At 37.4% G+C, this 124,378-nt stretch overlaps 6 protein-coding genes and 1 long non-coding RNA gene across 13 annotated transcripts in view; 1 reads left to right on the top strand and 6 right to left on the bottom strand.

Moving 5' to 3' along the window:
- Nucleotides 1–10,387: 10,387 nt before the first annotated feature.
- Nucleotides 10,388–16,347, bottom strand: LOC132710291 (OX-2 membrane glycoprotein-like). Of its 2 annotated transcripts, XM_060686172.2 has the most exons (5): nt 16,118–16,347; nt 15,086–15,406; nt 12,066–12,374; nt 11,205–11,344; nt 10,388–10,557 (listed from the first exon to the last, which is right to left on the bottom strand). In XM_060686172.2, the coding sequence occupies exons 1-5, from the start codon at nt 16,167–16,169 to the stop codon at nt 10,453–10,455; spliced, it is 927 nt and encodes a 308-aa protein (XP_060542155.2). In that variant the 5' UTR covers nt 16,170–16,347; the 3' UTR covers nt 10,388–10,452. The 2 variants fall into 2 exon arrangements, with proteins under 2 accessions (XP_060542155.2, XP_087751060.1); XM_087894934.1 differs by lacking the exon at nt 16,118–16,347 and having other exon boundaries at nt 15,086–15,900.
- Nucleotides 12,135–25,188, top strand: LOC148113330 (uncharacterized). 3 transcript variants are annotated; one of them, XR_015734434.1, is made up of 4 exons: nt 12,135–12,265; nt 17,237–17,352; nt 18,839–18,887; nt 22,582–25,188. It is a non-coding gene; the product is annotated as an uncharacterized LOC148113330 (long non-coding RNA). The 3 variants fall into 3 exon arrangements; XR_015734433.1 differs by lacking the exon at nt 12,135–12,265 and adding an exon at nt 15,311–15,424; XR_015734435.1 differs by lacking the exon at nt 12,135–12,265 and adding an exon at nt 16,871–17,012.
- Nucleotides 24,823–34,713, bottom strand: C5H3orf52 (chromosome 5 C3orf52 homolog). 2 transcript variants are annotated; one of them, XM_034413406.3, is made up of 6 exons: nt 33,888–34,713; nt 31,976–32,099; nt 28,766–28,923; nt 28,155–28,225; nt 26,291–26,490; nt 24,823–25,522 (listed from the first exon to the last, which is right to left on the bottom strand). In XM_034413406.3, the coding sequence occupies exons 1-6, from the start codon at nt 34,011–34,013 to the stop codon at nt 25,515–25,517; spliced, it is 687 nt and encodes a 228-aa protein (XP_034269297.1). In that variant the 5' UTR covers nt 34,014–34,713; the 3' UTR covers nt 24,823–25,514. The 2 variants fall into 2 exon arrangements, with proteins under 2 accessions (XP_034269297.1, XP_034269307.1); XM_034413416.3 differs by having other exon boundaries at nt 26,291–26,487; nt 33,888–34,696.
- Nucleotides 34,714–36,786: 2,073 nt separating this feature from the next.
- LOC117664059 (suppressor of tumorigenicity 14 protein homolog) lies at nt 36,787–65,543 on the bottom strand. Its single transcript, XM_087871538.1, has 19 exons — nt 65,513–65,543; nt 63,368–63,504; nt 63,025–63,184; nt 62,411–62,535; nt 61,147–61,214; nt 59,857–60,053; nt 59,714–59,752; nt 56,620–56,836; nt 56,031–56,173; nt 54,079–54,176; nt 49,549–49,661; nt 48,487–48,620; nt 47,577–47,681; nt 43,669–43,714; nt 42,536–42,720; nt 42,212–42,395; nt 41,490–41,764; nt 40,557–40,693; nt 36,787–39,051 (listed from the first exon to the last, which is right to left on the bottom strand). Exons 1-19 carry the CDS (start codon nt 65,541–65,543, stop codon nt 38,893–38,895), a joined length of 2,553 nt encoding a protein of 850 aa, XP_087727664.1. The 3' UTR covers nt 36,787–38,892.
- A 2,099-nt stretch (nt 65,544–67,642) lies between these two features.
- TMPRSS7 (transmembrane serine protease 7) lies at nt 67,643–102,005 on the bottom strand. Of its 3 annotated transcripts, XM_087894930.1 has the most exons (16): nt 101,758–101,871; nt 95,034–95,101; nt 93,292–93,485; nt 90,918–90,956; nt 88,176–88,404; nt 84,872–85,002; nt 83,321–83,433; nt 80,849–80,955; nt 79,927–80,063; nt 78,247–78,354; nt 78,023–78,133; nt 76,785–76,901; nt 75,197–75,374; nt 72,329–72,597; nt 68,776–68,912; nt 67,643–67,886 (listed from the first exon to the last, which is right to left on the bottom strand). In XM_087894930.1, the coding sequence occupies exons 2-16, from the start codon at nt 95,099–95,101 to the stop codon at nt 67,713–67,715; spliced, it is 2,112 nt and encodes a 703-aa protein (XP_087751056.1). In that variant the 5' UTR covers nt 101,758–101,871; the 3' UTR covers nt 67,643–67,712. The 3 variants fall into 3 exon arrangements, with proteins under 3 accessions (XP_087751056.1, XP_087751058.1, XP_087751057.1); XM_087894932.1 differs by lacking the exon at nt 78,023–78,133 and having other exon boundaries at nt 101,758–102,005; XM_087894931.1 differs by lacking the exon at nt 90,918–90,956.
- Nucleotides 101,758–113,656, bottom strand: LOC148113329 (transmembrane protease serine 7-like). The gene is made up of 4 exons (XM_087894933.1): nt 104,256–113,656; nt 102,471–102,672; nt 102,054–102,132; nt 101,758–101,888 (listed from the first exon to the last, which is right to left on the bottom strand). Exons 1-4 carry the CDS (start codon nt 104,304–104,306, stop codon nt 101,885–101,887), a joined length of 336 nt encoding a protein of 111 aa, XP_087751059.1. The 5' UTR covers nt 104,307–113,656; the 3' UTR covers nt 101,758–101,884.
- Nucleotides 113,657–121,047: 7,391 nt separating this feature from the next.
- Nucleotides 121,048–124,378, bottom strand: part of TAGLN3 (transgelin 3) — an 11,384-nt gene continuing 8,053 nt past the window's right edge. The window contains exon 5 of the mRNA XM_034413355.3: nt 121,048–121,596. Within this exon, the coding sequence (XP_034269246.1) occupies nt 121,455–121,596 (142 nt within the window). The 3' untranslated portion in view covers nt 121,048–121,454. The remainder of the gene's footprint in view (nt 121,597–124,378) is intronic.

Genomic DNA, 124,378 nt, shown 5'->3' with positions numbered 1-124,378 from the left:
ATCTTAATTAAATCTTGAGAAGTTTAGTGGGACTTACTCTAGATATTTAGGATTTATTTATTACAAGTTCATCTGTGTTGTTTTCAGCCATTATTGCAGCAATCTGTCAAAGTCTGACAAATAAGCTTTTGAAAACAAATAAAGGCATTGAAAATATGTGATTTTAAACTAATCTCTTTTAATAGTATGATTTCGCTGGATTCTAGACCTGAAAAATAGGACAGACCTAACATGGTTCAACGCTATTAGTTGTCCGCTCCTGCTTTAATGGGTTGTCTCAACTTTGGAAAAATGTATTTTCCCAAAGAGCACAAACTTTCCTATATTTTAGTGCCAAAAACTTCAAAAAATTGCTTTTAAAAATTTTACAACCATTTCAGAGTATTAGTTTATTTTAGCCAGCAAACACATTCAGGATGTTATGTCATTTTAAAGTTTTATCAATTATGTTTCCATGCATTTTTAAGGATAAGAAGTGAGCCTGTTTCTCTTGCGTTCTCTTTGTTTTTCCACATATACACACTGATATCTCTAACACACATCTGTCTATATATTATCTCTCTTGAACTGTTAACATGCTGATATTTAGTGGGAGGAGGGGAAAAGAGAATCAGATAAGAATATCCTTTCCCATTTCTATCAAACTTCAAGTATGTGATGAATAATAATGCAGGCAGAGTGATTTCAACACCAGATGGCAGCATACAATCTTATCATTAAGAAAGAGTTACTGCACTTGTTAATATAGTGCAAGTCCAATAACATGCAGATATTCTGATAACTTGAGATAATATTAGCAATAATACATCATTAAGATTTGACAGCAACTTCAAACACTTGTGATCCGACATTAAGAACAGCTAGTCAGCTGAACAGAGATTTTCATAAACACCTTTCTCTGACCGGAAAAAAACCCTTCAGAACTGAGGAAGCTTCTTGGATGAGAAGTAAAACATCTTCCAGGAAAAACAAAATCCAGTTGCCTTTTAAAATAGCACCTTTGGGTAAAACAAAGATATATAGTTATGTCCTTAAAAGATAATTTACTTTGCAGATTGCTTATTTGTATGTGTTTGGGATTGCATTGTATGGCCGCAAATTAAATGCATTAATCTGTTATGTCCTCAAAGCAAGGCAGTTTGATCTAGTGATTACTGCACCTCCCAGTGGAAACTTATTTATAAAACTTATTTATAAAAATAATAAAGGCAGGAAATAAATAAACTGCCAGAGCAAATTACTTTACATATAAGCAGGGGTGGGTTGCTGGGAGTTCGCAGGGGTTTAGGAGAACCTCTAGCTAAGATTCTGTGCAGTTCAGAGAACCCACAAATCCCACTCCTGGCTGTCCCTGCTCACCCCACCCCGCCCCTCCCAGGAGTCTCCACGTGGCCCGTTTTGGATGCAGGTAAGTGCAGGGCACACATGGAGGCTCAGGGAAAGCGAAAAATGGGCCTACCAGAAGTTCAGGAATGCCAGAAACGGGCCCATTTCCAGCCTCCAGAAGGCCTCCGGAACCTGGGGAGGTTGTTTTCGCCTCCCCCCCCCCGGAGACTCAAGGAAAGCCTCCAGAATCTGGGGAGGACAAAAACACTCCCCCACCGTGGTAGAAGAGGCAGACTATGCCATGCCCACCATGGCCACACCCACCCAGCAACTGGAGAGACAACCCCTTGCTAAAATTTTTGAAGCCCACCCCTGCATATAAGGTTGTCTCCCTTCAAGGTAAGATATTAGGGTGTGTTTCTTGTTTAGTTAGCTTACCTTATTGGGGCATCAAAAATTGTAATTTATCAATGATTTCTGAAATTACAGGTAGTCCTTGACTTACAACAGTTCATTTCGTGACCTGTCAAATTTACAACAGCACTGTAAAAGTGACTTATGACTATTTTTCACACTTATGACCATTGCAGCATCACAATGACCACGTGATCAAAATTCAGACATTTGGCAACTGATTCATATTTATGATTGTTGAAGTGGCCTGGGGTTAACCTTCTGGAAAGCAAAGTCAATGGGGAAGCCAGATTCACTTAACAATCATGTTACTAACTTAATAACTGCAGTGATTACCGGTACTTAACAACTGTGGGAAGAAAGTTCGTAAAATAGGGCAAAACTGACACACTTAGCAATAGAAATTTTGGGCTCAATTGTAGTCACAAGTTGAGGGCTACCAGTATTAATATTTCTCTATATTGGGTTGGAATTCCCTAGTAATTCCCTAGGTGGAATTCCCAATACTAAAAAGGTGTGCTAGGGCTCTTATTTAAGAGGTCACGACTGTTTAGTTTTAAGAACGATGGGCTGATGGGTATTATTCCAAATGTAGCTAGAGTGCTAAAGTAGAATTTGTCCTGCAGTTCCAAGGAATTGTTGGTGAACTTGCTGTAGGGCGCAGATAGTCTTGAACACTCTGATAAATACCTAGCAGAAAGAAATATGGTAGCGCAGCCCTGTTTGCATTTTTGTATCTTAAAACTGTTGTTGCAAATATTGACCACAATGTTTTTAGCAGAGTTGGAGCAGGAGATGAGATTATTTAATTTATATCTCTGTGTGGTATCGGAAAGGGCTTCCTTAGTGAATCCTGCAGTTATATCTAGCCTCCCTGTTGTTTTTAAATGAAAGCCTAGGGCCGTGATGGCGAACCTATGGCACGTGTGCCATGGGTGGCACATGGAACCATATTGGTGGGCACGTGAGCGGTGTCCTAGTTCAGCTGCAGCGCACCTGTGCGCGCCAGCCAACTGACTTTTGGGCCTTCCGGGCCCACCGGAAGTTGGGAAACAGGCTGTTTCCAGTCTTTGGAAGACCCCTGGGGGGTTGGGGAAGGCCGTTTTTACCCTCCCCAGGCTCCAAGAAAGCCTCTGGAGCCTGGGGAGGTGAAAAACAGGCCTACCGGGCCCATTGGGCCATCATGTGCCAAAAGCTGGGGGGAGAAAGTGCATGCATGGGGGGATGGGGCACATTACATTATGGATGTGGGCACATGTGCGCGCGACCCCCCTCACGTTCCCCCTGCCTTTGGCACACAATGGCAAAAAGGTTAGGCATCACTGGCCTAAGGGGGGGAAAAACCACTTGAAAGGATTGTGTGGAATTGGTGTGAGTTGCTCCAAATATGGTATTAGCAACCATCTGCATTTCTCTTTCATGTCAGCTCAGGTTCGATATTTTTTCGTTGGGGGGGGGACCTTCAGAATTCAAGTGAGCAAGTATACAGTAAGAAGAAAAGTTTGATGGGAGAATTTATTTATTTATCCATTTATTTCTTTTTTAAATCCATTACTCAGGTCCCTCAACTGCCAAAGCGACTTAGGCAATGTACATGGTGAGAAATAGCTAAAGCAGAATCAAATATAAAAAAATATAATACCCTTACTAGGGAAATTGAAAGTTCCATGTAAGGCACCCCAAGGGAAATTACAAGATACTGTGGACAGGGCCGGGTTTTCCCAGCTTTTCTAAAGAACAGAAAGATTGGATCTGCATGGATTTTAGAAGGATGGTCTTCCAGAGGACAGGGAATTCATTTCAGCTCAGGAGACTGAAGAGGCAACAGAGGGAGAAGAAAAGGCACGGAGCTGGAGACCCTGCTAATTGATAGCTGCTGTAAGTTGCTTCTGGTTGCCCACTGCATGTGATTGGAGCATGGCCTATAGAAGTTAGAAATGTGAAGATTGGTGGTAAATTTACATCATTGTTATAACTGTAAATTACAACCATGAACTGTAAACAAAGCAAACGCTAAACAAGGAATGAAAGTTTCTGTTAATGTACACCAGGGGTGTCAAACTCAAGGCCCGGGGTGGGATCCGGCCCATGGGGTGCTTAGATCTGACCCACGGGGCCACCCTTGAAACAGTAAAGAACTGGCTCACAGTGCCTCTGCCAGTGAAAACAGAAGTCAGGAGGGCTGTGTGCAGCCCTCCCAACCTCTTTCGCTGGTAGAGGGTTGCAGGAAGCCATCACAGCTGAAAATGGGACTCAGAGGGCCACAGGTGGCCCTTCCAAGCTCCATTTTCGCTGGCAGAGGGATGCAGGAGGCCATTGAAGCTAAAAACGGAGCTCACCAGGGCTGCGGGTAACACTCCCAAACTCCATTTTTTCTAGCAGAGGGCTGGAGGTCGTTGCAGCTGAAAACAGAGCTCAGGAACCCTGAGCCTGTTTTCACTGGCAGAACACTTGGGCCACCACAAGCACCCCCGACATGAGTGATGTCAAGCTGGCCACGCCCATCCCGGCCCCCCAAGATAAACACAATCCTGATGCTGCCTGCAATGAAATCGAGTTCGACACCCATGATGTAGACTCACAACAAAGTAGAATTAGTTCATCTAGTCCTATCTGGTTTATCTGGTGGAGCTGACATCAATCTTGCAACTCTGAAATTTCCTGCCGCCACTTTTAACCACTTAAGTTTCTTTCTCTGACCTCTCCTGCCTCTCTTGTCTGATGGTTTCCTAGGCAGCATCTCATCCCGTCGTTCCTTGAGGTTATCCACACATTCCATTACACATTACGTGAGCACAGCATATTTGATCTGTTGATCTGTGCTTACAATTTAGTATTTGGTGTGAACCAGCTTTAGAATCATGCAGAAACTTAGAATTTTCATTATTATTATTATTATTATTATTATTATTATTATTATTATTATTATTATTATTATTATTATTATTATTATTATTATGTCATTTTAGACTACTAATAACCACTGTCCCTAACCTGTTATTTTGGGTCTGTGTGCTCATTACCACTATATCTGAATTAACTTACCTTGCTTTTGGTCATGTTTCTTATCTCTCCCTCCAGCTTTCCTAGCATTAGAGCCTTTTCCAGAATGTTCTATGCATAATGTAGAATACTTTGAAACATAGGATACTTTGAACCAGGTCATTTATGCTTCAAGTGAAAACTTTCAGGCTTTTGTCATACAAACAGACTTTCTTTGTTTTATGAAAATCAAATTGTTTTTTCAAAAGATACAATGGGCATAAGACATCATCACTGTTTTAACATTAAAAAAGGGATTGGCACAAGTAAAAGGAGCTGCAGTAGCATTTTAAATATTGATGTTTTCTATTTATTGTCAGATATGTCGTATACACATCTAAACCTTATAAGTATTTTTAAAAATATTTGTTTATTATTTTATTTATTAATTATTTAATTATTTATAGTAAATATAACATTTACTATACTGCCAATATATAAGGTCTTTCCATAGTTTTCATTAAAGCAAAGTTAAAAACAATGATAAAATCCGCCCAATAACAGAAGTGATAACAGTAAAAAATAACTACTGATTCATTGGTTTGACTTTACTGTCTCACAAACTACGTATGATAGACAATGGATAACAGTTTCTGTGGCTGCCACATTGACAACACTCTGGATAGTTTACAAGCATTAAAAACGCCACCCTGTGTGAAGAGATAACTCAAATAAATCTCTCTGATCTAATGGTACATTTACACAATATGCAAGCCTAGTACCTGTGGAAGGAGTGAAGCATTTAAGACTGTCTTGAATGACACAGGGTGAGGGCCATATGGAGCTTGAGAGCAAATGGGGCTCAGTGATGTAACATGAATTAATAGACAGGGATCGAAAACATGTCAATCCTGTCATAACTTGTCAGGTACATAGACATAGTCTGGCTGTTAATGGTTCCATAGGGGGTACGGACTCTGGGGGAAAGGGGACTGTTAGAATGCCCTCTATTGAGGGCTTTTCCATCAATACGCTGAGTGGGAGGGGCAGGTATGGCGGGAGCAGGGGGCCGCATCATGTGGTGGGGGCACGCGCTCGCTATCTCCGAGCGATTGCGTGCCCCGGTCCCCTTAGCTCTTCCCGTTCCTCAGGCTGCTTAGAGTCTCAGGGCCCGAGTTTCCGGCTGATGTTGTGTAATGCCAGGTCCGTAGTAAATAAAGCCCCCCTCATTTGTGATCTTATTCAGGAGGGGGGAGCGGACCTGGCAGGTATTACGGAGACCTGGTTGGGCCATGAGGGGGGGTTCCCCTCGTGGAGATGTGCCCATCAGGCTTCCGTGCATTTCATCAGCCGAGAGTTCAGGGCAGGGGCGGGGGGGTGGCGGTCATTATAAGAGAGGGTCTTGATCCGAGGGAGACCACTGTGCCTCAGATAGCCGGATGTGAGTCCCTTTTCGTGAAGTGGGGTCGTGGGGTGCAGATGGGTCTGTTGATCACGTACCTGGCTCCCTGCCACGTGGCGACGACCCTGCCCGAACTCCTCAATGTTATAGCCGAGGTGGCGGCTGATACCCCCAGACTTCTGGTCATGGGGGATTTCAACTTGCCATCCATTGGTGAAACTTCTGAGGTAGCTCGGGAGTTCATGGCTTCCATGACGGCCATGGACCTGACCCAAGTAATTCACGGCCCTACTCACATGGGGGGGACACACTCTGGACTTAGTTTTTGTCTCTGGTCAGTGGTTGAGTGGCCTTGATATAGGGGATATAGATACTGAACCCTTGTCATGGTCTGACCACTCGCTCCTTCGACTTGACTTTCTGACCGCCGCACCCCGTCGCAGGGAGGCGGAGCCGACCAGGTGGTTCCGCCCCAGGCGCCTGATGGATCCTGATAGGTTCCAGATGGAGCTTGGGCCATTTCCTGAAACTCTAGCTCACGACTCGGCTGATGACCTGGTGGCCGCCTGGGATAGTGCGGCTGCCGGGGCTTTGGACCGGGTCATGCCTTTGCGGCCTCTGACCCGGCACCAAACTCACTTAGCTCCTTGGTTCTCCGAGGAGCTGAGAGAGATGAAGCGCCGGAAAAGACGCCTAGAGAGCGGTTGGAGGGCCAGTCGTTCCGAATCCGACTTGACACTGGTAAGGTCTCATATTAAGACCTACCTAGTGGCGATAAAAGCGGCGAAATCTAGCTATTTTGCCGCTCTTATCGCGTCATCAGATAACCACCCAGCCGCCCTGTTCAGGGTGACCCGCTCCCTTCTCCATCTGGGAGCGCGGGAGGACCCCTTGCAGGGCCGAGCTGAGGATTTTGTACAGTATCTGGATGATAAAATAACTCAGATTCGGGAAAACTTGGCCACTGACTGGGTTAATTCAGACGAGATGACTGAGGCAGGCCTTGAGAATGTTATCTGGGAGGAGTTCGATCCTGTGGCTCCCGAGGACGTGGACAGGATCTTGGGACGGCTGAACGCCACCACATGTTTATTGGACCCGTGTCCCTCCTGGTTGGTGCTGGCTTCCCGGGAGGTTACACGAGGCTGGCTCCAGGGAATTATCAACGCTTCTTTGAGTGAGGGTGTCCTGCCGGCCGCCTTGAAAGAGGCGGTGGTGAGGCCTCTCCTCAAGAAGCCATCCCTGGATCCGGCTGTTTTGGCTAACTATCGTCCAGTCTCCAACCTTCGCTTTATTGCGAAGGTTGTTGAGAGTGTGGTGGCGCGACAGCTTCCACAGTACCTGGATGAAGCTGTCTATTTGGATCCGCTCCAGTCCGGTTTCAGACCTGGGTACAGCACGGAAACGGCATTGGTCGCGTTGGTGGATGATCTCTGGAGGGCTCGGGATAGGGGTTATTCCTCTATCCTGGTCCTGTTAGACCTCTCAGCGGCTTTTGATACCATCGACCATGGTATCATGTTGCGCCGGCTGGAGGGACTGGGAGTGGGGGGCACCGTTTTGCGGTGGTTCTCCTCCTATCTCTCCGACCGGTCGCAATCCGTGTTGACAGGGGGGCAGCGGTCGACCCCGAGGCGCCTTGTTTGTGGGGTGCCACAAGGGTCGGTCCTCTCGCCCCTCCTGTTCAACATTTATGTGAAGCCGCTGGGTGAGATCATCCGTGGTTTTGGGGTGGAGTTCCATCAGTACGCTGATGATACTCAGCTGTACATCTCCACCCCAGACCATCCCAACGATGCCTTGGAAGTGATGTCCCAGTGCCTGGAGGCCGTGCGGGTCTGGATGGGGAGAAACAGGCTCCGACTCAACCCTTCCAAGACCGAGTGGCTGTGGCTGCCGGCGTCCCGGTATAGCCAGCTGACGCCATCGCTGGTTATTGGGGGTGAATCATTGGCCCCCACGGAAGGGGCCCGCAACTTGGGCGTCCTCCTGGATGCACGGCTGTCCTTAGAAGGGCATCTGACGGCCGTGGCCAGGGGGGCTTTTTATCAGGTTCGCCTGATACGCCAGTTGCGCCCCTTTCTGGATCGGGACTCCCTACGCACAGTCACTCAAGCACTCGTCACTTCTCGTCTGGACTATTGTAACGCTCTCTACATGGGGCTCCCCTTGGGGTGCACCCGGAGGCTCCAACTGGTGCAGAATGCGGCCGCGCGGGGGATTATGGGAGCGACTGGGCGCTCCCATGTGACTCCTCTCCTGCGCGAGCTGCATTGGCTTCCGGTGGACTTCCGGGTGCGCTTCAAGGTGTTGGTGACCACCTTTAAAGCGCTCCATGGCTTAGGGCCGGGGTACTTACGGGACCGCCTTCTGCCACCAATTGCCTCCCACCGGCCAGTTCGCTCCCACAGAGAGGGCCTCCTCAGGGTGCCGTCGGCTAGACAATGCCGGCTGGCGACCCCCAGGAGGAGAGCCTTCTCTGTGGTGGCACCTACCCTTTGGAACAATCTACCCCCAGAGATACGAGTGATCTCCGACCTCCGGACCTTTCGTCGGGCCCTAAAAACTCATCTCTTTCAGTTAGCCGGTCTCTCTTGATTTTATGATTTTATGGTTGGTTTTAAATTTTGATATGGATTTTAAATTGATAAATTTTAAACTATGGGCCAAATTTAATTATTTTAAATCTATTTTTAATCGTATTTATGTATAAATGTTTTTATTTTGGCTGTTCACCGCCCTGAGTCCGAAAGGAGAAGGGCGGTATAGAAATTCGAATAATAAATAAATAAATAAATAAATAGTTGAAGATAGGCGAGAATGCAAATATTCAGGCCTGGAAGCCATTCAAGCTTTATAGATAACAAACAGAACCTTGAATTTCACCTAAGTACAGTTCACTTAGCAAAAATATTGAAACACATGAAGGGGCATCCATAACTATTTGCCCACCACATTCTGAATCAGCTCAGCTTTCAAGTGGTCTCTATTGATATAATTAATTTTGAAGCTGTAATTGTGTGCATGTGTGCTTCTGTTGCTTACATTTTATTTTTTATTTCTAAATTTCACATAAGTCATCTTTTACAATTCTGTAATGGAACTGAAATTGTATCTTTAGCAAAGTTATATTACTGTCCCTGTGTTATTTTTACCATAAGGATCTTTTCAATTGTCATAAATGAAATTATTTAGAAATTATCATTTCCCAATACCGATTGCTGAAAGGAATAGAATAAGTAGTAAATAAAACAATACAGTCTCATTTCCAAATAAATATTTTTATTGGATGTTACTATATTATTTAGCTTAATTTTTGGTTATCAGTTTACTTTACATAGAATATGACTCACAAACATTAATTGTAAACACATAGGCAATACCTATTTTTTTTAAAAAAATACAGAATAAGGAGTATTCATAGGGAAACTATCATTGTTTTTATTTATTTATTTAGCATTTTTAGGAATCACCCATCTCTTTCACAGAAGGAGTCTGGGCAGTATTTAAATATAATATTAGAATTAGAATTAAAATTATTTTATTGGCCAAGTGTGGACACACAAGAAATTTGTCTTTGGTGCATATGCTCTCAACGTACATAAAAAGACAAGATACATTTGTCAAGAATTATAAGGTACAACACTTAATGATAGTCATAGGGTACAAATAAGCAATCAGGAAACAATCAATATCGATATAAATCATAAGGATACAAGCAACAAAGTTGCAGTCATGCAGTTGTAAGTGGGAGGAGATGGGTGATAGGAACGGTGAGAAGACTAATGCATCCTTAGTGAATAGTTTGACAGTTTGAGGGAATTATTTGTTTAGCAGAGTGATGGCATTCGGGAAAAAAATGTTCTTGTGTCTAGTTGTCTTGGTGTGCAGTGCTCTATAGCATTGTTTGAGGGTAGAAGTTGAAACAATTTATGTCCAGGATGCGAGGGGTCTGTAAATATTTTCGCAGCCCTCTTTTTGACTCGTGCAGGATATAGGTCCTCAATGGAAGGCAGGTTGGTAGTAATTGTTTTTTCTGCAGTTCTAATTATCCTCTGAAGTCTGTATCTGTCTTGGTGGGTTGCAGAATGGAACCAGGCAGTTATAGAGGTGCAGATTAAAAGCATAAAAACTGTATATAATATTTAAAAGAGACAAGGAATGCTAAAAATTAATTAAAAGACAAGGAGAGGGCCTTTAGGCGCTAACCAGCCTGCTGGCTGCCCGATCCTCTCTGTGCACAGAACAAGGCCTCAGAGCTATGTGTTCATGTCAAAATATTTATATATAAATAAGAAATTGACTTTAAAAAAAAGAAAAGAAATATTTCATGTGTCCAGAAACTTTCTTTCAGCGAGTGATTTCACAGGGGCTTTTTCCTTTGTGCAGCCATTTTTTCTACATAATGTTCTTCTAGAACGAAGTCGAACAACCTGGCAGAGAAATAACACATTTTAAAGGCTGAATTAAGGAGAAGATCTAGACTGTAAAATTATTATCTGTTTAGAACAGACATTTCAGCTGAGAAAAAGCTGCTTATTGGTTTCAGAACTTGAAGTACTCTATTATTATTGCTTGGGACCTTTATTGAATGGAATCACTTCACTTGCAGATTCTATTTTTCTGCTGGTAAAACTAGCATGGAAATAGAGATCACTTTTCTTATTGCTTGGGTGGGTAGAAACGTTAATTCTACCCCCAACAATTCCATCATATTACCCGGTGTACCCATCAGCTATTTGTATAAAAATGATCCTGCCTTTCTCAATGCCACTAAAAAGCGTAATCAAAAGTCTAGATGACATCTGCCTTCCCTTATTTGCTTCTATTTTTGCTTCTCTGTCCATTGGCTATCCTTCCTTCACCAATCTCCTTCATGAAGATCCTGGGTATATATGTACATATATTCAGCTGTATCCCCTGACTTGGTGGCTCATTTTGGTAAGCAAAATCTGTTGTTCAAATATATAGAGGACTGAAGTTGAAATTAGCTCTAATTATCTCCTATAATATAATTAACCTCACTGTGCTGGGGCATTTCATTGTTCCATAGATACTATGGAATATATTTGAGACTTACCCAGCATGGAAGATCTTGCTCTTTTTCTACTAGTGCTCGTCTCCTTCGCCAGTATATGAAAAAGATAAATAACCCCAGGAGAAATAGGGAAACCAGTATACAGATAGCTGCAATAACAATTCTTTGATGTTTGTTTGGGGCTGTAAAGAGAAATTAATAAATAAGAATTGGCTGGTGAAATGATAATAATAAAAGAAGGAATAGAAAAGATCGGGTGCTCAGAGAACTGCATTAAAATCTGGCTTTATAAAAGAATCTTAGGGACATAGTTTGTACTACATCCAATCCATTCAGTGTTGTCAATAGCATAACATAATATAACATTTCTAATACAGATGATGGATCAAATTGGAGCAGTAATGATAATGACTGTGGAAAAAGTCTAGAAATCATATAATGAGCTTCTTTCCTAATACACTTCTACAGAAATACAATTTTAAATGCATTCTTTACAATAAGCATTTTTTATCTACTTGTCTAAATGAGGGAAATGGCTTTCCTTTAGAGATGCCAATTAGAAATTCTGCAAATTATAATCTCTAATATATCTGTAATAGAAACAAGCTGGGAAAGTAAGTTTGTTCTAAGATTGTTGGGTTTTTTTGGTAGAATTAGCAAGTCTAGTTTAAAAAAAACATCTTTAGAGAATTATAGATTTGATCAAGGAAATGACTGGCATCCTTTGGGCTCATTTGTATATGCTCATAAAATAATAAGCACATGAAGAAAGTGTTTGCCAAGAAAAATAGTAGATAACTTCTAAGACAAACTATGGTAAGACAAGAGAGAAGAGAGAGGGTGCAGGAGAAGGGGAAAGGGAAAGGAAAGGAAAAGAAAGGAATTTTCTGACTTTAAACCCACCTTGTTTGTTTACAATTTCAGATACCGTCAACTCTTGTGAAGTGTTTAAAGATGGATGTTGAATAACACAGATTACTGAATTTTCTGAGGCTGTCTTGGACAAGACTTGAGTAATCGTGCTGATAACAGTTATTGTCTTATTTGAGTGTGGAATCATATGTGATTTTGGCTTTATCTGAAGAAGTTTCTTCATCTTCCAGGTAATTACTGGAGCTGGTCTTCCTGTTACTGAACAGTTTATTTCTCTTATTTCTTCCATATTATCTGGATTAGGAACTTTTCTTACATATATTTCAGGTTCTGTTAGAGCTTCAAAACAAATTGTTCAATTAATATTTACAGCTGTGCTTTGGGAGTAAGAAAATTTCTATTATTCTTGCTTCTGATGAATTAGATTGACCAAATTATTTATTTATTAAGCAACAGCAGAGAGGAGAGAGCAATAAAGGAAGGATTTCCTCATTAACAGTGGACCATTATGGTGAGAAAGAAGGCAGAGAACCTAGAAAGACACATGTCTACAGAGATGATTAGCTACCACTATCTGGTCTAGTACAGGTAGAAAATAGATAGAACACATGTCCAGGTAGCATGCTACATATTGCATTGCTGTTGAGTGCATGATTAATATGGTCAGCAATGATTCACCTCTTTTTAGCCAAGCTGGATTAAATGGTAATGCCTACAACTGATAGTTACTCACAGTCATATATAGAAATTTCAGAGTTCACTGCCATAAGCTGATTATGATTATTAGATGGCAAGTGATTTGTTTGTTGCTGAAATAGGAGGACACAGCAGCAGCAGGCAGTATTGCCCAATACTGTAGGAAGATCTGCAGATTTTACAGTTTGGATTAAATATTTGGAAACTGTTGCCAAAGGGTATCAATCCAAGCAAAATTGAATTAAAACAGCATAGAATCAGGTTGCATGAACGCAGTACAGGAGCAGTTTAAATGGATAAACTGTGGAATTGATATGTTATAAGAGTGCTCTTCTGTTGGCCTGTATTAGCCATCCCTCCACCTCCTTCCCACTATTGGTTGTTTAATTAGGTTTCCAGGGATTTCAGCTAGAGATTCTTTTGACGTATACCGTAATTATAGAAAGTATCACAGAAAAGGAAGGAGAGTTGATAGTGTCTTAATGTAATAGCATGCAAAACTCCATGGCATAGCAGTATCTATTAGCTGACATGTTGAAAAACTAGCGTAGTAAGACCTGGTTAGCCTTAGGTGGGAGACCACCAAAACTTTTAGAGCTGAAGGCTATGGTGATATATCAAAAAACATCCTGAAAGAATAGCAAGCACTTCCGTACAGTTACCAGGGAAATGATATGAACATATCCATATAACTTTCAGGAGGTGAGCTGGGATCAAGAGAGTCTCTACTTTTACCCCTAGCATGTAAACAAACACGATCTGATCTTGTATTGTAAAATTGCCTTATTTTCTTTATTAAGACTGCAAAAGATGCTACAAATTATCAAAAGGCAGGTATCATAGATTTTATGTTAAACAATTGTTAAATTGATTGTTATTGATTCAGAGAAGGAATGATTAAAATGTGATCATAATCTCTCTTACTTAAACCTGGCCTAAAATCTGAAATTTTATTGGCTAATTCACACAACACAACTAAATGTGTACTGCAAAACATAATTACAGTTTATATAACCCCTCCTCCAAAACCCCTATGTTAATATTATGGTATCATAAAGTGGCCCACTCACATAATACCTAGGAAAAATATATGGATTAAAAATTACTCAATCCTATTTTAGCCAAACATAGCCTATTATACAAAATAATTCAGAGTTCTAATTCTAATCCTCACCTGGATTCATTCCTGTGATTGATACCTGGTGTCAGTAGCTCTAAAAGATATTATAAGCTATAGTAAACATTTGATTCAAGGAGTGTTCCTGTCTTTGTGAAATACCATCACCAATAACCTGCAAGGGTTACCTTCTAATAAAATAAAATACACTACCCAAAAAGGACAGAAACACCCAAGCTGGCAAAATATGGAAGGGTGAACTTTGGAAATGAAGCAGAAAAACACCTCCTATGTTACTTTTGAGTAAGTAATTAATAGACATTTCTGCTGTTCAGCAATGGTTGCCTGCCCATTCTAACAACAGGGCAAGTAAGTAGTGTAGATAAGTCACACAGGAAAGATGGAATGTGTTGATCATAAGAACCCAGAGGCAAAACAACCAAGAGTGATACTGATCTGCTTTGATCTCTCAATAATGATCTGCTTTGGCACAGAGGATGAACAAGCAACAAGTTCTTAGACAATAACCTTCATACAAGTATTTCTCCCTACTAGCAAACACTTGAGCACAGGTCAGAGAAGCCGAAGATAATAGATATGGGGCAGGAAAGCTGTTAAGAGAAGCCTTCAAAATCAAGCTGTGAATCTGCAGGCTTTTTTTTCATACAAGTGATAAGAATGCAAGATAATGTAGCTGAAAGAGGAAAGAGATAGAAAAAGAACCAAATTAATTACAAGTTAATCATGACTGAATAAAAAAAAAAAGGGAGAGGAGGGGATGAGATGAGATAAGATGGGGCAAAATAGCTTAAAACTGGGAACTACATCCAAAACATTTAGAAATTACTGAATCGCCTTAAGAAGTTCATAGATATTAATGCCTTTAGGAAACCAGATACTGGAATTATACAATGCATGATACTTCAGTAATCCTCATTCAGTTCAGCAATCTTTATGTGTCTGTACACACACACACACACACACACACACACACACACACACACACACACATGTAATAAAATTTCCTTCTTTTCTGATATTACCATAGTTAATGAGATTTTCTTTAAGTCATGGAAGAGACAGAGGCAATCAACTTACACTACTTCAGAGAAACTGTTCTCTTGTTCAGAGAAACTATTGCACATTATAAATGTTATAGAACTGCTATAGGTAATGCTGCTAGCATGAAATGATCTGCAATTGTTGAAAATCCAGACAATAAAACAATATAACTTACCATAGACTTTGAGACATATCTTGCCTGAAAAAGGTCCTAAGGGAAATGTATTGAAGATGCAACTATAACAGCCTTCATCCTTGAACGTCACCCCATTGAAAGTGATGGCAGAAAAAGTCAAATCACTCTGGGAAAGATGGATATTGCTCTTGTTACTTAACACTTTAGCTCCATTAGCCTTGCTGTAAATTGCTATGTTCGTTTCGTTTTTTTGCCAGGTGACCTGAATAATATCATGATTTTTGGCCAACTGACAGAACAGAGTCACATTTTTTCCAGTTGTGGTAATTTGAACAGGCTTGTGAATCACTCTTGTGTCACCTGAAAAGAAAGTCCAAGGTACTAAATTCTGAAGACCTTTTAAAAAATGAATTCTTAAGGACATAATATCACCACATCAGCAGCACTCTGAATATTGTTCTTACCCAGACCTTAAGATGATTTAATTAAGCCCTCCTCCAGGTGCAGTTACAAATAGCAATAAATAAAAATAAAAATATGAAATAACTCTCTAGCCTAGTAGCAGTAGCCATGGAGACAAACCAGCATAGATAGGGTGTCCTGGAGGAATCGCTTTTGCATTTTAACTTGCGATAGCCATATTTGATGTCAAAGTCATGCATTAGTTTATCAATTAATCTAGCAAACCCCAGTAACATACCACAATCTGATACTACCCTGCTGCCAATATTTTTTCTCTACTTTATCTGAATCTGGCATTATCATTCAATCTGTTCTGCTATCATTGGCATCATACAAGAAAAACATTGACATTTACTGTTGAGATTATCATATCTCAGAGAAATACTGCTCAAAGTCTTCTAATCACATGGCTTTGTCACATGGCAATAATAACATGCAATAAAGCTAATCAAGAAGCAAACAACTTGCTCTCCTCTGGCTATTTTGAATTACATCAGATTCACTCTGTTGGACCAGATGCAAGGAACTGTGGAAGTTAAATTGTAGTCCAAAATATCTGGAGAGCATCAGGTTGACTACAGCAATCTGAAAAGTTTGTCCAAAACTCACCTACAGAGTATTGAATCCAGAGAATGCAGATAACAAGGAATACAGAGATCATTTTAACTCTGTGTGATGTTAAGGCACTGATAAGTTACACTTAGAATCTTAATTTATTACAGCGCAATTAAAGAGAACTGAAAGCTGTCTTTTAATATTTTGGGGAAGTCCTTATAAAATCACATCAAGGGGAATTCTATGACACTTGATTTTTTTAATATACTTAATCCTATACTCACTTATTCAGAACCAAGGTCCAGTTTGAATTTTCCACAATCTAAGGTAGCCTGTAGATGTACTACTATAGGGTAGTTCCAACTCGGTCATATGTTCTTGGTCACAGTTTACTCTGAATTTCCCAGTGATTAATATAAATGGAAATAAAACACTTGGAGCCAGCTTCAAAATCCCATGTTACAAAAGAGTTATTGGCCTCACTATTCCACTTCTTTCAAAGAGATGGTTTACTTAGCAATATGCTTTAAATACATGACAACTTTAGCTAACTACTAGATATGAGGCCCATTTTCTTTTAAAACCGCATGCTGTCAGTTGACAAGAAACTCTATAAAAAGAAAAATGTGGTTGCCTTGCTAACCACTACCTGTAATGATAAAGGTTTGTGTTGCTGCTATATGAATACAAACTCATTGGACCGAAACAAGTTAGTTCATTATATTTACATGTATCTCCTGAATAATAGTTGCTTTTCAATTTCTTCAAAATTTTTGGCTTTGTTGGAATATGTATGGATCTGTAGTTTGTGACATGCTATGCAAAAAACTAAGGAATGGACTTCATATTTTGCTGTTATGATTATGAGCATATGAAGTTAGTCATACTACTAAACAAATCCTGGCTGAAGTTTCTGTCTTGTGATTCCTGAAAAAACTTTAGCTGATATGTAAGTAAGGTTACTAGAAAGTCAAGATTTAAGTATCTATTGCAGTCTGTTCTCGTACACTGTTGGGAAATGATGTCATTTGTTTAGTAATGACACCCCCAGAGATGATATGGTTCAGGAACTTTTTTTTCCCACACTGCAAGCATGATCATACTCTGATTCTAAAGAACTTGTGAAAGAATGCTTATGACTTTCTGACAGGAGTTTTCTTTTGGTCTTTCCAGCCAGCTGTACAACTGTAATAACCAATACAAAAAAGACAGAAGAAAGAAAGGGGAAGTTACCGGTAATTTAGTGTTACCAGAACAGAAGACATGGGAAACAAAATAGTTAAAAAAAGGTAAGTTCCAGATTGTTTCAAGGTCAATGTTTCACTTTAAACTTGAGTCCCTACAATTACTATAATTAATGTCAAGGTCAAGTTTTCCCAAGATTTGGCCAATTGCCAAGGTCACACGTTCTCCTATTGTGATTACTTGAAAAGTGATTTTTGTAATTATATAACTATAGAGGCTACTTTGTAAATATGCCTTCTTCCTATGCATATTATATGGTTTGAAGTATGTTGAATTTAGCTATTAAAGAAGGGGTATCTAAAACTATAAAGAAATAAGATTCTACAGATTAGTGTTTATCAAGAAAAAAGTGTTATTTTCCCCCAATCACTAAGAAATATAATTTAAATCGTTCCATTTATTACTTGTTGGAAATTTATTTCATTTTTGCTAATATGGAAAATAACCCTTACTCATAATAATTACATTTCTTATGAATAACTGCTGGATAATTTTTAAAATAGACAGTCATTATTTTTATGTTCCAGCAGAAGTAGGTGCGCACTATGCTTTTCACCTAGTCAATTCTACATTTCAATTCAATTCTACAATTCTACATTCTACATACAAATTCTACATTTGTGTGAATGACTGAATGATTGATGAATGAATGGACAAAGATGAGAAATGAGGTCCTTGATTCAACCCCTGATGTTGTCTGGGATTGAAAGTGAAACAGTTTATTTTGGTTGATCCGTGGATGGAGAATACCAAGGAATACCAGAACCATAAACTACCCTGGGAAGTTGAAAAATGTCCAAAAACAAGACAATGGTAAGATATTTCACCATTACCAAAAAAAAATCTATGAATATGTTTATGCAGCCAGTAGGAGGACAATTCCATTTGAAGGAGACTCTACTACATATGTATAGGATTGCAATATAACTTACCATTTATTGTCTTAAATGTATGTAACAACAGAGTTTGTGCCTTTAGCAACTAGTTAAAGTTAACTAGTTAACTGGTCTCCCACTCTGGACGTTCCATCACTAGCAATGATTATCATCAGTGGGCTCAAAATATGCTTATTATTCAGTGAGACCTTGAGAACCTAATCAAGATACTGTACCTTCTAAAAATTGTAGAAACTATAATCATTGAAGAAAAGATAGGAACCGACTGCACAGTAAAGTCAAAGCAGAAAGAAAGTCAGTGAAGACAAAAGAGCAAATAAATTGTGTAGAATGCTGGTACTAGTTTTGTCTTGATTTTATCTGCAGAACATTGTAGAAAGAGAAATAAGCAATGGTACCATATTTCCACCATCTTGCAATAATAAATAAAACTAACAAAGGTCAAGATAAGAGATAGTAAAAAAAATAATAGTCAAAAAACAAAAGCAAAAAAAAAAAAAACCAAAAGGAAAATTCATAAAGAAAACATTCAGGAAACTGATAGATTCGAATATAATGTTGATTCAAACAATGCATTAATAGTGTGGCTGATCACACACCCTCTTTAGCTGTTTCTTTAATATTTCTATTGCAGCAAAAAACCTTGGTCTCATTTTAGAAGAAGACATGCAGTGAGAAAAGATGTAAGTAGTCTTCTATTTTGTTTAACTTTTTGGTTCTAGGTTTGCTTGGTAAGGGAATGTGGCTGAGATATAAACCAGCACAGGAATCTATAAAGTGAATTATCTGAAGATACTGTTGCTTGGTCAGGATTTGTACTAGGAATTGGGAAACTCAGGTTCAATCTGTCCCAGTCATGGAAATCCAGGGAGTGATTTTGGACCAGTACAATCTATTTTACGGGCTGGTATTGGATGGATAAAATGGAATTCCCCATGTAAACTGGCATGCTAAGAAGTCATACAGACTGACTACAAACAATGGTAGCAACAATGGTGCTTTGGAAGATCTGCAAGAAATACCATTTGCCTGAAAGAAAAACTGGTGGGACCATAAAATAGACAAAGTAATAGAAAATCAAAAACTTAAAAGTACTCTGGGACTTTAGAATTCAAACAGACAAGCATCTGCCACATAATACCCCAACTTAACAATTGTTAATATGAAAGACAAAAAAGTCTAGGGAATGAATATTGCAGTATCTGGAAAGAGCAGATTAGAAGCAAAAGAACTAAAGAAAATCACAAAATATAAAAACCTGCAAATACAAATAGAACTGTGGCAAAAGAAAGCAAAGATAGTACCAATAAGTAATAGGCTCCCTGGATGCAATCCTAAAGCATCTATAGCAACACTTGAACAGCTATTTTGGAACATTGCAGATATCCTGCATTGACATCTCTAATACCATCAAACAACATACTCCTCTGGATAAAAATGTAAAATCTAGTCTAAACTTCTGGCTGACTGTACAACCAACTATACTATCCATAAAACAATATCTGTACTTTACTAGGACCAATGGGATTTTTACTTTAAAAAAATACTATAAGGATCAACTTCATCCTTCCAGATGGCTATAATATGAATAAAAACACTTTTTTGTTATAAAACAATTATACAACTAATGACACACTACTGCATGATAACAAAAATACTGGAGAACAGCATCAGATTCAGATTGGCAAGTTCAAATAAAACTCAACAAGATGAATTTCATCAGAGACAAATGCAGAATCTTTCAATTTGGTAAGAAAACATTAGAAATTTGTAGTTGTGGGCAGCTGGACATGCATGAAATGTATGATTGCCTTAATGTCTTACAAATTAAATATGAATCAAAAATTAGTAAATGCAGTTCAATGCTTCTTTATTCTGCTTTAGTCAGATCCTATGTAGCATATTCTTTTATTACAAAAATATTACAATATTTATGAAAGAAAATGATACATACACTGAAATATATTCAGAGTAGAACAAACAAGATGAGAAGGGGTCTGAGAAGAAAAATGTATGAATAATTGGAAAAGGGAACACTGTAAGAGACATGATAGCTGTCTTTTCCTAACTGAAGGCCATCATGTAAAGGCAAAGCAGAATTAATGTTGTTTCAGAAAATGACTAAGGACTAAGAGTTGGAATATAGAGTGTCTACAATTCCTTCCAATCCTGATATTTTATGGTTTTATAAAAATGAAAGATGTGGAGTGATTTGTTGAGAAATGGAAGAAATAATTTAAAAGGAGGAAGCTCCAGAAACAGTCATGTTTATCGTTGTTGTAGCTAATACAAGTGTTTTATTTCAGTTATAGTTTTTCATACTTTTCATAGTCTAGTTTAATCATATTTCTATTTCCCTGATTATTAGGGCAACAAATCTGCCACTCTGCAACAAATCTACTTCCTTTTGCAGCCTTCTGTAAATTGAAGAATAAATTGATGAAAATAATAGCCTGGGAGGGTTAAACAAGTTCTGCTTTTGGCCAATCCAGTGTTTTAAAAAGGCTCCAGAACAGTTACTCTTTGCAGAACTTCCAAAGTGCTTAACCAAAAAGGCCTTATACCCTTCTGTCCTCTCTTAAAGTCAGGTCTCCTGTGAGTTTATTGCAGCTTTATGGTACTTTCTTCTTTTAACCATAAAAGAGAAATGATTAGCTGTTGCCTTCTTCTGCGAGTTTTTCAATTTTCAGTCTATAGATTTTAGTTTTCCTAAGATATCATAACCAAGTGGTCATCTACTTACCTTTTCAAAATCAGCAAAGTCAGCTCAGTGTGCACCTTTTGTCACCACTGTTGTTCCTTACATATTTTTGAGTGCAAGAAAAGCATAAAGTGCTCAAATATAGGACAGGTTTTTGCTTGGATTTCTCATTTTATTCCAATAAAGATTGAAAACATTTCCTTACTTTCTGATCAGGTATTTATTGTAATACAGTAAATGCATTTTAATATTGAAAGACTGAAAAGTTAGGATTTATTCATCTGACTTCCACTTGCTGGCAAGCTTTAAACTTTCTCATTCAAGCCCCTCTTTTAATTGTTTTATTATTGTTATTACATGTTGGTGCAAGGTATTAATTCTTTTTTAGCCTTTAATATTGAAACTGTTTCAAAAAGTCAAATTTCTTTAAGGTACAATAAAATTGTGTTTTATATGAAAATTTATTAGGAAGCACAGAAGAGTTTTGTGAGAACAAGGAGCTTATTGTGCATCTAACCTCTGGCCTGAATCTATTTAATTGCCATTTCCAATTCAATTGGACATTTTGTTAAAAATGGCTCATGAATTCTCATGACAATGTTACCATGAAGAATGTTGCTCTAGAGCAGGGGTCTCCAACCTTGGCAACTTTAAGACTTGTGGACTTCAACTCCCAGAATTCCTCAGCCAGCTTGCTGAGTTGAAGTCCACAAATCTTAAAGTTGCCAAGGTTGAAGACTCCTGCTCTAGAGCATCCTTCTTCTAGAGAACTGATATCTCCTTGTCTGTTCCTTCCCTACTTTTCACACTGCTAGCATAGTAAAGATGTCCTAAACTGTTTTGCAGCAACTGTTTTTATATGTTTTTACGGCCACTCCAACTATTGTAAAGGAAAATAGAAGAGCTGGGCTTGGATTTTTTTTTTCAATTTCTTGGTTTCCTCTCTGCAATGAATCAGCAAAACAGAATCAGTATTCTCACATTACTCATTTCTGCATCCTTTTAACATGGTTGCATTGCTACAGCTGTGAGAAAAAGGGAGAAGTGATATAAAAAATGACCAGAGAGACATCTAAACAATACCTTCTTATGGACTCTACCAACATCAACCCACATCTACTGAATCCAGCAGCCATTTGGACAACATAGTGTTGTCAACAATGAGCTCCGGGATTGAAGCCCAGGATTCAACAGAATAATTTAATGACATCAGATAACTGATTTCCTTCACCCTGTGACTCAATTAGACTTGGTGTGTGAGTAATGCTTTTGAGCTTCGTATTCTAGGGAATAAAACGATATTCAGCCACAATTTCAATGACAGTTATAAATATTAAAATGCCCAAACCTGGGACTGGTGTTGTTTTTCAAATTTAAAGCATCTGAACTATGAAGATTTGTACACATATAGCTTACAATTCTTTTATATTTGTTTTGATTGGCTTTAGTTTTACATTAATTAACAATAACCAAGTCTGGATCTAACTAACAGTTGAATTTTAATTACTTGACTAACCAATATAAAGTTTATATTGGAGGAACTGTAGTTAGGGAATAAACCTAGTCACAGGTTATTAACCAAATTAAGAATAGTAATTAAATTAAGGTGTAGGAAACGTATGTATTATTAGAGTTCTAATATGGAAAAAATAACAACTTTAATCTCTTTTTATCAGGACACTGTTTACAAAATACCAGACAGCCATTCTGAATTACATTATACTACTATTGACTTTGCAGAACGTGCCAGTAGCAACATAAATGCGTCAAGCACTATGACTGACTATGATGATATCATCATTATTTCCAAAACAGTGACTCCTGCCGGCCAGCAAGACAGCAATGATTATGATGATGTACTAATAAATTAGGAGTTGCTTTATATTGTCTGCTTAGTGTTGTTTTCTTTGGAAAAGCCATTTTGATAGAATTTTTTAAATTTTTAAATGGTGTACAGCAGGCCTGTCAAACTGGTGGCCTGCAGGCCGGATACAGCCTGTGCAGGTCACGCCCACCCCAGCTCCGTAAAGGCAAAAACATTGCAATACGTCATGATACAACCCGCGATGTGAGCGAGTTTGACACCCCTAGTACATGTGTTTATATATAAACGTGTGTGTGTGTATAATCAATAATGTTCTCTCTCAAACTATTAGAGCAGTTTCTAGGATCTTCAATATTTCATGGTGTTCTGTGGTGATATTTATACCGCTTCAAAGTGCTGGTCTAACCAGGCTATCCTTTGGTACATACCAGACCATCTGAATCAGTCCATACAGCAGCCTTCACCTGGAGAATATAACCACACCACTGCAAAGTGAATTATTAATACAAAATGCTCAATATGAACAACAACTATTTGCCAGGCTTTCAGTTGTAGGAAAATCTAGGAGAGATGACACTTTATCCATCAGATCTCTGGTCATCATGGGGATAAAGAGTTGTCTTTCCCCACTTCTTCTGTGACCTCATTCAGTCCTGAGCTATCAGAACCCTTCAATCATCTAGAAAAACAGTTGGTAGGTGCTGGGGTTAGCTATATGGTAAAGGAGGGTTTCTTTAGAATACTAAACCTATAGTTAGTTAAGTCACCCAGAGTTACTGTGTGGTAAGATAGGCAGCTAATAAAATTTTACAATTAAAATAAATAAATATCTTTTAAAAAAAAATAACTAGCTTGCAGAAATGAGGAACTGGCAGTTAACATGTGAAATAAAAAATAATTCTCCCCCGGCACTGAGTAACCATTAATTGTTAGTTGAGCTATTTTTATGCACAGCTTGGTACGCCAGATCCAAATTCAACAGCAGTGAGGATATAGGTCTTTTAGAAGACCATTAAACCCAGATTTAAAATCAGCCCGAATCTTATGATGGATACTGTGTTTGTGGATGTGTAGTGTCTGGTGAAGGTGATCTCTGTTATTCTTCCAGCCGCTGTCAGCACTTTTTTACAGAGGGGAATTGACAGAATCGCCCACTTCCCCTATCACTCCTTCAACCCTGGCAGAATTTGGGAGGCATACACTTTGCCTGCAGAATCAGAGCACTGGTGGGTAAAGATCCATCTATACATATGCTTTGGGTAGTGTTAACCTGTTACAGCAGCTCATAATCAGGTAACCTGATTCAAGCAGATTCAAAGTAGCATATTTATTGCAATGAGCAAAGGGTTAGGTTACAGAATCCTGAAAATGAGATGTGTCTATTTTGATCCTCATCTATCAAGGACCACATTAAAATGGAGCCTCAAAGTTATTGAGGAAAAAACAGTAATTGCCAACTTCCACAAAAATGTCCTGTCTTCCTATTCTGGAAAGTTTTGAAACACTTATTTTCATTATTCTTAGGCTCCAGAAAATCCCTCACAAGCAACCTCCACCATCCCTTGGATCATGTTGGGTTGGAGGACTGTTCACTGAAGCAGGATAACTTCTCTTACTTTAGCAGGGCGCCTCTGCCATCTCACAGATGAATAGTAACCCCCCTGCTTGGTATTCTGAATAGGGAAGGTTTGGCCAATAAAATTGGCCAGAGTTTGGAGGTACTTTTCAGGTTCTCAGTTAGGATTGTTGCATATAATAGGTGTGCCCTTGAATTGAAAATACAGCTTTTGAAAATGCAGATTGCTTCAGCCAAGGGGGTTACTAGGTTTACAGGAGGTGGGAAGGGAGGAACCAGCATTTGTTTCACCTGCTGCAATAGAAGGAAAGCCCCCATTCTGACGAATTTGCACTGAAAGGAAATTGAAAGGAATTTCAATTGAAATTGAACTGAAAGGAAAGAAAAGCAAAACTGGCATTTTTTTTCAATTCTAACAGAAGGCTTCAGACTTTAAAAACTTGCACATACTGCATACAATCATATTTATATTGCTGAATTAGGGAGTTTTCACTTTTAAAAAATTGCAAACCAAGCTCTTCGTCATTAACTTTAATAGGGAAGAAGATAAAAAAGGTCTTTCCAAAGAAGAAATAACTTGCTCCTAATAATCTGGTACAAACAATTGAGACTTATATAGCTTAAAGGTAGTGATAACTATATTTGCTAGGGAATTACCATTTTCTTCATTACTGTAAAATGTATACAAATGAAAGTAAAACTGATAGATTTGTTCATCCCTACTGTATTTTCCTCAATAGAATTAGTTTGACTAGTAACTAAATTACTATTCAATTACTATATTACTCATCAATTTTGTTATGAATTATTAAAGCCAACATTCTCAAAGTGACATACATTGTAACAAAAATAATAAGCAATAATAAAAGCAACATTTCTATACAATTGTGGGTTTTTTTGTTGTTTTTTAAATACACTTTTTTGTAGAAACCTGACTTGATTTCAGAAAAATGAAAAAAAAGGTCCTTATTATTTCACCAAAAAGAAGTCTTTATACTGAATAGGATTTTATTTATCTGAGATCTGGAACATTTGTCCTCTTATCAAAATTGTTGATTCAGTTTCTTGTATTCTTATATTATGCTCTGATTGCTTTTCAAGGAGTTTGTTTTCTGCTGTTGCAATATAAAAAATTCATAAGAAGAACAGAAGAGTCCTTCAAGTCACTCTTGAAATCTGCATTCAGTTCTTCCTCCCGCATTGATGGTTTATATTACTTTAAAGAAAAGATAAGCATTTCAAAAATATGAAAAAGAAAACACTTCTAAAATTATTCATTATTAATATTTTTATATCACGTAAATTACATCTACACCAGATATATTTATATATGAATACCAATTGTTATATAAATGTTAGGCATAGATCCTTAACACTAACATAAAAACTATCTCAGGTTTATAAAATATTATTTAATAATTTAAATAAGTAATTATAACCATTAAAGAGGACAAATTAGGATGTTGTTTTACATATTGGGAATTCATTTAGAAGTATTTCTCAGCAAGTAGATAAGATAAATCAAACCAATAACAAGGATAGTATAAGTGACAAGTAAAAGACGCAAAGTTTCATTGCTTTTAATGAAACCTTTCTTTTAAATTATCCCCTTCTATTATTAAATCAAGCATCAAGACTAGATTAAATTTCCCTTGCAACAAAGGTGTGAACAGGTCTAGGTAAATTTAAGACTTCCCATACTATAGGTCATCTTGGCACTCAGGCTCCAAAACTCCAACTCCCTTCTCTACCTTCATGTTTTTTAAGGGTCTCAAATATCAGCATTTGAAAGCTTAGTCATAGATATGGATGCCAGGATGGGAAGTGATTGTCTCATTGTTTAGAACCTGTTACCAAACTAGGAGAAGCAAATTTATAGTTCCTAGGATGTTGGACCAGAGGTCCTGAATTATCAGAGTAAATGTCCTTTAATATTCTCTCAAAAAAGAACATGAACTTATTATCTACTTTCTTAAGCACTTACATTTTATTGTAACAGAAGATGGGTCCAGTGTTATATCTGTACATTCAGGTATATCCAAGTCAGAGATGTTTTGCTTGTCATATATATTTTGTCTTAAAATATTCATTATAAACTCTTCACTCATTCTATAAGTCATGAAGTCAGCATTCTCAATTGGCACCAAGAATTGCAAGTAGTATGATGCTATATTGTTTTCTCTACTGAAGGAATAATAGGAAATGAGAATGAAATGCCAAATGGTTAGAAAACAATGGAAGAGAATATTTGTAGCTCAGGCTTGAAGTACGGTGTTCTTGGTCCCTTCTGAGCTGGTTGTTTTCTTGCAAATGTTTCATTACCAAGCTAGGCAATTTCAGCGTAATGATGTTATCTCATTTGGTAATGAAACATCTGCAAGAAAACAACCAAACTCAGACATCACCAAGGATCCCACAGTTATAAAACAATTCCACCATAATGTTTCTAAGGTTTTCACTTAACATGTTTTAAGTGTAAATATGTTGCTATATGTCCCACTGGGTAGCATAGACTAAGAATCAATGTCACAGGGAAGCTAAGGCTATTTTAATCGACAGTGGCTATAATAACAAAATATCACAAGTCTGATTGTGTCATGCTTGCTCCCATCCTTTACATGTGTAAATTAGGGGAGATGTCTGAACCACTTACTTTTGCTTATTGCTTAATTTTGACTTAAAATATGTTCTTCTTCTCATCACTTAACTAATTGACTTGGTTTATGTCTGTCAAAGTCATTTTCCTTGCTTTCCACAGCTGGTGCTACAGTTACCAATGTACAGTATATCTCTGGAAAATGAACGCAGTTCATTTATACAAGATATGCAATTTGATTTCAGAAACTTCAAACAACCTGATTCTTATGGTAGCTTCCAATTATTGTATAACACCAAAACTCAACATTTTTGTTCACTGGAGCATGGTCAAAAGGAGGTCTAGTAGGGTAGGCCTGCAAGTTTGAAGTCTTCAGATCCATACCCTCTGACATATTATTTCAGAATTGAAGGGCCTATAGCTCTGCATGAACCAAAAGCATTTCCTCACAGTTATGATTTCAAATAATATCTAATAGGTGCCATATGTCAGACAAAAATATATTGTATTCAGTGATGGGTTTCAAAAATTTTTACTACTGATTCTGTGGGTGTGGCTTGGTGGGCATGGCATGGCTTGGTGGGCATGGCAGGGGAAGGAAACTGTAAAATCTCCATTCCCTCCTGAATCCAGGGAAAGGTTACTGCAAAATCCCCATTTCTTCCCGATCAGCTGGGACACGGGAGGCAGAGAATAGATTGGGGCGGGGGGCAGTCAGAATGTTTACTACCGGTTCTCCGAACTACACAAAATTTCTGCTACTGGTTCTCCAGAACTGGTCAGAACCTGCAGAACCTCACTATACAAGTAGGATGGAAAAGCTGAAAAAAACAATATTGGATTCTTTAAATCTTTCATATTGGAGAAACTTCTTACTTGTTCATATTGTTCAGTTAAAAGGTAAAAAAGACCAAACAAGTTCAATAACCACTAAACACTGCTGGAGTTCTTTACAATTTACAGACTCATGTAGAATACTATGATTGACTTTAGTCATGAACAGGATACAAGTGGGGATAGACAGCATCATTTTAATATACTCTGTTTTCTGAAATTATGATATGGCTGAAATAAAATGCTCATCAGCATAAATAATAATTGCATTTCAACATACCATAAGCTGCATAGAAAGTCTTCTTTCTTTCATTCCATATTTTCTTTACTTTCCCCAGCCCACACATGACTACCAAGAGGAAATTCCTTTCCCTAAAATTGCATAATTAAACATATGGGGTTTTGTCACCCTTCCTACCTGAAGGAAATAACTTCAGATGAGATAAAATATATCCCCAATCCAGGTGAGTGACTGTATACATCATTAAGCTATAGAGAGAGAAAAACATTAATCATGATCAGTTAGACAGAAGACAGAAAGAATCCTCTCATTTGGTTTGCAATTAACTTCTAGCTATGTACACTTTTAATTAATTTGAAAATCTAGTCTTCACTTTTTTATTTACTAGACTAAAACCTGATTTTCTTTTCCTAAGGCAAAAATTCACTTGGCTATTCCATGTGATTCTCTAGCAGAATGCTACAAAAGGATGCTAAGTATTCTTATTAAGAGCTTCAGCTTCTTAATAAGTAAAATGCTATTTCCCCTTATATACCATAAATGTCTTATACTCAAAAGGCAAACATTTCTAACCCAAATATATTACATTTCTAGCCTACAGATAAGTCTTAGCTGTCTAACAATAGAAAAGAATAGCTGTCTGTTTTAATAGTGAAAAAAAATACTCAAGGAAAAAAAGAACTACTTTGTATACAGTATCTCTGATAAGCCTAGGGAGAGTCCATTCCATCCATGTTTTTACTTCACAACCGTCCTAAGGCAGTTCTACATAGCTAAAATGAACTTACCCTCTTATTAAGATTTTTAGAAAACACATCATATGCAGATTCTGAGAGATTCACATTAGGGTTTGGACATTTAACGTTTACTATTCCAGAGAAATTACGTGGTACACCACTTGCAATTAATTCAAGATCCCAATATTCATCTTCATCTATGTAAACCACTAAAATAACAAAAGGGAATAAAATTAGTTATTATTCAGGCACATAGCCGAAATATGACTACAGAAACTCAGAGTCTTATTTCATCCAGACCAGAAGTCAACACTTCTTTTTAATTAGAATTTGGAGAACAAGTAAAATTGCCATGTGGAGAAGACCTTGCCCGTTGTCTAAATAATTAGTAACTGGATGAGAAGCTACTATAGATAATAACTACCTACTATCTCTTTTCATAGGACCAGGGCTTCTAAAGCTCTTCCCAATACATCATCTATCTGTATTCTGCCTATAAAAAGAACACTGTCCATGATAGTAGGTTTGGTATTAAAAAGGTTAAACCAAAGTTGGATTGGACTTTTTAAAAGTCTTCAAGGTAACTTAATTTATCTGACTTCATAATGAATTGGAGGGTGTTTTTTGTGTGCTTAGCTGTTTCCCGTTACCTTTCCTACTTCCTGTCTTGGAATGATCCTATTTATATACAAAGGCTTCTTTCTACTCCTTTTTCCCTGCTACTCCTTCTCATTTGCATATATTTCATAATCTGGGTTCTTGATTTGAATTGGGTTTCTCTCCCCCCCCCCTCCCCACTTAAGATTCCACACATTCTAGGATCTTTTTTCAGGATTTGAAAACCTTATTCTTATTCTGTAAAGGTGACTAGTAGAAGTGGTTGTGAGCAGATACCAATGATGATTGTAGAACTTCTATATTGCAAATATAATCTGTAAAGTTAGTTGATACATTAGAATAGAACAGAACAGAACAGAACAGAACAGAACAGAACAGAATAGAATAGAATAACAGAGTTGGAAGGGATCTTGGAGGTCTTCTAGTCCAGCCCCCTGCTTAAGTAGGAAACCCTACATCACTTCAGACAAATTGTTATCCAACATCTTCTTAAAAACTTCCAGTGTTGGAGGATTCACAACTTCTCTAGGCAAGTTGTTCCACTGATTAATTGTTCTAACTGTCAGGAAATTTCTCCTTAGTAAGTTGCTTCTCTCCTTGATTAGTTTCCACCCATTGCTTCTTGTCCTACCCTCAGGTGCTTTGGAGAATAGCTTGACTCCCTCTTCTTTGTGGCAGCCCCTGAGATATTGGAACACTGCTATCATATCTCCCCTAGTCCTTCTTTTCAATAAACTAGACACACCCAGTTCCTGCAACTGTTCTTCATATGTTTTAGCCTCCAGTTCCCTAATCATCTTTGTTGCTCTTCTCTGCACTCTTTCTAGAGTCTCAACATCTTTTTTACATCGTGGCGACCAAAACTGAATGCAGTATTCCAAGTGTGGCCTTACCAAGGCATTATAAAATGGTATTAACACATCACGTGATCTTGATTCTATCCCTGTTTATGCAGCCTAGAAGTAAGTTTACGCTTTTATAACTGGATAGTATTATTTTATTATGATTTAAAATATATTATTGTATTATAGCTGGGGGGAGGCAGCACAGTGGCTCAGTAGTTAAGACACTGGGCTTGTCAGCTGGAAAGTCGACAGCCCAGGTTCAAAACCTGAGTGCCATGTAACGGAGTGATTCCTGTTCCTGTTCCAGTTCCTGCCCACCTAGCAGTTCAAAAGCATGCAAATGCAAGTAGATAAATAAGTACCACTTCAGTGGGAAAGTAACAGTACTCAAGTGACATCATGCTGGCCACATGACCGTGGAAATGTCTCAGAAAGCACTGGCTCAATGGCCTTGAAACGGAGATGAGACTGCCCCCTATAGTTGGCAATGATTAGCGGAGTAATGGAGGGATTCCTTTACCTTTACTTTATTATGGCTGGACTGTGTTCTGTTGAGGTGTGGGTTCTAAATAAAAAATAATTTTTTAATGGGTAAGAAACTTCTTTTTTCTGGTTTTATTAATAATTATTTCATGTTATGGGATATATTATAAAATGATGGGATAGATGAGAATAGAACTTGATCTCCCAGCAAATAATGAGCAACTTAATAAATACTTAAAGTAATTGGTACCATTGAATCAGTTTAATGTTAATAAAAACAGATAGGCTCGTATTAGAATGCTTTCTCATATATACACATACACATGAACACACATGCAATATATATTCGCTTTAAAATTTGATTTGCCTTTTAAACTTCTTTAGGAATAATAATATTTTCACTTCAATCTTTGCACTAGTTTTATTTTATGTATGGGTGTTTGTTCTTTTCTCTTTGTTTTTGCTTCTATTGTTGTTTTACTTAATTAAGGAAAGTTTGTGTTTTATGTTTGGATAATATGTGTCAGTATTAGAAAAAGAAAGTACCTTACACAGTATATTCCTTTTTTAATTTCAATGTCCTATGAACATCAGTAAGATTCAATCTTTTGCCAGAACAGGGCACCACACCAAATTAGGAAAACCATCCCCAAACTTAATGATAGGTTATGAGCATGCATTCAGCTTATTTAAATGTTATATCAAAGGGCCTAGAAGGACCTATAGGACCAGTCTGTTCTACCTAAGTTTTTCTCAGCAGACAAGCCCCTTTATATAAACAGCAAGACACTTACTCCATATAACTGTTTCCAAATTCCAAGAACCATTAACTCTAGGATGCTTCAATGTTCTCCCCACAGCAATTTTGGACAGTCAATACAAAAAAGTTACCTATGAGTTGAGACAATGCATGTGCAGAAAAGGGGCTGATGAAATTACAGTATAGCTCATCTCCTGCTATACTGTACCTTCTAGAAGAACTTACAGTATAAGTATTACTATGGTCAAATACCTAGGAAATTCTGATCTTTTCTATGTAGATCTGTTGTTATCATATCACTATGATTCAATCTCTTTAAGGGTAGATAATTGTCTTATATTGCCTGTAAAAGTAGGCAAATATTTACTACCCATTGACAAATTCACCAATTATATATTTTTTTGCTTTTAGTTTATTATTAAAGTGTTTCTTTACAATTCTGTCAGTAACTGTAATAAAAATATTCATTCATTCATTCATTCATTTATCCCTGTCCCACAATCTTTTGACTCAATTATACACCTAAAAAAAATCACATCCATAAAGAGTACAAACCTGAATACAAAATTAAACTTAAAGCAATCACAAGGATCAACACTAGAAAAACAGATGTTATAATCATCCAGAGTTTGCATTTCCAAAAAATAATTGAAGAACGTGATTTTAAGCTGCTTGTCTCCTAAAGAAACAAGGAATTAGAAAACAAAAAGCATGTTTATATTCTTAAGTATAAAATATTCAAACAGACATACTCAATAATGTTGATGGAACAAAGGAAGTGTTTTTCACTACACCATTGTTCCACATGTCTGACCACATCTTTGCTGACTGATATGACCTCCAAGGTTTTAACCCAAGGTTTTAGCCAGCACTTCCTAGTTCCTTAATAAAGGAACCCAAGATATTTTGATATGCAAAGTAAGCACAGTACTACTCAAGTACATTTCCCCCCAATAAGGAACATTATGATTTAGGTACTAAGATAATATATCATACTAAGTCAGATAATTACTCCACTCAGCCCAGTATGATCAAGGATAGCTAGAAACATGTTTTTATGACTAATTTTTCAAAGTTTCAACAAACAGAAATGATAACATGCTTCAAACAGGATTTGGAAAAAATTAAAAACAAGGCAAAAAGCTTTATGGAAAACCAGAAGAAAAAGAGAGAAAATATAATTAAAAATAAAAAAGAGGCATCCCAACTTCAGATGTAATAAGCAATAGGAATCATGCTAGACTATTAACTCTGAGCAACACTGGCATTGGCTTAATCTAAACCAACATTTAATAATAATCCTACTCTAAGCAATTTTCTTTTTACTCCTTGGAAATAAGTAAAAATCAACTGCAGTCAGTTTGGGCAAAAAGAGATGTAATACAAATCAAAAAGTCTTGCAACTTTTGAAAAACGTGTCCGACAGACTCATACAATTTCATCTTTTTCAGTGAGATAACTATAAAAGTCATAAGAATGAGAATGTATTTTATTTCATTAATTTATTTGATTTCCTCCCCACCTTTAATACTTTATAAGTACGGTAACTCAAGGTGATGTATATATCTAATACTCCTTCCGCCTCCTATTTTCCCCACATCAACTCTGTGAGATGGGTTGGCTGAAAGAGTGACTGGCCCATAGTCACCCAGCTGGCTTTCACGACTAAGGCAGGACTAGAACTCACATCCTCCTGCTTTGTAGGTTGGCACCTGCTTTAGAACCAGGATCACATATTCCTTAAGCTTGTGGCTTGAAGCAGCTAAGAGCCTGAAGTAGAAGTCCTGACTCTTGTTTTGCAGTTTTCTGGTAACTTTGGACGAGTTGCCCATTCTCAGCCTGCCTACCCTATAGGGTTAGTCTTATAAGATAAAACAAGGGGAAACTGCCTGTGAAGTCTCCTTGAACCTTCAGAAAAAAGGGGAATAGACACTGAAAATATTCATCTCAACTTTCTAAGCCTATGTTAAATAATTACTATTATAACAGATGTGGGAAAGAACAAGAATAGTTGCTTGTCTTCTGGCTTACTGGAAGATGAGAGAATCGCTCTGGCAGGACCACCCAGCCCAACACAGTTAAAATGCCAGAGCTCAGAAAAGTGTCTCTTGTTAACAAAAATGTGCTACTATTTCCACTAGCGAAATAAATACACATACATCCTCTGATTACAAATGAAGGAGACGCCTAAGATAAGCAGCCACGGGTGAGAGTGTAAATAGCTGCATAGATACTGCACATAGATAGAGTTGACTCATTCACGCCCTGTTTTTCCCCCAGTACATTTCATAACTCCCCCCCCCCCCAATTGCATCAGAATTACTGTAAAGTTCCCAGGTTTAATAACTCCGAGTAAATTCCTTCTTGAGCTAAATGGGAGGCTGATCAAGCAATTTCTGTTTTCATACCCTGGGAACAAAACAAACGTTTCCCAAAACAGAAAGAAGTGAAGCACCCAGTGGCTTACCGCGGCGGCGGAGCGAAGGGTTTCTTCCTGCAGAAACTCGCTTTCTTCTCCTCTTTCTTCGTCTTTTCGGCTTAGCTCAATGCCCGGCTGATTTTGCGCGGGAAGGAGGCCGTTCACTGCGTCCATGGCTGACTTAGTTTTTCAAGATCAAAGGCAGTGGGAAACGGGGAAATAACTTGTGTTCCTTTACACATCCAGACTCGATTGCGCTGATCGAGAAAGTGGAAGAAGAAAACAAAAGCAAAAAATAGTGTTGGGCTCCAGTGTTGCCAGGAATAAGGATGATTTTCATAATAAAACGATGCAATGTCTGATAAACGTTTTCCAAGATGCCGGTAAAAACAAAAAACAAGGGAAGAAGGGAGCTCTCGCTGTTTCTATCGAGTCCAAAAAGCAACCTTTCGTTCCAAAGTTGCACAAGACTGAATTTTCCGGTTCGACCGCCTTCTATATAGAGCAGGTACTTTAATCAAAACAACTCAGCCTTGTTTTAGTGGAATGGCAAACGAAAAGGTTATGCCTTTGCTAGGCTAAAACAAAAGCACTGAAAAGGTATAATTTTAGTATTAGAAATAAAAACTTAGAAGCAAGGATCAATGGACTTCAGTTTAAAAGTAGACAAATTCAGGCCCAAAGGTCTTTTTTTTTTTTTCAAAAGTCAACTGGACTTTCCTGATTTTTTCCTTGAAAACGTTTGGCTTCTCATCAAAAAAAGTTTCCTCAATCCTGACAGAATGGTAGGGAATGGAAGAATTTATATTCTTTGCAGTCATCTGCTCATTAGCACTCTGAGGATCCGTAGTTGGCTCTCTATAAATCCTTCTATTCCCCACTGTTCAGCAATTTAATGGGTTCTTTTTCCCTACTGAGGGTATGAAATTCTACACCAACTTTTATTAACTGATTCCCTGCATTTATGTGACACAGTTTCTTATACTCGATGGAAGTTGCTTGGGAAGCCACACATGAGTTTGGCTAAAATCTTATGGACTTGGTTATGGAATCAATTACTTGGAAGAAAGTTCTCTTAAATTCATTGGATTTACAATCAATCAGTCAGACCCAAATTATGGATTTTGATCTAGTTGTTACAAATATCAATGGCAAATCTGGGAAAAAATAAAATTGAATAATACCATCTATTAAATATGTTGTGTAATTTTACAAGATTCCAGAGTTCCATGGGAACAAATTAGAGCCATTTCTGTCAAAGCTAATACCGGTAGTGCTAAGCAATTAAAAAAAAATCTAAATTGAGAAGATGAGTACCTATCGCCACAAAGACTTTTAAAGCTAAAACTTTATCCCAAATAATGTACTGTGTATAGACGTGGGCCTATTTTGATTCAAACTCCTTGGACATTGTTCATTCTAAGTTTTATAACCATTCTTCCTCATTTCAAGTTGTATTTTGAATGCTTTAATCTGCATGAAAACAGGTATGATTCACTGGAAATGAGATTCTGTATTTGCTAATCCTCCTTTTATCTTCAGTTTTTGTTTTCCCCTGGTTCATTGGATCATTAAGCTGTAAAGAAAAATATCTCAGCAGACCTGTGTTAATGCAGCATTTCTATCAACTCTCTGTTGCCTCTGGGTTCATGGGTTTATAGAGAGAAAAATATGAAATTTGTCAAATCTGGGGTCCACTTTCCAATCTGAGTTCCAGTTTGGAAATTCTTATTAAATTAAATTATTATTATATACTCAAGGTAGTTATTCAATCTTACTTGTTCAGCACATTGTACAGCCTTATCAGCAGTACTTAATAGGAGATGCAGTAGGACCAATTCTCTGAGAGGTGTTGTCTTTACAGTCAGAATATTTAAGATCTTTTTGAATTTATTTTTCCATTTTATTTAATAAATTTAAATACCAACTATCTTATTACCCAAAGGGACTCTATATTTTCCTATTGCCTTTTCTATGACAATTTACATGCAACATATTGTTACCACTTCATAACTAATTTATAATTAAGGAGATGTTGTTCTCACAAATTGAAACCTTCCCATTGCTAGCAGAATTTCTCAATTTCTGCGCCAGCAATTTCCACAAGAAGAGATAAAAGATCTTACTCTTGGAGTGACAACATTATGAAATATTGTATTTCTTTTCTTTCTTTCCTTTCATGAAGTAAATTGAAAACTGTCAAGACCAAGCTATTATGTTCAGATTGGGGGTTGGGATGTTAACTGACGTTAAGTGGGTTAGTTGCTGAGTATTTTTTTTTAATTGTTGTAGTATGTCAGTTGTTCTTGTCACCTGTTTCTTTCTTTCTCTCTCTCTTAATTTTATTGATTGAATGGTTTTTTTAAAAACTTGCTTAGCCACCCAATTTGCAAGATATATGACCATATAAATGATTGAAATAGAGATAGACTAGAAGTGAAGCTTTTTCTCACTAGGGAACAGTCGAAAACAAGCTCTCCAGAATAGTTCATCTTGACCAGCGTCTAGATGTCAATCAAAGTCAGGGCAAGTCCAACCACTAAGGAAAGACTGTTCCCTATTAAAGAGAGGGAGGGAGAGAGGGGGACAGACAGACAGACAGAGAAAGAGGAAGAGGAAGAGGAATGTTGATTGGGGTTTTCAAAAGGTGGACCTCTGACATTTTGGCACCTGATCAACCAAACATTTCAGATTATATCCAGAAACATAAGTGTATGGCGTGCAGCACAGTTGTTATCTGTTCCTGGTACGTTATGCCAGTTAACATGCAGGCAACTGCATTTTATCCCAACTGTAGGTTCTGGGATGCCTTTGAAGATAGCACATTTCAGTAGTCTAACCAGGTAAGCATGAGACCATTAGAGTTACTTTTGCAAAATATTTATTTATTTAGGAGATTTATATTGCCACCTAGTCCCACATGGTGACTCAAGGCAATTAACAAGAATATAAAAACATCATATAAAAAACAATAAAACTAATAAAAGAATAATATGTAATAATAAAAAAAAACCCCGTCCCTTACTGAGCTACTGAATATATGTGGTTATATCAGTGGTGGGTTGCTCCCGGTTCTGTCAGGTTCTTTAGAACCGGTAGTAAAAGCAGTGGGAGGCTCCACCTACCAGCCCAGACGTCATAATTGATGATCTGCACATGCGCAGAAGCTTCTGCGCATGCTCGCGTGCGCTCCCATTGTGAACCGGTAGTAAAGGTAAGTAGAACCTATCCCTGGGTTATATGCCTGACATATAGTCACTCAGCCTCACCCCTCCCAAAACAGGAAATATGTGGTGATTTTTCTAAGTAGATTTCTATTGTTCTACACTTATAGGCAGAATCTTGCCATAGTAAAGCACTGTTCTATCTACACAAGCCTATATTCAAAAGAACTTTCAGGAAGGTAGCTCTTCCTCTTATACATACACACTATCTGAACTGAGCTGTCTCTTACTCCTCTGAATGCACTCTCTTCCTCCTGAAAATCCAGACCAGTACAATCCACCAGTGTCACACATTCTTCTGTTTATTGGTCATTGACATATGATACTTATCAGAACCACAGCTATATTATATGAACTGCCTCAGAAAAAAAATGTGGGTTGGTTCATTCATCAGAAATTTCTTTAGCCATGTTTTCATATAATAAAAAACATAAGAAACAATTAATGTATACAGGTAGTCCTCAACCTATAACCATAAATGGGACTGTAATTTTGGTCACTAAATTTATTGGTTCGATTTATATTTATTGGTTCGATTTATATGCCACTCTTCTCCGGAGACTCAGGGCGGCTTACAATGCGTTAAGCAATAGCCTTCATACTTTTGTATATACCTGCTTAGTAGGGCTTCCCCCCTCCCACAGCGGTGTTCTTTTTTTATACAAAGTCAGCTTATTGCCCCACAATCCGGGTCCTCATTTTACCTACCTCGAAAGGATGGAAGGCTGAATCAACCTTGAGCCTGGTGAGATTTGAACTTGCAGTAATTGCAGGCAGCTGATGTTACTTAACAGCACTTTAGTCTGCTGCGCCACCAAGGCTCTAAATGATGCAATAATTAAATGAATACCATGTTTCCCGGAAAATAAGATCCTGTCCTATATATTTTTTTGAACCCTGAAATAAGCACTTGGCCTTATTGCCCCCAACAATTTGGGTCCTCATTTTACCCACCTCGGAAATTGCAGGCAGCCGGCAGTCAGCAGAAGTAGCCTGCAGTGCTGCACTCTAACCACTGCACCACCTATTGCTCCAATTTTGGGGGTTTCTGTCGAATTCATTATTTTATTACAGTTAACATTCACATATTAACAACATGCAATGTGGAATAGAGGAGAAATAGCAAGAAACTCTACCAGGGAATTAAAGAAAACAAGATTCAAACCAACTAAATCTTAAAAGAACTCTGATTGAATGCTGAGATGTCAGCAGTATCCAGCATCTGTTCCAAAGAAATTGACCTTCATTTTCAGCATAATTGCAAAGTTCTACATACGTCTCAAAAATTGACTACTGATATGCATCTTAAGAGAAAATATCAAAAACAAGATGAAAATAGATGAAAATAAGAAGACGAATCAAATCAAGAAGTATTGAACAAAATCTTATTCCCCTTTTCCATAGTTGCTGATAGAATACCATGAACACCCACATAGTGAAAATTACCCATGCTTAATTCAATAATTATTTAGTGCAAAAAGGTAAGTTTTTTTTAAAAAAAGTTATACAAAAATATCCAAAGTGCTTTTTAAAATTGTTTTATACAATCTGTTTTGTATATAGTAATTGGAAGTCATATGGATGCTTTCAGCTTTCTTTTAAATCATTTATTTTTTTATTTTATTTACTGTAATTTGACAAACAGAAACAAAAACAGGAATAATATAAAAATACAATGACCGGGACGATAGTCACATTAGTGTGCTTATGCACGTCCCCTCTACGGACCTCTTAAGTATGAAGTGAGGTCCACAGAAGTCAATTTGTGACTAAAACTGTGAAAATTTGTAACTGAGACAACTGAATCAGGCAGAGCATTCGAGCATTTGTTAGTTTATGTATTGATGGATCCATTCATAAAATGCTGTGACCTTAGTATAAACTCCAGGGCGGTTCCTTCGAGCACATCCTTCACCCCAGCTGACAATGCCTGTAAGGTACCATCTGTTTCCTTTTCCTAAACAGGCTAATGGTCCTCCAGAATCACCCTAAAAGGAAAGTCAGAACTCTTGCTATTAGAAAAAAAATAGTTTCATTACATTCTAAACATAGTGACATTTCATTTTGTATTATTGACTAACAGAATGGGAAATTCTACTGGATTACCTCATCCAACTTTCCGAACAATGAAAGATACCCTACATCATTCTGACAGAAAAGTCTAGCAAAGAACAGCGTCTTCCACAGGCAGTTTGTTATACTAAACTGCTCTCAGCATTACAAATTTGCAGCGTTTCTAAAGTTTGGCTTAAAATTCCTTTTATTTTCTATTTTCATCCATTAGCTCTGGATCAGGGGTGAAATCCAGCCAGTTCTGACAGGTTCTGGAGGACCAGTAGCGGAAATTTTAAGCAGTTTGGAGAACCAGTAGCGGAAATTTTGAGTAGTTCGGAGAACCGGCAAATACCACCTCTGGGTGGCCCCAGAGTGGGGGGAGATTTTGCAATATCCTTCTACCAGGAGTGGGGAGGGAATGGGGATTTTGCAGTATCCTTCCCCTGTCACGCCCACCAAGCCACACCACGCCCACCAAGCCACGCCACGCCTACAGAACCGGTAGTAAAAGAATTTGGATTTCACCACTGCTCTGGATGAAAATAAAAGCGAATACTGGCTTATGAAACAACAGTAAGTAACAAACAAATAAATCCCTTGTTCATTCTTGGTACAATTGCTTTTCAGATCTTTGAAGACCATCTCTTTTCACCTTTTCACCTCTCAGTCAAGATTAATAAACACAGGTCTTATAGCAATTTCTCATCTAATTTGGTTTCTGGATTTTCCAGATTGTTGTTGTTGTTTTCCACATGCATCTGATCTCAAAAGGTGCTCAGAATTGACCCAACATTTCAAATGTAATCTTCTTGATACACAAGAAAACTATTGATCCTGATAACTTACTCTATTCTATTTCACACAGACTGAATTTTTATTTTTTTATTTTTTTTGCTTTAATTTATATGCCACCCTTCTCCGGAGACTCAGGGCGGCTTACAATGCGTTAAGCAATAGCCTTTCATCCTTTTGTATATTTATACAAAGTCAGCTTATTGCCCCCACAATCTGGGTCCTCATTTTACCTACCTTTGAAAGGATGGAAGGCTGAGTCAACCTTGAGCCTGGTGAGATTTGAACTTGCAGTAATTGCAAGCAGCAGATGTTAATAACAGTGCTTTAGTCCACTGTACTACAGGCTCAAATTGCAAAAGTGTCGAACTTTGTAGTGCATAATATTTCATTTATTTTGTAAAATTAGGAACACATTACTTATTTATATTTAACTAACATAATATTGCTGAGCTTATTCATCACATTCTAACTGTTACTAATACAACTCTTTTTAGGCAAATATTACGAACAGACAAGTCAGAGGACTTATGTTGTCTCCCTTTCCTTACAAAACAGATATATGAAAAGTATTCTTTGATCATTTCATTTAAAAGGCAGTCATGTAAATCATGTTTTCTTTTCACAGTTTTGTTTTTGGCTTTACCTGACATGCATCAGTACCACCATTCAGATTCCCAGCACATAACATTTGAGATGTAATTAGGTAATCATAAAGTTTGTTGCAAACACTTTGGTTAATGATTTTCACTTTGGCTTCTTGTAATGTTTTTGTAAGCTGACCTAAATTGATAGAAACATTGTGTAGGTATGGTATTTGCTATGTTATCCTCACATTTGCAAGTGATAGCTAGTATAAATTAAGTAGGGAGTAAATCTGTCTGTTGAAAGAGAGTAGAAGCATCCAAGGCCTGTCCAATGTGTTTCTCCAGTGCTAAGCTCCAAAATTGAGCATTACAATAGGTAAGGAACAGCAACCATTTTCCAACATCAAAAGTTGGAATTGCCACTTGAAAGTTAGATTGCCACTTGTGCCAATTTTTTTTAAAAAGGGGAGATGGGAATTGATAATAGATCACTGATACTGATATATTCTAGATTAAATATATTCTAGAATATATTTAAAAGTGGTTGATGGTCTTTCTTCACCTCCCTGGAATGATATTACAGTTTGTTTAATTGAAGCATATTTTTGAAACATAAATTGCAATGAACCTGTCAAGATCTGCCCTATATCTTTGAAATTTTACTAGCTCATATGTTGCATTCCTTTATAGTAATTCACATAGCAATTGGTACATTAAATAAATGAAATATAAATAAAATTGTATGTGTCTTCAAACTGAAAGATACGTCTTCCAGCTGGAATAAGTAATGTAATGCTTAAAACTTTATGAAATTAAACATCTCTATCAACTAAGGATATGTTTTCAGAATTGCAACAGATTTTTCTTAATCCTATTAAGTTTAATTAGATCCATAACATTATAGCTGAAATTGATTTCCACAGCAGCTGACAGTTATGATTCACAAAAAGGTACAACAGATTAGGGATACTTGCAATTTGAAATGAACATACTATTTTCTTTTACAGCTCCCCAGCCAGTTACATAGCAGACAGTTCCATAAATAAATACTCTAGGACTGCTCAGTAAACATACGGGTTGTATCAGCTCAGTGAAAAATACCGGTGCCTCCATTTCCAAGAGCGCAATGTCATAATCTGAGATGTATGGGTCATAATTTGGATGGACTATTATCCTTTTGATTGATCTCATTACTGCTTGATTATTGCTGTATTTGGTTATGCTTTTTATACCCATATATGCTGTCCAGCCTGATGCTATGGAGTATCTGAAAAACAAAGATTGCAATTCTCCTAGTAAATATTGTCATCAAGGGGATTTAGGAAACATGCCTTTGTTTTGTAGCAAGCCCTGCCCTAAGGAACACCTTTCTCCTGGGATCTAGCAGGACTTCACCCTTTTAGTCTTCCAGGAAGCTGTTAAGGCTGCCATTAGGCTCCGGGATAGTAAGGTTGGAACCTGGGAATTGTTTAGATGAATAGATGGAGACGATGGGTTAGGCCTCTGGGTTTTCTCATTTTTCTCATTTTTATTGTCTGTGGTTTTATTATTGTTGTGAGCTGCCACATGTCAGCTTCCTTTTAATTTTTGTTTAAAATAAAGAGCAAGACGGGGAATAGGCAGATATGAATTTGATGCCTATGAGCTAAACGATACTTAAACAAACATACTGTCTGTTGTCAGTAATATATGCTTTGCATTACATAATGCATACCTTATAGACTCAGAGTCCTGAAAGCAATGTGCAGCTGATACCAACCACCGATTTGAAATTACAGAGGCACCACAAATATGACCAGATGTTCCCAGTTGCAAGCTTGCTTGCCAAGGCCACTTTCCAGGCCTTGATTCTTCACCACCAACAATTCTGAAGTTTGTTATCTGACTCCTTCCACATGCTAAAAGAGAGGTGCTGATTACTTTCTATGAATTGTGCGATACAATCCTGAGCACATACAGGCTTTGATTTGCATTCCCTCAAAAGAATGTAGACTTCCCCCATCATGATTACAGCTCCATTCACACATTAATTACATACCACAATTCATTTCATCAAATCCATCTTCACAGTCTTTTATACCATCACATTCTGGATTTAATTTTTTTGGACATTTCCCATTTAGACACTTATATGAATGAGGTAGACATCTTTTATACGCTGAAAAGATGAAATGACCGGTGAAAAAATGGTCAGTATTGTTTGTTTGTTTGCAGTTTAGATTTCTGCTCTACATTTCTTCCAGGGGATTAAGGTGCTAATTAATACATTTAGCATTCTATCCTCACATGTTTACCTAACAGATCTGTGAGGTAGGATGGGCTGAAAGATGGTGACTGGCCCAAACTTATAGGTTACATATTTAGTGTTTTACAAAATGACAATATAATGCCATCATTTTGATTGGGTAAGCACTGTATTTTATACACCTTAGGTCAGCGATGGCTAACATTTTTGCCAAAAAGCAATGAGGAGCATGGGGGGGGTCGAGCATGCACATGCCCACATCCATAATTCAATGCGCCCTGTGCATGCACGTGCGACCCCCCCTGTGCGACCCCATTGGCAGGCGATGGCCCGGTGGGCCCATTAGGCCCATTTTTTGCCCTCCCCAGGCTCCAGAGGCTTTCTAGGAGGCAAAAACAGCCTTCCCCACTGCTCCAGAGGCTCTCTGGAGGCCAGAAATGGCCTGTTTCCCGACTTCCAGTGGGCCCAAAAGGCCCAAAAGTCAGCTGGCCAGTGCACGCATGCGGGCTGGAGCTGATCTAGGGCAATGCTCGCGTGCCCACAGATATGGCTCCGCGTGCCATAGGTTTGCCATCACGGCCCTAGGTACATGTGAAGATGGTAAAAATCCAATTCTATCAGTGTATTGCATGATGTGATTCTGAGTTTAAATATTCCATGTCTTCACTTAGGCTTCTCTGTGTGTGAATGCACATGATGCTCACAAGCACTTATGTTTTATTTATTTATCCAATTGAGACACTGCCCATTTCACTATCCAAGTGACCTGTTAGCAGAGGACTACCTTCTGTAACAATGGAGGCATGGCTACCCTCCATTACCTAATGTCCATTGGAGTTGAGCAGCTAATAAATTTAAATAAATTAAAAAAAATGTGTTTTGTTCTGCCCTGTAGTCTTCATAAAGTTTAGAGCATGGTTTCCAACCTTTTGGCTTTTCTGGCCACATTATGTGAGGAGGAATTATCTTGGGCTGCATATAAAATATATAACATAGTTAATGTATATAAATAATAAACTTTTATTTAACATTTTAATATTAAAATATTAAGTATTTATAATATACAATATATATAATAATATTTCACATAATAGTAAAATAAATAATAACATTTTTTATTATCTTTACTAGTTGTCCCAGGCCTCATGTGGCCCATGGACCATGGTTAGACATGCCTAGTTCAGACTTTTCATTCTGGATTAAAGCAGCAAAGTACAGGTAGTCCGTGACTTACAACCACAATTGAGCCCAAAATTTATGTTGCTAAGCAAGACAGTTGTTAAGTAAATTTTTCCTATTTTATGACTTTTCTTCCTATAGTTGTTAATTGAATCACTACAATTGTTGAGTTAGTAATATGGTTGTTAAGTGAATCTGACTTTCCCAGTGACTTTGCTTGCCAGAAGGTCTTAAAAGCCAATCACATGACTCCGGGACATTGCAACTATCATAAATGTGAGTCAGTTGCGACTGAATTTTGATCATGTGAGCATAGGAATGCTGCAACAGTCATAAGTGTGAAAAATGGTCATAAGTCACTCTTTTCAGTGTTGTTGTAACTTCGAAAAGTCACTAGATGAACTGTTGTAAATCGAGAACTATCTATATCAAGTATAAGAAAATTACAGAAAATTGAGTCATGTTTTGAATGTTTCTGAAATTATCACCATATATAACCTATATCCTAATGGATAACAAATAATGTTCAGGAAGATTTAAGTGAATCTTTTGAAGATATTCCATTTTTTTCATATAGGATATGTATATGTATAGATTAGGTTTCATATAGGTTATTTTTTCATAAAGGTTATGTATATTTTCATATAATGCTATTCCAGATTTATTGTATCAAAGTTTGTGATTAAAGATACTGTAGGAAGAAGCTGAGTAATAAACATAGCTCATTCAGGCAAATTCTAGGTTTGTGTTGATTACAAGTACTGCCCTTTTTAGTGACCATTCAAAGTTAGAGAGGTGCATCCTATGATTTCTAAAATCCATTTTTGAGTTCTAGCCCAATATTCTTTTACTAGGCATGAAACCAGAGAACTTAAACAAATCTAATTGGTATCTCGCTCTCCACATCATCATTGCAGCCAGGATCTCGTTCGCGCAAGAATGGAAATCCAAAAATATCCCATCGGAGGCTACGTTAATTGCAAAGATCATGGACTGTGCAGAAGCAGACAAGCTTACTGGACTTTTGCGAGATAGACAAGAATCGGGGTTATATAGGAGCTGGGACAGATGGTATGCTTGGCTGCAAAAAAAGAAATCTTAAGAAGAATGAAAATATTAACCTTAATGTGAATGTGGGTAAATATTTATAGGAGCATTGCATGACAGTTGAGAATTCTTTCTCCTGGATAAACTTTTCTTTCTTTTGATGAGTTGGCTTAATGGAGGTTTGTACTTTCTCTAGGCGAAAATTGATACTTTAAAACTCTATATGTATTATATTACTCTCTGCAATTCTATCCATATTGTTATACTTTTTTTTTCTGTATTTTTTTAATAATTTCCAATAAATTTTTTTTAAAAAAAAACAAAGTTAGAGAGGTGCCAAAAAAGAAGCTTCATGACCAGTCCTCGCACTTAAGACCATCACAGCATCCCTACAATCAAATGATCAAGATTCAAATGTTTTGCAACCAGTTCACATTTATGACTGTTGCATCATCCTGTAGTCAAGTGATAGTCATTTCCATGTTTCAGGACAGCTTCCAACAAGCAGAGTCAATGGAACAGCCATCAGTAAAATCACAAGTTGTAGTTTCGTGATATCTTGCTAAACAACGTCACTTAGTGACAGAGTTGCCAATCCCAGTTGTGTCATTTGACAAGGACTATATATATTGTTTATGTTAGACACCAGAAAAAATTGGCATAAAAAAATACCATATTTTTCGAAGTATAAGAGGGGGTGAAAATTTAGGGGCGTCTTGTACACCAAATGTAGCCCCGCCCACCCACTGGCCCCCACCCTTTGGCCTCTGCCTTGCAGCAGTTACCTCCTTGCAAGCAAACAGCAAGAAAAAACAGCTCCTTTCAGCTTCAGCACAGCCTAATTAGCACAAGTTGATTGGATCCCCCTCCCGACTCTCAGCTGATTTGCTCTCAGTTGTTTTGCGCAGGGCTCTGCTGCTTGCTGCAAAGAGGTAAATTGCTGGAGAAGATTTTTTTTACCCTTGTGCTAATCAAGCTATGCTGAAAACGAAAATGAAAGTAAAGCAGGCTGTTTGCTGTTTGCTGCAATGAGGCAAAATTGCTCAGAGGCAGAGGCAGAGGGAGATTTCTTTCTCTTCTTTTCTTCACCAAAAAAGGTAGGTGCATCTTATACTCCAAAAAATATGGTAAATCCAGTGGTGGGATTCAAGTAATTTAACAACCGGTTCTCTGCCCTAATGATTTCTTCCAACAACCAGTTTGCCAAACTGCTCAGAAAATTAACAACCGGTTCTGCCGAAGTGGTGCGAACTGGCTGAATCCCACCACTGGGTAAATCTACAATTAGACAGGGTTCAGATTTAATGCATTTATAATTCATAATAAAACAGAAAGGCAATTATTTTTTTTAAAAAAGCACAATTCTTTCTTGGAAGGGATTTATGCCTTATGTTCAACCTTATGTCCACTTTTGGTTTTTATGTAATGTGTGAACATATTACAGACAGTCCTCAACTTACGACCACAATTGACCACAACATTTCTGTTAAGTGAAACATTTGTTAAGTGAGTTTTGCCCCATTTTACGATTTTTCTTGCCACAGTTGTGCAGTGAATCACTGAAGTTGTTAAGTTAGTAACACGGTTGTTAAGTGAATCTGGCTTCCCCATTGACTTAGCTTGTCAGAAGGTCGCAGAAAGTAAACATGTGATCCCAGGACATTGCAACTGTCATAAATATGAATCAGTTGCCAAGCATCTGAATTTTTATCACATGATCATGAAGATGCTGAAACGGTCATAAGTTTGAAAAACGATCGTAAATCACTTTTGCCAATCCCATTGTAACTTCGAACAGTCACTAAATGAACTGTTGTAAGTCAAGGACTACTGTATTATCATAACTTAAGATAATGGCCTTTCAAATCATCCTTAGAATTCTGCTAGGGTTGGGTAGTCTGATTTGCCCAATCATGAAATTCAATTCCCTGAATGTTGTCGAGAAAAATAATCGGGGAATCAGCCTGTACAGAGCAAAAGGGTGCCAAGACGTTCTGTATAATTTGATAAGTCTTTTAAGCATCAGAGTTGTTTTTGTAATAGAAGTAACAAGGGAAATTATTTTATTGTGACAAAAATACCATATAGGGGCCTAATAAAGGTACCACTTTCATAAAATATTTAGTTAAGAATTTTTATTTTATGGAGCACTGATTTTGCCTGTTTTCTTCAAAAGTTTTATACAAAGCAAAGCTCAATTATATAAAGAATAATGGCTAACATTTGTCAAGAAAGGTAATGGTAAAGTTTCCAAGCTGAGTTTGGCCTCTTATGAATTTCAGGTTGTTTTGTTGATAACAGCATGAAAGTGTTTTCCCATCGCTTTATCGAGGAGTTTGTTTGTTGTTTGAACATTCCAGCTTAGCCAACACCTCTGTACTTCCTGATATTTTTTATCCAAATGCTGGCCAGAAATAACTTTAATTAACTTCTGTTATCAAGAATAGCTAGGTAGATCTCCATAACTGGGCAATATTTGACAAAACCAAAGATTAACATTTTTTTATTTGTATTAATTAGAGATTTACTGTAGGAATCTAATGATTATCTAATCCAGCAAATACCAAGCAATATTTAAAATGTTAAATTTACTTTATAAACAACTTACCACAATCCATTTCATCACTTCCATCTGTGCAGTCATTCCATCCATCACATTTACTATTTAAAGGAACGCATGATCGGTCAGAACATTTAAACTGCCTTGGACAAGCTAAAAGAACATAATGTTTAAGACTATTGCAGTTATGAAAAACATTGTGTAACAGACCAATCTAATCATCGTATGATGCTTGTCGTGCAGATTATATTTTTATCAATCTGTGACATGTTTTTTATTTTTCCCTCTTTTGAAAGGCCTAAATTTTCCAAATAAGAAAGGAGTTTTTAATACGGAAGGAAGCTTCTCACTGTCTTTTCAAACTTCTTCTTTATTTTTTATGCATAGTACAGAATGCATAGAAGCAGTTTTCATAAGAGAAGTAACAATTTGAGTTGCAATACAGGTAGTCCTCAATTTACAACAGTTCATTTAGTGACCATTCAAAGTTACAGTGGCACTGAAAAAAGTGACTTATGACCATTTTTCACACTTATGACCATTGCAGCATCCCCATGGTCACATTGTCAGCTGACTGATATTTATAACGACTGCAGTATTCCATGGTCATGTGATCACCTTTTGCAACTTTCTGACAAAGTCAAGGGCGAAGCCAGATTCACTTAACAACCATGTACTAATTTAACAACTGCAGTGATTCAATTAACAACTGTGGTGAGAAAGGTCGCAACATGGGGCAAAACTCACTTAACAAATGTCTCACTTAGCAACCAAAATTTTGGGTTCAATTATGATTATAAGTCAAGGACTACCTGTATAATCAGTCTTTAAGCTTATTAAATATAAGCTAATACTAATTAATATAAGCTAATAATAATACACAAAATAAACTTAATGAGTCTTTAAACAATTTCACAAAGTTGCACCCTTTTGTTAATAACAGCCAAGTAACACTTACGATCTGTATGGCTGAAAGCTCTAAATTCTATATAAAAACCTCTGTGTGTGACCAGTTCATCAGAATGGAAGCTAATTGAAATGGAATAGCCATATTCCTTGACTCTGTTTTCTTCTGCAATAGCTTTGCAATATCTGAAAAGAATATATTTTAAGTAAAATTGGAGATACATCATTTTTAACAGGTTAAATTATTATATTTACTCTTCATTTATTATGACTTGCCATTTGACATCTCCCGGTTCAGGATACCACACTTCCCTCAATGTGTACTGCTTTGATGGGGACCATTGTGTTGACATGGCAGGGGCTGCCCAAATTCTTCTGGCCACTTTTCGTAGTGGCATGGAAGGGATTTGTGTCTTGGGACTATCCTAAACGATAGCCTATCCATCAGAGTGTTTGTGTGTATATATATTATTGTGAAAATACACACACACACACACACACACACACACACACACATTAGGCCTATATTTTGGCATTTAGATGCCTGTCAGAATGTGTATCTTATCTTACCTTACCTTGTATGATCTTTACTTTACCTTACCTTATCTTTCTTATCCTATCCTGTCTGTCCTATCTTATATCTTTCATCTTTTATATCTTATCTATATTGACATATGTAGAAAGAAAAGCACTGAATGAATATAAGTTGCTCAGCAAAGTTTTTTTCCCCTAGTTAAGCAACACAATCTGTTCCTAGCAGGAGATTGAGCAGCTTCTCAATAGAGTAGGAGGAAGAGCATCCTTGCGGTTCTGAATATACCCTTCCATTACCTGATAATTTTATTTAATTAAGTAAAACAGACAACTGAATGTCTAATTTCTAACAATTTCAAAGAATTAATAAAAGTATAAATGTAACTTAATTCAGAAAAGTAATTTATCTTGTTTTATTTTGGTTTTAGGTTTGTGTATATCCTTTATTATTCTAAGGGTTCCACACAATCAGATAATTTGAAAAGTGGTCAATTTTTTCTCTGTTTTATTTTTAAATGCTTAATGAAAAGCATAAAAACAATTTATTAAATGAAGGCTTTACAATAGGGCTGTAGCTCACCTTACTCCATCAATTGCCAGCCAATCTTTATCACATTTCTTGGATCCAGGAGATTGTTCCTGAATTTGTATTACAATAATTTTTAGCATCAATCTGTATCCAGGGAGTGGAGCCTAAGATTTTTTTTTCAAAAAGAAAAGAATATTAAAAACAAAAATTTGAAAACTACATTTATTATAAGGTTTATCTATCATTATCTATCATTTCTATACGTTGGAGCCCCGAGAGATGGCATGCGGCTAAGAAGAGTTTGAGGGGTTTTTTAAGTGGGTTTTTTAGTGAGTTTTTAACAAAAATTTTAAGGGGTTCGGGGGGGATTAGGGTGGGTTCTGGGGGAAATCCACCGGGTTCAAGACCAGCCTTAGCGAAGGGCTGCGACATTAGGGACGTAGAACCGGAGGTCGGGGAGGGGGTTGGAGTTCGATTTGAAGAGGGCTGTTCCATCAGCACAGTGAGTGGGAGGGGCAGATATGGCGGAAGCTGGGGACCACATCATGTGCGGGGAATGCGCACTCGCTATCTTAGAGCGATTGCGCATTCCGGTCCCCAATGCTTTTCTTGTTCCCCAGGTTGTCCAGATTCTCAGGGCCAGAGCCTCCGGCTGATGTTGTGCAACGCCAGGTCCGTTGTTAATAAAGCCCCCCTCATTCACGATCTTATTCAGGAGGGGGAGGCGGACCTGGCGGGTATTACGGAGACCTGGTTGGGCCAGGAGGGGGGAGTCCCCCTCGTGGATATATGCCCACCAGGCTTCCGTGCATTTCATCAGCCGAGGGCTCAGGGCAGGGGCGGGGGGGTGGCGGTTATTATAAAGGAAGGTCTGGATCCAAGGGAGACCACTGTTCCACAGATAGCCGGATGTGAGTCCCTCTTTGTGAAGTGGGGTCGTGGAGTACAGATGGGCCTGTTGGTCACGTACCTGGCTCCCTGCCACGTGGCAACGGCCCTGCCCGAGCTCCTTAACGTTATAGCCGAGGTGGCGGTGGGCACCCCCAGAATTGCCATCATGGGGGATTTCAACCTGCCATCTATCGGTGAAACGTCTGAGGTGGCTCGAGAGTTCATGGCTTCCATGACGGCCATGGACCTTACTCAGTTAATTCATGACCCCACTCACACAGGAGGACACACTCTGGACCTAGTTTTTGTCTCTGGTCAGTGGTTGAGTGGCCTTGATATAGGGGATATAGCCATCGAACCCTTGTCATGGTCTGACCACTCGCTCCTTCGACTGGACTTTCTAACCGCTGCACCCTGCCGCAGGGAGGCGGGACCGACCAGGTGGTTCCGCCCCAGGCGCCTGATGGACCCTGATAGGTTCCAGATGGAGCTTGGGCCATTTCCTGAGATTCTGGCTCATGACTCGGCTGAAGACCTGGTGGCCGCCTGAGATAGTGCGGCTGCCGGGGCCTTGGACCGAGTCGTGCCTTTGCGGCCTCTGACCCGGCACCGAACTCACCTAGCTCCTTGGTTCTCCGAGGAGCTTAGGGAGATGAAGCGCCGGAAAAGACGCTTGGAGAGTAGTTGGAGGACCAGCCGCTCCGAACCTGACCGAACACTGGTGAGGTCTCATATTAAGACCTACCTAGTGGCGATAAAAGCGGCGAAAACTAGCTATTTTGCCGCTCTTATCGCGTCATCAGATAATCGCCCGGCCGCCCTGTTTAGGGTGACCCGCTCCCTCCTCCATCTGGAAGTGCGGGATGACCCCTTGCAGGGTCGAGCTGAGGATTTTGTGCAGTATCTGTATGACAAAATCGCTCAGATTCGGGAAGGGCTGGCCTCTGACTGGGTATGTCCAGACGGGATGACTGAGGCAGGTCTTGAGAGTGTTATCTGGGGGGGGTTTGATCCTGTGGCTCCCGAGGACATGGACAGGGTCCTGGGACGGCTGAACGCGACCACATGTTTATTGGACCCGTGTCCCTCCTGGTTGGTACTGGCTTCCCGGGAGGTGACACGAGGCTGGCTCCAGAAGATTGTTAACGCTTCTTTGAGTGAGGGGGTCCTGCCGGCCGCTTTGAAAGAAGCGGTGGTGAGGCCCCTCCTCAAGAAGCCTTCTCTGGATCCGGCTGTTTTGGCTAACTATCGTCCAGTCTCCAACCTTCGCTTCATTGCGAAGGTTGTTGAGAGTGTGGTGGCGCAACAGCTTCCCCGGTACCTGGATGAAGCTGTCTATCTAGACCCGCTCCAGTCCGGCTTCCGGCCTGGGCACAGCACGGAAACGGCATTGGTCGCATTGGTGGATGATCTCTGGAGGGCCCGGGATAGGGGTTGCTCCTCTATCCTGGTCCTGTTAGACCTCTCAGCGGCTTTTGATACCATCGACCATGGTATCATGTTGCACCGGTTGGCGGGGTTGGGGGTGGGAGGCACCATTTTGCGGTGGTTCTCCTCCTACCTCTCTGACCGGTCGCAATCTGTGTTGACAGGGGGGCAGCGGTCGACCCCGAGGCACCTTGCTTGTGGGGTGCCACAAGGGTCGGTCCTCTCGCCCCTTCTGTTCAACATTTATGTAAAGCCGCTGGGTGAGATCATCCGTGGCTTCGGGGTGGAGTTCCATCAGTACGCTGATGACACCCAGCTGTACATCTCCACCCCAGGCCACCCCAATGATGCCCTTAAAGTGATGTCCCAGTGCCTGGAGGCCGTGCGGGCCTGGATGGGGAGAAACAGGCTCCAACTCAACCCCTCCAAGACCGAGTGGCTGTGGCTTCCGGCGTCCCGATATAGCCAGCTGACGCCATCGCTGGCTATTGGAGGCGAATCACTCGCCCCCACGGAGAGGGCTCGTAACTTGGGCGTCCTCCTGGACGCACGGCTGTCGTTAGAAGATCATTTGGCGGCCGTGGCCAGGGGGGCTTTTTATCAGGTTCGCCTGATACGCCAGTTGCGCCCCTTTCTAGATCGGGACTCCCTACGCACAGTCACTCAGGCACTCGTCACTTCCCGCCTGGACTACTGCAATGCTCTCTACATGGGGCTCCCCCTGGGGTGCACCCGGAGGCTCCAGCTGGTCCAGAATGTGGCCGCGCGGGGGATTTTGGGGGCGACGAGGCGCTCCCACGTGACACCTCTCCTGCGCGAGCTGCACTGGCTCCCGGTGGTCTTCCGGGTGCGCTTCAAGGTGTTGGTGACCACCTTTAAAGCGCTCCATGGCTTAGGGCCGGGGTACTTACGAGACCGCCTTCTGCCACCAATAGCCTCCCACCGGCCAGTACGCTCCCACAGAGTGGGCCTCCTCAGGGTGCCGTCCGCCAGACAATGTCGGCTGGCGACCCCCAGGGGGAGAGCCTTCTCTGTGGCGGCGCCCGCCCTCTGGAACAACCTCCCCCCAGAGCTACGTATAATAACAGACCTCCGGATTTTTCGTCGGGCCCTGAAAACCCATTTATTCCAACTAGCTGGGCTGGCTTGAGTCAAATTTTAAATGGATTTTAAATTGGAATGTTTTAATTACGGCCAAAATTATTTAATTATTTTAAACAGTTTTTAGATTTTGTATGTTTGTATGTATGTCTTGTTTTTACTTTGGCTGTTCACCGCCCTGAGTCCTACATTGGAGAAGGGCGGTATAGAAATTTAAACAAATAAATAAATAAATAAATAAATAAATATACTGCAGAGAAACAAATGATATGCTAGTTTACTAAGAATCTCACTGACATCAGTGGGACTTACTGTCTGGTTACTGGATACAAGACTGAAACCTGATGTTTCTTTTGGTCAGCATAGATGTGTAATCGCCATTCATCCATTCACTCACACATTCCAGAAACTGTACAGTATTCATCGAAAGAGTTATCATTCATGAGATTCTTTCTCAATATTTTTTGTAAAAAGCATTTACCATTTTAAAGTAGATTCCCTTGCTGGTTAGCAAGAATACAAATACCTCAGAGTAGTAGTCATTTGGGCTATGCATCAGTCCATGTCAGATACTGTGCAATTTGCGTCACAGTGCAATAAATTGAACATAGGTTTATGCAAAGAGATGGTTCATATACTGTATAACACTAAGCCATAATATGGTTGGTTATTGTTTAATTAGCATGATGTGCATACCCATCTATTTTTGTCTTTATTTCTTGGGATGAGCTTTCATGCCTATTGCAATACCTAAATATAGCACCAATTTTTATTTCCTCGTATGAGCTTGCCTTCTAATCAGCTACAGGTAGTCCTTGAGTTATGACCATTTGTTCAGCAACTGTTCAAACAAGGTGGACTTACAACTGATCCACAAGATTGCAACCTTTACATCATCATCCTGCGGTCATGTGATTGTCATATGCAACCTTCCCTGCCTGATTCCCACAAGCAAAGTCAATGGGGAAGCCAGCAGGAAATGTCAGAAGTTACCCCTGTAAGTCACTCCCATACTCCATAGCACCCCCTCACATTCACACACTCTGTATTGTATGATGGGCCACAGCACTCTCTCACATCTGTGGCCCCCAAAACCCTGCCTCCACTTCCCCAGTGCCCACCCATGGCCCTTGCTGGCTTGCTGATTATAACAGTACATACCCTGATAACCCAGTGGCAGTCAATGTTTGGTGGATAGTAACTAGGATAATAAGGTGAAATTACACTCCCATTCCAGGAAACATACCAGCCACCACAAACTAAGGGAGGAAAAAATAATACAACAGTTTATTCATATTTCTCCAAGTTCATAGATGAGATCCATCTTTCAACATTACAGTTCCTTTTATCTGTAATAGTACGCAAGGCAGAGAAAAGATATAAGAAGCTGTAAGACCAATTTTTTTTAAAATTAAAAAGAATACTCATTCTAGAACTCTCACACCTTAGGTTTAGTTTCAACCTCCCCACACCAAATTTCATTAATTTTATTTTAATCACACTATTTTGATACACACTCTATCAAAATTGCTTCACATTTTCTCTTTCTTTTTTAAATAAAACAATTTGCTTTTTGGCTACACACTTTTCTATCATTTTCATCCTTAAAGTGGTTATTTCTTAGATACATTTCTATCATGCACAGCTTCTTTCACTTTATCATTCACTATGTATCTTCCTTCATCTTTTTTTCATGCTGCCCAGACATTCCAGTGACATCATGCCATATAATCCTTTTCATTCTATTCCAGACACATTTCAGGTCATTTTTCACTTCATTCATTTTCCATTCATTTGTTTGTGTATTAATCTATCATGCAATGCTTTTTCAGAAAGATTTGTATTCTTTTCCTGTAATTCCCATATTGCAGATTATCTTCATTTCCTTCCTTTTTCTCCCATGTTCTCTTTTGTCCTGTGATATACTCTTGATGCCGAAAAAAAGAATGGTGTGTTCTACATACCCTATCAAAACCCATGTAGCCCTCACTGTTTTTCCTCAGTTTTGATGATAAACAATTAACTCATATAAACAATAACTCATGATTTTAAATTTATATCCATTCCTTTACCTTGAGTATGCATGAATAGGCATTTTATTAAATTACATAAATGATACACATAAAGCTTTTTTTTAAAGCAGATACTCACCAGATATTTTTTCCATTCATTTTTGTGTCTTCAAATGATCCCATTGACTTTTAATGTTCTTTTTTCATCTTATTCTCACCCAATATTATCAACTAGAATATTTTTACCCTGGATCATATTAATTCAGATATTCAGATGTTATCCAATATTTCCCAAAACTTATCTCTGGTTATTCAATTATCACCATTCAATAGAATGTAACACGCAACTATTATTCATTTATGGATTCCTGCTTTCATGCCTATTGCAATACCTATATATAGTACCAATTTTTATTTTCTGGCAAACACTTTATGTCCTTTAATTTATAATTAAACCTACCCTATGTATAATCATGAACTCTGTTACATTATATTCCTTTGGTTGCACAGATCTACATTTCTTTTTCATTCATTCATTCAATTAATTAATTAATTAATTAATTAATTAATTAATGCATGTTCTATCTATATCATTTAGTCCTCTTACATTCCAAGTTCCAATCTTCTATTTGTCATGGCCAACAACAGATAGGTCCATAGATACTGACTACTGAAACCATCACAGTATTAGTCCCTTGAAATCTTCATAAAACTCTTTTTAATAAGATAGAAAAATTGTAGATTAAATTAAAAACCTTGGTTGTATCTGTGCCATGTGCAGAATTCTGTGCCAATGTTAAGACATTATCAATCAATTTTGGCATATTTGGCTCAATATGTCATACTTTTCACCAAAGTTTAATGCAATCTATTATAGACATCATAGTGTTCTTCATATCTCATCAACTAGGGGTAGTGGCAATGTACTAATATGTTAAAATGTCATATTCAAGATGTCCTAAATCAACCAAGCAAAAAATGATTTTCACATCTAGTAGTTCACAATTTTGAATGGAATTATATTCAATATAATTGAATATAAATTATCAATAATAATTTATAAACATCAGAGAATTAATAGAAGTTCTGATAACTGCATACCAATTTTAGGAACAGCCTGGAAATATGCTTTCAATATATTACTCTTTTGTCGTCGATCCAGTGAAAAAGTGACCAGCATTACATTACTGGATGAAGTTAAACGTATAACTGGAGGTTTCCAGGCTCCTGACATTCCACACCACCTGAAATACAAATTGGGACATAATAATAAAATATAATTCTTTACATACAGTATTTGCTAGAATCAAAAAAAGATTTTGTACAATAATATACCTATAGAATATACAGCTTTTTGTCATAATCAGGAACCTTCTATATATATTGAATGTCTATTCCTACAAATTCCAGTTAGCTGACTAAATTTTTATTAATTCATCAATTTTCTTCCACCAAAAAAATCAGAGTGTATGCATATGTGTGTAATAGCAAATTGAATGCTTATTCTAGAAATTAGGGATTATTATTATTATTTTTTGCTACCTATGAATACCCTCCAAGATTCCTTAATTAGCACTGTCAAAGTCTGACTCTCGGTCCTTCTATCACTGAGCTGCACATTACACAAGCATAGGATTTGTCTTTTCATTGTGCCTATTCAAAAAAAACCCTTCTTTAATGTATTCCCTACCTGGTAATGATCTTGTTTTGCAATGGAAGAAGAAAATCATACGCAGATAGCCTGTGTGTTGCACAACTCCCAGGAACCACATCATACGATGTTACAACTACCAATCTCACAACACATTCAGATGGAACACGTAGCCTCCATTGATAAAAAGATTTCTTGGGATTCAACAGAGTTAACGTCCTATTATTACCAGGCTTTGCGTAAAGGTCAAAGGCTGCTGGTAGACAAAACCAAAACAAATCAGTGGCTGAAAACCAGGAAGAATGAAAGAGAAATTAATCCCAACCTATGCTGCAGATTCCAGGGAACAGGCATTTACATTTAAAAAGGCAACCTTGTCCATCTCATCAGACAGGACTGAGTATGCTGTGAGGCAGTACTATGTTTTCATCCTATAAAGTTGTCCCTTTGGGGATAGGACTGAGACATAAAGGCTCTGAAAAAAGAGCTTTTTTCACATATCTGATTTATGACTGGGAGACCTGAAATTGTAGAAGGAATCCAGCATCTTTCACAACCCTGTACAATGCAAACTCATTCTAAACTTATCAGCCAATGGTGTCTCTAAGTGAAAGGTATCTAGTTAAGTGGAAACTGCTTGAATCAATCTTTTTGTACCGTGTTTCCCTGAAAATAAGACCCTGTCTTATATTTTTTTGAACCCTGAAATAAGTGCTTGGCCTTATTGCCATGCGCTCAAAAGCCTGATTGGGCTTATTATCAGGGGATGTCTTATTTTGGGGAAAACAAGGTACTACAAATTCAAAATAGCAATCTTGTTGGGAAGTAAATTCTTTGGACAATAACTATTGCAGCTGTGCTTCAGAGGTTAAAATTTTTTAATTTAAATTTTAAATTTACTGCTATTAGTAAATCATTTGTTGTTGATAGATGATCCTTTAAATTTTAATATCCTTTGCTCTTTAAAAAATGGGATAAGGTCACTCCTACCATCTTTATGCATGAAGAACCAAGATTGACTTCTCTAAGGCTGCCTCTGATAAATGGAATTTCATTAAATTAAATTAACTCAAAACTGCATCCTATCAGTAAAACTTGTTAAAACAATCAATCTAGTTTTTTTAGTCATTCAGGTATCAAGATCATGATGTATGCAGCTGGTAGTATTAAGTAATACCTGTTCTCACATATCATCTAATTAATTACAGAATCCTAGATGAACAAAACAGCTCAGAAGAGATTTGCTGCTATCATGCCATAATCTTTTAGCAACATGCCTCAAGGCATGGCAGCAATTCTCAAGTGAGAAGGAGATTCTGGTTCTTATCATTGCTGGGGGGTTTGAAGCAGAGAACTCTGCTCTCTTTGTTCTGTTCAGATAGCATATATGAAGATAACGGGATATGGGCTTTGGGAACCAATCCACAGTTGCTGACCTCATTTTTCAGAGGCGCCATCAGATAAAACCTGACTAAAAGTCAAGTTTTCCTTTCAGCAGAAGGAACAGAAATGCCATCAAACACAGCATAGCTGAAGTTTCACAGTTCTGAAATAAATGAGCAAGCAATACTGAACCTCATATTCCCTTTTTCCAATACTTAAAGAGCCAATCAAAACCCCATCTTCGCTAAGCATGCCATAGATTTCTATATGTCTGTCTATAATTAATTTCGAAGCTGCATGATTCCATAAGGATGCTGGGCAGCTTAAGCTTTAAAAAGATTTAAAACAAGAAGAAAAAAGGTAATATATATTTGGACAAACCACAGGCCCTATGTCATAAAAGTGTCCCAAAGACCTACCCCAAGATTTAGGAGAAGAGCCAAGTTTTTAAGAGGCCAGAAATATCTTCAGGGTGGGGAGCTAAATCTCTAGGGGAGGGGAGGTGCTATGAAATAGAAAACACACTTCTTGAATCTCAAAAGATGGCATTGGTTGATTAGCAAAACTAAAAACTGATCAATAATGACAATAGGCAGAAATCATGTAAAATATGTGGCTCCTCAAATAACCTGGTCCTATATCATTAAGGGCTTTTTGGGTGCATGGAGGTATGGAGAGCCTTCCCATCAAGGCACAAGTACAACTGATGGACCATAGGAGGCTGTGCAAAGGTCCTCTTAACTACTGTATAGCTGCCACCTGGTCTGGAACTGTGAATCCAAGGTGACCCACAGGTTGCATGCTTGAATAGAGAAGTGCAACCCCATTCAAGTTTAAAAATGGCATATTCCCATGCCTTTTATTCAGAGCCACTTGATTTTGTCAGAGTGGAGTTTAAACCTGTTCTTCACCATCCAGAGTTGTACAGCTTTCAGATAATGGACAATATGTTGAAAACATCATTCAATCAATGTAAGGTCAATATGTACAGTTGGGCATCTGCTGCATATTGATAACGCAGGATCCCAAACTAATAGATGAACTCCCCCAACAGTTTCATGTAGATGTTAAACAGGATGTTATGGACAGAAGGAATAATCCTGAGGAACAAGAGGAAGATCCTCAGTCAAATAAAAAGAAATCTGAGTCCAGGTTAGGATTAATCCAAATAAGCAGACAAGAATCTCCATAGTTTTCATGAAGGCAAAGGGAAAGAGGGGGAAGCACATTCAGAATTGCAAGATTCAGTTATTGTAATCTTATAATAAAAGCAGGGTTAGCATGCATGACTAATTCCTAGTGTGATCTACCTTAAAGTAGAAGGGAGAGTGTATTTGCCCAGCTGGTAAAATTAACTTGGTCTGGATTTCTTCTATTAGTGTCATCTTTCAGAATCCAGGAAATCTGTCATGGAGCAAACTGCCATTTTGTTCTTGATTTCAATTTAGCTTTTATTTTTGCTCTTCTTTATTTTGTTTCTTGTTTTTCATATTGCATTTTAAACTGAGCCATCCAGATTATTTGGAGATGGATGGTACTATCCATTTAAACTAAACTTAAATCAGACAATGTATCTTATTCAAGCACTTTCAATGAAAATATTGTTAAGCAGTTCCTATCCTTTGCAATAATTTTTGGACTAAGTAGTTCCCTAGCCTTCAAATTCAGTTCAAGACAAGGGTAAAAACTACGTTCCTTCTTTCTTCAAGTCTCAAGGCTACGCAATGGGTCAGGGTAGAATAGCCCTTACCTGATTTCAGTATTGTGTCATAGGCCATAGAACCAGGTTCTGAAACCCAAAAGGATAAATGCTGTCATAAATAATTATATATATGCAGGCCTAAACATTTCTGAATTTATTAAAAATAAAAAATATATAAAATATCACCTTACCAAAAAGCTCCATAGTAATTATATCAAAGTCTTCTTCTAACGGAAATGTTTCAGCAGTGTTATTAGCTATTGCAGGTATTTTTTTAAAACTGATTTGCTTCTGATATGCTGAGGATAGGTTTTTGATAGGAAGAACAACATTTGTGGGGGCCCAAAATGTGCTCCAATAATATGCTCGAGCACCACTTTTTCCATCACTGGAAGAAGATAACAAAATAAACTTTGTTTTGAATATACAATCAGATTTTATTTGAACATGCATCTGTGCCCTTTGGTAGAGGTCAGAGGACTGCAATTGGTTTCTAAATGGCCTCATAGAGGAGTATATCAACAAGTAGACATAATCAGGAGAAATAAATATAGTTTATTTATTTATTTATCTACTGTTGACTTCACCCCATTCCTAAGAGGTCTGAAAGAGGCTTGCATAAGAGCATGCCTACTATCCCTGTCCTAATGTTTCCTTTAATTGTATTCATTTTATGTATTCAATTCATGCTTATACTTATATATATTATCTAATATGTACTTGACAAATAAAAAATATATATTAAAAATAAATTAATTAATATAAGCATACAGATAGTCCTCAAATTATTACCATAATGGAATATGGAATTTTCATCATATATCATGATGATTATAAGTCAAGGCACCCATATGACCAACCTGATTTTATAATCTTTTATTGCGGTGGTCATTAAGCAAACACTACAGTCATACAGTGAATGCAGTGGTCATAAAATAAGTCCATTCACTTGGGGCAAACTTTTCCGCAAACCGGCCCGAAGGCCAGAAACCAGCAAAAAATATTGTAAATTGCAGTTAATTGACTTCAGGGTGTTGCCATTGACATAATTCTAAACTGGGTTGTAAGTACATTAGCAGGTTCTTTATAACTTCAAATAGTCACTAAGCAACGAACCATTAAGATAATCATATTTGGTAAAATAAGCAAGGAGATTTGAGAGGAGATTCAGAGCTGCAAATCCTTACAAAAACTTCATCATTTAATCTGAATTATTTGCACTATTTTAATATTTATCATTTTTATCAATGTAGCATTTTCTTCACTTAATCTTAAAAGTTTGTATATTTAAAGATATCCTACTAATTATAAATTTTGGCAAAGTCTAATCAGAATTAAATCCCTTTCTGATGGTATCTACTCTATTGAACATGATTACTTCCCTGAGAACATGAGTAGAAAATAAGTAGACATGGCTGACAATATTTTATTTATAAAATATTATATTATTTATAAAGTTACATAATTTAAGCATGATTTACCTGAATGCAGCAATAACAGATTTCAAGTAATAATTGCTTATAGCAGAAGACCCGTATATTTCTGCAAACTGACAGTTAAAGAATTAGAAAGCTAAATATAAAGAACAAGGAAAAATTATTAAGTCCTGTATAATTGTATCATTTCTATTGTTTATTTCCAGGCTCCCGCCCCCAAAGTTAGTGGATTAGACACAGAATCACAGATGATTCGACATAAATTTCTATTAAAGTGGTATCTTTTATAAGGTGGCGTAAAGCTGTTTCTTTACCAAGTAGACATGACTAAATAAAACAATCAGTATAAATTTCAGCTACTGATTCTTTCAAAGGGATCCTGTGTTATCCATGTACAAAACAGCTTTGAGACTCACAACCAATTCATCTGGGAAATGCAAACTAACAGAAAGGTGCTTTGTGCTTTCAAAGCTTTTTCTGTTAACAAAAGGCCAGAAAAGTATATTGATCTCACTAATAAAATTAAATTGGGAGAAAGAGCAAGAAAGCCAATATTATTATACTGAAGAAGAAATTAAAATGAGTGTGTGTTTGTGTGTATATGTGTCTGTTTTTATTGTAAAAATAAAATCATAATACAAAACTCCACAAACAAATTTACAATATGAATAAAAGTTTTAATACAAAGAAGGAGCTACAATTGTGGTTTATTTTAATACTATATGCAGAGAGTTTTAAACTCTGTTTAAACTCTCTGAAAACTCTCAGTTTTCACTCGTTAGAGTGAAGTTTCTTTGTAGAATATTGTCTGCATTAACCTGTTACACTACTTACAACAACATATATTAAATCTATCTAAAATTACATAGATTACAGTCCATTCACCAGAATTATTCTATGATAGCAAATAATAGAAAGTGTGGAAAGTGTGTCAGGTTGTAAGAAAAAAAGAAGTTTATATTGTATAATACCAGCCTTGTAATGGTTAGAAATATGTCGCCATTTCAGACACTTCAGACAAAGTGACATCCTTGCCTACTAATAAAAATAGAACTAGTGGCCCACTTTTTGCCCAAAATTTGCTGTCTGGTGGAGTCCTCCCTCTATATTTAATGGTACACTGAAAGTTTCATAAATAATAGCCTTCAATTTCCAACAAACTAGTATTCTTATGCTTTAGATTTATCACGTATATTAATATTTGCTTTTAAATATTTTTTTAAAAATTATAAATACAGTACAAATAAAGCTATTAAATGAACTGCAAAACAAAATAAAATTCTTTTATATTTTCCATAACCAAACTTACATAATTCTGTAGTGCTTCAGCTTGCAATATAAATGCATGAGACTTGGGATTCATGAGGTCATTTGTATAAGTCAGGTTAGGGATTTCCACACTTCCACCAATGTAGAAGTAAGAGAAAGCTGGAGCTGAAAGCATAGGATCCCATATTGGTAAACAATCAAAATGTTCAAAAGAGATAATGAGGAAAATTGTCAACGAATGTACTTGAGATTAAAATATGGATAATATTTTGCAGCAGTGAAGTATTGTGATAAAGGTGTTTTCTTACATTCACTGTGTTAAAGCGGGCTTTCTAAATATATTTAGTTTTGTTTAAATTGGAAAGATTAGAAAAAGTTGTGGGAAATTCATAGCAAATCATCAATATTTAATTACTTAGACTGTTTGTTCTGCTTACCACTCTATTAGGTCCCCAATAATGTAAAAATAGGGGGTTAAGATGGAACTATTAAAGGAAAGTGGTATTGATTCTGCTGGATTTCTCTAATAAGAGAAATGTTAATAATATTTTTCTGATGCTTGCAAAAACAAATATTCTGACATTGTTGTAAGGGTCAGAATGTTATGCATTATTGGAAATCAATTCAGTTTTTCATCGAAAAGCATGCACTTACATAAAATATAGTACATAACCAAAAAAATGATAACCAAGGCAGTTGTAGGCAATATTTTTAAAAGGCATTTTTTCCAGAACTGCATAGTCAAGTTTTTGCCCAGACGTTTTAGGTATATAATATTTTCTGAATCCTGGATCTGAGGAGGAGAAATATTTTGCTGAAAGTACAAAAGAAAGAAAAGCCATTCAAATAAAGCAAGGTATGCTGTCCTTTTTAAAATTTTATTCTACATTTATTGTTATATTACTGGAAGAATGCAAATACATAGCTTAATTTTGTACAATTATGAGCTTAAAAAATGCAAATATGAATGGTAGGAAGAATAATTGCAGTATCTTACCAATCCAGCATGAAAGTGTGAGCCACTGGGAGTTGGTATGCTGTATATCATAGAGGAGAGCCTAGAAGGGTTAATTTTCATTTTTATATTTTGTTGGTTTGTCCTGTGTAGTTCTTTATATCTGAATCCTGAAGGAACTTGGAGTAGTTAAAGATGAGCAAAAAATAATAGCTGTACACCTTGATTTTTCTTTGCTCTGTGACTAAAAATCTGTCTGAATATCCACAAAGAGGTTAGGTGGTGGGAAAGAAAATACACTAGGTGTACAATAGTGTAACTCTTTCCTTTCCAGTTGGCTAGATACAATCAGGAGAAACATAAAAATGCTTCTGTGAGAGAAACCCTCAGCTATTCAGACAACACTACTCTATCCATATGTAAGATGGCTTATGTATCAATAGATCTTTTGTAAATACTGTAAATAATGCTTATTTTTTTTCAAACTGAACCTCTTGATTTTTTTTCTTTTCTTATCATAACACTTTTTAGCTAGTTTAATGCCTAAAATAGTACTAGTTTGGGAAGAAAATCCTTTTAGTGGTATATATTTCCATAAAATTAATTAATTAATTTGTTTGTTTGTTTATTTATTTCCCACCTTACTATTTTTATAAACAATTCAAGGCAGCAAACAGTTCCAACACACCTTCTTCCTCTTATTTTCCCACAACAACCTTGTGTAGTGGGTTGGTCTGAAAGTGACTGACCCAAAGTCACCCAGCTGTTTTTCATGGCTAAGGCAGGATTTGAACTCGTGGTCTTCTGCTTTCTAGTGGTTAGTGCCTTAACCACAAGACCAGACTGGTTCTAATAAAGCAAATCGTTCCGAGGTTGGTAAAATGAGGACCCAAATTGTTGGGGACAATATGCTGGTTCTGTAAACTGCTTAGAAAGGGCTGTAAAGCACTATGAAGCAGTATATAAGTCTAAGTGCTATTGCTATTAAGTAAAATATTTATTATCTGAGCATAAACACATGTATTTATATTCTTATCCAAAGGATAGGAAGAACATCTAGAAAATTCTGGATATCATGTATTTGTTTTTTTTTAAAATAAGGAATTCTGCAGATATGATCCACTGACTTGTTCCTGAGATGCTAAATAGAAACGGAAGATGCTCTAGGCAACATAAGTATTTTTCTTGTGATGACTCACTGTCCAGTGCTTGACATAACTGTTTATATGAACAAATTCACAGCATAAGGGCTCACACTTGGTGCTACTAACTACAACCACTGCTTTTCATTTAGAATAGAATAAGATTATGGGCAACAATAAAGGAAACTGCATTCGCGAATGAAGGCAAATTGCATTCCAGTTCACCTTATAAAAATCACATCTGGATTAGAAAATTATGGGGACCTGGATGGCAGATACACCGTAGACCATGACCATTCAAGAATAGGAAGAAGGCACCTACAAATGCATTGTAAGGCCCGGGTTAATTATTAGCAACACAACTTGCAGTGGCAGCAGGCAGAGATCTAGATGAATATAACAGAGGCATGAATATTACTAAGTGTTGAACAGAGGCCAGTGGCAACAGCATATGAAGAATCTCTGCTCTTTATTACTATTATTACTGAAACATAACTATGTGATTCACTCAACCCCTTTGTACTTAAGATCAACAGATCTGAATGTACTGCATTGATCTATGTTAGTTTCTTCATGTAACAGATGGCAGAGGAAAGAGAAGGGGCAATCAGTTAAATATACATGTCATTCAACTATATGAATCCAGAATTAATGGTTTCATTACATCTGTAACTGTAAGGGTAGCAGTTGTATCTATTTTTGAAAATGATTTTTATTAACTTTATTGATTTTCAAAAAAATTACAGTTAAAAGATAAAGAAACAGAAAACAAGAATTGAAAAAAGAAAAACTCAGAAAAAAGTAAAAGAGGAAGGAAGGAAGGAAGGAAGGAAGGAAGGAAGGAAGGAAGGAAGGAAGGAAGGAAGGAAGGAAGGAGAGTTACTTGTCACTTTCTTTGGTACAAGTAAATAATACATCAAGCTGTATAATATAACTCTAATCATTATATCTCAAAACTGATTTTTCATTTCTTTCAGTTTTTTGCAAGAAGTCCAAAAATGGTTTCTAAGTAAAAATAAAATTTCATCAAGGCTGCCCATTTTACCATTTCTGCCAATTCCTTCAGCTTCATCCATTCTTCTAATGTAAATATTTGTATGTCCTTCCAGCTTTGGCATATAAAAGTCTTGCTGCTCTTGTCACATATAAAAACAATGTTCCATAAGACGTATCTATTGGTTTACCCATTAAATCCAAAAGAAAGATCTCTGGTTTCAATTGTGCATTTACTTTTAAAATTTGCATCAAAATGCATACTTAACATTCCAAAATATGCTTTGAATTTGTGGTAGGTGGTATCCGTTTCAACAATTTGTCACTGAAATCTACCCAATGTAGATTCAAGGCAGACTTTGAAATCACTGAGTTCCCATATAAATCAAATTTGTCATTCGAAAATGGGAACTGGTGATAAATTATTGTAATTATTTCAGTAATAACACCATCAATTAATCAATAGTCCCTGATGTCATTAACAATGTTTCCCATTTTACCCAATATAGATCACTTAATAATTACTCTGTTATCTAATAAATGTAATGGGAAACTTAGTTTTATGCACAAAAGGTGAATAACATAATCTTCTTGATACATGTATATCAGTTCTTAATGCCAAATACTAGGTTACTTTCACTATCCTAAGTAAATTTACTTGTTTATAGATGTATCACTAGAATATTTTATTTGTACCCATAAATCACTTTGCTTCTAATCCCATCAACATAATATGGTGTTATTTTTTTCATCACAAGTGTTCAGGTGGTCTTATCACAAAGGTCCAACAATAAAACCACTTTAATTTTGGAAACCTTGGCATTATCCCTTTAACACAGACTTCTTCTAGAAAACTATAGAAATAATTCTGCAAGTAGCACATCTAATGAAATGTATATGCATGTTCACCTTCAGGTTCAAATTCTGGGCTGTTCACTCCTGCTTTTTCAAGTTAACAGACCTATGACTACCATTTTTTCGGTCTTGAAGCTGTCTGTCAAATGTTACAAAATGGTTTTTTCTGGTAAGTTACTAGAATCAGAACAGAACAGATTTGGAAGGGACCTTGGATGTCTTCTAGTCCAACCCTCTGCTCAGGCAGAAGACCCTATACCATTTCAGACAAATGGTTGTCCAATCTCTTCTTAAAAACTTCCTTTGTTGGAGCATTCACAATTTCTGGAGGCAAATTGTTCCACTGATTAATTGTTCTAACTATCAGGAAATTCTTCCTTAGTTCTAAGTTGCTTCTCTCCTTGATTAGTTTCCACCCATTGCTTCTTGTCCTGCCTTCAGGTGCTTTGGAGAATAGATTGACTCCCTCTTCTTTGTGGCAACCCTTGAGATATTGGAACATTGCTATCATGACACCCTTAGTTCTTCTTTTCATTGAACTGGATATACCCAGTTCCTGCAACTGTTCTTCATATGTTATAGCCTCCACACCCAGGCTATTAAACAGTAATATGATTTTGGTTTTAAATATGTTAGAAACGCTTTAGAAACTAAATCCTACCAAGTGAAATTAAAGGAATTGGGAATGAAACACTGCTATGAAACTATCACAGAAAATAAGGCCAGGACCTGATTTCCTTTGGTACAAAATGCAGAATGTGGCTTTAGTGAGTATAAAAACCTGGAAATCAAATTCCTAGTTCTAGGTTGCTTCTTCAATGTGTTCTATATGACATTACCTATCTAGAAACTGTAATTGGTGCAAAATGAAGTGCCCATATCTTGTCCACTTCATGATATCTAAAAGGTAGATCATGATTGGTGAGGCAGTGTCTGCTATATCATAGTACTGTATCACACTATATATAACTTTTAGGTGGGGACAGTCATTTTGAATGGGAGCTGGAACTGAACTGTATCCAACACAGCAACCCTACAATAGGCCCAGTTCTACTGATTGAATAATTGGTTATCCTGACTAATAATGTGACCATCACATTCTCCAGTAGCGCACAGAGAAGGGACGTTCAAGTAAGTTCCTCAAAGACAGCTCAGTCTAATGCATGCTGGAAAGGCAAGGAGGGAGGGAGGAAGCTAAGATTGTACCAATTCTGCCTCTGAATATTGCAGTATGTTAACAAAATATATGTTTTAAGATGAATGATATAATATGTATTTCACAAAGACACATGGTTTTCTAGTCATGAAGATTAAATTCACAATGCAATTAAAACATAATAATTTATTAAATATGGTTTTAATAACAATGTTTCATAGCTTTTGGAATATAATCACTACTAGCTAAAAACTGAAGGCATGTATTTTTGTATCCATGTAGCAAACTTTGACACTCTTGTATACACTCCTGGGAAATTGGGTCTTCCGCAACCGTAGCCCCAACTAACAATTCCCATCAAAAACCATTTTCCGTCACCTTTATTTCGACATGATAGAGGTCCTCCAGAGTCTCCCTAAAAAGAGATTATTTTTAAAAGTTAACAATGTTTAGAGAGCAATGTTTCTCTAGATAGTATGCACAATGGTATTATTTTAGTGATAAGATTATTGGTACAACTAATGATGGAAAAAGTTTAATTGACAAGAAAAAAAATCAAATGTCATAGATTGGACTATAAATTAATCTATAATTTTTCTATCAATTATTAATTATTTATATTTGAATTTTATTTCTATGGCAATTGAGTTTATCTATAATGTGAAACAATATTGTTTATCACAGATTATGGAACCATTTCCTCCTCCAATATGAAAATTACTCAGTAGGAAATATGATCTAGATATTCCTTGAATAACTTATTATTTTATTAGAGTCATTAAGTTCATCTTGGCTGGGTTCATTCATTCTGGAAGTTGTAGCCCCAAGCATTCTGAGCAAATGTTCATTATGACACAACACACACACACAGAGTAGAGTAGAGGAGAGGAGAGGAGAGTAGAGTAGAGGAGAGGAGAGGAGAGGAGAGGAGAGTAGGAGAGGAGAGGAGAGTAGGAGAGGAGAGGAGAGGAGAGGAGAGGAGAGGAGAGGAGAGGAGAAGAGAAGAGAAGAGAAGAGAAGAGAAGAGAAGAGAAGAGAAGAGAAGAGAAAAACAAGCGGAAAAAAACCCAGACTAAATGTTCTTATTTTTCAAATTAATATTTCATGAGTTCACCTCTCATTATTTTATGGAAATGTCATGTCATTTTCTTGGCAACAGTAATGAAGTGATTTTTCCCCAGCCTTTTCCGGATTTTTTTCCAGCTTCCCAGTCTAACCTAAAACCATGAATTCTAAGTGGTTCCAAATCTATGATTATTTGGGAGGGGTAGCAAGTATGCATGGCAAAAAAGTAAACTCCTTACTTTGCAGCTATCCCTTTTTCCAGACATTATTCCAGCACACAGCATGCGACTTGTGATAAGCCCATATGTTGAATGACAAACTGTTTGATCCACAATTTCCACCTCTGCTTTCTGTAAAATTGCTGGTGTGTCATCATCTGGATCGAGGAAAAGCATAATAAAGCAAGAAAATACATTTCCAGTATCTCGTTTTACTATATAGCACCATTTTCATGAACCAACAAACTGTTTCATATGTATTTGTGTATTTTGTATGGCACAGCAAAATGCAGCATAGTGCATAATTCACAGGAACAGCATATAAAATGTGTCTCAAAATATAAAATACCAGAGCAGTGAATTATTTAAAGAGGAATGGTGGCACAGTGGTTAAGATGCAGTATTGCAGGCTGATTCTGCCCACTGCCGGGAGTTCGATTCTGACTGATTCAAGGTTGAATCAGCCTTTCCTCCTACCGAGGTCAGTAAAATTGTTGGGGGAATAGGCTGATTCTGTAAACCACTTAGAGAAGGCTGTAAAGCACTATGAAGCGGTATATAAGTCTAAGTGCTATTGCTATTTTAAAAACACACAGTACAAGTGATGGATAAAATTATTTATTTTATGTATGCTTGGAATTTAGCTATTAGCTTACTGTTTCCTAAGAATAACATCCTTTGAAGTCCAAAGAGCTATGTTCCAAGAAATTAATAACATGACATACTTTAGACTAGTAATTGTCAATCACTTTGGTTCAGATTCTCTTTATCTTTTTAAAAATGATTGAGGACACTCAAAGAACTTTGGTTTATGTATGTTATATCTATTGATAGTTAAATGTATTAGAAATAAAATTTGAGACATTTGAAAATATTTATTTACTTTAACTTTGTAAATCTCTTAAAATGTCTCAAGACTCCTGGAGATCCCCAGACCACAGTTTGAGAAGCATTCTAAGATAGTTACATTATTTCATTAATCTACGCAATAACCCCCTGTTGAAAAAAAAAGAGAGTATGGTAGATAGCGTAATTGAAAATGAATTAGAAGACCAGGTTATATATATATAATTATAAGGCAGTCTAGACTATTCACATTACTAATGATGATGAATCTATTGTGCAATTTTCAAAATAGCTTTCTGCTTTGCAGATTTCAGATACTGCTTAAATTAAAACATTTGGTTGGCCCAAGTTGTTGTGGTTTGTGAAAAAGTAAACTATATCCATGTCATATGTAAAGAAGCTGGCAAATGTTCCAGGTGTTCCAACACTACTGTTCAGTGTTGCAGGTAACGAGTTTCCTTTGTTTGGAATTGTACAAGTTTGCCAAATTTGGTAAAATTTCCAATGCACTACGCTTTTTGATATCATAGAATAATTATAAAATAATTATAAAAGTTAGGATAGTTTCACAGACTTGCCAGGAATTTTAAATGAAGACCTCTTAAGAATACTGAGAAGGCTGAGATTTGATCATCCTGTAAGATTTTGGCCATTAAAAACGATCTTTAAAATAAGTTTTAATTTTGGCTACTGCTGATTATATTTAAGAATTGCTGAGTGGTATATGTGCATCTGTGTGTGTATTTGTACCAGTATATGTTACTCTGTTTCCCCAAAAATAAGACATCCTTTGATAATAAGCCCAATAGGGCTTTTGAGCGCATGCACTAAAATAAGCCTCCCCCCAAAAATAAACCCTCCCCGAAAATATTTAAACACAGAGCTGGAAATCAGGTAAGATGGCAAAAAGAGCCCCATCTTGCTCCACGCGCTCCAAAATAATAAGACCTTCCTGAAAATAAAGCCAAGCACTTATTTCGGGGTTCAAAAAAATATAAGACAGGGTCTTATTTTCAGGGAATCACGGTACACATGAACATGTTCACCTGTGATTAACCTGTTGCTAGTCCTTAGACTACAAAGATATTCCTAACTTAGCATCATCAATATTTCTTGACAAATTTATTTGGTCAGAATGTTTAGGATGTTAGATTATTGTAAATGTTTTATGATTTTTCCCTTAGTATGTCAATTTACAAAGAATCTTTAAAATGGTATTTATTAAATTTTTACACTTGAATTTCCAAGGAGAGAACAGATTCTTGGAATCACTGATATTAGATGAGATCTGTATATATTAATTATGAAAGAATCGGATGCCTTTACAGCAGATAATACTGAACAGAGTTTGCAAGCACATTGCATGTCTTACTTTGGTTTTAAATCTGCTTGCCCTCCCCAATTTCTTTTTTAAAAATAAGAAATGCATTTGAACAAGAATATTTTTTCTGGAAATTGCATACTTTTACTTTACTTTACTTTATTTGGATTTATATACCGCCTACTCCCGAAGGACTCAGGGCGATGAACAGCCAAAGGATAAAACACACATAATACAAAATTTAAAAAACAATGTAAAAGCACATTAAATTTTAAAACAAATTTAAAATTAACAATTTAGGCCAGGCCAGCCTGTTGAAATAAAAAGGTCTTGAGGGCACGGTAGAAAGTGCGTAAATCCGGGATCATCCGTATCTCCAGGGGGAGCTCGTTCCAAATGGCATAGATTCAGAGATGAAAGTTTAGATTAAAAATGCTGCACTGGAGAATAGAGAACTTACCAGAAAGATCTGTTAAAAATAGTTTCTTGAGAAATTTACTGTACAAAATGGGAAACTTGTGTACAAAAGCTTTTTATGATTAAGTGAATTGAGAAATCAAGAAAATGTATACTTTGATCTAATGATTTATCATATATATGTTCAGACACATAAGCCAGTGATGGTATTCACTTATCTTCGCTACCAGTTCGCAAATGTGAGCGCGCCTCTGCGTATGCGCAGAGCGTAAAAAACGGGCCGTGATAACGTCCGGGTGGGTGGGAGGAGCCCGAACTGGTTAGAACCGGCTGAATACCACTACTGACATAAGCTATACAAATACATTTGAAGAAGAAATATGGTTTCTGGTGGTTAAGAAATATGAAATATAAATAGATAAATATATATCAGGATATGGATATCAAGATATCAAGATATCAGGATATAATTTTAAAACAATGCTGTTGCAAATTATATAATAAACCAATTGCCGTTCTATAAAGTGGGCAATAAAATGAATAAAATTTATACCCTTAACATGGATACAATGAAACTGAACACTGATTTTGGTATTTGCTGTTTTGGCCAATTAAAAAAACCCAGAAATAATTGTTTAAGCTCATGTGTTTACATTTCATCTAGATTCCCTCTTTTTAGTAATAAATATTTTTTTAAAAATTTAAACAATTTTATTTATAACATATTTTAAGCGCTTCCAAGGGTTTCCAAAGGGAAGGAGGAGACGGTTAGAATGGTAAAACCAGCATCAAGCCTTCCTCCTTTTGTTCTATGTATTGTTGTAATACAGACAAAAAGGGCAGAACTCGCCATATAATGCTCTGACCCTGCTACCATCATTCTAAGCATGAAAGCACCACTTCTTTCTAATGTTGCTGACTACTTATTTTTACATAAATCCTTTGTTTATTGGCAACAGATGAATGAATGATACAATGCAGTGGGCTTACTTGTTTCCTGCTTCTGTCCCCAGCCTGTTACCCAGCATTTTTCTCCAGGGTGCACATTGTGTATGGTGGGAGGTAAGCATATTGGCCCAACTGACCATCTCATTGTCTCAAGCCATGGGGTGCTTAATTGTAGCAGAGCAATGTCATAATCATAATTTTGACTGTTATAATATTCATGGACAATGATTCTCTTCAAAGTGGACACAAATTTGGCTTTTCCTTTTGTGTGCATTCCCAAGTAAGCCGTCCAAATTCTAGGATCTGATAACCTAAACGAAAACAGGACATTCAAATATATATGACTGAACATTCAAATATCTACGACATGCGACCAAGATTAAGGGTTATCATTAAGTGCTTGAACTATACAGAAATGTATACCTACATATTAGTGCTGTTCCCCATTAGTGATCTCTATTTATCACAGATACAATGCTAGCAAATGAAAAATAGTATTATTATGTCTGTATGATATTCTGAATAAGTTAAGAACAGGTCTTGTTTCTTTTTCTTCACTTAAGGGTCTATGGGGGAAAAAAAATCACCTGTCTCTCTCTTTAACTAAAGTGGAGGCAAGTGGCTAAATGTGGTTTTGCACAAGAGTTTTCAATGGTTGTGCTTTATTCCTTGGAATATAGTTTAGCATTATTCTAGACTAACATTATTCCAGAAAAATTCTAAATCCATATTTCCTGTAAAAATGGGCTGTGTAACAGCTAAAAGGAATGGAATTAGCTTCAATATCTGTGCCTGCCCTACAGAATATCAACCCCCTGAGATCTGGAGGGCCTCAACCCTGTCAGTGTTCTGAAAAGATTGGAAAATATGGTTATTCCCTCAGGCATTGAACTAGCACGCCAAGTGAGCCAATTGTACCACTGTGTAGCTGAAGAATGTAAACTTCTTGAGAAACTCAGCTGCATTGTATTAACATTTCAGTATTGTGGTTAGTTTTATCTTATAGTTATGTTTTTAGTTATTCTTAGCCACCCAGAGTTGCAGAAGCAACCCGAGAAATAATTTAAATGAAATGAATTGTTTGAGCAAGACAAGCAGGTCAGTAGAGAGATAGAGATCTATTCCACTTTAAATGACTACTATTGGACCAAAACTGATACATAAGTTAATTGGAATACTAAGAGTACAATACAATTTTTGAAGAGCTTTCAATCCATATCCATCTCCTTCAGAAAAAACTGCAACTGAGGGGAGAGGAAGTAGGAACAGGGGAAAAAAAGGGGGGGACTTTCTAAGACAAAAGAAACAGAGAAATTGGGACTTGGACAAGTTGAAGAGCTCTTTCCTGTTTCTAAGTAACTAAACAATTAGAGAAGTAATTAGAAGTTGCAACTTCCACTTGGAATCTTTGGGGAAGCATTTGGTCTGTACCCAAGATACTATTTGTCTTCCCAAATAACAATGGACTTACCCTGCTGATTCTTTAGAAGGTCCTTTTATACTACGGCCTGTGATAATGGAGTCCTTTCAGAACACAGCCTGACTGACTCCTATATAGACAAGGCTCTGTAGTCCTTAGCTTTGCAGGAACAAAAACTTCTTGAAATTTGACGTTTGCTTTAGTAAATGAGCAAGTAAATATGAAAACATCAAAGGCCTCTGACAAATATTGATATGTGGGAAAAATTTGTGTGCAGGCCTATATCATGTTATCTGTCTGTGCATGGATTTGAATGTATGGAAGAATACACTTGAATGTATACATGTGTACAATGTTACTGTATTCATTTGTATTTTTCACATTGGAAAAAAAGTGGTCATATATTGATTTATTAGCTACACAAACCTGCAGACTCTGCATTGGCTTCTGAAAAACTTTTAGGGTTAATATACATGACTGCATTCAGTTGTGGTTCTTGATGCCCTTGTCTTTTTTTAAGTCTCTGCCATTTCCTTGTGACAGTGAATCTGGCACATTGTGGGGGGGGGGACACCTTTTTATTTGCACTAAAAAAGCTGAATAACCCATGAGCCACAGAGAACTTACAGGCTAATGTGGAAGAGTTAAGACTCCTACATCCAGGCTTCAAAAATCTGTACAACCACTAGATGGCCACAAGTAGTTAACATTTTCTATATTTGTTCTCATCAAGTGGTTATCTGGATTTTTGCATCCAGGAGATAGACAGCCCGAGGAAAGGGAGATATTGAAATGCTAAGAACAGGACAATCTTATGCACTGCTTATTAAACTAGTTTTATAATTGGATGTTGGTAATGTCACGAAGGGACACGGTGGTTCAGATGGTTCAGTGACTAAGATGCTGAGCTTGTCAATCAAAAGGTCGGCAGTTCAGCGGTACTAATCCCTAGTGCTGTGTAACAGGGTGTGCTTCCATTACTTGTCCCAGCTTCTGCCAACCTAGCAGTTTGAAAGCACATAAAAAATGCAAGTAGAAAAAGGGACCACCTTTGGTGGGAAGGTAACAGCGTTCTGTGCGCCTTTGGCGTTTAATCATCCCGGCAACATGACCATGGAGACATCTTCGGACAGCGCTGGCTCTTCGGCTTTGAAATGGAGATGAGCACTGACTCCTAGAATCAGGAATGACTAGCACATATGTGCAAGGGGAACCTTTACTTTTACCTTTAATGTCATGATTGCATTGTATGACTGATTGTTGCAGATTAAGGGAAAAACAATATAGCCATTGTGCTCTACAAGAGATCATGTTTATGTTTATTTATTTTATTTCATCAAACATGTATTTTATGACAGATACAAGCATAAACATAATTATAAATACATAAAAAGGATATGAATAAAATAAAACATTAGGACAGGGACAGTAGGCACGCTGGTGCGCTTATGCACCATTATCTCAAAATTATAATTATTTTATTTACTTACCTGTTCCCCTGAAAACAATGGGCGGCAGAGAGAAGCCACTCCTTTGATATCACAGAGGCTCCACAATAAGCAACTCCAGCAAAATGCAAGCTGGCTTGCCAGGGCCATTCTCCTTCATTGGTCTCAGAACCTCCCACAATCCGGTTGTGAGTGTTGTTATATCTAGTACTGCCACAGCCTTTTGAAAGAGAGTAACAATTTAGCCTGTTTTTTGCCTAGCAAAACTGCACTAGCAACCTGTTTTATTTATAAACTGAATCAATTGCTATCTTATTTGTTTTGGGAAATGCCACACAGCATATCCAGAAGGGTATCCAATTTTTCAGGCTAATGGCAGGAGCTGACCTTTGCCAGAGTCTATGATGGATGGGAAAAGGACAAGGAAGTACCTTGTGCCAGGACAAATAGTCCTAGCTCCTACAAATTATAATCAGTTAAAATTAAATTGACATTATTTGTTACCCTCTATGTGTTTAATAATTCCTCCTTTGCCTCACTAAAAATTGCATGTTTCAAAAGGGCTTATCCTAGCAAGCAGTTCTGGAATCTCAGCCTGTAAACCCTGATGCATGGAACAGTTCATTGATTTCTACTCTAAGCATTATCCAGCCACATTTCAGCTATGTAACATAGCTAGAGCACATGTATTAAAAAACTAGTAATTCGGAGGGGGGGAGGAATGGAATTGTATAGAAAGTTGCTGCCTAGCAAAGTAGTTATACACTTTAGAAAATGGTTTGATCTTGTAGAAGACAGCTATCTAGCTGCAGTTCCATGAAAAAAATTAACACGTAATAATATATTATAATAGCAAAATACATGTGTTATGTTTCATTTGGATACTCTCATATAGGAATTCTCTGCCTTTTTTTGCTTGTCACTACCTTCTGAGCCCCATTTATCATTATTGTTGTTAGGTGATTATTAGCTGGAAAAAAGGCACTTTATCGTCTGTACTGTTAATTAATATAAACCAGGGGTAACCAGGCAACTTTTAAGACTTGTAGATTTCAATTCATCTGGCTGGACAATTCTGGGAGTTGAAGTCCACAAGTTTTAAAGCTGCCCAGGTTGGACATCCCACTCTAAACTGTGGTCTCCTTGAAATGTTGCATGCTTCCCTTGGGATCATATGGCTCATGTTGAGAATCACTGCTCTAGTTTATATGGCTGGAAGTAAATTTATGCACCTAGAATGCTTTGAAAGTACAGAAAATTACTATGTGAACAGGCAACCATTTTATAAAGGAAAATTATCTTTATATCTGATTAATTTTAATTATGGGCCAGATGATCTCTGTCCTAGTGCTGTTATTGTCTGTATAGACTTGCAAAATACATTATTTAGTTATGAAGTATTCTTGGGAGGTTGAAAGCTAAAAACTGTTTTATCTTAATGAAATAATAATTGAAAAGGAAGGTAGTCACTTCCAAACTTTGCTTGATGGGCAAACCTACCAATCTAAGTATTAGAAATCAATATTTTAAAAAAGGTGTAAGTTCTAGAAAAACAATGAGGACTAGAACAAAAGGGCAATGAATATATATTATATCAATATACTTGTGCATGTCCTTCAAATATACTTACTACAATTGTTTTCATCACTTCGATCAAGGCAGTCCAAGATTCCATCACATCTCGCATTTTGTTTCCTGAAGCAAATGCCATTGTTGCATTTAAAAGTATTGCTGGTACAGGGAATGCCTAAAAAGCAATAACTGTAATGTTCAAACAATTTCAGTTTCTAGAAGTCAAAACAGTCATTCAAGAATTTTTTTGGTAAACACCCCTCACCCTTGATATAAATGTATACATGCAAATATAAATAAACTAAACAAACCATTTCACCATCTGTGAAAGAATCCTCCAGAGCAAGCATGTCTCAACCTCAGCAACTTCAGATGTGTGGACTTCAATTCCCTGAATTCCTCATTTTGGAGCTAGTGATTGCCATTACAGATGCCCCTTCTACAACTCCAAATGCTGTGGTGCCCACATTTTTTTTCTTGGCATCAGTAGAGGAATGATTTCCATTTCCTTTCTTTAGAATGTTTTTTTTAATCTTCCAACTTTACTGCTTTTTTATTTCCTGTTCGTTTTCCACACATTTGCACAACTCACTAGATCAAAACATCTTTAGTTCTTAGAAAGTGGTAGGCAATCACTATTACTTGTGTATATCAGGATAATATTGTATATCAGGATGTTGTAAAGATTAAGCAAAATGAACCTGCCAGTGAATTCCAAAGACAAGATTTGAACCAAGGGCCTCTAAAGAGTGTATCATTTGTACATATGTACAATATCTATGAACATAGAAAATGATGGGGCTTCAGTCTATAGTTGTGCCTGCCATTTTGCTTGCCCCCAATTATACATACCTTTGGCTACAAATCTAATTTCTAATCTGCTACAGGATGCAGAATGAGATATATTTACCTGTGAGATATATATCTACCTAATGAGATATATTACCTGTTTCCCTGAAAATAAGACATCCCCTGATAATAAGCCCAATCACACTTTTGAGCGCATACACTAAAATAAGCGGCCCCCTGAAAATAAACCCTCCCCAAAAATATTTAAATGCATGCGCAGTCGGTCCCCACCATTTCCTCTGATTAGGGTTAGGGAGACAGAGCTGGCAATCAGGCAACATAGCAAGAGGAGCCCTGTCTTGCTCCACATGCCCCAAAATAATAAGACTTCCCTGAAAATAAGGCCAAGCACTTATTTCGGGGTTCAAAAAAATATAAGACAGGGCCTTATTTTCGGGAAAACATTTTCGGGAAATTTTCGGTATTTGTTTGTAGGGTGAGACTCACTTTCTGTGCAATGTAATTCATCCTGACCATCTTTACAGTTATTTATTCCATCACAGATAAAAGAATGGTGCTGTGTTAAGAAGTTGCTACTACAATTTTTGGGGGGTATGTCTAAAAAAACAAAGGAAGATAAGCAACAAATCACTTACATAAACAATAGAAAAAAAAGCAGCCAACTAGAATTATTACTATATTTTAGTTGTTGCATACTGCAGATACTTAACCACAAAACAATTCGTCACTTTCATCAAAGCAGTCATTGATTCCATCACAAAGCTGAATTTGTTGGACACATAACCCACTGTGGCATTCAAAAGACCCAAGTGGACAAGCTAAAAGGCAAAAGAGGGGGGGAAACATTGTGATTTCAGGTTTTCCATAAATTTCCTGTCCTCATTTTAAAGTTCAAGTTATGAGAAAGCAAGCAGGAGCTTTAAGAAAATAAGCCCAAATATAAACATGATTAAATAGTATTCTAGCACTACTGTTATTAATTTCAAAGGGGCAACTGTCCTACTAAATATTCCTTTTGATAAAGTTGTAGTAATATTACTTTGAAGTTGCTGTAAAAATGAGATAATAGAACATGGTAGTAGAAGCTGAAACTTACTTATTTTCAGGATTCATTTGTAATTCACCTTTCCTCATGACATATACACCAGGGGTGGGTTCTACTTACCTTTACTACCAGTTCACAGCAGGGCCGCGCACACGCAGAAGCATTTTGATGATGTCAGGGTCGGTGGGCAGAGCCTCCTGCCGGTTTTACTACCGGTTCTATAGAACCAGTGTAAACCGGGGGCAACCCACCACTGATATACACTAAGAAAAGTTATATGGAGCTTGAATTTTGGTATGGGAAGCCCAATCAGTGGTGGGTTGCCCCCAGTTCAGACCGGTTCATTAGAACCGGTGGTAAAACCGATGGGAGGCTCTGCCCACTGACCCGGACGTCATCAAAGTTGATCTGTGACCGCGTAGGTGCACAAGCAAAGCGAGCGCGTGCAGGCGTGCGGGCATGATGCGAACCGGTAGTAAAGGTATGTAGAACCCACCCCTGAGCCCAAGGTATCCAAGAAATGTCTGTAGGTCAAGTATGTCTCTCTGAGTAATATCTATTTCCAATTTTCTTCTTTCTGTAGCTTTCTGATCTCCATTTCTATCCTCTATTCTAAACTCAGTAATAAACTACATATCTTTCTATGGGTACACCGATAGAGATTCAAAGTATCATAAAACCAATTCTGTATTATTACAGCGGCCGTTCTCAAGTGGGGTCACTTGGGTTCTGCAAAAGAACATGACTGACATGAAAATCATTTTTTTCTATGTGTCATCCTCTATCTATTTTAGACTGAGAGATGTTTCTTCCTCATTGTGGTCCTTCACATGAAAATGAGCAACAGTGGGATTTCCTTTCCCAATTACTCAGCACATCTAGTAGCATTCCTCAGCTCATCTGTCTGCGTGTCAATGAAAAGATATTAAAGAAAAATATAAGTTAATAATAATCTCAAATGAAAGTAATTGTCTATATTTTTATTATTAACATGCAATTTGATTTTATAGCAACTGTATGTTACAGTTTTAGTTCTCGTGCTGTGCTAGATTTCTAAAGTATCTAGGAGTGCAGCTATAATTGCAATAGATCCATTGGGACTAACACAAATGAATCAAAACCTTCCACCTGATCATCAAATCATCCCAATTTTAGCAGATTAATTTTTGAAATGATAATTTGCTACTATATACAGTTACACATCTTTTTTCTCTATCATATCAAGTTTCCTTGATTATAAATGCTGGCCATTGAATAGAATCTAAGAAAATATATTATCTTAATAGCTGTATATAACATCTGTATGCCAGTAAGGGTTTCGAATACTTTTTACAGTCAGTCTTACGCTGGCTGATATTGTAACTTCCATATTCCACAAGAAAGGGATGTTCAGAAAGCTTGGAACTGCACTGAAATTCCATGTTAACCACCAAGTTTGCCACACGGAATATCGTTCGATGATCAATGTAGTAGCCACAATACCTGCAAAATGGGTTATATAAACTTATGCAGACCATCTCTTGTGAAGAGGTGAACAGTAAAATATAGCTGCAGTATAATTTTGCATTACCACATTTCTAAGTCTACATGCCAAAAGCTTCAGCTAGCAGTAGATTGTTCTACGCAGTGCTCTATTTTATTCCTTAAAGGTTTCCATGATTCTCCTTTGCAATCACCATTAAGTACTTTTTTCTGTATTTCCCTAACTGAAGACAGTTTTTAATTCTATTCCACTCCAAGTTTGCACTCACTTTCTTTCATTTTCCTCCTGTCTTAATGTATGGATGAGAAAAACAATAAGAATCAAATTCTTATCTTTCACATAGCACTCTTTCCCAAAGTGTTTTTGTGTTTTATACATGTCTTACTTAGCTTATCTATTGGGACAAACAATACTTTGCTTGATAAATAATTAAATCAGAATAATTATTGGTTTTAATATACAATAGTTTCTTTTGTTGTACAGTAGAACATGCTTCTAAGGGTTCATAAGACTAATTTAAATTTCTCTACACAAATGTGCACATCTTTAGTTACAGTATATTCTTTATGCCTCCTGAAATCTGTGAAATATTGATAAAATATGATAATGTACATTGTAGTGATAATTAAAATAAAAAACTTTCTAAATCATCACATAGGTACAACTATACTGACCCTTCCCTATCTGTAACATTAAAAACTCGTGTATTATTTCATATGTAAAGTTTTTCATTGCTTTTCATTGCTGCACCATTAAACTACTTACAGTATATGAGCACACTTACATTAGCTCATTAATTTTCCACCATCCATGTTCACAGCCTTTAATGCTTTTTTCACTGATCATATAATTATGAAACATCAGGGCAATACCAAAGTTCGTCTGAGGTGCCTGGTTTTAAGAAAGAATAAGAAAGTAAGGTTTGGGGTTGGGGTTTTTTTGCAAAAGGGAATCGATTTTCTGACAACTTGACTGTGTAGAAATAATGGCCTGTAATCAGTGGTGAATTTTTTTTTTCCTACCAGTTCTATGGGCATGGCTTGATGGGCGTGGCGTGGCGGGCATGGCAGGGGAAGGATACTGCAAAATCTCCATTTCCACCCCACTCCAGGGAAAGGATACTGCAAAATCCCCATTCCCACCCCACTCTGGGACCAGCCAGAGGTGGTATTTGCCAGTTCTCCGAACTACTCAAAATTTCCGCTACTGGTTCTCCAGAACCTGTCAGAACCTGCTGAATTTCACCCTTGCCTCTATTACTTTTTATCAGAATTTGTTTCATATGTCACAAAAATAAAATGAGGATAAGCTAGAAGATATATATAACATCATTTTACGTATGTATTAGCATTGGCTGCAATGGAAAGTTAATAGGGAGTGAGACGTAAGCTGTAAAGTGTTTGGAACAAAAAGTCCCACTGTGTAATGGGGAATATGTTCTTTCTCCATTTATATTTTGCCAGACTTTCATTGTTCCATATTATTTCCACAAGTGTAATTAAGGCATCAGGATAGAATCCAGGAAATAATGAGTTCTAGTTCATCCTTTGGCATGAAGCCAACTGGTTGACTTTGAGCTACTCAATGTCTATGGAGATTCTCAGTCATCCAGGTCATGGTTGTCTCAAAGGGACTTTTTCAAAAGGCAACTGGACTTTTTTTCCCTTGAAGACATTTCACTTCTCACCCAAGAAGCATCCTTAGTTCTCACTGAATGCTGGGGAATGGAAAAATTTATATTCCTTGCAATCATCTGGGTGTTAAAACTTTGAAGGTGGACCATTAGTTCTCTGAGAGTCATTGAAGCCCCTTAGGGGATTTATCTGTGTCTTCAGGGTCACCAGAGTCAGAGTACAAATGAGCGTCTCCTTGGAACTGCTGAAAGGACTGTGTCATTAACAGAAAATAGGTGGTTTTATTTCACCAATGTAGAGATCTGCACGTCTCACTGCATTGTACTGCATAAATCACATTGCACAGTTTGTGTCTGAGTATTTTATTTGATTTATTTAAAATGCGTGTGTATGTTGTGTTAGTTGAAAATCCTCCTGAACTTTTCAGATATTCCTGCAACATATGTAATGACAGTGTTGCAATGTTTCAAGTATTGTGGCTTGTCAATGGCATTGTCCTTCAGTAGATGTTGCAGGAAATCGATGACCTTTTCTTAAAATGACTCTAAAATGAGACTATTCAGAGTCCCATACATAGCAGCAGGGGTGGGCTGCTGGGGGTTTGAAGGGGTTTGAGAGAACCTCTAGCTAAGATTCTGTGCAGGTCAGAGAACCCCCAAATCCCACTCCTGGTTGCCCCCCCGCCCTGCCTTTCCCAGGAGTCCCCACGCAGTCCATTTTGGATGCAGGTAAGTGCAGGGCATGTGCGGAGGCTCGAGAAAGGCGAAAAACAAGCCTACCGGAAGTTCAGGAAGGCCAGAAAGGGCCTGTTTCCGGCCTCCAGAGGGCCTCCAGAGCCTGTGGAGGCCGTTTTCGCCCTCCCAGAGGCTTGAAGAAAACCTCCGGAGCCCGGGGAGGGCAAAAATGCCCCCCACCGTTGTACAGGAGGCTGACTAGGCCACGCCCACCATGGCCACACCCACCCAGAAACCGGGCAGAAACCCCTTGCTAAAAATTTTGAAGTCCACCCCTGCATAGCAATGTCCTTTAGTGGGCTGAATGTTTACCTACCAACAAGAGGGAAGAGGGAAAAGAAAAGAGGGAAAAGAGGGAAAAGAAAAAGAACTAAAAGACATCAAGAAAGTCCTCTGAACTTGTGGCTATACCAACTGGGCCTTCATCAGAAAAAGGGCCAACAGGAGCTCCTCCAAAACAGACAAAGAAGAGAACAACAAATGAAGCAACTTTGTCATTCCATATATTGAAGGAATACCTGAAAGGTTCAGGAGGATTTTCAGCCAAGACGACACTTTAAACCCAAGAATATATTAAGGCAGAAGCTTGTTGCCTTAATTTAATCTGCCAGTTCTAAACACTTAAAGAGAGAAGTTAAACTGGCAGAATTAAAGAACAGGTGCACCTTTCCACCATTCACAAGGAAACCTTTCATCTCCCATTACAGCTATTTGACCCCCAAAAAAATCCCAGAGTGGGAGAGACATTAAAGCTTTGTGCAGAGATCAAAGAGATCAGACTTTTGCAACTTCATCTCACTAAAGAGACAGAGAGTCCTGTTTCCAACAGACACCAAACATGGGGAAGTGTAGTTGGGAAAGTCCTTTAAAGATGGTATTTAAAATTACCTGAAAAGTCCACATGCAAATACATTTTGGAGGGTAATAGCTGGGATAATGGGGACTTATGATTTGCCCTTCAAATCCGGAACTTCCTAATGCAAATATAGTATTTCCACATTCTAAGGGGGAAAAAAGGATGGTCCTGTTTATATACAGTTAGAAAACCAAGAATCAAACAAAAAAGGAAGAGACATTTTCTACTCTTTCACATAGATTTCAGCATGACAAAGAATGGAAATAATAAAAGCAAGAAAAAGTCTATTTCTCTTTAATTTCTTTTGTTAATCTGTCCATCTCAGCACATTCTAAAATCTTATCTATCAATTCTTCCTCAGTTGGAGTTCTTTCCTGTTTCCAGTTTTTTGCATATTCTATTCGTGCTGCTGTTAAGATATGTAGCATCAAATATTTTATTTCCTTGGAATATGGTCTTGTAAAAATTCCTAACAGAAATGTTTCTGGTTTTCTTTCTATTTGTTGGTCTGTTATTTGTTCTATCCATTTCTTAATGTTCGGCCAAATTTTTTTTGCTGCCGGGCACATCCACCATAAATGGCAAATCTATAAAACATCTTCAGCTGGTTTTCCTTGTATGCCGCCGATAGTGTTAATTTTGCATTTACTTGCCACATTGGAAATAATAAAAGCAAGAAAAAGACTAGTAGGAGAATTAAGATAGCAACAAACAACACTTAGTTGTTCCACAAGGATAGAGAGAGACCGAATACAATGCGGTATCTTAAACAAATGCTCTTGAAAACTAAGCACTGCCTTTACCTGCATGATGAAAAAGCATAGAAGACATAGTTTTGTAACCACAATAAAAAGATCTCTTAAGCTGCTAAATACCTACTACAGACTTTTTTTTTTAAAGTAAATGATAGTTAGTAAGGAAAATAAAGAAATTACAAGACTTATGGAGGAGTCATTGACTAATACATTACACTAGAAAAAATATACTCAAAGCTATCTGACTTCCTGTGCTAAATTGGAGAATCACCATTGCTAAAGATAATATGGTAGGATTAGTTTATTGGTATTAAACTACCAATAAGCAATTGAATAAACAACTGTTTAAAGATCAAGACTCTCTTAATTCAAGCTCTTTCCCTATTATGACATGGTTAGTTTTCTTGATCTGTTTCAGTATTTCTATGTTCAGTTCCCAGTATTCTCTATCAAGCCATTCTTTTCCTAGTAATGTTGTTTTAAAATGCTAATCAGATCTGATATGGATCAGCTTTCAGTGATGTCAGTAGACAAATTACTCTGGTGCTGGGTATATATGACAACTCCTCCATCTAGTGGTATAATGTAGCATAACATTGATGAGTTATGGGTGTAAGTACTAGACCTTGAGGTTTTAAGCAAAAAAACTTATTGAAAGTGAAAAAAAGAAAAAGAACACATGAAAAAAGTTGAGAGGAACTAAATGTATGCCAGAGATTATAAAATAAATTGTCATGAATAATGCACTACTTTCAAAGACAGAACATAATTTAAGTAATATGACCACATGTCCACAATTTTTTTTTTTAAAAAAGACAAAATACGCACTTTCTTGTGGAATCATCTCAAAGTAGCCATGAAATTCCTTCATTTGCCTAACTTGTGTGGACTTCAGCATAACTAACATCATATTATTTGTAGAAACAAAAGATATCCATGAATTAGAAGGTTCACATATTCTGAAATAAAACAATTTGTTATAAATGTATAGATGTTATAGAAATTACTAGATACCTTTCACGCCTATCCTAGAATTCTCCCTCCTGCTTTGTTGGTTAATCAATTGGTTAATTAATTGTGCTAATTGATAAAAAATACATTTTTTATAAAAACAAATATAAAATCCTTATAGTTCTGGACAATATATGTTGGAAAAAATATTACAGATTATATAAGAGATATGCTTGACTTGATAGTGGCTTAAGAGCTTCTAAATCACTCTCTCAGCCCAATTTACCTCACAGGGTTGTTGTTACAGGCAAGGACGGAAAGGAAGTATGTGCCCTGCTTTCACTTACTTACAAAGTAATAAAGGCAGGGTTTAAAAAATCTAATAAATATATTAAATAAATAGTTTCACTCATTACCATGGCTTAACATTTGATGTGATATATCAGCGGTTCTCAACCTGGGGGTCGCGACCCCTTTGGGGATCGAACGGCCATTTCACAGGGGTCGCCAAAGCCCTCTCTCGCCCCCCCCCCCACGCCTTCACTCACTCTCACTCTCTGCTCTGTTGGATCGCCGGCCGTTCGCTTACCCCGCCCACTCCCAATCTATTGCTGCCTCCTAAGTCCCAGCTGATGGCTAGAGGAAAAAAAACTGTTTAAATTCTTGCCGCGGGGCTTCAAAGGGCCGCCCTATAGCCAGTGGTGGGATTCTGCTGGATCCACCCGCCCCTTGCCCCGCCCCTCCGCACCACTATTTATTGCCAATAAATAATGGTGGGCGAGGGGCGGGCGAGCCAGCAATTTAACAAATGGTTCGGTGCTTTTTTGTAATTTTATTGGCCCGTGGAGCTTCAGCATAGGCTAATTAGCCCTTGATTAGATCGGGTCCTGACTCTCAGCTGATTTGCTCTCAGCTGTTTTGCTCAGGGCTCTGCTGCTTGTTTGCAAAGAGTGCTGGAGCAATTTTTTTTCCCCTAGCTATTCTGAAAAACGAAACTGAAAGTAAAGCAGGCTGTTGGCTTTGCTGTTGCTACAACATTGGAAAATTAGGCAGGCAGATTTCTTTTCTTTTTCCTCACCAAAAAAGGTAGGTGCAAACAATGGGAAATTTAGGGAAAAAGTGGAGAGTTCAAGATTTTAAAACACAAAAGAAAAAAAGCTCTATTTAACTAGGGAATTGTAATAATTGAGATACTATTAATTGTATATTGTGTTGAAAGCAGAAATGGTTAAGTTGTGGTTTGGAGGAATATATGGGTGAAATTATTTGGTTTATTATTATTGGTAAATATAATTAACTGATTTGTAAGAAATTGGATTGCATGGAAATAATTGGAATATTCATGTTCATATTGATTAAAATACAAAAAAGGTAGTTATATAACTAATTGATTTATATTAAAATGTTGAATTTATATTAAACAACTGTAATATTACATAATTAACCAATGTGAGGATGGATATAAAAATAGATGACAATGGGAAGGGGTATAATATAGAATAGAAGGGAAAAATTGAATTTGATTAAGATTAGAGATGAGGATGAAGGGTAATATTGGTTTTTTACAAAAATAGATGTGGAATAAATATGGCAAAAAGGAAATATAGAAATTGTAAATTTAATTGAAATGACTAAACACTGTTTAAATTTGTGAACTGGCCAAATACTCTGTTCAAAGAAAATACATTGTATGTTTGTATGTGTGTTTCTAATGTTATTTATTCATATTTATTCTCTTTTATTTTTTAATGTTTAACAATTCATTCTTTATCTTAATATCTTGATATTTGTTTGGGGTTGGCTTTCTTCCCTTTCATCTTTTTTATTGTACAGCAATCTTTCTCCTCAAACTTACCACCTCTCTCTTTTCTTTCCTTCTTACTTTCTCTTCCTCCCCCTCTTCTTCTCCTCCCTACTTCCTCTTCCTTTCTCCTTCTCCTCCTCTCTTCCTCCCTCTCTTACCCTCACTCCTACTCTAATTTCCCTTCCCTTCCTTCATCTCTCTCTATTGCTGTATCCTTTTATGCATATGGACTACTCAGAGGGCTGAAAAAGTTATTTTTGACTGGTCCTCGCACTTTTGACCAGTCCTCGAACTTACGACTGTCCTCACATTTTACGTTTTTGCCCTATCTTGTCACCATGGTGAAGAGAAGCAGTTGTGAAATGAGTGACACGGTTGTTAAGAATGCTACAATGGGCACAAATGATGACCAGTCATAAGTGCGAAGACTGGTCAAAAGTGCGAGGACCTGCCAGAAATCACTTTTTTCAGCCCTCTGGGTAATCCTTTTGTGCACATGGACTACTCAGAGGGTTGAAAAAGTTATTTTTGACTGGTCCTCGCACTTTTGACCAGATCTCGAATTTACGACTATCCTCACATTTTACATTTTTTGCCCTATCTTATCACCATGGTGAAAAGAAGAAGTTGTGAAATGAGTGACATGGTTGTTAAGAATGCTGCACGGGCATAAATGTGAGGATGGTCATAAGTGTGAGGACCAGTCAAAAGTGCGAGGACCTGTCAGAAATGACTTTTTTCAGCCCTCTGAGTAGTCCCTATACACATAGCCATGACCACCCGGTCACATGACCAGCTAGCCACGCCCACCCAGTCACATGACATCCAAGCCACACCCACAAAATAAGCCACACCCACAGAACCGGTAATAAAAAAATTTAGAACCCACCCCTGGTTGGGGGTCACCACAACATGAGGAACTGTATAAAAGGGTCGCGGCATTAAGAAGGTTGAGAACCACTGTGAAATATGAACCTAGATAACTTGCAGTTCGTTTAAATGGTATACACACACACACACGCACGCATACATACATACACATAAGGAACGTACACACAGATATACATACATACACACATACACACACATGCATACATACATACACATAGGTACATACACACACATATACATACACACACACACACACACACACACACATATTTTATCTGGGTATATTGTATGAAGCCAACTATTGTTTCAAAACATTTTGAATTTTGAATTTTAAAACATTTAGCCTTCTTGCAATGGAGGCAGTTATTTATTAATACAACATATGAAAGTGAAGAAATTCTAAGATTTTATGTAATATCTTTAGATTTTTAAAAAAATCTTAGCAATATTTTTTTAAAAAAATCCTTATTAGAAAAGACTTCTTACCGATATAATATCTTACTCTTTATTGGCATTAGGGAGTCATAAATGGTCAATGAATCACTAATGCAGTTGTCCGCTTCAATCCGAATGGATGCTATAGAAAGGCGAATTAAGTAGCCAACCAACGCAATCAGTTTAAAATAACAGATCATCCTTCCTGATGTTTCCAAAAAGTCCAATGGAAAATGTTGATGCAAGACATCTGCATGCAGATCATAGATGCAGTTTGCACCTGCAGAAATAGTGCAAGCTCATTTCATTTACCAATTGCTCCACTACAAATACTATGTACAACTCACATGTTACATAGAATTTCTGATGTCACTGATAAAAATGAAAATTTTGTAACTACTTGCATTAACAATTTCATTTCTTTATAAAAGTTTGGGTGATCACAAGAGCAGATTGATTGCAAAAATAATTGAAGTATTCTTGAAGTTTACAATTTTGATTTTGAGAAGAGGGAAAGAGAGGAGGGGAGGAACAGAGAGGAAAGGAACGAAGAAGAAAGGAAAGGAAAGGAAAGGAAAGGAAAGGAAAGGAAAGGAAAGGAAAGGAAAGGAAAGGAAAGGAAAGGAAAGGAAAGGAAAGGAAAGGAAAGGAAAGGGGTACACATAATTATACTCATATGAATATGAGTGTCCATGTGGGACACAGCCAAACTTATCAAGATGGCAAAAGAAATATTTCATTACAAGTGTTCTGAGGTCACATTTTGTTATTTGCAACCTTTCCATTCAGCTTTCCACAAGCAAAGTCAATGGAGGAAGCAGGATTCACTTAATAAATGCATGATTAATTTAACAACTGCAGTGATTCGCTTAACAACCATAGCAAAAAAGATTATTAAATCAAATGTGACTCACTTAATAACTGCCTTGCTTAGCAATTAAATTCTGTTCCCAGTGGTGGTCATAAGTCAAGGAGTACTTGTATTTTAATTTAGTTGTCATGCATATCCTGCCTCAGTATAATAGCAGTAGCAATAGCACTTAGACTTATATACCACTTTACAGTGCTTTATAGCCCTCTCTAAGCTGTTTACAGAGTCAGCATATTGCCCCCAACAATTTTGGGTCCTCATTTTACCCACCTCGGAAGGATGGAAGGCTGAGTCAACCTTGAGCCTGGTGAAATTCGAACTGCCAAATTGCAGGCAGCCAGCAGTCAGCAGAAGTAGCCTGCAGTACTGCACTCTAACCACTGTGCCACCATGGCTCATAAAAGGAACTGTGCTCCAAAGGTGTGAAAGATTTATGCAGATTAATGTTGATCTTCAGTTACTACTTCTTTTAAGAATTTTTTTTATCTTGGTTTCTAAATGTGGTGTAAGCCACTCAGAGTTGTTTTGATTTGGACAGCCTTATAAATTAAATAAATAAACTGTATTCTGGCCTCATGCAGTCGTGTAGCTGTGAGCTCCATGTAGATTAAATAACAGGAATGGCATCTGTGGAGATTCTCAGTCATCCAGGTCATGGTTGTCCCAAAGGTACTTTTTCAAGAGGCAACTGCACTTTCTTGTTTTTCTTTGAAGACATTTGGCTTCTCAACCAAGAAGCTTCTTCAGTTCTGACTGGATGGTGGGGAATGGAAAGATTTATATTCCTTGCAGACAGCTGATCATTTGCATTCTTTTAGAGATTTGTTGAGGCCCTTGGAGGGTTATCTGTGTCCTCAGTTGTGCAAAGAGCACCTCAACAACTTTCTAAAACACGGGTGGGGTGTCCAACTCATGGCACCATGTTGCCGTCACGTGATATATCGCAACATTTTTTGTTAAAAGCTGGATCTAGCCCAATAACTCAAAGTCAGACTTCAATTCTTTTCAGTAGCTTTATTATAGGCTTAATGGTACTGGAGGTCACTGACCTTGTACCTTTCCCTTTCAGGTATACATCTGGAATACCATGTGGACCACGTGGTCGGAGCTTTTATACCCAGGAGGAGGGGCAAAGAGATAAGGAGTGGTTACAGGGGTTATGGGATATGTGGTCAGTTAACCCTTGCAGGTCCGGGTGATCAGGGAGATGTAGTAGTTAGACATTTACCATGACATTTTTCCCTTCACAAAGCTGGGGTGGGCATGGCCTATGCGTGACACATCTGGCCCAGGGGCCACTAGTTTGACAGCCCTGCTCTAAAATAATGCAAATGACCAGCTGTCTGCAAGAAATATAAATTCTTCCATTCCTCACCATCCAGTCAGAGCTGAAGAAGCTTCTTGGTTGAGAAGTGAAACATCTTCAAAGAAAAACAAGAAAGTCAAGTTGCCTGTTGAAAAAGCATGTTGGAGAGCAGGAATGGTGGAAACAGAGGCATTCTGAATTATTAAACGCCTCTAATGATATCCTGTGGAGAACTGATATCTGTTCAGATTGCATATGCTACTGTTTCTGTTGATTGTCTCCTTATACTATAGCCTGGTTTAACACACAAAATAAACTATATATTTTTTTAAAAATCGAACCTAAAACAGAAACATCTTAAAAAAAAAAAATCTTACTCTTGGAAATGGAACCATTTCCTAATTCTCATTTATCTCTAGCATCTTTTTAAGGATTATGCTTTATAAAGTACTTTGAACAATTAAAAGCATTACAGAAACATAAAGGTTAATAAAGCAGCCATAAAGAAAAATAGTGTTTTGGTAAGTAAATCACTTCAATTTTAATTGTAATATATACTTCTCAGTTAAAATGAGGTTAAGAACAATATTTATGACAGGAAAACCCAGTAATGTACCTGTTCCTGTTGTTGAAGAGTAATCCGATCGAAGCCCAACTACATTGGGGAAAAAAATCCTAATAAATATGCTTATATTTAAGCAAAGTTTACAATAAATAGTCAGTAGACAATACATACTGTGTGTATATAATGTTATAGATTTGGAGCTCGAGAAGCCAAGAAAATGTATTTTGTACTATTACATAAGAATTTATGATGCCATTTGAACTCACTCAGTAAAGAGAAGCTCATAAATTCTGTCTTTGGTTTCACTGCCAAATTTATATTAGGATTAGGATTATTTTTTCCAAGTTAATTTGGAATTTAATTTCCAGTTTTTTATACTCATTAAAGCAGCAGTGAAATCCAGCTGGATCTATCTGGCTCACGTGAACCGGTAGCAGCAGTGGGAGGCTCCGCCCACCTGCCAGGACGTCATTACATCCCGTTTTTGCCCTCTGCGCATGCACAGAAGGCTCTGCGCATACACAGAAGGGGCATGCATGCTCCCAATCCTGAACTGGTAGCGAAGGCAAGTGGCTTCCACCACTGCACTAAAGCCATATTCTGCATTTTGTATCAGGTCCTGGCCTTATTTTCTGTGATAATTTCATAGCAGTGTTTCATTCCTGATTCTTTTAATTTCACTTGGTAGGACTTAGTTAACAAAGCGTTTCTAACATATTTAAAATCAAAAGCATATTACTTTTTAATAGCCTGGGTCTGGAGGCTAAAACAAATGAAGTTGCAGGAACTGGGTATGTCTAGTTTAATGAAAAGAAGAACTGGGGGTGACATGATAGCAGTGTTCCAATATTGAAGGAGCTGCCACAAATAAGAGGGGGTCAACCTATTCTCCAAAGCACCTGAAGGCAGGACAAGAAGCAATGGATGGAAAACAGTCAAAAAGAGAACCAACCTAAAACTAGGGGGAAATTTCCTGATAGTTAGAACAATTAATCAGTGGAACGACTTGCCTCCAGAAGTTGTGGATGCTCCAATACTGAAGGTTAAGAAAATATTGGACAACCATTTCTCTGAAATGGTATAGATGTTTTCTGCCTGAGCAGAAGGTTGGACTAGAAGACCTGCAAGGTCCATTCCAACTCTTGTCGTTCTGTGTTGCCACACTATGCCACTAACTGTCAAAGAACTAATTGGTATGTAGAGAACAGGAACTCAACTGCCAATAGCTTCTTTGCCATTTTGGCACCCCCATTGCCTTCACTTATGGCTAACCTATTCCACCATCACCCTTGATACTCCATGGTATTGGTGCATTCTAAAAATGTCTTTGCTTTCTTTCTTCTTAAAAAGTGAAGCACTTTGCATTTGTCTCTGTTAAATTCTATTTGTTTATTTTTAGCCCATTTCTATAGGCAGTCATAATTATTTCCATGTTTATGGTACTATCTGTATCTAATTTTATTAAGCAACCTGTTTTTTCTAATTATTAAAGATCACAGGGCCCAGAACCAATATTGTGATATTTCTCCACTGGCCCATTGAGATAGGATTTCCAGTTACCTAGTTTGATAATCAGAATGTTACAGTTAAATGTTAAAATGCTTTCTTGAAATCAAGATATAGTACATACGCACCGTTCCCAGAACCAACTAAGAAAGTTATCCACTCAAAAGCTGATGTATTGTTGACAAAGAATGTTCATTTATGATAGTTATTACATTGTCTTCAATTCGCTTAGAAACTTTAAAATCTATTTTAAAATCTTTCCAAGTACTGATGTCAAAGAGATCTATAATTAATTATTTTTATTTCTGTTCTGAAATACATTTGTCTTTCTTTTCTCATTTATAAGTTTTAAGATAATAGTTAGAAAATATTTCTTAGTAATTTTTAAAATTCCCAGGAATTTATACACATGCTGTTTTTTAAAAGTTGCTGGATATAAAGAATATATATGCAGCAAGGGCATTCTTGTATAACTGTGAAGAGTAGTTGTTCTTGCATAAGAAAATTGTTCATTTATCATTTCTGGAAAAAGGGCAGTTCTTTCCATCAGAACAGAAGTGGGCAATGCATGCAAAACCAGCTCCATGTCTGCAACCTTCAAAAGCCCTCAAGATTTGGCAGCTAATATTTGGCAGCACATTTTTCAGTGTTACTATATTTTTGAAACAAAAGTGAGCCTTTAGTTACGCATGTTTAAGTATCTAGGAGACTTATCAGATCTGTTTTGAATAACAGCCATAAACGTTCATAATCATTTTAAATTAAAAAGCAGGCTGAAATTTTTATTCCCCTGAATTTATGATTTCCAAGCATATTTGTGTTCCCATCAATCCTTGAATAAAATGTTGTGCACTCAGAAAAAGGAAACCTTCAGATACAATGAATAGTACATATGAATTCTTGATTTAGAAATACCAACCATTGAGTACAATGGAATCCATATCCACTGCAAGGCCTTGAAGACTCCCTACTGAGGTTCGATTGGTGATGCTTGTGTGAATTGAATTTCTTAAAATAGCTGCAACACAGTCTTCACAAAATATTTGGCCTTTTGCCTGTGGTACCACAAACACAATCCAGAAATGGACAAGAAGTCCCCCATTGTTGTTATTGCTGAAATCAGTACAAAACAAATTGTATTTATTTAATTGAGTTATACGGTTGCTTGTATAGTTCTATTTTTAAGGGCTTGGGGCAATTTCCAAACAAAGAAAATAAGGACTAAAACAGAGGTGGGTTTCAGCAGGTTCTGACCAGTTCTGGAGAACCGGTAGCAGAAATTTTGAGTAGTTCGGAAAACTGGTAGTAAAAATTCTGACTGGCCCCGCCCCCATCTATTTTCTGCCTCCCAAATCCCAGCTGATCAGGAGAAAATGGGGATTTTGCAGTAACCTTCCCCTGGATTGGGGACGGAATGGAGACTTTACAGTATCCTTCCCCTGTCATGCCCACCAAGCCATGCCCACAGAACCAGTAGTAAAAAAATTTGAAACCCCCCACTGGACTAAAACTAACTTACTAAATTAACAAAGATTATCCACCAAGGCAGTCCGGGTCCATCTTCTGGACTAAATGATCCTCAGGACAATACAGTTTAAAAAACCTTGTAAATGTGGAGCAAAATGAGGCCCCAGCAGACCTCAATGGGCAAGATATTCCATGTTGTGTGAGTTGCCATTTATAACTTTGAGGCCGCTCTCTTATCATTTCACAGAAATTGGGAATTGGCTAGATATGTTCAGGATGCATGCATATACCGGGCTAAATCTGGACAGGAGAAATGTCCCGCTATGTAGTATTGACCAAAATTGTGGAAACCTTTTGGGAAAAGTGTATTTTCTAAAACTAGCTAATAACACCACTTTTTTGGGGAGTAGTACCATAAAATTATATATCATTGAAAAGATAATTTAATCAAGAATGTAATGCAATAACTTTTATGAAGGATTTGCTAGTAGAAGTTACAGTATAAAGAAGAAAAGTGAAACATGTAGAAAAAAACAAGATATACAAAAATTATCACGTCAGTTAATACTTAGTTGGGTAACCTTTAGCATGAATTATGGCCTTACAACATCTTCCTATGGAGCGAACCAAGTCTTTTAGTTCTGCAACTGTTATAATGTGAAACCAAGATCGAATGATTGTTTCTATTAACTGGGTTTTATTGCTGGGTCGCTTCTGACTAACAAATTTCTTTAGTCAGCTCCATAGATTTTCAATTGGGTTAAGATCTGGGCTATTCCCAGGCCATTCCAGCAGTGGAATATGATTATCTTGAAACTCCAAAAAAAAGTGGTGTTATTAACCATCAAACCTCAAAAATACACTTTTCCCCTAAAGGTTTCCACAATTTTGGCCACTACTGTATCTATCTGAGTGCCAAGCTATTTAGGACTTTATATGTGATATCCGCCCAGAACCTTATTGGCTTATATAAAAAACTGATAAGCTTAAAAATGTAAGCTCCTATCATCATTCAAAGTAAATGCTAATAGCTTTTGAAATATACAATGTATCAACATGGAAGGGAAATGTTGTTTATGCTGGCACTCAATCATTTTATAAAGTTGTGCTTGACTTACAAGATAATTGACTTGCAACAAGATAAGAAGATATTTATCATTAAATGATAAAAACAAACTATAAATTATGTCCCACCTGACATCAGAGACAATGGATTGCTTGTAAAATTTTGAGAAAGCAGATTTGGTATACACCAGATTCATCTGAAAGACAACATTTACAGACTTGTTTGAGTGTTCTGCATGAAGTCAATTTAATTTTACTGAGAACAGTCTAATTTGTGGATTCGTAACAAGAATTAGTGATTATTTCTGAGAATGATTAAATATTCTTATAATACGGTAACTACTGTATTCATTTATGAAAGTAAAGAACAACATTTATCACAGCTTTTGTTTGCCTGGTTATAAAAGTTCCCACCTTCCTCTGCCAACTTTTAATTAGATGTGACTTTATATTTTGAAAGCTGAATGAAGTTGTACCAGCCTAAAATAAAATAAAAGTTAATGATTTAATGGAAACAAAGTGGGATATCCGTTATTAATTCAATTTTAGTCCAAGAGTAGTTTCCTCAGACAGATAGCATCTTCAGCCAGTTGCAATTTTGTACAATTTAAGAGTTTCCAAAAATACTCAGGATACTCTACAATAAAAAACTACTTCAGAAAAAAAAGAATGACAATAAGTTAACCCAAGAGTAAAGTTACAATAAAGATATTTTCCATTATTTTTCACTAGTTAAAAATGGAAGCTTGGCTTCCGGTTTGGCTTCCGTCATCGCCAGATGGTCTTTCAGGACCGCCAGCCTCGTCGCCCGTAAGAGCCGCCTCTACAGCAGAGAGACGGCTCGAAAAACTCCGTCTCATTGAGGAGACGTGAGAGAGAGCCGGCGAGAGCAGGTAGAGCCCTCTGCGAACTCCCCAGAGTTTTTTTTTACTCTTGGGGAGGAAGCAGAATGGGGCTCCCTATCCAGCTCGCCGCTGCTCCGGGCTTCGGGGGATCTCTTTGATAAATATTCAATAAAATAGCTCAGAAGTAGAGTCTAAAATAAAGGAAGCTGATCACAAGACTTACAATGCAGATAATATAAAACAAAGGATTGAAAATGAAGTCACAATGAATGCAATTCAGATCTATGGAATTTGCGATCAGAATGAGGGGAATACAGGAAAATAACAGAGAGGACTTGAGAAAGATGTCTGCTGAAGTTCTGGCTGTGATTTTAAAGGTTAGTAAGCTAAGATTGATAAGGCCTACAGAGTAAATTCTTGGGTGGCAAAGCAAAGGCAGTTGCCCAGAGATGTGGTGATTTACTTTACTTTACTGATAAAGGAATAAGAAATGATATTGTGCAAAAGTCTTTTAACTCCACTCCAGAAATGAATGGAAGGAAGATCTGGATATATAAAGAGCTGCCGTCCAAGATGTTAAAAGATAGAAAGGACTTTGGATTTTTGGTGACTGAGCTAAAGAAACAAAACATCCCATTTAGGTGGGATGCTCCAGTTGGTATAATATTGAGATATCAAGGAGAAAGATATCAACTAAATACTGTTGAAAAAGCGGAAGAATTTTACTACAAGGTTTTTAAAATGGGCCCAACATCTCCACGTATGTCACCAGTGTCAGGAACACAGGAGGGGGATAAAGAAAAGCAAAATGAACAAGATATTGAAACTCAGGATAAGCAGATGGAGATGGAGGTAATGGAAAAACAAGTTACAGAAGGCTTTTTGGATGAGCCGCTTTTGGATTCTCCCTTAGAGGCTATAGCTGGATCACCTATAAATATAAGAGAGGCGGCTTTGGACCTCGATTTGATGTTTTATCAAGTTACAGACCAGCATATAACTCAATCAGCTGATATACAAGTCCTAGGAAGGCAACCAGGATGGAGATCTAAACCACAACAAGTTAAGAAAAGAAGAAGCAGGTCCTACAAAACTAAAAATTTTTAAATTAAACAATTTTTTTTCTTTTTTAGCCAACAGATTAATGCCAGTTACTTAAGAGACGATTAAATATAATAAGCGGGATTTATAGAAGGCTGATACATGAAAATATAGCTGAGGCAAATTACAGACTTATACTATTTTGAGAAGAATAACAGATCTCTGCAGTGCTGGTGTTTTTGGGATGTGGAAGATGGCCTTTGATTGAGCGGATTGGAACTTTCTATTTTGGACTCTTTGAAAAATGGATTACGTATATTTTGAGTTATAAGGCAAGAGAACTATGGAATTGGGGCATGCAGAAGATCTGGTTGTTACCCTAACTTGGTGGTTGGAATTAATAATCTAGACAAAAGACACTACAGAAGATACTACATGGAATATAAATATAAAGTCACTCGGGTGTTTTTTTATATACAGAAACATTTATTATTGATGGGGGCAGATGGTAATTGAAGATACTGAATACACTGTTGGAAGCAGAACTTGATGTTACCCTAACATGGGCGATGGAATTAATAATCTAGTTGAAATACATTACAGAAGATACTATATGGATTACAAATTTAAAGTCATTTGAGGATTTTATTTATATATGGAAATATCTTTTAGTGGTGCGGGCAGAAGAACAAAGATATTAAAAATATTATGTATGGTAGACCTGTAGGAAAGTGGGTGGAGATAGATTAGGTTACTGATTGTTTAGTTTAGGAAAAGGGATGTTGTGTTCAGATATTAATATACTTAAAAGATTTGAATTAAGAGATATATGTGTGGGGATGGAGGAAATGGGTAGATTATGAGTTGAATAAATGCTAAATTAGGATTTATTATATAGTTTTATAGCTGAATGTTGCTTTGAAATGTATAGTATAGGGGGATATAATAATAATGTTAGAAAGAAATGGTTAGCACATAGGGGGTGGTGTAAAAGGGTGGTAAAGTATTATATAATGTGATATCAATTTGGATTTTATCTTGGAGAAGCCATGGGGGGAGGGGAGGGTGGAGGGGGGTTAGGGGGGGGGAAGGGGGAAAAATCTGTATTTGAAAAACTTTTTCAATAAAAATAAAATGGAAGCTTATCAAGAGTTATTGTGTTTTACAACTGTGCATTTCTTCTTCCATGCCCATTTTTTCTTTTTTTATATAAAAACACGAGTGTCCTTGGTCTAGTTCACAGGAGTTCAGCATACTGTTTAATTCTAAAGTAGTATCCAGAAATTACATATTTTAATAAGCAATAATAATTACAATTATTGCTCTGTTAGTGAATCTTTCAATTGTCCTTCAAAGCCATACTCCATGGCCTACACTTGCCCATTGGTTTCATGTAGATGTTAAACAGGAGTAGGGAAAGTAGAATACTCTCTGAAATACCATGGAGTCTATAACTTCACCTTCCTGATACCAGCTGGAACTGTTTTCAAAGGAAGTAGGAGAACATCTTACAACCATGCCTCCCTTCCATTCCCAACCCCCTATCCTGGTTCAGAATGATACAATGATTAATCATATCAAAAGAAATCCAGATGGGCCAGGTTGGTTATATCACAAATATCCTGACACCATAAAAGATCATTGACAAGTACAACTGATATTTTCTCAACCTGATCTGGTACACAATGAAAAGGTATCCAAATAATTTGCTTCCTCGAGGGGTCCTCTACAGTTGTAACTTTACCAGTTTTGCAGTAACTTTCTCACAAAGGAGAAATTTTGAGACTGGATGGAAATTATCCAACTCTGTTGGATCCATAGCTTCTTGAGAAGAGGGTAGATCACCAGTTTTTTTCAAAAGTGATAAAACAATCCCTTTCCTCAAGCAAGCACTTACCACCACATATATCCAACCATATGTTGTCTCTGAGCCTTGATTAACCAGAAGGAACATGGATCTAAAATATAAATGTCAGAACTCAAAGCCCAAGGTTTGCATTCTAGTAACCTCAGATTCTTCACAGATAACAAAACAGAGCTATTTCTCAGTCAATTCCATGGGACTTACACAGTCCTCAAAGAGACTCCTATAACAATTTCCTTGGCTCTTCCTTTCCCAGGAAACAAGTCACCTTAACTAGAGCCATAGGAAACTCATCTGTGAAGGCAATCAGAGTGGGAAAATGCTTAGGTTTTGTCACTCTTCTTGACACAGGGTATTCCTTAATAGTAAAGGGTTCTTACCTGTATTTAGTTGGATTTTCTCTTTGTTTTCCTCCAGTAGTGCTCTAGCGCCATTTCATCACCCTGGTTATTTGCGGGACCGCCTGCTACCACCAATAGCCTCCCACCGACTAGTACGCTCCCATAGAGAGGGGCTCCTCCGGGTGCCGTTGGCCAAACAATGTCGACTGGCAGCCCCCAGGGGGAGAGCCTTCTCTGTGGGGACACCTACTATCTGGAACGAGCTCCCCCCGGAGATACGGAAGATCCCGGATCTGCGTATCTTCCGTCGCGCGCTTAAGACGTTCCTATTTCATCAAGCTGGCCTGACCTAAATTTTCCTCTTTTTAAATACATCTCCACCCCAGACCAACCCAACAATGCCTTGGAAGTGATGTCCCAGTGCCTGGAGGCCGTGCGGGTTTGGATGGGGAGAAACAGGCTTCGACTCAACCCTTCCAAGACTGAGTGGCTGTGGCTGCCGGCGTCCTGGTATAGCCAGCTGACACCATTGCTGGTTATTGGGGGCGAATCACTGGCCCCCACGGAAAGGGCCCGCAACTTGGGCGTCCTCCTGGACGCACGGCTGTCTTTAGAAGGGCATATGACGGCCATGGCCAGGGGGGCTTTTTATCAGGTTTGCCTGATACGCCAGTTGCGCCCCTTTCTGGATCGGGACTCCCTACGCACAGTCACTCAAGCACTCGTCACCTCTCGTCTGGACTATTGTAACGCTCTCTACATGGGGCTCCCCTTGGGGTACACCCGGAGGCTCCAACTGGTGCAGAATGCGGCTGCGTGGGGGATTATGGGAGCGACGGGGCGCTCCCATGTGACTCCTCTCCTGTGCGAGCTGCATTGGCTTCCGGTGGACTTCCAGGTGTGCTTGAAGGCGTTGGTGATCACCTTTAAAGCGCTCCATGGGTTAGGGCCAGGGTACTTACGGGACCGCCTTCTGCCACCAATAGCCTCCCACCGGCCAGTTCGCTCCCACAGAGGGGTCCTCCTCAGGGTGCCGTCGGCTAGACAATGCCGGCTGGCGACCCCCAGGAGGAGAGCCTTCTCTGTGGTGGCACCTACCCTTTGGAACAATCTACCCCCAGATATACAAGTGATCTCCGACCTCCGGACTTTTCGCAGGGCCCTAAAAACTCATCTCTTTCAGTTAACCGGTCTCTCGTGATTTTATGGTTGATTTTAAATTTTGATATGGATTTTAAATTGATAAATTTTAAACTTTGGGCCAAATTTAATTATTTTAAATCTATTTTTAATCGTACTTTATGTATAAATGTTTTATTTTGGCTGTTCACCGCCCTGAGTCCGAAAGGAGAAGGGCAGTATAGAAATTTGAATAATAAAAAATAATAATAAAAATAAATAAATAATAAAATAAATGGGAATTTTAAATTTGGTTTTAAACTATTGGGGTTTTAAAATGGTTCAGCCAAATTTATTTAATTTGTTTTATCTCTATTTTAAATTTTGTATCTATATGTTTTATTTTATGGCTGTTCACTGCCCTGAGTCCTTCGGGAGTAGGGCGGTATACAAATTTAATTAATAAATAAATAAATAATCACCCAAACTTCCCTTGAAAACCAGGCCCCCTCCAGAATCAGTGCACATAGGCTGCAGAGTCTGCACAGGTACAATCCAATCCAAGGCTGCTGTTGCTGTCTCATTCCAAGCAGCCACTAAGGCCTCAGTTAAACTGTACTATAGAGCTTCAGGGACAACTCCAAGTTGTTTATTATGAAAGGCAATCAAATGCCTGAGACAGAATGATCAAATAGATCCTTCTTTTGAATGGAGAGGGTAGCCACAGACAACTCCAGTGCTAACAGGGAGTGATTTGACCATGAAAAGGAGTTGATGGTAACTACTACTCAACTCCATATCATGTTATCCCTCTCCCCCAAACAAAAAGCAGATCTGGATTGTGACCTCCACTGTAAATTAGGACTTCAGTAAACTGGATGAGATCCGTGACTGCCATGATGGACATGAATTCCCAAATTACAATGGGAAATGCCCAAACGGGGCAATTAAGTAGCATGATACTAAGTATATTGTAAAAAATTCAGGGATTGCCAATGAGAAAATAATACCAGACAATGAGCACAGGTCCAAATGTAGGTTTCTTGTTGAGAAATACTGCCATACGATGATATTTTTTTTGGGGGGGGGGGTAAAGTTGATCTATGTACATGCATTCACAGATATGAGGATATCTGGAATGATGGATATTAGCCATAGCTTTCATGTGCATATTTAATATAAGATAACAGGAGCAGGTTAAAAAAAGAGAAAAGGAGGCTACATTGAAAACAAATAAATGATATATCTACTTTAGGAACAGGACAGATTGTGCCGTGGGCTCTACTCATGAATGTATTCATCATATATATAATTCTTTCACTATTGAAGATCAGGAGTCCTTTCTTGTTTTCCTTTGTGCTATTCCAAATTCTCTTGACTGGAGAAAAACTGATAAATGGCAGCAGGTATTGTCCTGTCAACAAAAGTATTCATTTCACACAGGCTTCCCCCATCTTTGGGGGAAAAAAATTCATTTATATTATAACCTCCAGCAAAGCAACCAGAGAAAGACATATTGTAGCCTGGGCCTTTACTCATTGTCTCATTGGAACACACAAAACTGATTAATGCATGCATCCAGCTAATTATTTTGTCAAATTTACTGATAAAAATGGTATGCCATTGTGTACGGGTTTCCTTACCACTTGTTGCACATTCTGTGCTACTGAAAGGAACTCCCTAGATTCTTTCTGCCGATATTCTGGAAGAAATTCAATGTTGGCAACACGAAATAGTCCAACAAAATACAAAGCATCTTTGTTTTCTGCCTCAACTGTAAAACAGAATGGGTAACATGAGTATATGCTATTTTTCTTTCACTTTCCAACTTTTTATTTATTTCCAAATAAAAAGTTGACAGTGAAAGATCTCTATGAACTGGAAAAGCAGTAAATCCATCATGACCTTCTTAATAACATTCACAACAAAATTGTCCCACCTGCAAGGAGAACCCAGCTTCCCACCTTTTCTCTGGAAAGGATCTCTCTTGTAGACTATACTTGTGACTTGCTGTTCATCTAAAGCAGAACATGGAAAAGCTTTATTTCATTCCCCTTGTAAGGGAGTTCCCTAGCTTGTGTACCCACTGCCTTAGCTTTTTAATTTACCATTGTAAAAAAGTAAAGTCTCCTTTGAATTCAGTTTGTTTTCTCCTCCATGGAAACATGGAAACATCGCTATAATTTTCATAGAAACAGTTCATAACTGGTTTCCCAGGATACTTCAATACAGCCTACAGATCTGATCTGCCATTAAGGAGACCCTTGAGAAGACCCCATTACCTTGAAGACTTTCCTCAAGCAGTTTAGCATACAAGGATTACAAAGCTTAGATGAGTGAAGTAGGAAGAACTCACCAATAAAAAGCCACAATAATGTCCAACTTATTACCCCGATAATGAAGAGAACTATTGTAAACAAGATTATTTTATTTTGAAAATTCCAGGCAGACTTGTCCCTTTTAGCTTTCCTTTTGGATTTTGATGTCTTGTTGAGTTTTTTTGTGAGTCTTTCCCATTTTTCTTCAGAATCTGATCTTTGAACTGATATATTTGATACCTTAAAATAGAAAACAAAAGAGTTTCAAGAAGGTAAAGACTAATACTTTTTTTTATTTTTTATTTTTATATAGTTGCCTTTTCTCCTGAAAATATGTTCAGGGCTTTCATTAGAAAGACAGAGATGAGAACTTTGGGGTATTCAGTTGCATTCCATGTCCATTTGCCAAACATCATGACAAAGTTGAAGGCCTGAAGAATTCAAGAACATTTAGAAGGTGAGAACCTCCCATTTCAGTTTTAAGCTATTAAATAAGGGTATGGTTTCCTTGTTTCATTACATTAAATGAAGACTTTTTCCATTGTTTTACAAACATGACCCATAATACAAGTATTTTTAGATGCAACTAACAAGGAAGGTAGAATTAAGTGTTTTACTAGCTTTACAGGAAAATAGATAGCTTTATAATAAAGCATTAAAATTGAAAGAATTTCGTGTTTTTTCTGTTAAGATTTGGAAGCACGATGGGGAGAGAATGATCTCACTTTCTGGGAAAGAAGACATTTTTTCTTGATTTTAGATAATACCAACAATAAGCCTGATAAGAAGGTGTAAAGTCAAATTCCATGATTCATCTCTCTCTCTCTCAAAAAAAAAAAAAATACCCAGCAAATAATCATATATGATCTGGGCACCAAGTTCCAAGAAAATACAATTTCCTTAGAAAGCGTTCAATATTGGGATGGAAGTTGAACTGCTGTTTACTTTTTTAACAATTCTCATGCAATTGATATAGCATCTGCTATGGTTTTTTTTGCTGTATGTGTTTGCTGAACAGATAATTGTCAATTCTAAGTAGTTAGTGACAACAAAAGTTATTAATACAATTTTTCTAATTAGCTTCTTCTTACTAGTATTCATTTTAGAAAAATCTAACTAGATTATTGTATTGTACCATGTTATATGATATTATAGATAGCTATTTATATCAGTCTGGAATTTCTCTTATTTCTAATCAAACCTCTTTCTTTAAGTTTTTTAGACTTCAACATAATGTATAAAATGCTTAATTCTATCTATACGATGAGCAAAACCATTACATTTTCTGTCAAGGAACAGTGATATTTATAGTTACTGTTAGATATGCATGAGAACAATGTATATATTTTTCTTACACTCGTGATAGTTAAGCATTATAAAATTCATCCCCCATCAGTGAAGTAATTTAAGTATCACTGCACAATTAATTATTTAAATTGTTCTTTCCTTTTTTTACCACATGCTAGTTCTTCAGGATAACGGTTACTATGCCAACTAGTTGAAAGCTGACTATATTTAGATACACTACTTGGCTTTTGCTTTTGCTTTTTTTCACCAGATAGGGATGGAATTAGGTTTTTTTTTAAAAAAAATATTCAATCTCTTTATACATGTCTGATTTTCTAAACAATTATCCCATAATATTGTGTCCCATCATTCTGGGAACACAAAGACATGAAAATATTGTTTACAGTTAAAGACAGTACATCTACTGCATTTACAATGGCTATACAATCCAATAAAGATCTTCTGTAAATTAGAACATGACAAACAAATATAACCCAGTCTTAACATTACAGTGCACACTGTGTTTGCTTACTTACGCTTAATTCATCTTCAGGGTTAATAGATCTGTCACTTCTTTGATCATCCATTAAAAGATATGAAATTGACAGTTACAGAAAATTTACTGAAAGCACCACAGGAAAAGTTGATAGAAACTGTACTTGAAGAAAAGTCTGCTAACAGTGTCCATGTGGATTCACAAGCAAGGCATCAATTTACATTCAAGAATTTCCATTGGTAATTTCATCCACCTCTATCCTTCTGTTGCAGTGAACATTCAGAAAAGCATTGTCAAGAAGCACAGGGCTCCAAATTAGGTTACCTAGTTTTACTTTTCTAAATGACTGTTTTAATTATTTATATTTTTAAAAAAATCTATTAATGTGGTCACTAAAAGTTGACAACAACCTGATTGATTGAACATAATCAATCAATCCTTATAGTAAAAGAAATAGGAAAGAACATTAAAAACCAGGAGTATCATGAAAAATCTACATACTTCACTGGATATAAAACTCTTTGAGGCTAATTCATATGTAAATGTACATGGGATATACTTTAACATGAGCTAAATATCTTGCAACCCAGGGAGACATGTGGCCTTGGTCTATTTTCAAGCAGCCTTTGGTTTAAATTGAAACGCTTTCCATAAAATCTGTGTACAAGGAATTAGTTTAGAGAATAGCAAGAACAATTTGTTCCATCCCAAGTCTTATGCTTGAAAAAGGCAGAAGAAGTTGTCAGAAAGCAAACAGGAGGAAGAAAAGGTAATAATTTTTTGATAAACTCCCTGCTTGGTTTATCACCAGTTATCATATGGTCCTCATGAAGGAATGTGGCTGTGACAAAAGAAGAATGTTTACTTCTGCAGTGTGTAGCAGCTAGGTCAGGTAACCTACAGAAATCATGAAACTCTAAATGAGATGAAGGATAAATATAATATAAACATATTTCCATGATAGACACAGTTCTAATTCTGCAAATATAATGAGAATTTTAGATGTGTTCTTCTAAAGGACATATAATGACTATGTATATTGCTCTAATTATTCAAAATGTTAAAAGCCAGCTGCTTATTCAACTAACTTGGAATCTGAGTTTCTGCTCTGAAGTCTTCCCTTGATGTATTCTTTCTGTTAAGCTGCTTGCTCTATGTATTTTAAAAATATGATAACTAATAATTAAAGACTTAAAAATATTCCTAAGGATCCACACTCAATTTATAACTATCAAGGAAAAAAAGTCTTTAGCCAAACATCTGAGCCTAATGCAATTGCAATCAGAAATATTCTGGAAACTGAAGTGATTTCACATAAATTGAAAATGCAGCTTGCATATTTCTTTACTAAAACTGTAATGAATGTAGAAAAAGGAGCCCAACTTCTATTGTGACCAATAATCCTTTCCTTTCACACTGGTAATTTATGAACCATGGAAACAGAGCAATTCCTTTTAGCTAAAAGGTTATGTAATTAGCCCTTCATCCAAATGATCAGCTAAAAACCCTCACTGATTTTCTTTCTACAGATTAGCAATCTCTTCAGTGGCTAGCAAGCATGACACAGCTTAAGGGTAGATTTAAATACTTCTCTTATAGCATCACTGCACTGCATCTATCATTCCTCAGGGAAGCAGCTATTTATAGCATCTGTCCAGAGATGAAACAGTATGGTTTTGTTACATAGAATTATAGAGCTTGAAGGGGCCATCACTGATTCAAATTGCAGCTCTGACAAAATTGAAGCATCCAGAACAGAGGAATGAGTTCAGCTTCTATTTGAACACATCCAGGGAAGATTTGCTCACCAGTTCTTTGAAAATTGGTTGAACTGTCAAACTGCTCTTATTGTTAAGAAGTCTTTTTTCCTAGAATTCAAATAGAACCCACTGTATTGTACATCCAAAACTCACTACTACTAACACTCACTAGAAAAAAATTTATGTAGTCTACTTTTTCTTTTCCCTAATATACTGATATTCCCTAATATAGACTGAGGTAAGACCAAGGGTTTGTTTGGGCCTAAGATATGAAGCCTTGATCAGGTGTCAGATGATCCAGGGCAAAGCTTGATTCAAGCGAATGTCATGACACCTGTTAGGTCCAGACTGAATCTAGAGTGTGTGTGATTTCCATTGGCCTGATGACACTTTTGTCCTTCTTTCATTAGCTACGGTTTCATCAAATATTTTAAAATATAAGATGGCCCAAATTGCAGTGTGAAAACTGGGGGGGGAGGAAGAGTAATCACACAGAACTTTGTCTGAAACAGGGCGCAAAGTTATATGACACCACTGCATTGAATATGCTAGTACCAGTAGTGGGATTCAAGTAATTTAACAACCGGTTCTCTGCCCTAATGATTTCTTCCAACAACCAGTTTGCCAAACTGCTCAGAAAGTTAACAACCGGTTCTCCCGAAGTGGTGCAAACTGACTGAGTCCCACCACTGGCTAGTACCTTAAAAGGTGTACAGTAGTTCTTCCACATTCGGCTAGGATGTTATGTCACACTTCAAATAAAATTTTAGAAATATAAATATAAAGAGATGGGTGGCAACCTCTAAGGGAGAGAGAGAGACAGGAAGAAACAGAGAAGAATGTCAGAAAGAGTGTAGGAATTATAACAATCCGGGAACTGACTGACTTTTCCTTTCTACCCCATCGCTACCCCATACAGATTATTCAGAGAAAATGCAATCTATGCTAGGGCAAATTTGTGGATACTTAATTCCGATAGAGATTCTGTATGTTATGTACACCCATATAGTTTATAATTCTTATAATTTCCAGAAAATTATTTTCAGTTGTTTTTCTTTTTTCATTCTTTGATTTCTGCTTTGGTGACAGTATCCTGGTTGTAATTTCTGAAGGCAGGGATAATCTTATTAGTTATTGAGGTACATTATTTCTGTTATTGATCCATTTCTCATCCCCACAGCACTTAAAAATAAATCAATAAAACTTCCTTTATATCTTTAGAAGAGGCACACACTTTTTCTGCCCAATTTTTTAAAAATTATACCAAAGGCTTATACTCTAAAGTCCCCATTCTTTCTGTTTTATTTAAACATTTCTGCTGATTTTGATACTGTATAGCAGGATTAAAATCTTCACATAAATAATAGCAATAGCACTTAGACTTATATACCACTTCACAGTGCTTTACAGCCCTCCCCAAGCAGTTTACAGAGTCAGCCTATTGCCCCCAACAATCTGGGTCCTCATTTTACCCACCTCGGAAGGATGGAAGGCTGAGTCAACCTTGAGCTGGTGAGATTTGAACTGCCGAACTGCTGGCAGTTGGAAGTCATCGGAATTGGTCTGTGATACTGCCATTCTAGCCACTGCACCACCATGGCTCCTAATGCAGATATGTTAATGGAATGTTTTCACAGATTCTGGGATTAGATATATTCATAGAAATCAGTATTTAGATGTCAGCCATAATAGTAGGGAGATCCTTTAGGTCCAGAGAAAAGATCTCTTGTAACATAAAGTACTTGGAATACCAAATAGCAAGGTATACTAAACTACACTCATTGTATTATCGTTACTGTGCCTGATGTTATCTCCTGGAGCTCTTGGAATAAGCAGCTATTTAAAACATATATTGGAGTGATCCAACAGCCCTTTCTTATTCCTTTTAGTTTTGAGAAGATTTTTCATTTCTCATTATTTTCATTCCACAGAACAAAATCTATTTTCTACTCAAGACTGTATGTATATTTTTGGGGTTTATTTGTTTTAATTTTCATCCCAATAGAAATCTACTCAAATATCTATAGTTCTAAAAGAGACACCTGAATTATGATCACTGAAATATGCATACTGTTCTCTTGTATGATGTCAATGTCTTTCAGAATTAATATCAATATTAAATCATTTGCTGTATTGAATTGTTGAATCACTCTAATGTGTGATAGCTCAACCGTTTATTTTATTTTTAGATGTAAAAGCATACATTACATTAACATTAGAATTACATGATATTTTGCAACAATTTTACTTTCCACCTCCAAAGACGAAGAACCCCAGCCTATGCTCTCCAGGTTTGTGACATTCCATATAAATTGAGCAGTTGATAAGGGATTCTATATAAATTGAGCATTCTTAAAAAATATTATCAATTTTTCCAATATCGGGAAAACTAAACATTCAAATCCAGAAAGATAAGATTAATGTATTGTTTGAAGCTAAATTGCACTAAAAAGTCTTGTAAAATATTCCTGTCTCAACATAGCTCTGTCTGAAAGCTTTATGCTTCTATTTAGATATGCATTTATCATAACAAACAGGTAGATCTTTTCACAGAACACCTGGTCCCTCACTCTTTTTCCCTGGAGGGCTTCTGCCATATGTCCAACATAGGAGAAGGAATGATTATCAAGAGTACATATGATACAATAAAAAATGGGACAGTCAGACTCAAGGAAGATCTCTCCATTCTGCAGACAGGCATAAACCATAACCCTCTGCCCACTTAATTTTGCATAAAGCTTATGAAATCAGGGGGATGGGTATTTCAGCAAATGCATATGGAATTGCAGTTTTAAGATCATCATCCTGTGATATATAAGATTGAACTTAAATATTTCATAAGTATGTAATCTTTTGCATGGCTTTGTCATGCCAAATTTTACCATTGTAATATTACTCAGTATTCACAAATGAAGTTCATAAATGAATAACCTAGGAGCTCAGTCCTCTCAAGATGCAAACAATGTAAATGTTGGAGCTATTAATTAAAGGCTGATTAATCAGCAGGCAGTGTTCTCAACATTTGTGTTAGCTTTAAGCAATATTAAAACACTTTCCTGGAACTCAAAGCGAGTCTAAGTGTATTTTAAAGTAGGCATTGCCATGACTGATTTGTGATTCAATAATTTGGAAAGTTCACTACATAAAATTATTTACAACATATTCTAAGCAATAATGTCATATACTTGATTTTGTTAAGGTGCAATAGGTTACAGTAGTTGCATTATGGCAGCGGCACCCAACCTTTTGGGCACCAGGGACTGGTTCCGTGGAGAGAGGTTTTTCCATGGACCGAAGAGGGCATGGTTTCGCATGCTGCCTGCATCCCACTGATGGGGCTTTGTTTGTTTGCATGGCCCAGTTTCTGGCATGCGGTGGCCTGGTGCCAATCCGTAGACTGAGGGTGGGGATCAGGGGTGAATTCTACTTACCTGTACTACCGGTTCATAACGGGGCTGTGTGCGTGCTTCTGCGCATGTGCAGAAGCTTCCTGATGATGTTGGGGTCGGTGGGCAGAGCCTCCCACCAGTTTTACTACCAGTTCTATAGAACCGGTCCGAACCGGGGGCAACCCACCACTGGTGGGGACCCCTGCATTATGGTACAGTATGTAAAAGCACACATATGGCTTAATGTGCAGTACTGCAGGCTACTTCTGCTGACTGCAGGCTGCCTGCAATTTGGCAGCTCAAATCTCACCAGGCTCAAGATTGACTCAGCCTTCTATCCTCGCGAGGTGGGTAAAATGAGGACCCAGTAAATTATTGGAGGCAATATGCTGACTCTGTAACCTGCTTAGAGAGGGTTGTAAAGCACTGTAAAGTGGTATATAAGTCTAAGTGCTATTGCTATTGCTAAATGACTTACCATATAGTAACAGCTGCCATTTGAAACTATTTAAAATACTCTCAAGAATCCTGATACAGTATATAAATCAGGTTTTGAACACACAAACACACCATAAAAAAAAACATAGTTTTGATTAACAGAATAATATAGGAAAATAATATAAGATAGTATCATTTACACATATATTTTTTAAAATAGTCATCAAATTGTGTAAACTAATATTTGTCTTGTAGTTTCAGAAAGTTAAAACCACAGGGTATTATCATTCTCTGTTTCATGTATTTAAAAAAACCTTCATTTTTAATTCACTTGAAACAAACAATCCTTCATTTCTTTATAAAATACCTTTTATATCTGTATATCTAAAGCAGGCAATCCACTGGGAACTCAAGCTACAGAAAATCTTTGATTTGTATTCTTAAGGGGCTCCTCATATTACACAGTGTCTGCTTTTGTAACATAACCCATTGTGAACATGCAGCACATGGGATTTAAAATGGTAACTTTGCAGTTCTACAGTGGCTCATAAATAGCCAAATTCTTTCCCCTAGTCAGAATATATTCAGAAACATAAAAGTTATACACAGCTCCATTTAAGATACCACTTTTCACTATTTACTAAAATAAATGTATGATTGTTGTCTGAAAAAGGATCTTGAGGGTTAAAAAATTGCAACATAAAGTACAAATATTTTAATGTTCATATAAAAGCTGTTACCAATTTAAAAATTTTAGCAGGGGAACTGATTGTTGTGCACAATCGAGTTGCAGTAATACAAGCATGCAGAGACAGGTATCAGTGCTGTGAAGTGATCACTAAAACACACAATGCCAAGATTCAGTGATAGACTGGCTAAAGACTCTGGAACGCAGAGAAGATGAAGGCCTTGGTGATAGTTTATGGAAGGGACTCTATTCCCTTTATGGATTAAATTCTTATAAGGAAGAATGCCTTTTATCATTATGGGTTTGCTTGCTCCAATCTTGAATCTTTCGTTTGTTTTGGAACCAGGATTCTCAGAATTAGAGACCTAATAGGCGGCCCCTAGGGGGAGAGCCTTCTCTGTGGGGGCACCTACCGTCTGAATGAGCTCCCCCCAGAGATACGGAGGATCCCGGATCTGCGCACCTTCCGCCGCGCTGTGAAGACTTTTTATTCCATCAAGCGGGCTTGGCCTAATCTCCTCCCTCTTTTAATATGTAAATTTTAATCTGTTTTTAAATTATTGGGGTGTTTTAATTTGTCCGGGCCAAAATGATTTAATTTGATTTTATCTGGTTTTTTAAATTTTTTGTATTTATGTATTTTATTGTTTGGCTGTTCACCGCCCTGAGTCCTTTGGGAGTAGGGCGGTATACAAATCAAATAAACTAAACTAAACTAAACTAATATCTCTGTGAGTACAATATAGAGAAGATTGCTTTAGCCCCATAATTCTCAAACTTGGCAACTTTGTTGTCGAATGTGTGGACTTCAACTCCAGAATTCCCTATGATGGCTTTTTCAGACCAACATACCAATTATAATTATCTAGACAGAATAGCTTTTTTGAATAGGGGTCCCCAACCTTCAGGCCTCAGTCTACTACCAGGCTGTGGCCTATTCGGAATCAGGCTATGTGAGAGGCGGCCTGGCATGCACACGTAAGCGCAGCACAACTCACACAAGCAGTGGGCCAGCATGGATGCATGTGCAGTGCCACTTGCAGTTGAGCCACATATGCATGTGTGTGCATGCCACCCCACAGCTTGCACAGCTTAGTTGCCCTCTGCCCCTCTCAGCCAAGTAGCAGGCCGCAAAGGTTGGGGGACCTCTATTTTAGATGACAAAATTGTTTAGAAGACTAAACTGATACTAATCTGCTTTGCTAGATGTTGCCCGCTTCACTGGCTTCCATTTGTTTCCACATTCAATTCAAAATGGCAGTACTGATCCATATTTAATTTCTGTGCATGTTAAATCCTTACATTTGAGCTCTTTCTTATTTATACTGAAAATGGTAAATTTTAGAAAATAAATATTTTCCTACCAATCTATGATTTTGCTGAAATGCGAAGTTCTATCAATACCCAATTTGGCATTGGCATTCTTCCTTTGCCTTTAACTGCTGCATAATAAGCATAAGAGATAACGCATAAGCTGAATCTTTCCAAGTCATGCAGTTGCTTAGCATAATTCTTTAGTCATCTCAGTACAAATCATAATGCTTTAAGAAGGACAACTCAGCATTTCCCAGGGATCAAATGTGGTGTCCTTCATATGATCAGACAGGATTGCTGTTATAACTCAATGAATTCTTAGAGGCAGGTTGAAAATTTTGGTTTGGTTATTTCTAATTATATTTACATTATGAATATATTTATGATTATGGCATTCTTTTGATAAATTCACTACTAGTAATTTTTCTTTACAAATCATTTCAGACTTTTTTTCTTTTTTGCAATCTGTCACATCCTTTCTATCCTTTCATTCTAAGCTGTCATATTCTTAACAAGTGAAAGCATGAAAGTAGGCTGCCTTTTAACGCACTAATTATATTTCTTAATTTTCACAATCTGTAATAGATGTGAAGTAGTTATTTGTGTCTAGTGTGCAATAGACAGCACCCGCACCAAACTGATTCCTAATTGCTTGACCAACCGCACACAGCATGCTGGAACTACATCTACATGGAGGGAAGCATGTAGCGGGGTATCCTAAGGCTCTGTCTTGGGCTCAGTACTCTTCAACATCTTCATAAATGATTTAGATGCAGGGATAGAAGGGAACTGATCAGATCTGCAGATGACACCAAGCTGGGGGAATTGCCAGCACAAGGATCTTGACAGACCTGAACACTGGGCCCTATCTAACAAAATGCAATTCAATGTGAGAAAAGTAAGGTTTTACACTTAAGCAAGAAAAACCAAATGCACAGGTATAGAATAGATTCGTGATGGCAAACCTATGGCATGTGTGCCAGAGGTGGCAAGCAGCGCCTCTTTGATGGCATGTGAGCCGTCGCCCCAGTTCAGTTCTGCCATGCTTGCGCATGCGCCTCCCACTGGTCAGCTGCTCTTTGGTTCTCTGCTACACATGAGGGTGTGGGGTGTGTGCGGGGGCACGCATGCACGAAGTGCATGCATGGGGCCATGCACACATGCATCGGGGTGCGTGCGGAGGGGGCCACGCATGCATGCACAGGGAGGGTGAATGTGGGGGGCCGCACATGCATGTGTAGGGGGCTGGGTGCATGTGCAGGGGCTGCATGCGCATTGCATTTTGGGGGTTCGGGCATGTGCACACTTTGAGCACTTGGTCTGGAAAAGGTTAGCCATCATTGGAATAGATGATACCTGACTCAACAGCGGTAACTATGGAAGGGATTTGGAAGTTCTAGTGGACAATAAGTATGAAGTCATAGGCTGCATCAACAGTGTTAGTACTATTTTATACTGCACTGGTAAGACCACACTTGGAACACAGCATCCAGTTTTCATCACCAGAATACAAAAAAAAAATACATTGGGACTCTAGAAAGCATGCAGAAAAGAACAACAAAGATGATTAGAGGTCTGGAGACCAAAGCATATGCTGAACGGTTGCGGGAACTCAGTATGTCCAGTCTAACAAAGAGAAGGACTAGACATGACATGATAGCACTCTTCCAATATTTGAAGGGTTGTCATAGAAAGGAGGGGTCAACCTATTCTCCAAAGCACCTGAGGGCAACATAAGATGTAATAGGTGGTAGCTCATCAAAGAGAGATCCAATGTAAAATTAAGGAGGAATATCCTGTTTGTGAGAACAATTAATTAGTGGAACAGCTTGCCTCCAGAAGTTGTGGGTATTCCATCACTAGAGAATTTTAAGAACAGATTGGACAGCCATTTGTCCAGAGTGGTATAGGATCTCCTGCTTGAGCAGGAGATTGGACTAGAAGACCGCCAAGGTCCCTTTTTATTCTGCTATTCTGAAATTCTGTGTTCCTCAGTGTTTTAACTCAGCTTGTTACTTTCTTAAAATTAAATGTTGATGCAGTGGTAAAATTCAATTTTTTTTACTACCGGTTCTGTGGGCGTGGCTTGGTGGGCGTGGCAGAGGAAGGATACTGCAAAATCCTTATTCCCTCCCCAATCCTGGCGGAAGGATATTGAAAAATCTCCATTCCCACCTCACTCTGTGGCCATCCAGGGGTGGTGTTTGCCGGTTCTCTAAACTATTCAAAATTTCCTCTACCGGTTCTCCAGAACCTGTCAGAATCTGCTGAATAGCACCCCTAATAAGGATCCTTTCTAGGGGCATGATGGAAATAAGGGAGAGATAAAAATGAAAAGAAAGTTATGTTTCTGTACAGGAAGCCCCTTTGCCTCCCTTTTTGCTGTCCTTTCAGGCTTGTTGATTATTTGTCAGCCCTATGCAGAAGCAGGAATCTAGCAGTCATTCTATTCTATTAGATTCATTTTAATCTAATATTATCGAGCTAACTGATACATCTGTTAAGATTTGGGATGTCATTTCAATTTCTTATTGCTCAAGATAAGGAGAATTGCAAACAAACAGAAATCATCCTTTGCCATAATCACAAAACTGAAGATGAAGAAGAATTCAGTGCCCTTTTATAAAGGAGCCAATTAACTTACAAATCTTGGTAAACATCAATTATACCATACAAGCATTGAGGTTTCTGATTATGCTATCTCATTGCCCCCCCTCCCCATCAACAGAACTCAAAGGCATATTTGCCAACTCATCCTATTTCAAACGTTACTCTTTTCCTAAGCAAGATTTTCAAAAGGGAAAATAACCCATACTATATGAATAAGTAATTGTAAAACTCTTTTAATGGAAGCATTAATTAGTTTACAATAGTATAAAAAGATTACATATTTCCATAATCTATGTGAAAACATAGCAATTGAACAAGTTTTTCATAGTACTATCAATTCATTCTTTGATACATTTTACTAAATGAACATTTTCCATCCTAGAAAGTCTATCTCTAGGGACGCGGGGTGGGGGGAGGAAGATCTACTCAAATTAACAAGACAAAGGAAAAATATCTGTTTGAGGTCTCAGCAGTTTGCCATGTCTGGGCCTGATTGTTGTTTAGATGTAAGATGTTCAGGAAAAACCAGGGGCATAAGATAGTCCAGTCAGAAATCCAAACAAACAAACATCCTAGAATAGAACAAAGGCAAACTACTTCCATAGATGTACATGAATATAGTCAGCTGGAGTTGAACATACACTTTCAGATATTGTAGTATTTTTTTCTTAATGCCAAGGTGAACAGCTTGCAGTGTCAAGCACCATTAAATATGTCTCTACGCATCAAAGAACGCCTTCCCCTGCATTAAATCTCTGACTTATAAAAGGAAAGGTGCTATATTCTTATTGTTCCCTCAAATGTCCCTATTTTTGAAAAACAGTTTTTAAGACTTAAGAGATGCTGTGGACCAGGTAAATACTTATTGTTCCAGGAAATGCTGGGGGAAGCAGCATTAGTGCAAGTTGTCTGTAAACTGGTCATGTACTGCTAAATATTTAGGAACTGCCTCTGTCAGCTCCATTGCTGCTACTGCACTACTGGCTGCAAAATGGCTAATTGTTGTCCTAGGTTTGGGGGCTTTGCTATCAATTAGGTCAAAAATTCCATAAAATTTAACAAGGAGCTTTTGTGAGATTGTGTGAAATTGTCTAGCACTGACAGATTTATAGGAGTACTTACTATTCATTTCCAGAATGGGTATACTGGCAGTCCTCGATGTACAACAGTTTATTTAGTGACCATTTGAAATTACAATGACACTAAACAAAGTGATTTATGACCTTTTTCACACTTATGAGTATCCCCATGGTCATGTGATCAAACTTCTCATCGTTCCTATCATCCATCTCCTCCCACTTATGACTGTATGATTGTAACCTTGTTGCTGGTATCCTTAAGATTTATATTGACTGTTTCCCAATGACTATCATTAAGCTTTGTACCTTATGATTCTTGATGAATGTATCTTTTCTTTTATGTACTCTGAGAGCGTATGCATCAAGACAAATTCCTTGTGTGTCCAATCATACTTGGCCAATAAAAAAATCTATTCTATTCTATTCTATTCTATTCTATTCTATTCTATTCTATTCTATTCTATTCTATTCTATTCTATTCTATTCTATTCTATTCTATTCTGAAGCTTGGCAACTGACTCATATTTATGATAATTGCCATGTCCTGGAGTCATGGGATCCCCTTTTGCTACCTTCTGACAAGCAAAGTCAATGGGAAGCCAGATTCACTTAACAACCATATTACTAACTTAACTGTAGTGATTCATTTTACAACTATGACAAGGAAGTGTCATAGGAGCAAAACTCATTTAACAATGGTCTCACTTAGCAACTGAAATTTGCTCTGCTTAGAAACAGGTTCAACTGTGGTCATAAGTCGAAGACTACCTGTACCTTATCTATGGTGCAAAAATACAGAGAACCACTGGATTTCAGTAGTTGTAGGAGAGTTGTGTTAGTCTGTAGCCCAGATATTGTATGCTTATTCTAGAATTTTATTTTAAACAGATATATTTCATGAATAATACATTACGACAGGCTTTGCAGTAATGTAATTTTTAGATTAAGCCTGATAGCTTTAATTGTCAACCAATGCATCCATGTTGTTTATGAAATATGGCACTAAGAGGTCAGCTTACACAGAAAACATTCAGCCAAGAAAGAGCGTGCTATATAACAGGCCTCAACCAAGAAACATAATGCTTTTTCTGCTACTATTCTTTCTACTAGAATTAATACATTACAAGAACATCTGGAAGATGTTTCCAGCAAAGGAGTCCTGCCAGACAAATCTAATTAGAAACAAAGGTCATATCATACCATTAAATTAATCACAACTATATCTATTACTTCTGCTGCTTGAACATAGGACCAGATCTTTATTTTATAACATTACTGAAGGTCAGAGATGATGCATTCATACAGACCCAAGGTTATTGCCCCAAACAACCATATTGTGGTGAGGATACAAACCATATGTCTAATCATAAACATTACCATATCCATTCATTTGGAAGAATGGGTGAAATAATTCTTTAAGTAAAACTGTCCCATTTGCTAATAAGCTATGCAGTTTTAAAATAGTTTCAAAACCTCCTTTATTACTCAATTCTTATATTTGTGCGGTTCAGTCTGTAGTAGTGAAAAATTATTTTTGTGAAGAAACTCGGAATACTGAAATTGAACTTAAATTGTCTACTCTGCTAGATTTGCAAAATATTTGGTAAAATAAAAATCTCATATTTGTTATTTATTTCATAACTTCATCCAGCATGCCCATTGCCAGGCACACATGCACATTTGGCTGCTCTAAATTGGACTTTTCAGTTATTGTATTTTTGTACTGTTGGCATTAATTTAGTGACCCTTTAAAATTATGCAACTGATAAAGTCAGAGCACATTTAAGAGTTGTTTATTTCCAGACGTCCCAAAAAATAAATTTAGATCACCTTTCTTGCTATAGTGAGCTTAGAGTGGATAAGATTTTTTAAAAGAAAATAATTCCAACAGTGGAAATGATAAGCCTAATTCTGCAACAATTTGTTCACAGCAGTTTCTTCTAAGGGAATATTTGCTAGAAATTGCATATGCTCAGTCAGAACTATGATTGGTCGTATCTAAAATGTGGTATCTAATTAAATAGACAAGGATAATCTAATAGAAGTTAAATTCACAGGGAATCCAAAATACAGCTTGAAACATTCCACCATCAAAATTATTTAACTCAATGCAAAATGTGATAAAGTGGCAAGGAGAAATGAATGTCAGTTTTCTTCTCCTGAAATCAGATCCCTATCTTTGATATTGAAGGGAAAAACAAAGCAAAGCTATTATCCACCTGTCGTAAAAGTAGTTATTACTAAAAAAAAAATCACAGAAGATGATGATAAAGTGCTCTATATGTCTTAGAAAAATACATAAAACTATCCAAGTTCTCTCCAGGAGCTGAGTCCAGTTTGAAGAATTTTTTACTTAGTTTACTCAGCGGAAAGATGGGATCTATGAGCACAAGCTAAGAAGCTTCTTCCTGGGAGAACTGAGAGAGAGTATCTTTTTTTTTGCTCTACTTTAAGATGAAGTTCCTAGTCAAATAAGACTGTTGCATATAAAATAAGACTGTTGCAGATAATAGTTGCCTAGTATGTTTAGGTATTTCTAACTATTTTGAGCTCCATTGGCAAAGGGAAATGTTTTGTCTTAATGAATAGTTTATTGAAGAGCTGCTTATATTTCCATAGATTAGTTAACTATATTAAATTTGTTAACTGACATGAATAAATTGTATTGAGCCATTAGGATTAGGGTTAGGGCTGAGGTTAGAGTTAGACTTAGGGTTAAGTTCTGGGAAGGGAAGAGAAAACTTTGATGTGCATGGAATTCAGTCCAGCTTCAGGGTATGGCTTTTGGAATTATTTTCAACTTCTCAACCAGCAGTGGCCATGGGAGGTACATGTAATATATTACATTTCTCTGTGTGCTTCTGCACTCCATCCATATATGTGGTGAATAGCGTGTGATAAATTACACAGGCTTAGGTCTTGAGTCACATAACCAGGAGGAAGAAAGAATGAGGACTAAGAATAGAGCGCTTAACAGAATTTGAGGTGTTGTCCAGCTATCATATTGTTGCACTGAAAGGGTTTTTTTTAATGTATGGTGAAGATGTTGTTGTTGATGATGAGGATGGTGATGATGATAAAATATTTTCCAAAGTCCCCAGCCAGATTTGGTACACATTTAGACACAATTTCTTTTGCCAGCTTCTCTCCTACATCAAATTTGCTCCCGTTGGATTCAGTTTTCAGCAAAATCTCACAATGATGAATTGACGGATGATTTCTGGGTTCCTTAACATAATTTCTTTCCAACATTACTTTGAGTGGAAAACTATAACAACGCTCAGAATAAAGAATTTTAATGCTATTTTTGTCACTCATTTAAGATCAGCAGAAACAACTATCATCAAATGTCAGTCAGGTTTGATAATGATATACCAATTTAATATTGCATCCCTGAGCACCTATTCAAGGGATGCACTGGCTAACCGTATATCTTGAATTTTTGTTCATTATATTTCCTGCCTGTTATAATTATAGATGACATGAGCTGAAAGCAGACAAAAGTAAATGGAAAAAAAGGTGATAGCATCCTACAACCACAAATAATTAGAAGCAAGTGTAAATGTCCTGTTCCTGTTGCCATAACAGTCATACTCTTGATGCAAAAAACAAAACACATCCCATACCTTAGCTTGGCTGGGGAAAAGGTACTGCTGGAGTGGAGATTTCTGTCTTCATCATCCTTCCAGAGAAAACAATGAGAGTACCTGAGCATCAATGTAAAACTACTACAAAAAGTAAGTTGATAAGACAAGTAACATCAACTTAAACAATCACAAAAGCAAAGCATAAAATGAAATAATCACAGTAAAGCATTCCGAACTCCTCTTCCCCCAATAGTCAAGACCTATTTCTCTTATAAAAGTTAACCCTTTATGTTAATCAAGCTTGATGCAGGTTTTATTAAACAAAATCCCATTATAATTTTCTGAATGTATTTAAGTCAGGGGTAGTCAAACTTCATTGTATGCAGTTAGTATTTGGGGTAGACAAAGGATAATAGAGAGTAGGAGAATTACATGGAACAGAGTCTTGTCAAATACATATAATGTGAGGATTTTCCATATTTTTCACATGTACATGTGCTTCTTTTTTGAACTACTATGTTAAACATTTAGGCAGTGTACATTACAATTTGTTTCTCCATCCCCCAAATAGCATCCACCTCTGAGTTAAGTTTGGCATTTCTGATACAGGTAGAAAACCAGAGGGTATCGAAAAGAGTTTGAGAACCAATGAAGAACTTTAGAAGTCCATTCCAACTAAAAGCCTTGAATTAATTAGCCTAATTCTGATTTAAAGCTGCTGTGAATTTTAGTTTATGAAGGGGGGAGGAGGTGTTAGTCCTTTTAGTGGATAGTAACAAAGCTATAGTAGGTGAATTTAGTGGCAAAATAATATAGAATGAATTATACAAAAATCCTATTCATTTTAATATTTGAAATTTCCTTCAACTTTAAATGAAAGGTACCTGAAGACTCTTAGACCGAAGACTAACAGTAGGATAAGTGTTCCTTACCCATAATAGTTGAGAAGGTTATAATTTAAATGAAATGTTTTGCTTCTTCCATGTCAAAGTCATCTGATATATATATATATATATATATATATATATATATATATATATATATATATATATATATATATATATATATATATATATATTTGTTTATGTAAGTTTATGTAAGCCAAGCCAATAAACACATACTGGGACTCCCAACCAATCAGAATGAAAAGGTGGAGCCATCCCAGAATACCAGCACCAGATTTGAAATTCCAACGTCAGTTAGTACAAAATGACTACTGGCATAAGCCTGATGATGGCAGATGGGATTCTGCCGAAACGTCGCTTCTACCCTTTTAGGGATATATCCACAATTACACGGGAAGAAACCCGAAATATTAACTATACACACACACACACACACACACACACACACACACACACACACACACACACATATATATATATATATATATATGTATGTATGTATGTATGTATGTATGTAATTAGTAAACAGATACCAAATGGCTATTGATAACCAAATCATTACTTGATTAAGCTAAAAATTTGGTAAGTGTATTCAGAAGAAAATATGGTAGTGGGGTTAAGCATAAATCAGCAAAGTTTAAAGGGATACTTTAAAAAAAACCACCTTATAATAGATCAGGCCTTTGTCTACATGTGAAATACTGGCTTTCAAGAATTGAAGGCAGAATATGACTGGAACCAATAAACATCATATTTCCCACCAATGTCCTGCTTTGATTGTCCAAATTCTTCCTCTGATGCTACTGCTTTTTCTGGAATGATTTTTCTTGGATTGGGTATTCTTCCTGCCTCTTAGGTTACATTCTTATTGTTATTTGGGACACCTTTTGCCCAATCACATTCGATCAGCTAAACATTGTGTCCCTCCATGTGTGTATGTTTGTATATAACCTTGACAAGGATCACAATGAACTCAATTGTTTCTGTAAAGTATGGTAAATCATATTCGCTCCCCTTTTAAAACATATAGAGATGCTGCAAAAGAGATATCCAGCCTAAATCTTTGCAGTTATTCATCCCATTTTATTTTTATTTTTAGAAGATGAAAGTAGGATAGAGTAGAGAAGAAAAGGACTGAGAAGTTATAGGCAGTTCAATAAGACAAGGGTACAGAAAATAACAAATTGCAAATAAATACAGAAAAATAGTCTTTGCATAGTTCAAAAATGAACATCATATGGTGTCAGCGTGCTATGTGAACTAACACGCAACAAGCACACAGACCCACAATTTCAGATGAAAGATTGTGTGTATGTGTGCGCGTGTATACATTTGCATACACAAACACATACATAATCTTAGAGAGAAAACCTAGAAGCAGATCTCAGCATGAACATTAACTAGCTATGTGTTTTTCAGTCAAGCCATGCTACCAAGTGGGTAAGTGAGAGTTTAAAAGTGGTTTTAAACTATATGATCTGTCTTGGCATTCCGTATCCTGTCATCCCTGATTGGGATGCTCCCTTGTTACTTCCCATTTGAAGACCGATGACATTCTGTCCTTGGCGAAGCTGCTCTTCAGAAAATCCTCGCTGGTTCTTCTGTGCTTTCCTGTGAAAATGATTCTGTTTTAAAAGTGACATGTTTGTTCTGCTTTAAATTCTCAAATGTTTTTTATCAGATTGAGTGCCACAGCCCCTGGGTTTATCTACAGTATAAGGTTAGTACTGTCCTGATTTTGAGAACATGAGCTGTTTTGGAAGACAAGAAGAGGTTTCTAACACTGAATTCCCCCTTCTGAAGCTGTAGGTGTGTCATAAGATAATGGAAGCCAGCAAGTCCTAAGGACCCCAGGGATCTCTTTGAGGAGAGGGGAGGTCAGGGGCTAGAAGCAGGGGTGAAATGCTCCCGGTTCAGACCGGATCTCCCGATCCAGTAGCCTATGGAGGCGGGTGGTTCGGAGAACTGGTAGCAAAAATCCCTGCCCCCCCCCCCCATGCCCAGCTGAGCCGCACAATCATCAGAGGCTTTTTTTTTTTAGTTTTTAAAAGCATTTTTTCTACAACCTCTTCGGCAGAAAAAATGCTTTTAAAAGTAAAAAAAAGCCTCTGATGATTGCGCAGCTCAGCTGGGATCATCAGAGGCTTTTAAAAGCATTTTTTCTACAACCTCTTCAGAGGTTGTAGAAAAAATGCTTTTAAGAGCCTCTGACGATCCAAGCTGAGTTGGCTGATCGGCACAGGCTTTTTTTCTTTTAAATGCCTCTGACGATCCAAGCTGAGTTGCCTGATCGTCAGAAGCTTTTTTTCTTTTAAAAGCCTCTGATGATCTCAGCTGAGTTGCCTGATCAGCAGAGGCTTTTAAAAGAAAAAAAGCCTCTGACGATCAGGCAACTCAGCTGGGATCGTCAGAGCCTTTTGAAAGCATTTTTTTACAACCTCTTCGCCGAAGAGGTTGTAGAAAAAAATGGTTTTAAAAGTAAAAAAAAAAAAATTGGTCACGCCCACCCAGTCACATTACACTTCCCCCCCACTAAGTCACGCCCACAGAACCGGTAGTAACAAATTTTAGATTTCCCCACTGGCTTGAAGTATGAATATCTTATAAATAAAGGCTTTCTAAAATTCTACTCTATTTCCTGAACATATTTAGCCACTGTGGGAAAAAGAATAGTTAGGACTCTGAAAAAAACTGCATTACTTTGCATTTCTTTTCCTTCAAAAAATATTAAACACAAGGAGATAGCATTTCAGCCAATACGGCATGTTGAAAGTAGCATTAATTACAGTGACATTTTAGGGAAAGTGTTCATCACCATCCAACAAATGATACAGATCCCTCTTGGAACCTAGTAGGTGCCATGGCCTCATTCAAAACAATAAAAAAATGTTTAAAAAATCAAAATTATTACCACATAAGGATTTATAGTGGATGGATACTACTCACTTCTGTATTGGAATAGCATCATTCAACACCTCAATATCAGAAAACTAAATCAACCTGGTATTTTGCTACATATAGATAAGCCATATTTGAGAAAGAGTAGAAAATAGCAAATCAAATAGCAAAGAGCAAATCATTCAGCCACTTTCTTGGTACTGATGGTTTTATGTTATCTGGCCATCATCCAGAAAAACACTTAAGTAGATGTTCTGCTTTATTAAGACAAGAGCGTGCAAGATTAAGCACTATTTCTCCAGAGGTTGATGTTACAAAATGTATCAAATATCAGTTTGGGAAAATTGCTTCAGAACTGTTAGGCAGCTTTCTTAGATGTATGTTCATTTATCAACAATCATGAAGTAGAGCAAAATTCTGAGGAAGTATAGTTTCAGAATTGTCTCAGCAGATAGTAATGATTTGCAAATTATGTTTCATATTTCTGTTAATGCTTGGGCAATTGCTACTACAGATATCTGAGTCATTGCTAGAAAGAATGACTCAAATACGTTAAGGAAGACATACTACCCTATCTATTAGCTGCACAAACAAGAGAAGATTTCTTGACAGACAAATTATATACTGGGATGGGCAAGCATTGGATAGCAGGGGGCTCACCTAATGTTTTGAAGATCAAAGGGCTGAGTTCTGCATTGTCAGGGAAGAGACAAAATATATGGGGCCATATCACGTACTTGAGGGTGACACAATGGCTCAGCAATTAAGACGCTGGGCTTATCAGCTGGAAAGCTGGCAGCCCAGGTTCGAGACCATGTGACAGGGTGAGCTTCCATTCTTTCCCCAGCTGCTGCAACCTAGCAGTTTGAAAGCAAGTAAATGCATGTAGATAAATAGGTACCACTTTGGTGATAAGGTAACAGCGCTCTGTGATGTTATGCTGGCCACATGACCACAGAAATGTCTTCGGACAGTGCTGGCTCAGTGGCCTTGAAATGGAAATGAGCACTCCCCCCTATAGTCAGCAATGACTAGTGGAATCAAAACTGCAGGGATTCCTTTACCTTTTTTAAAAATAAAAATCATATACTTGGAATAGGGAAGGATTTGGGATACTTTTGTTCTTTTCCCTTTTTTAAAAACTGTGTATGCTATTAGAATTTATACTAAAGGTTTACATATTTCCTGTCTGAAAATAGTGGGATTGTATGCTTTTCATTTTCAATAGCTGTAGGTCAGGGGTGTCAAACGCAAGGCCTGGGGGCCAGATCCAGCCCGGTGGGTGCTTAGATCTGGCCCACAGGGCCACCCTGGAAACAGTGAAGGACCAAAACACGGTGCCTCTGCCAGCAAAAACGGAGCCTGGAAGAACTTGGTGTGACTCTCCTGAGCTCCATTATCGCTTGCAGAGGGTTGCAGGAGGCCATTGCAGCCTAAAAAGGAGCTCACAAGAACCGCGGGCGGCACTCCCAAGCTCCGTTTTCACTGGCAGAGG

The sequence above is a fragment of the Pantherophis guttatus genome, chromosome 5, assembly GCF_059756535.1.
Source record: "Pantherophis guttatus breed Tessera chromosome 5, ASM5975653v1, whole genome shotgun sequence".
Lineage (NCBI taxonomy): Eukaryota > Metazoa > Chordata > Lepidosauria > Squamata > Colubridae > Pantherophis > Pantherophis guttatus.
The sequence above is the reverse complement of the archived record's forward strand: the minus strand, read 5'-3'. Positions and strand labels throughout refer to the sequence as shown.

Bases quoted from the DNA above. Each gene is read 5' to 3' on its own strand.
- LOC132710291 (XM_087894934.1), bottom strand. From the start codon at position 15,470: ATGTCCTTAAGAATTCATTTTTTAAAAGGTCTTCAGAATTTAGTACCT. The intron at 11,345-12,065 runs GTGGGTTTAAAG...TTCTCTTTACAG, and splicing joins TGAAATTGTAAACAAACAAG to CCCCAAACAAACATCAAAGA. The intron at 10,558-11,204 runs GTAAGTCTCAAA...TTTCTCTGCCAG, and splicing joins AGCAAGATCTTCCATGCTGG to GTTGTTCGACTTCGTTCTAG.
- C5H3orf52 (XM_034413406.3), bottom strand. From the start codon at position 34,013: ATGGACGCAGTGAACGGCCTCCTTCCCGCGCAAAATCAGCCGGGCATT. The intron at 32,100-33,887 runs GTAAGCCACTGG...TTGTTTCTTTAG, and splicing joins CCCTTCGCTCCGCCGCCGCG to GAGACAAGCAGCTTAAAATC. The intron at 28,924-31,975 runs GTTTGTACTCTT...TTGTTATTTTAG, and splicing joins AAGTTTAATTTTGTATTCAG to TGGTTTACATAGATGAAGAT.
- LOC117664059 (XM_087871538.1), bottom strand. From the start codon at position 65,543: ATGGATGAAGCTGAAGGAATTGGCAGAAATG. The intron at 62,536-63,024 runs GTAAGTGCATGC...CTATGCTTTCAG, and splicing joins GGTTATGTACTATATTTTAT to CTCCAGCTTTCTCTTACTTC. The intron at 61,215-62,410 runs GTAAGTTTGGTT...TTTAACTGTCAG, and splicing joins CTGAAGCACTACAGAATTAT to TTTGCAGAAATATACGGGTC.
- TMPRSS7 (XM_087894930.1), bottom strand. From the start codon at position 95,101: ATGAATCTGGTGTATACCAAATCTGCTTTCTCAAAATTTTACAAGCAA. The intron at 83,434-84,871 runs GTGCGTATTTTG...TTTCCCCCTTAG, and splicing joins TGAGATGATTCCACAAGAAA to AATGTGGAAATACTATATTT. The intron at 80,956-83,320 runs GTAATTTTAAAT...TCTTAAAACCAG, and splicing joins TTTGCATGTGGACTTTTCAG to GCACCTCAGACGAACTTTGG.
- LOC148113329 (XM_087894933.1), bottom strand. From the start codon at position 104,306: ATGGATGATCAAAGAAGTGACAGATCTATTAACCCTGAAGATGAATTA. The intron at 102,673-104,255 runs GTAAGTAAGCAA...TTCTATTTTAAG, and splicing joins ACCCTGAAGATGAATTAAGC to GTATCAAATATATCAGTTCA. The intron at 102,133-102,470 runs GTGAGTTCTTCC...GTTCTGCTTTAG, and splicing joins ATTATTGTGGCTTTTTATTG to ATGAACAGCAAGTCACAAGT.